The following is a 103,289-nucleotide window of genomic DNA, read 5'->3' as shown; positions in this document are numbered from 1 at the left end:
ACAAAGTAGGTATCTGAACTCTCCCACACACTAAGAAATTGGTTTTTCTGATCCCACCAGGGAAGGACCTATGACCTGTGAATAGTGCAAAAACCTACAGGTCTCAGTAGAGCCCACAGTGCCAGAATAGCTTGGGAAGAGGCAATCCTCAGCTACCGCGGGAAGCAAAGAGTTGCGTGCTCCGTGTGTCATCAACAACTGAAAAAATGTGAATGTTAAGTCCAGCAGAGGGCAGCCAAGGGCCTGTGTGAAGGTGGCCAGGGCCCCGCTGACCCAGTCTCCTGCCTGCACAGCATGTAATGAGACCTGGTATGTATTGTCAGACACAACTGAGTGATTAAACAACAGTATATTGTGTGTTGTCTTCAGAGATGGAGAGTACTAATTTCAGCCTCTTCTAGAGACCAGTGTCCACGTATGATGGTGGCAGGATTCAAAACTGGTCCTGTGTTGCTTGGAAATCGTCAAGCCTTTATGAAGTGAAGTTGTTCAGTCGTGTCCGACTCTTTGTGACCCCATGGACTGTAGCCTACCAGGCTTCTCCGTCCATGGGATTTTCTAGGCAAGAGTACTGGAGTGGGTTGCCATTTCCTTTTCTAGGGGATCTTCCTGACCCAGGGATTGAACCTAGGTCTCCCGCATTGTAGGCAGACACTTTACCCTCTGAGCCACCAGGAAAGCCCAAGCCTTTATGAGCTGATGCTAAAAAAAAAAAAAACAGACTCACATCCATTCAGCTGGTAGCCCTCACCAGCCCAAGAAACAGATAGGATACAGGTGCTATTTATTCCCCCATGGCCACATGTGCTCAGGTTGTGTTTTGAATATTTGTTCTTCACTTTTCCCCTTTCATGTCTCCACTCTGGATTTTATTTCACCAACGTAAGAATATTGGAGGAGTGGAAGGAAGAGACTGTAGGAACTTCTAATCAGAAAACTGAAGATGGTTCTTTGAAGGGGGAGAGAGAATCATTGAAATAGACAAATCATTAGCTACATTACCTCCCCCACCCCCCAAAAAAGCACATTTTCAATTCTTTCTTGCTGCTTAACAGACCACCCACATTTAGTGGTTTACAGCACTAATTCTGTGGGTTAGGAATTTGGGCAAGGCTTAAAGAGGACAGCTTGGCTCTTCTCCACCTGATATCAGCTGCACTCAGCTGAGCTGGGCTGGAAGTTCCAAACTGAACTCATATGACTGTTGTTCAGTTGCTAAGTTGTGTCCGACTCTTGGTGAACCCATAGACTGCAGCACGCCAGGCTTATCCTGTCCTTCACCATCTCCCCGAGTTTGCTCAAACTCATGTCCATTGAGTCAGTAATGCCATCCAACCATCCTGTCCTCTGTCATCCCCTTCATCTCCTACCTTCAATCTTTCCCAGGGTCAGGGTCTTTTCCAAAGTGTCTCCGCATCTGGTGGCCAAGGTACTAGAGCTTCAGCATCAGACTTTCCAATGAATATTCAGGATTGATTTCCTTTAGGATTGACTGGTTTGATCTCCTTGCAGTCCAAAGGACTCTCAAGAGTCTTCTCTAGCAACACAATTCGAAAGTATTAGATGCATTTTTGATACTAGAGAAGCTATTTTTGATCTAAGCCTGGTCTCAGTGCTTGCTATTGAACAGGTCTCAGTAATAATGACCTTAAGGGAACAATAGAACAAGCTTGTTATCAGGCAAGGAAAGTAACAATAGCAAAGTTAATAAATCAGTTGTAAAGACTCACAGTTCTGTTTCAATGGTAAAGATTAGCTCGAAGCACTTTGTTGAACTGTTTTAGAGAATTTCAAACCCTCTCCAACATTCAGCCACCAGAACAACTAGAACCTAAAAGACGATGATGTTGACCTTTTCTAACCCTCATGACTTTGGTCAACTAAAGCTTGGACTCAGTAAACTCTGCTCAAGGTCTAAGCTGAATTCTTTGTTCAAGCCCTTTAATGAATATGCATGTAGCCTTAGCTTAAATCTTCCCCAATGTGCTGTTTAGGGAGACACTGCTTTGGGAAAGATCCCTGGTGTTTTCCTTACTTGCTACAAGTAATAAATCCTTCCCTCTCCTGATCTTTGGCTTGGTTGTGTCTTTTGGCTGGACACCCACCAAGATGGAAACCCATTTCCGGGGTAACAATATTGAAGTCCCAGATGTCATTTCTATTGCATTCTGTTGGCTAAAAAGAAAAACTCATAGGGTTCACTCACAGCAGAGGCAATAACCCTACCTCTTGATGAGAAAAGCAGCAAAAAGCCATGTAGGATGGAAGAGAATGGTTACAGTCATCTTTGGAGATAATTTACCACAAGCACAGATACCCAATAAAAGTCCCCACGGACTCTGCCTCCAAATCACATCCTGAAGTTTCTCTCAGGATACTAGGATTCGTCTTCATCACTACCGCCCTGGACCAAGCTGTCATCTTCCTATAATGAATAGAAATGGCCTTCCTAAGACTCTTGAGAGTCCCTTAGACAGCAAAGAGATCAAATCAGTCAATCCTAAAGGAAATCAACCCTGAATACTCATTGAAAGGACTGATGCTGAAGTTGAAGTTCCAATACTTTGGCCACCTGATACAAAGAGCTGACTCATTGGAAATGACCCTCATACTGGGAAAGATTGAGGGCAGGAGGAGAAGGGGACCACAGAGGATGAGATGGATAGTCGGGATGGATGGCATCACTGACTCCATAGACATAAGTATGAGCAAACTCAAGGAGACAGTGAAGGACAAGGAAGCCTGGTGTGCTGCAGTCCATGGGAGTCACAAAGAGTCAGACATGACTTAGTGACTGAACAACAAACTGGTCTTCCAGCCTCCGCTCTTGTTCCCACATCTTTATAGAGCCAGAATGATGTAAAAGGTAATCAGCTTATGTCATTTCCTCCTGCCCCAAATCCCTCAATAACTTCCTCAATCCTGGTTTACAAAACTCAGTCTAGCATACATCTCTGATCTGTTCTTCCCCTCTACCTGGAAGGTTTTGCTCCTGACCAACTCCTTTATCTTTCATAGAAATGACATTTCATGGAGAAGGAAATGGCAACCCACTCCAGTAATCTTGCCTGGGAAATCCCATGGACAGAGGAGCCTGGTGGGCAAAGAGTCAGACACGACTGAGGGAGGGGCAGGCGCTCACTAGAGGCCCCAGAGCTTTTGATGGCAGAGCCAGCACTGTGGCTGAGGATTCCCGGCTCCCAGGCCTCTCTCACCAGATAGGAGCGTGGAAAACTAGTCTAAAATACGCCTGAGGGCTTTCCTGGCGGCTCAGTGGTAAAGAATCGCCCCCCTGCCAAAGCAGGGGACGCGAGTTCCACCCCTGGTCTGGGAAGACCACACGTGGCAGAGCAGCTGAGCCCATGCATCACAGCCACTGGGCCGGGGCTCTCGAGCCTGGGAGCTGCAGAACTGAGGTCTGTGGGCACCAGAGCCCATGCTCCGCAACAAGAGGAGCCACAGCTAGAGAAAAGCCCACGCAGCATGAAGACGATGCACAACCATAAATAAAATCATTAAAAAACAAACAAAAAAAAGAAATGTCATTTCAGCAGAGAAGTCTTTATGAGCCACCCAGTTTCATGTCGCCACCCAAACACAATCACTTTATCTCAATTTTATGCCTATCATCCCTATCAGATCTTTTGTTTTGTTTCTACAACTAGAATATGAATTCCATGAGATCAAAGACCTTACCTTACTTATACCTTTATTTCCAAGCACCCATTAATTGTCAACAAATATTTTTCAACTGTTTAAAAGGCTCAGGAGAACCCTGGCTATTTCTCTGGTCTGGAGATCTCCCACTGAATGATGTCAGGGGATGGGAAGGAGCTGGAGGATAAGCATAATTCACATCTCTGGTTGTCCTGGCACTGAATTCCTTAATGGCTGAGGTAAGGTAGGGGCTAGTTTCCAAAAGCCAACAAAATACTCATATTTTGGCTCCTGCAATGTCACATCAATACAAATGTCCTTGAGTTACTCCTCCTTGGTTGCTGTCTACATTATTCCAACATTTCACTTTTGTGGTCATCTGTCAAATTTAAACCTTTTAAATACCCTTCCTGTATTTGGGAAAATCTCACATATACAAATCTTTCTACCCCAAAATAACAGCTAGGATGACTCAATTCTCAGCTTTTCTTTTGCTCAGAAAAGCTACACCCCAACATGGCTGTGTTCTGAACATGGGATCTGGGGCTCCACCAGCCACATTCACATCCAGAAAAATCTAATCAGGAAGAGAACAGGGGAGGAGGCAGGCTGTACATAGAATTCCTCATTGTAGTTGGATTGTTTCTGTGTGCAATCCCAGGAGATTTCAAAGCTGCTCAGTCTTAGCCTCCTGAGGGTTTGTAAGCAGATACTCTTGAATTAATTACTTTTCTGTTTAAACTGGCTATTGTGGATTCTGCAGTCTGCACCACTGTTATCTTCTACCTACCAGGACATAGCGTTTGGGATTTCTGTTTCCTTGAATCCTAGGCATGCTTCACCCATAAAGACTTATGTGGTTACTCAAGTCCACTGAGATAAAAATGACATCTGATGCTTATTGAACACTTGTATGTAGACACTGTTCTGTTTATAGCACTTAAATTTATAAAAAAAACAAAAAACAAAAAAAACCCAACTCAAGGTAGTTGAAGTAACCAAGGGAATTTATTGGCTCAGGTATGGCTGGATCCAGGGACTCTGCAATATCATCAGCATAGACTGTCTTCATCCACTGGCTTGTCTATCCTGCAATATAACAAGTGTGACTTATTATCTATCAAGTATTGTTGGTTATCTTCTCATGTAAACATTTGATCCCAATTCCTGGAGCTGTGCTATCCAGAATGGTAACTGCACACCACATGTAGATAGTAAATTTAATTAAATTATTGAATAAATTAACTAAAATTAAATAAAATAGAAATTCAGTTCCTCAGTTGCACTAGCCACATTTCAAATGTTCAATGGTCACATGACTTTTCACTCTCCAAAATCTTTTATCACCTCCCAGGTCTTGAATGCTCTGATCCTTGCCTGTCTACATCTCTAGACTTACCTGGCACTGGCCCTCTCCTTTGCCAGGTTCTATTCACACTGGACTTCCCTAAATTCCTCAAACATACTATATTCTCTTGTCTCTGCGTTCTGTAAAGTGGTGATCTTCTGCTAGATACTGGGATACTCCCCATTTGTGGTTAGTTTTTCAGCAAACTGTGGCAGGAGGTGTATGTCTCTTTTTTGCTGGCATGTGCCAGACTAGGTTTTCCAGCCCCCTGCACCAAGATGCACCATGATTCTGAATTTTGACCAATGAAATTTAAGTAGAAATGATGCATGCCTTTCTGTGCTGGACCTCTTCAGTTCAGTCATTCAGTCATGTCTGACTCTTTGCAACCCCATGGACTGCACACGCCAGGCTTCCGTGTCCATCACCAACTCCCGGAGCTTGCTCAAACTTATGTCCATCGCATCGGTGATGCCATCCAACCATCTCATCCTCTGTCATCCCGTTTTCCCCCTGTCTTCAATCTTTCCCAGCATCAGGGTCTTTTCCAAGAAGTCAGTTCTTCGCATCAGGTGACCAAAGTATTGGAGTTTCAACTTAATGAATATTCAGGACTGATTTCCTTTAGGATGGACTGGTTGGATCTCAGTCCAAGGGACTCTCAAGAGTCTTTTCCAACACCACAGTTCAAAAGCATCAATTCTTTGGTACTCAGCTTTCCTTATGGTCCAACTCTCATATCCATACATGACTACTGGAAAAACCATAGCTTTAACTAGATGGACCTTTGTTAGCAAAGTAATGTCTTTGCTATTTAATATGCTGTGGAGAAGGCAATGCCAACCCACTCCAGTACTCTTGCCTGGAGAATTCCATGGACAGAGAAGCCTGGTAGGCTGCAGTCTATGGGGTCGCTAAGAGTCGGACACGACTGAGCGACTTCACCTTCCCTTTTCACTTTCATGCATTGGAGAAGAAAATGGCAACCCACTCCAGTGTTCTTGCCTGGAGAATCCCAGGGACAGGTGAGACTGGTGGGCTGCCGTCCATAGGGTCGCACAGAGTTGGACACAACTGAAGCGACTTAGCAGCAGCAGCAGCTAGGTTGTCTAATACCTTCTATATGTATATATATATTAGACATATATATATATATATTCTAATATATATGTTGTCTAATACCATCTAAGAGATTCTTCCTGCTCTGGCTAATCAGAGTGGGGGCTAGAAACCATCAATTATCAGTATCACCAGAAAGCTTGATACAAATGCAGAACCTTAGGACTTCCCCAGAGGTCCAGTGGCTAGGACTCCACGCTCCCAATGCAGGGGACCTGGGTTCCATCCCTGGTCTGGGAAGTATATGCTGCATATGGCAACCAAGGATCCTGTGTGCCCCAGTTGAGATGGGGCACAGCCTAAATAAATATGTAGTATTTTTAAAAACAAAATTTAAAAAAATGCAGAATCTTATATCTAATCCCAGGCCAACTTGAATCAGAAACTACATTGGTTTGCTTTTCATAAAATTTCATTTACTTATTTACTTATTTGTTTTTGTCTGTGCTGGATCTTCATTGCTGCATGGGGCTTTTCTCTAGTCACCGTGAGTGAGGGCTACTCTCCAGTGGTAATACATGGGTTTCTCATTATGGCGGCTTCGCTTGTTGCAGAGCCTGGGCTATAGGGCATGTGGTCTTCTTGCAGCATGTTGGCTCAGTAGTTGCAGTTCCCAGGATCAGAGCACAGGCTCAGTTGTTATGGCATGCAGATTTAGTTTCTCTGTGGCATGTAGAATTCTAACCAGGGATTGAAACTGTGACTCCTCCTACATTGGCAGGCAGATTCTTTACCACTGAGTCACCTGGGAAGCCTCAGAATCTACATTTTTAACCTGATTTCCAGGTGATCCGTAACCTTTAAAATTTGCATGTTGGCTGCATATAGAGGGTATCATAAAGACCTCTGAGATGCCAGGGAAAGGGAGAGCCACTGATGGGAGAATTCAGGAGTTCCTGAAAGAGTGCATGGAGCAAAGCCCTGTACACAACCACCCACTTCTACCTCTAACATTCGTCATGAAGTCAATGAGAAATAACACTGAAATAACTGAAACCTGTAAGTTATACAAGTTATCCATAAATAACCTGTGGATTGTTTTTGTCCCACATGTAATTTCCCTTCTGCCTGGAACATTTATTCTTCCCACCCTACCCTCCACCTTCTGTTCACTTGTACTCACAGTTCACATCCCACCTCAAATATTTCTTCCTTCAGATAGCCTGCTCTTCCTCCAGAGGTCCTTAATTCTGTCCTCCAGACAGTCACTTCTGCCAGTAATAGCTTTAATAATATCCTATGCTTCCTCTTCAAAGCATTAATCACAATAGTAATTGTGTAATTGGCCAATTAGTTCCTTAATGTTTTCTATCCATCAATATGTAATCTTCAGGGCAGGAAAAACATCTATGGCTTTGTTACTAATACATCCCCGGCCCCCACCAGTGCCTTTCTCAGTAAATATTTGTCTTATGATTAAATGAAGAAATGAGCCGAGGAGTCAAAAGCCTTGAATCCTGAAAGGCATGTATATGTATTTTTCTCAAGCATGTTTTTGGCAGGCAGGCAGAAATAATAGCTAACATTTGTAAAGCAGTTAATTACTATGTGCCAACTACTTGCTAAGCACTTATAAGGGTTCTTATTTAATCATCACAATAGCCCTAAATGGTAAGTTCTATTATTACCTCAGTTTACAGTGAGGTAACTGAAATGTCAGAGGTGAGGAAATTTGCCCAAGGTCACAGAGCTAGTGAGTATTAGCTGTATACCTCAATCAGACAGCTGACTCTGGAGTTCATGGGATTAACCACTTAAATTACTGCCTTAAGCCTTGTGAATGTAATGACTGCCATTAAAAATTTTTTTTTTTTTACTGAACTATAAATGATTTAAAATGTTGTGTTAATTTCTGCCGTACAGCAAAATGATTCAGTTATACATATCAGTTCAGTTCAGTCGCTCAGTCGTGTCTGACTCTTTGTGACCCCATGAATCGCAACACGCCAGGCCTCCCTGTCCATCACCAACTCCCGGAGTTCACTCAGACTCACGTCCATCGAGTCAGTGATGCCATCCAGCCATCTCATCCTCTGTCGTCCCCTTCTCCTCTTGCCCCCAATCCCTCCCAGCATCAGAGTCTTTTCCAATGAGTCAACTCTTCACATGAGGTTGCCAAAGTACTGGAGTTTCAGCTTCAGCATCATTCCCTCCGAAGAAATCCCAGGGCTGATCTCCTTCAGAATAGACTGGTTGGATCTCCTTGCAGTCCAAGGGACTCTCACGAGTCTTCTCCAACACCACAGTTCAAAAGCATCAATTCTTCAGCCCTCAGCTTTCTTCACAGTCCAATTCTCACATCCATACATGGCCACTGGAAAAACCATAGCCTTGACTAGACGGACCTTTGTTGGCAAAGTAATGTCTCTGCTTTTCAATATGCTGTCTAGGATGGTCATAACTTTTCTTCCAAGGAGTAAGCATCTTTTAATTTCATGGCTGCAGTCACTATCTGCAGTGATTTTGGAGCCCCAAAAAATAAAGTCTGACACTGTTTCCACTGTAACCCCATCTATTTCCCATGAAGTGATGGGACCAGATGCCATGATCTTAGTTTTCTGAATGTTGAGCTTTAAGCCAACTTTTTCATTCTCCACTTTCACTTTCATCAAGAGGCTTTTTAGTTCCTCTTCACTTTCTGCCATAAGGGTGGTGTCATCTGCATATCTGAGATTATTGATATCTCTCCCGGCAATCTTGATTCCAGCTGAGGCTTCATCCAGCCCAGCATTTCTCATGATATACTCTGCATATAAGTTGTTAAATAAGCAGGGTGACAATATACATCCTTGACATACTCCTTTCCCAATTTTGAACAGTCTATTTTTCTATGTCCGGTTCTAACTGTTGCTTCTTGACCTGCATACAAGTTTTTCAGGAGGAACGTAAGGTGGTCTGGTATTCCCATCTCTTTAAGAATTTTCCACAGTTTGTTGTGATCCACACAAAGGTTTTAGCGTGATCAATGAAGCCAAACTACATGTTTTTCTGGAATTCTCTTGCTTTTTCTTGGATCCAGTGGATGTTGCAAATTTTATTTCTGGTCTGTAGATGAATGATTATGCTTTCCATAAGCATTTTACTTTTTTACACTTCCCCTTTTCACTCATGAAAAAGCAAGGACAGAGGCTGTTTTTTACCTTTATATGGTTTTTTTTTCCAGTTTTGTTTTAATATAAATAGCTTTGCAACATGAAGTCATACAGCCTCCCCTAGTGGTAAACAAGTGAACATTTCTATGGAACAAATATCCTTTTTTTTTTAAAGCATGGTGTGGGATTTTATAGTTCAAGCTTCAGTAAGAAATACACTTTGGTGTTTTTTTCCCCAAGCAATCATAAAGGACTGGCACCTTTATACTTTCTTATGAATATCCAAATATACTTGAGTGGCCAGAGTTAAGAATTCAGTTTGTGATGGGTTTTTATCTGTGCAATTTGAAATAAAAAACCTTGTAGTGGGGAACTTTTGGCCTCATGACACTAATAACTCATTTAATCTGCAAAGAACATAAGGCATTGTGAGGGATAGAAAATTAAGTTGAGTTGCTCCTTTGCATCTTTTGGAGGAAAAAAACACATAAACCCAGTAATTTAAATATATATGAAATAAAATGTTCACAAGATAAAATGGCCATGAGAAACTACACTCTTCTTCCAGCTGTGCCACCTTCTCTGACCAATTGTCTTTCAGTTTCTTAACTGGAAGCTGGTCTGAGCAGGTTGGTGAAACAGCAGCCAAGGTGGTTTGTTCATGCATGCCTGCACACATTTTGATGCCAACTCAATGTGTATAGTCGGCAAACTCAGGTATCTGTATGCCAGCGAGGAAGTAAATGAGTGGGAGGGGCTGTGGCAAACTAAAATGCACATGACTTTTATAAAACTTTGTGCAAGCACAATAATATTGGGACACCAGTATAGTCCATGAGCTCTAGCACAAGTGCAGGACTGAAGCATTCCAGGATCCCACACTATCAAGACATGAAGAAAGTCAGTGGTCCTGTGCTGGGTAAAGGGCTGTGGGAACTGTTGGCAAATCTGAAGCAGCAGGTAGTCATACATCACAGAGGAGAGCCGACAGATTCAAGAGGTGGAAGGTGAGAGGATTTACGGTCAGCCAACTGGGAAGGGTCCCCATCTCGGCCCAGAATCACTGTGAACCACCTCTATATCTTTGATGGCTTGAAGATGGACTTTGAGAATTCACACTGGAGTCAAGTGTTTGGTCAAGCTGTCATGGGGGGGAGGTTCTTTCAATGGTCGGAGACCCACCAACTGAAACCTAGCCTTCCTCCTCACTGTCTCTGGGCACGGGAACGGGCCTGGTATCTACGATCCCTCAGAGAGGAGCTCATTGCAATAAAACCCACTCTTTTTGCACCAAATAAGCCCATAAATCCTTGGAGTCAAGAATGATGTGGGGTGTTGGGAAGGAAAACAAGATATAACTCATTTCATAGTTTGCCTGCTGTACACCAATAAACTTCTGTTTTATGGGTCTGATTGTAAAACTGAGTTGCAGCTTTTCATCAGCAATTCAGGTTCATTTGAAAAATAGGGCTGTTGCCATTTCCTCCAAAAGACCATCCCTGTTCTTCCCTTCCTCTCGATAATACCCTAGACATTGTTCTTTCATTTTACCCAAATCAACACATTATATGTTTATTTATGTTTCTTCCAGTGGCTAGACTTTAAGCTTTTTGAGAACAAAAATAGTATCTGTCATCAGTCAACAGATAGTTCTATTCCAAGCACCAGGCTTCCAGTCTGTCCCATGTGGGCGCTCAAATACGTGTTGACTGAGAGAAAGAGAATTCCATGCAAGAGGAATCAATGAATAAAAACAGAGATTGCCAGGAACATGGCCTGGACGGTGGATACAATGCTCTGGTTGGCCCAGGGAACTCAGGTGGGGAAATGGAAGAATGAAGGTTGAAAAAGAAGGTTGGAGCCAAATCGTAGAGGATTTTGAACATAGAGCTACAGAATTTGTACTTTATTTTTAGAGGTATTACAGAGCCAGTAAAGTTGCTTTCCATTTTTGTTTTGTCGTGCTGTACAGCTTGTGGGATCCTAGTTCCCTGACCTGGGGATCAAACTGGTGCCTCCTGCAGTGGAAGCATGACGTCCTAACTAACTACTGGACCTCCAGAGAATTCCTGAGCCTGTAAAGATTTTTAAGCTGAACAAAAATGCTAAAAATAATTTTGGGGAAAGTTGGCTATGACATCACTGTGTAGGATGGACTGAAGAGAAGTCAGAAAGAGCAGTGAAGAAAGTTGTATGAATCTTTCAAGCAACTGGGGTTCTGTCTTGTCGGGGTTCACAGACTGAGAGAAAATCTGCTTCCAGGAAGTTTATTAGGGAGTAAATTACATCTGTAATAACGTTGGTAGAATGCAGAGGTAACTGAGGCTTAGGATGATCCCAGGGGATATTACAAGCAACAATATCCAACTTACAGAGTAGCCTAATCTAGGAGGACAGTTATTCTCTCACAAGATAAGACTTGAGTCATCATAGATGTGAGTGCTTTCCATATTCCACTCTATCAATCTCAGAGTGTCAGCAACATCATTCCTCTGGCTATAGCAGACTGGGCATTGTTCGCACACAACCATATCTAGCAAAGAAGGGTTGTACTTTCTTCCGTGTGGCTCTTTTTTTAAGGAAAATTTCTCCTAGAACTACCCCCTGCCCATGCCCCTGCTACTTTCCATGAGGTCCTAACTAGCTCCAAGCGGAGGCTGAAAAAACAAGTATCTAGCAGGTCCCCTCTCAATGGGGAAACTCTGCCAGCAAAGAACAATGGGGAGCGTGGTAGAAGCATGGTTGTTGGGTGAGCTATCAGTAGAATTTGCCATATATTTCATATTCCCTCCCATCTTTCTGGGCTTCCCTGGTGGCTCAGACAATAAAGAGCCTGCCTGCAATGCAGGACACCTGGGTTCATTCCCTGGATCAGGAAGATCCCCTGATCTTCCTGAATGGAGAAGGGAATGGAAACCCACTCCAGTATTCTTGCCTGGAGAATTCCAAGGACAAAGGAGCCTGATAGGGCTACAGTCTGTGGAGTCACAAAGAGTCAGATACAACTAAGCGACTAACACTTTCACTTTCATTTCCCCATCTTCCTAGGGTCCTCCCTCTTTACTGTGTATTCAGTCTTTCCAAGACTAGCTCCTTTCCATTAATAATTGTGTACAGGTCTCTCCAATCTTTAACAACAACAAAAAAAAACTGTCTTTTTCGGTCCACATCTCTGTCCAGATAATTGTCCTTTCTTCTTCCTTCTCTTCACATGTACTGACACCCCCCTTCTCTAGCTCCCTTCACTCTTCAACCCACTGCCATCTGGCTTCCACACAGAAGAACCCATCGAAACACCTCTCTCTAAGCTGATAATCACTTCCACATTGCTAAAAGCAGTGGATATTTGAAAGTCTTATTTAACTGGATACAACAGCAGCCTTTAATACAATGGCGTCTCACTCCCTTCTCAAAACTCACTCTACCCTGGGCTTCTCTGGTATCACAAGCTCTCATATTCCCCCACCCCACCCCCACACACACCCCTGCCTCTCCTGAGTCTCGGTTACTGGTTTATACTTTCCTACACAACCCTCAATCTGTTTTTTGTTTGTTTGGGTTTCTTTTTTCCTTGCTGCAACGAGCGGCTTGTGGGATTTTACTTCCCTGACCAGGGATTGAGCCCAGGGCCTTTGGTAGTGAGTGTATGGAGTGCTAACCACTGGACTGCCAGGGAATTCCCAAGACCTCAGTCATAACTCTTGTCTTTCCTCATTTTATGCAGTCTGTGAGGATCTCCTGCAGAGCCTCAATTATCCCCTGTGCCTGCTTAACACCCCGACTTGCTGTCTCTCCAGCACTCCCAGTACATGCCTAATATTGAACTCACATCTTCATGCCCACCTCCCCACCTACCTGCTCTTCCTTCAGTGGTCCCTATCAATCACAACCTTCTATATGATTTCTCAAGACAGAAACCCAAGATCTCTTGACTCCTCCTTCCTCAAATTCCATAGCTAAAACCTATTGAGTCTACCTCCAAAAACCTCGAAGGTATCCACTTCTCCATCTTCCTTATACATGGACAGTGGGTTCTTAACCAGTTTCTTCACATTCACCCATTCCACTTCCACTGCAATCCACATGAACTGCAGCATACCTGCAGATTGAAAACACAAATCTTTTATCTAACTCCTCTGTTTAAAATTCTTCAACAGTTTTCTACAATTCTTAGGAAAATGTCTGCAATCCTTAACATGATGCCCAAGGCCCTGGATGAGTTATCCTTTCTATCTGTCAGCCTCGTTCACACCATACATCTCTTTGTATGTTCTAGTCACGCTGAACATTTTTCAGGGCTTCAAGGGTACTATTCTTATTTGCTTCAGAGCTTTCACACTGCTGTTTCCTCTCTCTGGAATAGTCTTCTCCTTCACAGAGCTAGACTTCTCCTCAAATGTCATCTCCTCAGGAAGGCCTTTTCTAACCCTGCTATCCATGTTTGGGCTTCCCTTGTGGCTCAGCTAGTAAAGAATCTGCCTGCAATGCAGGAGACCTGGGTTCAATTCCTAGGTTGAGAAGATCCCCTGGAGAATGGAAAGGCTACCCACTCCCGTATTCTGGCCTGGAGAATTCCATGGACTATACAGCCCATGGGGCCGCAAAGAGTCGGACACAACTGAGCAACTTTCACATCCATGTTGAGTCACATCGTTACATTTCTGAAGCACTCAGAATTCCCTCTTGTGGTATTTATCATAGTTACTTACTCAATGCCTATCTTCCTTTTCCAGCTGTGCAGTCACAAAGGCAGGGGCTTTGTCTGACTGTCTCACCTCCTTATCACTGCCAGGTATAATGCTTAGTTCATAGCAGATGTGCAATAAATATTTGATGAGTGAGAGGCTGTGAACGATTCTTCTAATATTTAATCCTAACATTCAGTTCTGTTCAGCTCAGTTCAGTCGCTCAGTCATGTCCGACTCTTCGTGACCCCATGAATCGCAGCACGCCAGGCCTCCCTGTCCATCACCAACTCCCGGAGTTCACTCAGACTCACGTCCATCGAGTCAGTGATGCCATCCAGCCATCTCATCCTCTGTCGTCCCCTTCTCCTCCTGCCCCCAATCCCTCCCAGCATCTGAGTCTTTTCCAATGAGTCACATTAGAAATAATTAAAGATATTATTCTACTGAAAGGGTATATATGTTGATCAAATTTTAAGGAAACTATTTAAAGTTGATGTTGAAATCAACTCTTAATTCTTCCTGAGGAATGATATCCTCTGTAAATAGCAATTGTCTGTAATCAGCATTATGTTTCAGTTTATAAGAACACTACATAAGAGGCCTGATTGGAAAAAAGCAAATAAAAATCAGAATGCAATCTCCTAGCTATTTTTAGGTTAGATACTTGTAGGAAAGGGGTATTTTCAGATGTAGCCCCTCCTTAATCCTTCAAAGATTGTCAAATGCCTGTGCTGCTAGAGGAGAAATTAAGTGATGTGGGATGTACAATATAATAGCCTATGCAACTTTAAATAAACCATAGAAACCTTTAGCCAATAGCTATTAGAGACCGTGTAATTTCATGAAGGTATTAAATTTGGGTCAGTTTTCATTTTAATGGCAACCAACCACAAAGTGCTATATCTTGATAATAGTACTTTGTTATATATCATGGTAAACAAAATTATTTATTCACTTTTGCATTACCATGAAAAGTAGCTGGAAAAGAAATCATTATCTATTCTCTGCTTCTGATTTTTTTTTCTTTTTACAAAAGTTTATTCTTAAATGTACAATAGGTTTCAAGACAACACTTCATTCTAGCTATAGGTCGCAACAGGTATTATGGCAGGGAGTCCAGGTGTTTAAACAGGAATGGAACTAAGGGTCATCATTGCCTCAGGCACAAGGAACAGCTTACTTTTTGCCAGATTTCTTAATTCCACCAGTGGCCAGGGGGCCTTTCCCCACGGCCTTTGCTTTTAGGTCCTCTAGTTTCTTCTGCTCCTCCTTCTGCGTCTGCTTGAATGCCTTATCTTCCTCGTCCATCTCCTTGGCTTGGTTCTTGGGCTGCTTCAGGGCCTTCTTGCCATCTTCGGGGCCCTACGTGGCGCCTGCCGCCCCTTCCCCAGGCTCTTCCACCGGAAGCCCTGACTTAACTTTTGAAACCAGCTGTAGCAACAGCATAGCTAAGTGTTTTGAGGTTTGTAATGATCTCTAACCAATGACCTTACTCAAGGTCTGCGTTCAACCATAAACTCCTCTCAGGTACACGGGCTGTATGGTATTACACAATGTGATTGTTGTTATTTCTTTTCTTCAAGGTCGAGCTGATAAATTAAGTTCAATAGAAATCAAAGCCTTGTAGTAAATCCCTACAAACCCCATTAAGTTTCATACCGAGAGACACCCATCCACAATAGCCACTAATCATAATAGAGAATTACATCGTCACACTAGGCAGAGTTCCATCCGGGTGGAGGATGATTTCCTCTTATTTAAGGTCTCCAAAAGAAGAGCATCTTCCAATGGGTAGCACCATTTCTCCTTGTCTTTATAGACTGTGAAGCGGCTCTCACGGTTGCCCCCTTAGCCTTATCCGGCAAACCACAATTAACATTTCCTACAATATTAACATTGTCAGACTTTATTTTGGGGGGCTCCAAAATCACTGCAGATGGTGACTGCAGCCATGAAATTAAAAGACGCTTACTCCTTGGAAGGAAAGTTATGACCAACCTAGATAGCATATTGAAAAGCAGAGACATTACTTTGCCAACAAAGGTCCGTCTAGTCAAGGCTATGGTTTTTCCAGTGGTCATGTATGGATGTGAGAGTTGGACTGTGAAGAAAGCTGAGGGCTGAAGAATTGATGCTTTTGAACTGTGGTGTTGGAGAAGACTCTGGAGAGTCCCTTGGACTGCAAGGAGATCCAACCAGTCCATTCTGAAGGAGATCAGTCCTGAGTGTTCTTTGGAAGGAATGATGCTAAAGCTGAAACTCCAGTACTTTGGCCACCTCATGCGAAGATTGACTCATTGGAAAAGACTCTGATGCTGGGAGGGATTGGGGGCAGGAGGAGAAGGGGACGACAGAGGATGAGATGGCTGGATGGCATCACTGACTCGATGGACGTGAGTTTGAGTGAACTCCGGGAGTTGGTAATGGACAGGGAGGCCTGGCGTGCTGCGGTTCATGGGGTATCAAAGAGTCGGACACGACTGAGCTACTGAACTGAACTGAACTAAGCAATAATAAAGGGACCAAGCCAAGACTACAATTCCCGTCATGCATCGGGAAGACGCCACCGACGCCATTTAGCGATTAGTCATTCTTCCCTACGCCTCCTTCTATTTCTGTGACTGCAGCGCCTTGCGGCCTCGCGTGCGCGCACACTCCGACTTGCCAACGAGACAAGGCACGGGGGCGCGGCGCTTACGCCGACGTGTGGCGTCACGTGTCTCGGGGTGCGCCTCGCCTGCGCGCTTACGCCCGTCCAGTGGGCCGCTGACGGGTTTGCGCGCCTGTGCGGAGCCGGAGGCGGGGTGCTGACCGGCTGGGGCTGCGGGGGCCGCGGAGCCAGGCGACGGAGAGGGCGGGGCCAACTCCGGGACCGCGGCGACAATACACCGAGCGAGCGCCTCGGCCCGAGGGCAGCGATGCTGTGGTTCCAGGGCGCCATTCCGGCCGCCATCGCGTCGGCCAAGAGGAGTGGCGCGGTCTTCGTGGTGTTCGTGGCAGGTGAAGGAGGCGAGGGCCCGAGATGTGGCACGGACACCCCCTCCGGCCTACCTCCAATCCCAGGGGCCCCCAGCCTTTCCTCCGGGCCCCAAGAGGCCCGGCTGCCAGTCCCTGGCGTCTCAGCGCCTGCCCCGGCCTTTTGGAGTACACCTGGCCTGACCCCCACCGCTCGCTTTTCCCGGCCCCCTTGCGGGAGGCACGGTCCCGGCCTCGCCCCCCAAACGCGCCGAGCCCTGCCGTCTCCCCAGTGCGGGGCGAGGGGACGGGTAGAGCAGGCCCTAGCCGCCCTGCTCGCGGTCGAGCCTGACTCCGCGCCGCCTGCGGAGTTGGCACCCGCAGACCCCACCGTCGCCTCCTGGCGCCCCCGACGGAGTGCTCCACTTGGAGAGACCCACTTGGAGAGACTTTAACTCCCGTATAGTTAGTGTGTAGGTGAGGAGAGAGACGGGCCCTAAGGCCGTTTTGCTTGTAATTAGTTGTGGACTTTGAGGAAGAAAGCTGTGTCATCGGTAATCAACAAAGAGAAACCACCTGATGTTCACTGTTACTGGCTTTCGTGTGTTCCTGAAACGTAAACTTTTGAGGTCTATATAAATCGTATTTTTTTAATGCCATAGGAGTGGAGAATCTAATATGAAATAATTTGCAAGTGGATTGTTACTTAACCGTTTGTTTCGAAGTAGACACACAAGCATTGATTCTTTTTATTGTCTTCCTAGCTTAGCAGCAATAGCAGCAGCAGTATCATAGATACAGTTTTAGAATGTGTACTAACTCATCTATTCTGTGTTGCTCTGGGTTATTTTGCTCCGTATTTTATTACTGCAGTCTTCTAGATTTGCAGTACACTTGTGCCTCTGTGAAGTTTTGCTGATCCTCATTACCTGAACCGAATTAGTATTTGCGACTACCGTTAATTTGAGGTGCACTATTTCAACTATTTGTGTTTAATAACGGTCTGTTCATTATTAACTATGGCTTGGAAGGCTCGGTAATAATTCTGTAGCTTTATGCACTGTAGTGAAGAGCAAGTTGCTGAAATATGAGTTTCACAACATTAAATTTGAAATTTTGAATTGTTTTAAATTATGGTAAAATTTTAACTCATTGATGTTAATTAGAAGAGCTGGAGTAGTTCAGATTCTTTTATGCTGTTTTTTTAGAGTTATATTTAACATAATAAGTAACTGCTGTAAACCTGTAAGAAAATAAGTGGATTAAAAATGAAAGGAAGGGCTTCTCAGGTGGCTCAGTGGTAGAGAATCTGCCTGCCAATGCAGGAGACACAAGTTCAGTCCTTGATAGTGGAAGACCCCACATGCCCCGGAGTAGTTAAGCCCACGGGCCGCAACTACTGAGCACACTCCCCGCAGCTACTGAAGCCCCCCGCCTAGAGCCCGTGCTGCGCAATAAGAGAAGTCACCCAATGAGAAGCTTGGGCATTGCAACTAGAGAGCCGCGTCCACTCTCCAGGAAGAGAAAAGAAGCCTAAGCCCGGAGCAGCAAGGAAAACTCAGCACTGCCGTAGATAAATAAAATCATAAGAAAAGGGAAAGGAAAACTAATGATACTGAATATGCTCATTAAGAGTGCAGTAATAGTTGTAACACCATTTTAAGTTGTGTTTTTCGCATATACTCAATTGATCCTGGACGTTGGTAATACAGGGTTTATCATGCCCATTTTATCAGTGAGGAAACTTAGGTCCACAGCGGCTAAGTGACATACACCAGTGTCACAAAAAGAATATATATCTTTTCTTGACAGATTTTTTTTTATCAGCTTCCAAAAAAGTGTCTTTTTTGTTTCTCCAGAGGAAAAAAAAACCATTGTACAGACAGACGTTAGGTAGTTATACAACAGACCTTAGGTAGTTAACTGAAATTGGTGTAGAAATCAGGAAATCTTTTGTAGAGTTTGTTACAACCTTTCTGTTTTGTGACCAGGGGTGGAGCCCTCACCTCCTGCATTGGAAGAGGACAGGAGGAACTTTTCACCGCTGGCCTGCCAGGGATGTCCCCAGTAGTCATATTTTTAAACAGAAATCACATTTGATCAGTGTCCAAAGGTTCCTTGAAGGCACTCTTGGACTAACCTGTTAATTTGAAAGAAATGCTAGGTTTAATTAAGAAACATTTAGAAACCCATTTGGAAACAGTAGCGCTAATTAGTACAGTAGAAAAATAAAGTCATAGGTCTTTGGGGCTTTGTGTCTATATATAATATATACCTTCTTCAATTTAAGTTTTTCTGATGAGCATGTATCATGTAACATATGCTTTTAGAATATGGGTGACTGTTGAATGTTTGCAGGAGGACTGTTAGCAGTCTGTGGAAGGAGTTGCTTCCACATCACTTGACCCATTCAAATACCGTTAGTTTTTCTAGAGTTTTAGGAAGTTAGTCTCCAACACTGGCTGGAGTGTGTAGACAGTGCAGTCATGAAATTGCAACACTTACAAGTTGCTTAGACCTTCATTCTTTTTTTTTTTTTTTTTAATGTATTTATTTAGTTGTGGCATGCAGATTTTTTAGTTGCGGTATGTGGGATCTAGTTCCCTGATCAGGGATCAAACCTGGGCCCCCGGGATTGGGAACATGGAGTCTTACTCACTGGACCACCAGGGAATTCCCTAGACCTTTATTCTTGACTTTGAAGAATATAGTCAGAACTCATGATTTTCTTAGATCTGAGACCTTGACAGTAATGTGCCAACTCACTGGAAAATTAAAAAGATAGCTTTATAGTTGGAAGGAAGTAGTTCATATAGCCACTCAAGTGGGAAACATTTTAGGCAGATTGTTTATGTTTTAGTGAAATTTTCATGGATGAGTTAAAGAATATGTGGAATTACTGTTAAGAGACTGGAGAGGTTACTACTAGTTAAGTCAAACAAGTATTTTCAAATTATTGTAGGTGTGTAAATTGAAAGAAACAAACAGGTTTTGATTCTTTTCTTGGGAATGTACAATAATTTGACAGGCATTCTGAAGCAGAGGTGTCTTGTCACTGGCTAGACAACTAAACACTGGTCATTGACTGATGGTTCTAGTTGGCTAAAATCTCCTTGACCAATGCTATTTAATGCCTTTTTTTTTTTTTTTGGTTAAAATAGACTAAAAAGCCATTTGGGTTTAGACCAGCTGAGTTTTTCTCTGTTGAAATTCTTGGTTGTAGGGTCTGCAACTGCTTCCAAGTTTGTATTGCTCTTTTTAAGTGGCTTTACTTTGGGATACTGCTAACACCACCAGGAATGTAATGTTTTCTCCTGAAATCTTTGGCCCATCTAACTCCACAGCATAGTTCATAATTTGATTAAAAATAAGAAAGTAAAGATACCAAAGTTGGCAGTTAAAAATCTCACCCAGTAGAGCTAAGGTAACTCTTGTTATGTAATTCCATTCAGTCTCTTACATCTCTGTTGGTCAGGCAGCTGTTGTTGCCCTCCACTGAGTCATGAGCAGACATTGCTAGTGGAGATGGAGCCCTTGAGAAGCTGTCTGCATCGAACAGCCTAGGTGAAGGAGTGAGGAACATCAGCCTCAGGAGTGGCAGGTCCGTCCTTCCAGCTGCCTACTTGACATCCCCATTTGGATGCCTCACAGGACTCTCAAGCCTGAAAGTATTACTGCTTGAATCTGTTCCCCACCCCGTGGTACTCTACTGCTAAGTAAATGGCACCACCTTATATCCAGTTGGATAAACCCAAGCATGGGAGTCATCTTTGGACTCAACTCTTCAGTCTCATCTTGTTCCCTGGTACCTAGTGTTCACAACACTCCTAACCATACAGCCCTTTCCCTCCACAGAAATTCCTTCTGCTTAGTGAACTTTTCTGGCCTGTGGCATGGTTTACCTCTTTCATCCTTTAGGTCTTACCTTAAATATCACCTCAGAGAGGGCTTCCCTGACCAATCTAAAGGGGTCTGTTTTTTCAGAGCATTTCTTACCATAATTATAGTTTACCAAACAAGTACTTTTTTTAGATTTTAAGCTCCACTGAGGGCATATAGTATCTCATTTGTTTTATATTTAGTTATAGTTAGCACAGTGCCTAGCACAATATAAATGTGAAGTAAAATAGTGAATGTATGAAAGAAAGAAGGAATAAAAATAACCCCTTACACCTCACAGCCTTCTCTAAGTGTATTAAGGATGTTCCTTTGTAGCTATTTTCTAGGTTGATAATCTTGTCATTTACTTGGAATCTTGCAGCTCTCGTCACCCCATAGTGTCTGAAGACATGCTCAGAATGATCTCATGGCAAATGATAGTTTTCCTGTCTGCTGCTTCAACATCTAGGCGTCTGCTAATGGGCATTGTTTTGGTCTTGGTCTGTGCATGCATTCTATCCCTGTCTACTTTTCCATGGCCATATTTCTCAAGCCCCTTATTACTGAATAGTCCTGAATCTCATTTCAGAAAAGATGTTTTCAGCCATGTAGCATTAGTCAAGTTTTGTAGGCATGCCAAGATTCTATACAAGAAATTTAGTTATTCGTTCTACAAAACACTTATTGAGAGCCTGCTGTACTCCAACTATTTACTATATACTAGATTCTGTTGTAAATGTTTGAGTTATAACAGTAAATAAGAAGGAAAACAGTTCTTGCCCTCATGGAGCATGAGTTCTAGTGGAAGGAAACAGACAACAAACAGTGAACATGATAAGGAAAACAAGTCGCCTGTTAGAAGGTTATAGTATTATAGAAAAGAAATGAGGGAAATGGGAAATGAGGAAGCTTTGGAAATATGTGAAGTGTGTCATTTTATTTTTGCTGTGCTTTGTGGCTTGTGGGATTTTAGTTCCCAACCAGGGCTCAAACCTGTGCCCCTGCAGTAAAAGTGCCGAGTCCTAACTACTGGACCCCCAGGGAATTCCCTGATCTGACTTTTTAAAAGAGGATGCTGCGTTAAGAGTAGACTGAGCGGGGAGACCAGTTAGGAGGCTATTGTAATCATTATGTCAGAATATGATATTCCAGATACATTCCAAATATTCCAGATATATTTTGGAGATAACATCAACTGAAGGCAAAAATAAGTAAACTTTGGTCTGAGAACTGAAAGGATGGTGTTATCAATATCAGATAACTGAGATGGAGAAGACTAAGGGTAGATTAAAATGAGGAAGGGGAACACACATGGGAAGAAAACAACTTACAAAAGAGTAGGTATAGAAAGCTCGCATTTTTGTAAAGCAAAAAGTGTGATCTGAAAACATAGCTCTGCTAACCTTAGAAATATTTTTCAGTGACTTAACTCTGGTAAGTTTCCCTTTGCCCATCAATAAATGGTTATGCCAAAATCTAGATGTTATAGGTCTAAAATGGAAATAATCTCTTAATGGGTGTAATTTTTAAAATATTTTGTCATTGAGGTATTGCATACAGTATATTAAGTAAAATATATTCAGTGAACAGCTAGATGAATTTTTATAGATGAATACACTTGCGTAAGATCAACATTTCCTATCATATGACATCGCTTATGCAGAATCTAAAAAAAAAATGATACAAATGAATTTAATTACAAAATAGAAATAAACAGAAAATGAATTTATGGTAACCCAGGGTGGGGCAGGGGGAAGGGTGGGTAGGGATAGATTGGGATTGACATGTATATACACTACTGTTTTTAAAATAGACAACCAATAAGAATCTACTGTATAGCACAGGGAACTCCGCTCAGTTTTCAAGAGTATGGGAAAATGGGAAAAGAATTTGAAAAAGAATATGTACGGGTATATGTATAATTGAAAAACTTTGCTGTACACCTGAAACTGACACAGCATTGTTAGTCATATATGTATATAAACATTTCCAAGACCCTGGAGGCTCCTTCATCCTCTTTCCCAATCAGTAGTACCTCCACCAAGGTAGCATGCATGCATGCTCAATTCTGTCACCATAGATTAGTTTTGGATCAGCATACCTTTTATAACTGGCATACCTCTAACAAAAGGCAGGTGCAAAACTGCAAACAGAATCACACCCGGCTTCTGTCTACCTTGGAGGGATTCTGGAGAATAAGTGGTGTGTGTGCAGAGGACATTAAACTCAACAGAAAGATATTACGTATAGGAAAAGTATTGTACCTTTGTTTTCTAAAATCATATGTACAAAAGCCAAAATAGACACATTTCTGCCCATGATTTGCATCATAATTTGGATGTCTTCATTTAGAAACACTTTGTATAACCTAAATACCAGTATTTTCTTTTTCATTACTTTTTATTAATGTTAACAGTCACTTCATTTATGGAAAAATTCAGTTTTCAAATTTGGTAGAAAATAGTATTTGTGGGTTTGTATTTTATTTGAAGTTCCAGATTACAGGGAAAAGAATCAGCAGATACTGGCCTTATGCTATAAGAATGCTTGAAATGTTTTACAGGTGATGATGAGCAGTCTACACAGATGGCTGCAAGTTGGGAAGATGAGAAAGTGACAGAAGCATCTTCAAACAGTTTTGTTGCTATTAAAATCGATACCAAAAGGTTTGCTTATGTTTTGCTTATGTTTACTCTTGCAATTTAAAACAAAATTTTTAACCATTGTCTCTGGTTGTGATTTATGATTTATACTCTTGAACTATAAGAATGTTGATTTTTGTCTAAGGTGTTCTGAGGGCTTATATTCTGATTGCCATTTTTCAAATTTCTTCTTATATCATTGAAAAACTGATAAATTCTTGGTCTGCCAAGCAGCTATGTGACATACACCAGTAATGCAAAGGAACTGTGATCCTCAGATTCTAAAAACTTGGAAGTAATCATAAACAATATATTAAATATCTCTAAAAGGTTATAACCACTCTTTTGGATCCTGTTTTTGAAAATGGAGTCATTTAATTCAGTAAAAATAAGAGCATTTATAGGCGCATCATAGTTCCTGATAACCACAAGTCTGTTTCATTTGTGAATATATCCCTCTTCCCCCATTAAAATTTGTGTGTGTGTGATGGAAAATTTCAAGCATACACAGCAGTGTTTGAGTAGTGTAATGAACCCTGCCCCCCCACCTTGTCAACTACTTTGACAGCTGTCACCTCTTGGTTAGTCTTGTTTCATCTTTTCCCCCACCCATTTGAACCCATCCCATATAATTTTGAAATAAATCTCAGTCATCATATCATTTCATCTATCAATATTTTGCTATGTCTCTAGAAGATAAGAATTCTTAATTTTTTAACATAATACTTCAAAAATTAATTTAATTTCTTAATATCAAATACCTACCAAGTGTTTACATTTTCAGTAGTTTCATCAGTCAGGTTTTGTTATTTATTACAGTTTGTTTGGTTCAGGATCCATAAAGATCTACACATTGTGATGCGTTGGTCTCTGTCAGGCTCTTTACTCTGGAGGCTTCACCTCTGGATCTCCCTCTCTGTCTTTTTCTTTGCAGTCTATTTTTTTGAGAATCCAGGTGATTGTTACATAGTTTCCTGCAGTGTAGGCTTTGTTCATTGTAGTCCTGTCAGTGTCATTTAGTTTATTACTCTGTCCTCCATTTTCTGTAAATTGACATTTGGATTCAGGTTTCTTTCCCCCACTTAAGACGACTTCTTAGATGGTGGTATGTCTTCCATTCTTCTGCGACAGGGTGCATAATGCTCTGTTGTTTGTCTTTATGATGTTAGCCACAGCCATCAGTGATAAATGCCTGGAAAAATTTTAAAGTGGGCTTTCTGTTCTTTTGGTATGAATAGTATCAAAATGAAAATTACTATCAACATTAAAATAGAAATTTACCTGTAATTTTGTAAACTTTTTATTAAAAATTTTTTCTTCATTAATAAAACATGAAGCAAATCATAGTACAGTCTGCTTCACAGTAGTTACTGAACATTTATTTATTGAGCTATAATTGTGTTTTTTTTTCTTTTTTCTTTTAAAGAGTCTATCATATCATTGATATTGTCCATTCTCTTCCAGAAGCACCTTTTAGAGTCAGTAATGGCAGGAGAAATGTAGGGGTTTGTTGGGAATGTGGAAGAAATGAGAATTTCAGAATTGTTGTGATTTATATACAGACTGATATATCTGGCATTTTTAAAAACAAATTTCTATTAGCAGATGCAGGAGTACTTGTGTATAGTGTTGGTTGACGGTTGTTTCATTATGGACAGCTGGATGGGATCTAGTATGTTTTTTAAATTATGAAAAGTAAATTTATTATATAATAATAAAGCTAACATTCTAGGAACATGTTAGTATATTCTTATTTATGGAGGTATCTTGCATTGAAAATAGATTGTTAGAAAATGTATCAAAAGTTTACAGTGGTTATAGCTGAGAAAGTAGGATTCTTGATAATATTTTTCTTTATAGTTTTCTTTTACATTTTCAGATGTTTTTATTATAATTATGTCTCAGATTCGGAAAAAGACAAAGCAAATTTCTGGTTCTTTGAAGCATTGATTTGGTTCTTGGAATTACTCATCTACATTTATCAATGTCTTTTATTACTGTTATAAAGTCTCTCTCTCCCATCCCTGTCCCTAACCACTCTTTGGAAGAAACCAAATCAAGAGAATACCATTGTTTTCCTCTCCCTTTTTTTTTACAAAAATGATAGTAGTTTGACATACTTTTTTTTCTTTTCCCTCTTTATAATTGCATGATTCATCAATTTTTAACTGGTGGATATTTAGGTTGTTTTGAGTCCTTTCGTATTACAGAGTATTGCATTATCACTTGCACAAGTAATTCATAGGTATTAATATCTTCTTATTACAAGCTACAATATTGTATTCAGAAACACATGCTGCTGAGGAAGCAACATGGCAGATACTAAGGTGATTTTTAGGTGCCACATCTGACCACTAGTTTGTGGTTTGCAAGAGCAAGTATCTCTCTAATTTGAAAATTATAAAACAAACCCAAAATGGTCTGTGAGATAAGGAATACATTTTTCTCCTTTCAGTTGATAGCTATGAAAGGAACTTGTAGTTTCAGAAAAATACTTGTAATTGGTACAGTACATTTTTATAAAAACAACTCAGTATTTGGGAAATACTTACATTCATCTAGTGATTTGTTGTTTGATTTTGTTTTGCAGTGAAGCCTGCCTACAATTTTCACAGATCTGTATCCTTTACATGAAGAATCAGTTGTATATATATGAATATTGCTTGAGGATTTACCTTTCTTTTGGTTGATGCATGACAATTAGAAATCATTTGTTTTTATTTAAGAACTGATGAATTCTTGTTTATGGAAACTTTATATTGCTGATTGTCCTTTCAGACAGTGCACTGTATCAAATGGGGTCATGGGGAGTTTGTTGTTGTTTTTTGCCTGTGAGGTGCAGCATATGGGATCCTGCAACCAGGGATCCCAGGGATGGAATCCATGCCCTCTGGAGTGGGAGTACAGAGTCTTAACCACTGGATTGCCAAGGAAGGCCCCTTGGGGAGCTTTTTAAAATTGTGATTACGATAGCTGGAAAGCAATATGATGCAGTTGGAATGTTATTTAATAGAAGTAGCTGGCAAGAGATAAGATAGATGTAAAAGTCATGATAGAAGGGAATGTAATGAGTGTTTTCCACTTACATATATGCGATAGAAATAAATCAATTCATGTATCACATAGTGATAAACTAGTTGAAATTATTTTGTAAACAGGTTAGCTTATTGTGAAATTCACAAAGATTATTTTGTTTCTTTTAATCAGTAGTGTTTAATAAAATTATTCCCTTGTTTCTCATGAGTTGTTAGACTTGATAACACTGTGCAGATCCTGTAGTGTGTGTTCCCTCCAGTTTTTTTATTGGAGACAGTGGAATTCCTTTGGAAGTAATAGCAGGAAGTATTTCTGCAGATGAACTTGTTACCAGAATCCACAAAGTCCGGCAGGTGAGAAGGAACAGAATTGGTTCTTTGTATAAACATTGGAAAATGATCTGTCAAGAACTTGACATTGGAATATTTTTGGAGTCACTCTAAATATTCAGGAACTAGCCATGCTATTAAACTTAAAAGGTAGTTAATACTGTCTTTCTGGACTGATTTTCAAAACCACTTTATGAAGTTAGAGGTGCCTATACATGAGTGACTTCTTATTCTCCCTTCCCTTTTCCTCTGTCACCCAACCACACAATGTAGTCACTATTACTTTATTGCAAGAGAGTATTGCTCTCACATTAAGGTCCTTAATAGTATATTACTTGACTTGTTTTATAGATCTTACTCAATTTCTCACTTCCATCCACTTTGGGCATATGGCTAATACAGCTTGTAACCTTTTTCCTTGAATTCTCATTTTAAGAAAAATCAACAGTGTGCTTTAAAAATCTTTTAATGCTCTTGTCACCTTGCTGTTGAATTCCATAGTGTGATTATGTCATGTTTAGGACTATACATTTTAGATTGATTTACTTGGGAGGTTCAGTACTTCTCACTTCTGTGGAGTATAGATTGACTTCCTCATTTTTGGTCTCATATACCATGGTAAATTTAGATTCTTACCTGTAATTAAAATCAGTGTTTTTTTTCCTCCTTAGATGCATTCATTAAAAGGTGAAGCATCATTGGCAAATGGTAGCCAATCAGAAGGTTCAGTCTCTACTCCATCTGCCTCATTTGAACATAACAACACTTCTGAAAACTGTCAGTCCAGAAATGTAGAGCTCTGTGAGACGCCATCCACTTCTGATACAAAATCAGATTCTGCAACAGGTAATTTTTAGTGTACCCTTTTGGGTACACTAAACACTTTACTTCATTTTGAAGACTGTGGATTAATGTTTTTAAAAATGAAAATACTGTATTTTTCCCCTTCACATTCACTTAATTTAAGGAAATGGCAACCCACTCCAGTATTCTTGCCTGGAGAATCCCATGGACAGAGGAGCCTGGTAGGCTGCAGTCCATGGGGTTGCAAAGAGTCAGATACAACTGAGTGATTTCACTTGTATGGGGAGGGAGGTGGGAGGAGGGTTCAGGATGGGGAACACATGTATACCTGTGGTGGATTCATTTTGATATTTGGCAAAACTAATAAAATTATGTAAAGTTTAAAAATAAAATAAAATTTAAAAAAAAAACATGAAAAAAAGTTAATTGTAAAATAGAGCTTGTAGCAATAAGAGTTGTGACTGCAGAGGGGTTGATAGAAAAGGCAGAGAGAAATTCTATACAATATTTTAAAGATCATGTACAATCACTTGTTTTGTATAATATAGCTTTGTATCAGGCAATGTAGGGTTAGATACAAAGCGAGAATATTATTTTTTTTATTCTATTTATTTTTGGCTGTACTGGGTCTTCATTGCTGCTCACAGGCTTTCTCTAGTTGTGGTGAGCCGGGGCTGCTCTTTAGTTTTAGCGCACAGGCTGCTTATTGCAGTGGCTTCTCTTACTGCAGAGCATGGGCTCTAGGGCATGTGGACTTCAGCAGTTGCAGCTTATGGGCTCTAGAGCGCAGGTGCACAGTTCCTAGTTGCTCCAAGGCATGTGGAATCTTCCCGGAGCAGGGATCCAACCTGTGTCTCCTGCATTGGCATGTGGGTTCTTAACCGCTGGACCACCAGGCAAGTCCAAGAAGTACTTTTAGATTAGTATCTTAAAAGGTGATCCTGCTCTAGCTCCTGTATAGATAATCGTCAGGCCTGTATTTGAATATATTTAATGAGAGGAAGCTCATTACCTTGCTAGGAATCTTGTTCTGTTGTTGAACCCCTTAGGCTTTAGCAAAATTCTTCCCCATATTCGATGTTCTATAATTTCCCATTAACTTTAGTACTACTTAAAGAGTTACACATAACACTCTGGATTCTGTTATATTCCCACAAAGAGCATTCTTGTGTTTGGTTTAATAGGTAAATAACTTGCTTAGGCTCAGACTGTTATACTCTCTTATCTGAGGTGAGTAGCAACTCTAATCTTAGTTCTTTGTAGTTTTTTTGTTTGTTTGTTTAGCTTCATTATGGAAAATTTTAAACATACAGAAGTAGAGAAGATAGTATAAGAAATCTCATGAACCCATTGCCTATCTTCCATCTATTTTTAACTCATGGCCAATATTGTTTCATCTGTGCTTCCTTTCCGTATCTCCTTGCCACTTATTATTAGGATACACTTAGGCATTATATCATTTCATCTTTAAAAATGTTGATATTGGGACTTCCCTGAAGGTCCAGTGATTAGGACCTCTCCCATGTTCTCACTGCCAAGGGCCCAGGGAACTGAAATCCCATAAGCTGAGCAGCGTCACAAAAAAAAAATACCTTAAAAAACATTTTAGAAAATGTAAATAGAATGTGATTATCTCTTATGAATCCTGGAAAGTTTAACATTGATTCTTTTTTATCATTAATTAGGCAATATTTATATTTACACTAAATTTTCCAGCTTTGAGTTGGAGTCCAATATATCATTATTAGTCAGTGATTTTCATAGATTCCCACTGTCATCAGTGGTTTTTTTCTATAGTTTCCCACAGTCTGGATTTGGTACATCCCTATGATAATTTGTAAAAATTCCTCTAAATTGGAAGTAATACTACAGGCTGGTTTTAGTTGTTGAAGTCAGGTTTATTCTTTTTTGTCACGACTACTTTATGGGTGTTGCTGTGCATTTTTATCAGGAGATAAGTTATGCATGATAATCCAGTTGTCTTTAAACCTAAAGACAGAACTTCCTCTAGTAATTTTACTGTGTTTGGATTTTTATCAGTTGTTTTAGCTGATTGCCATCCATTTTTCTTTGTTTATGAGTCATAGATCCACCTCACTAATTGTTATACACAACACTTTTTTTCAGCTTGTTCACAGGTTATTTTCAGAAGTTTTCTTAAATATTTTTTGCTAATATCTAATGACCTTGACATTCATTTTACTTACTAAAGAAAACATTAATTTCCTATAGAACACACACTAGCTGCTAGAGATTACCATTTCTTACTCAAGGGTTGCATTCATGATATGCTAGTAGATATTTAACAAAAGTTTTTTGTAGCGAGGGAGAAAAGCCCTCATTTGTAGTGTTTACTAATTTCCGAAGTGTAAATAATCCTTCTGTGGCTGATTTCAAGTTATGTAGGTGATGCACTGAATGTCAGGGTAGGAGTACATGCATACATACCATTGATTCTATTTAGTAATTCTAATATTTCTATTACTGCTGTAATAACTGAATCACTTAGTGCCAGTCCTAGTACAACTTTCAGTCTTATGCTTCTGTAGCACGTATTTCTCCTAACAAGTCTATGCAGTTTTTTATAGGTTAAGGTAGTGAGATTGAATAACTTACTCAAGTGACAGAACAAGGTTTAACCCAGACTTTGTTGCTCTGCAGTCCATACTGTTTCAAAGATCAAACATATAAGGAATAATGAAGTTGATAGTGAGTGGTAAGGAAGGAAATAGCAGAGGTTTTGAAAGGGAGTACCAGACCATAGCTATCCTCTACTGCAGACCAGGACAAAATTCTGTCCTTCAAGAAATCCTTAAAAGAATATTAGTGTATGAAATATTCGGTATGAAAAGCTTCTCTAGGAATCATTGTGGTCTGAAGAAGCAGATCCCATGGGTCATCATAACGTTAGTAATACCCAGTATCATACTTGGCCTCTAGAGCTTCGCGGCCCCCCCCCCCCTTTTTTTTTTTGCCGTGAGGCTTGTGGGACCAGGAATCTAACCTGTTCCCCCTGCAGTGGGACTGCAGAGTCCTAATCACTGGATCACCAGGAAATTCCCTAGAACTCTTCAATACCATAACCACAGCCACATGTAGCATTTTTAATTAAAATTAAATACAGTTGAAAAAGTCTCTCACCTGCACTAGTTTATTACAAGTGCTCAGTAGCCACACGTGACTGACTAGTGGCTGCCCTAATGGATACCAAAGATACTGGACCCTGCTGCTTTCGAGCAGAACCTGCCCCTGGCTAGGGCATGCTATTCTGCTTTTGTTATATTCCCTCCTGCCAGATTAATATTTCTGCGTGTTTTATTTTGGTGGCTTTCAGCTGAGTAACTGCCTTATTTCCTACTTATATACTGTTATTCCGGGTTCAAACTTGCAGAGTTAGTAATAGTTTATTTCTTATCACCTACTCCATCCCTAGGGGAAATATGTTTAAGAAAAAAGATTGTTAACAGATGTTGTAACCCAAAAGATATATGTCTTTTTAAAAATTGGCATTCTTCTTTTTTTTTTTATTATTTAAGGAGGAGAAAGTTCAGGCCAGACCACTGTGTCTCAAGAGCCTAGTGGATGTTCAAATCAGAGACCTACTGAAGACCTCACCGTCAGAGTGGAAAGGTTTGCTTTTATTTTTAGACACAGTGTTTTGTTATTAATAGACGGTGGTTTTCAGTTACTTCATTAATTAGAATTTGGGTTACTTCATTAATTTGAATTTAGGCTAAAATTACAAAAAATTTTAAAATTCTAGGTTGAAATTTTTTACTTCTTGACCAGCTTATTTGTATCCATAGAAAATATATTCTAGAAGTAAGAACTTGTGTATATCTCTGAAGTCATTGGTCAGCTTTAGGTCTGATAATTTTAACAGTCCCTCTTTCACTAGTATTTTGGTATATGTGTTTCCATCTGTCACTTCTGCTTTTATCTCTCTGTGTCACAGGATAAGTTCCAGATGGGCAGCCAATTTTATGACTATGCACTGAGTCTGGGTTCTGCATATGTGGCTGTCTATTAAGTATCACGTGCTGTTAGTCTGATAATCAAATTTCTGACTTTTTGTGGCTTCTAGTTTAGTACTTTCTAATATTACAGTAGTTATCAAATCATAATCTTATACTATGATTCTTAAAAGGTACTTGAGTTAATGGTGAATGGATAAGCAGGAATATTTTAAAATCTTGACTTAAAAATCACTTAGTGTTATATGGAAATTAAGAAAAACTACTTAGACTTGATATTTTCTTGTTGACGTAGATATTATGGGGAACCAAGATTCATAATGATTGCTGTCATTGAGTTTTTGGGTTAGTTCATGGACTGTTCAGTATAAATGAGCTTCATTTTAGCAAAACCTCCCTTGATTCTGATTGTTCTTTATGAGTGTGGCAGGGCCAGGATCTGGTGGTGCACGGCAGGATAGACCTCTCACAGTGGAGAGAAATGGTGTGTGTCTGGAAGAAGAGCAGTAGGGAACGAGAGTTTCAGAGGCTCTTCCTCCTCTGTTTCTCTCTACTTTACTAACACCACGTCCCTCACCATGCAGCCTTACTTGTATCACCTTGGGATCCTAGAGTGAAGTGAGAACGAAAACTCAGGAAAGGATTTCGAGAATTGGAGGGAATATGAAGAAACACAATAAAGGTAGCCCTTTATTGTGAGGTGGGATCAAGTGCTATTTAATTGCTGTGGGAAAGAGGAGCTTCTGTTATTTAATAGTTTCCATCCTGTTTTGTTTTTTTTTTTAAAAACACCAAATGAGTTGTGGGATCTTAGTTTTCCCCTATTAGGGATTGAACTCAGACCCTTGGCAGTGAGAGCTAAGAGTACTAACTAGTCGACTCCCAGAGAATTCCCCCAAATAGTTTCCATTCTTACATAAAGGGATGTCTACTAGTGTCTGCCTGTATGGTTCTGCAAGTAGAATATAATAAGCCATTTTTAATTACAAAATAACAATATGTACACATACTGGTGTGTATGTGTTACATAGGGTAATGAACCCCAGAAGATATTTGAAGACATGCACAAAATGCTTATACTAGTATCTGTGAAACTGGAATTAGAGGTTTCTTTGTTTTGGCCCATTTTCTTCATTGAACATTATTACTTTTATAGTTAGCCTGGTCAGGACAGAGTGGTTTTAGAGTTGTTTGAGATTCCTTAACTGGAAAAAAAATTTCAAAGTGCTCTTAGAAGATACATACACCCAATTTTTAAAAAAGCTTTTAAAAAGGAATTCTAATATTTAAATTAGGTAAAATGTTGAAAAGATCTTAATAATGAAACAGTTTTCACTGGGAAGTAACTATTAGCTGCTTGACGTTTCAAAAATTTGAGCCATGATCACATAATTAAATCATATAAGCACTTCAAATTGTTGCTCATAACTGTATAGCTGTAGTGACTGTGTATTGATTATACCATGATTTATTTATCTATTCTACTGATGATGGACGTTTGAATTATTTTCAGTTTGAGTTGGTTATGAATAGGATTGCTGTGAACATTCTTTTATTACATGTCTTGGTGAATGTATCTTTCGGGTATGTTTTCAGGAGTGGGAATTTCTGGGTTGTAGATGCTGGCTGAACAGTTTCCCAAAGTGGTTATTCAAGTTTATAATTTCCCTTAGTAGTAAGATGTTTCATGGGTCCTTTTTTTTCCCTCTTAAAAGTGTTTCAGTTCATTTCTCTCGTAACTTTTTTTAGTGCACAGAATACTCTAGATTTATAGCAGAACCCCTTCATGTTGGGTCTTAAGTCCTTCTGACATCCTTTTTATGAAGAAGAAACCTGTGGACATTTGCTGAATTTTTCCTCTGGTGTTGCTGCGTTCTAGCGCACCATTCATTTTTCTCACCATCTGCACCTAAGCCTCATCATCTCTTTGGGGTTCTAAACCATCATCTTTGAACATCCCTTAGATTTCTGGCTGAGCTCTTCAGCTGAGTTTTAACAAATGCATGTGCCTGTGCAACCCAAACCCCTCTGAGAAAAAGTGCCATTAGTTTTTAAAAACTGAGATAAAATTCACATACCATAAAATGCAAAATGTATGCAGATTGGGTGGGTTTTTATATATTCACAAGGTTGTGGAACCATTACCACTGTCTGCTTTCAGAATCATTAGTTTTTACTTGATGAATTTCTCACAGTTCAAAATCAATTTTGGTGTTACTGGTCTTTATAAATGTTAGCCTTCAGCTTTTTGCTTTTATCAATTCTGTGCTATATTCCTCTTCTATGTAAGAGGTAAAGCATTTTTAAGTCATTGATTTATATATATATATATTTTAAGACATTTTAAAATCAATATCTGATTCTCTGGTGGGCCACTGGATTGGACTCTGTGCTTTTTCTGCCAAGGCCTCAGGTTTGATCCCTAATTGGGGAACTAAGACCCCAAAAGCCACATGGTGTAGCCAAAAAAAAAAAAACACAGTATCCGATAAATCAGGTGAGGAAAGGGAACTCTAGTGGTATGTAGGAGGTAAGGCCCTTAGAGCTGGAGGGAGGCTTCTTATGGCTCCCCCTGATTCTGGTGGATTTTTTTCAGGGCCAGGGGCTAGGTAGAGAAGTTGTTGCTTAGCCTTTAGGAGCTTTTTTTGTTTGCCTCCACATTTCCCCAGTTTTTAGCTAAAGAAATCTTCTAAATGTAATTTATTTCAATATAATGTATCTCAGTTAATGCATTTTTTTAAACTTTCTTAATGTATTTTTAAAACTTTTAAAATACAGACTAACCAAAAAACTTGAAGAAAGAAGAGAAGAGAAAAGGAAAGAGGAAGAACAGGTAAATTGATATGCCTAGTATTTTTTCCTCTTGCTTTCCATGAGGGAATGTTTGATTTCTTATTTAGCTTGGCACATGGGATGACTCCCTGGTCCTGTAGTTCAACGTTGCAGCACAGTAAGGGGCATTACCAGTCTTCTGTCGTAAAGTCACAGTGTACACTTTGTTGTGATATTTGGAAATGGCTAGGAATAAATTAGACCATCTTTTCTCCCTTTGCAGTGAATCTTTTACACTGAGAATAAAGGGACTTGAATTAAAATTGATTTGATGCAGATCAAAGTTTTAGTTCCTTTTTGTGAAAAAGAAATGGGTAGACATTTTGCTGAATATTTCCTCTGGTGGTGTTGTATTCTAGTTCACCATTCATTTTTATTACACTGTGCACCTAAACTTCGTCATCTCTTTGGGGTTCTAATATATGAAGGGTATATCTTCAGGCCAAATAAATGACTACTTTGTTGTCCTTGGAGGGACAACCTGTAATTCTGTTGGTTTTTTTTTTTTTTTTTCCAAATTACATTGACCACATGATAATCTTTACAAAACCACTGGCAAAGACTTATAAATTGATAGGATTTGACCACTGACCCACGCTATTAATACATTCTACTAGACTCTTACATTTTGTGAAGTTGTTCTGTTCCTTTAGCTGTAGCCTACACCCTGTATACAAAATGGTATTCACAGAGGATTATTAACTTTTGTTTCTGGTTCATAAAACTTAGTTTTTCTTTAATTCAGAGAGAGATTAAGAAGGAAATTGAGAGGAGGAAAACTGGAAAAGAAATGTTGGATTATAAAAGAAAGCAAGAAGAAGAATTAACAAAAAGAATGTTAGAGGAAAGAAACAGAGAAAAGGCAGAAGATAGGGCAGCTCGAGAGCGTATAAAACAGCAGATTGCTCTGGTGAGTGTTGTTTATTTTTAATGCTTGACTCTAGAACGTTGGTGAAATTGTTTTCCCAGGCACAGTGGTTTTGGTTTGCTACCAGACAGGGTACACAGAAATAGTGGATTTTAGTGACTCAGAGAGTACTAATTCTCAGTTTTCTTTTACTAGAAATTGTCTAATTAAAATACAGTTAAGATTAAAACTGAGATAATCTTTTGAAGTAATTTTTCTCCATGTTATGTTATGAATTTTATCAGTAGTCAAAGATAGTTTTCAAGATTCCCAGGGAAGAAGCCAAGAATTTGCTCCCTCACAGTCTCCTCTAGTGCTAAGCATTCTTTTTTAGGACATTCAAAGGATTTAGGCACATGAAGCTTAGGATGGTTTTGCATCAGTTGGTTTTAGAATTAAGCGTTTGTAATACATATGAAAACCTCCTTTCTTAATATTGTTTGTTCATGTATTCATTCAGTAAATATTATCTACTGACCTTGTTCCAGGCTTGAGAGATAGTGACCAAAATCAAGTCCTTGTTTGTTTAACAATAACTGTGGTTCCTGACAGTTGATAAAACTAAAAAATGCCAGATCCAGCGTGATGAAGTTCATGTATGGTCTTAAGGAATTCATGCATATCTGTGTTCCATATGTTGGAAATGTGTAACTAGATCTTTCTGGCAGTGAAAGATAATTAATATCTAACAACTGTTTTCAAGGACCGTGCGGAGAGAGCTGCTCGGTTTGCAAAGACAAAGGAGGAAGTAGAAGCTGCTAAAGCTGCCGCCCTGCTGGCCAAACAGGCAGAGATGGAAATCAAGAGAGAGACTTCCACAAAAGAAAGAAGGTACTTTATTTCTTGCTCAAGTGTATGGATGTATGTGGCGGCTAAGGAGAAAAGCAGTTGTGGGCTTCTCTTTAAAACTGATTTATTCTGTGGCTTAATAAATAGTTCCAGAAGAATATACTGATAAGTTGGCACCTGCCAATGGTATTTGTCATTGAATGTGAATGTACAAACTTACAGTACTAAATACATGATGTTTTAAAGAAAGCCGAAATCTCTTTCAAAAGACAGAAAGCACGTTCATCAAAATGGTTACAGTGATGATCTCACAGAGGATATAAAGTGGTTGGATGGAATCACCAACTCAGTGGACATGAGTCTGAGCAAACTCTGGGAAACAGTGAAGGACAGGGAAGCCTGGTGTGCTGCAATCGATGGGGTTGCAAAGAGTCGGACATGACTTAGAGATTGAACAACAGTGACATGTGTACGGAATTCTTCAGTTGTCAGAATATCAAGTCAAATAGGATTAAGCAGAAGAGGGCATGCCCTGGCTCTGCACCTGGGAGTTACCGTGATAGATTTGGTTAGGCATCGCTAGATCCAGGAACCTAAAGGGTATCATCAGACTTTTTCTGTCTCTTTTTAGTCTCCTGGTTTCTGTTTTAGCTTTATTCTCAGAGAAACTCTTCAGATATTGTCAGGAGAGCCTAGGGCCTCCTGGCACCTTCTTGATCTTGAGCTTCTGATCCTAGAGAGGAAAGAAGTGAATTCTCATTCACTGAGAATTCTGATTGGTCCTGCTTGGGTCACATGGGCCATCTTAGTACCAATCACTTTGTCACATGTATGGGCTAGCTGATTGGGATAGTAGACATGCCCACTCCTATGGTGAAGGAGATACGAGAAATATTACTGATAATCATACCAGAATGGGTGACATATTGGAGGGATAAGGCAGTTCCTCAAACAGAAGTATGTTGCAAAGACAGAAATTCAGATTTCTAGTACATACTGCTAGTAGGATTACTATTAATACTTATTTTCTTCTCTGTACTTTTCTGTATTTTCCATATCAGAAAATTAACAAGCATTACTTTTGTAATCAGAAAAATTACTCTAACAATGTTTGTTGATTCGTTTATTTTGGCTGTGATGGATCTTAATTGCTGCACATGGCCTTTCTCTAGTTGTGGTGAGCAGAGGCTACTCTTTGGTTGTGGTGAGCAGGCTTCTCATTGCAGTGGCTTCTCGTGGCAGAGCAGGGGCTCCAGAGCACAGGCTTCAGTAGTTGTAGCACATGGGCTTAAGTGCCCCAGGGCATGTGGGGGCTTCCTAGACCAGGACTCAAATGTCTCCTGCATTGGCAGGCAGATTCTTAACCACTAGACCACCAGGGAAGCCCAGAAAAATGGCTTTTTAAGAACTATTTTCTAAAACAAATCAAATACCTAAGAATATATTTAACAGAAGTGTAAAATTTATACACTGAGAACTAGAAAACATAATTGAAATAGTTAAAGAAGACCTAACTAAATACACGGAAAGATACTTTGTTTTCATAGATCAGAAGACTTCATATTGTTAAGGTGGCAATTTACCCCCAAGCTGATTTACAGATTCAGCACAGTCCCTATCAAAATCCCAGTTGGGTTTTTTTTGCCAAAATTTTTGCGGGAATCGGATTCTAAAATTTATATGGAAATGCAAGGCACCCAGAACAGTCTGGAAAAAGAACAAAGTTCTCAGACTTCCTGATTTTAAATCTTAACTACAAAGGTACATCAACCAAGATGTCGTGGTGTTGGCATAAGAATGGACATACAGATTGATGTACAGGCATACCTGGTTTGTTGTGCTAATGCTTTATAGCAGTTTTTTACAAATCCAAAGTTGTGTGGCAAACCTGTGTTGTCAGTTGATCACATTTTGTGCAATAAAGTATTTTTATTAAGGTATGTACATGGTTTTTCTAGACACATGCTATTGTACACTTATTGGACTATAGTATAGTATAAATATAGCTTTTATGTGCACTGGGAAACCAAAAATTCCATGTGACTTCCTTTATTGTGATAACTTAATTGTAGTGATGTGGAATCAACATCTCTGAGGTATGCCTATAAGAGGACTTTGAGTCTCTAGAAATAAACCTATATCTTTATGATCAGTTGATTTTTGAAAAGGATACCAAGACCATTCAATGGGGGAGAGAATGGTCTCTTCAACAAATGCTTCTTGGGCAAGTGGATATCCAGGTGTAAAATAATAAACTTGAACCATTATCTCACACACCATATGGATCATCTACCTAAGTGTGAAAGTTAAAAAGGATAAACTCTTGTTGGGGGCAGGAAATAAGGACTCCTTGTGATCTTGGACTAGGCAGTCCTCTTAGACAGCAAAAGCACAAGTGCCAAAAGAAACCAACAGAGAAGGTGGACTTCACCGAGATTAAAAACGTTTGTGCCTCAAAAGATATCAAGAAAGGGAAAAGAAACCCACAAAATTGGAGGGACTTCCCTAGTGCTCCAGTGGTTACAACTCCATGCTTCCATTGGAGGGGTCATGGGTTCGATCCCTGGGCAGGGAACTGAGATCCCACATGCCACGTGGTGCAATTAAAAAAAAAAAAGAATTGGAGAAAATACTTAATTTTCTCCAATATTTAATTATATGGCTTAATATATTTAAGCCATATATTTGATAAGGGACTGGTAACTGGAATGTAAAAAGAAGACTTGAAGTCAACAACAAAAAGCAAACAACCCAATTTGAATATGGAGAAAGGATTTAAAGAGATGTTTTTCCAGGGAAGATATACAAATAGTCAATAAGCACATGAAAAGATGCTCCACATTATTAGTCACTAGGAAAATCAAATCAAAACCACACTTTCTAGGATGCGTCAATTTAAGGTGATCTCCAAGTCTTGGCAAGAATGTGGAGATTTTGGAAGCTTCCTGCATTACTAATGGGATTATAAAATGGTACAACCACTTTGGGAAAAACAACCTGGCAGTTTCTCAAAATGCTAAGCAATTCTCCTCTTAAGTATACATCCGAGAGAGTTGAAAACAGTCTGCACACAAAAACCTGTATGTGAGTATTCATAGCAGCATTCTTCATAATAGCCAAAATGTGCTAATAACTAAAATGTCCGTCAACTGAAGAATGGATATATATCCCATACAATGGAATATTATTCACCAAAAAAAAGAATGAAGTATTTTCACATGGTGCAACATGTATGAACCTGAAAACAAAATGCTGTATGACAAAACCCAGAAGCCACCCATCTTACGATTCCATTATATGGAATGCCAGAAACAGACATCCAGAAGGACAGAGCAGATGAGTGGGATGCCAGGGGCAGGGAGAGGAGGAATGGGACTAACTGCTGATGGGCTTTCGTTCTTTCTAAAGGATAAGGATATTCTGGAATCAATGATGGTTGCACAGCTCTGACTATATTAAGAACCACTGAATTGTATATTTTAAAAGGATGAATTTTATGTGAATTATATTTCAAAATAACTGTTGCTAAAAATAATGAGATTTTACTGTAAAAGTTTTTTTTCTAATTGGAGAAATATTTGACATAATCACTGAATAAGTTTAAGGAATACAGCATGATGGTTTGATTTACATATATTTTGAAGTGATTGATACAACATGTTCAGCTAACATCCATCTTCTCATATACACTTGGCCCTTGAATGATGCAAGAGTTGGGGTTGCATCCACGGTTGCGCCACCCTTGTCTAGTCAGAAATCCACGTATAACTTTACAGTTGGCCCGCCATATCTGTGGTTCTGCATCTGTGGATTGAATCAGCCATGGATAGTGCAGTTTATTGAAAAAAATTTCACCTACACACGGACCCGTGCATTTCAGACCCCTGTTGTACAAGGGCCACAGGGAGATACAATATAAAGAAGAAAAAGCCTTTCCTTGTGGTGAGAGCTCTTAGGATTTACTCTCAGCAGCTTTCCCTACACCACACAGCAGTGTTAGCTGAGTCACCCTATTGTACATTACATCCCCAGTACTTATTTGCCTTAAACTGGAAGTATGTACCTTTTGACCACCTTCCTCCAATTCCCCTCCCTCACTCTCCATAAATTCCTGTTTTCATTACACAGTTTTACTTCCATCTTCTCCTAGTTTTACAGTTTGAGAACTTGTAGAGGTAAAGATGCTGACTTTTAATTTTCATTTTCTTACAGCACTGTTGCGAGAATTCAGTTCCGTCTTCCAGATGGTTCTTCCTTTACAAATCAATTCCCTTCTGATGCTCCTCTAGAAGAAGCTAGACAGTTTGCTGCACAGGTAAATTTATGTCATGAATTGTAATGAAGGTCGATGAATGGGTTATTAAGTGTAAGAGGGAAAAATTTCCAGGCAGAATTGGAAGAGTATGAGTAAGTCATGACTTATCCCCAGGAGGGAGGCACAAGATGCCTCTGGGATGTTGTGGAGCTTCCGTCATGTATGAGTGCCATATGGGAACAGCATATCTGCTTGTTCTATGAAAAGAGGGATTTGCTGACACCGTATAATAGACTCTGGAAACTTTTCTCACTGCTCAGTACATTCAGCTGGAGGAATGAAAAGCAAGTGATTTTCCAGAAGTCTAAAGGAGCTGTCCTCAATAAAAGATGCAGTTTTTCTTGGTCCTCTGCAAATTTTCTGCAAGTTGCTTAGAATGCTGTGGGGCTGGCAATCTTCCCACCATCTGCTGATTGGTCAAACTAAAGATCAATAATCAATCTGTTTTTGGCAACAAGTATCTTCCTCAGGAATTTACTTCCAGAACTTAGCCTTGTTCAAAATCTGAACAAAATGGGTGTGAAATAAACATCTTAGAAAATAAGATATGAGTACTTTCCAATTACTTTTTATTCTGATAGATTATGTATTCAAAATGAGGCTTGTACCAGTATTTCATGTATCACTTCAAGATTGAAATTAGGTTTCAGACTTTTCTGCTAGATCTCTTCTGCATTTAGTCGGCTATGTCACTTAATAGGTCCCAGGAAAAGGATACCTAAAAAGCTTCTTCCACTGGTGAGCTTGGCTGGACAATAAACTTATTTTATTAACTGTTTTCACCAAGCTTAATAGTAGGATCCACTCCACATAGCCTTTTTCATTCCACTTTTGCCTTGGGGCCCCACTTGGGGCCTCCTCAAATGGCCTGCCCTGGCCTGAGTCTTTTGCTTCTGCCACAGGTAAGTGAGGCAATCACAGGAGTAAAGAGAGATCTCTGATTGCATCAGTCCTGTTAGAACTTCACCTCAGTACAGTGATCTAATTTAGTGACCTGATGTTGAGTGAGAACAGTCAGGGGGTGCGGGGGGTGGTGGTGTGTGTGTCTGTGTGTATATATATATGTGTGTATATGCATATATATGACCTAGAGTAAAATATTACAAAAAACAAAAGTTACATTCTCCCTTTGAAAGATTTTACAAGTATAGGTGACTTAACAGCGTGAAGGTGATTGTGTTGCTTGCCCACTGTAAATTCCTAGGACTGGATTATGTGTATAATATGGGTTGATTATGGACCATTTACTCTTTGAGTCAAGGAAGAGGCAAAAACTCATGCCATATATATATATATATATATATATATATATATATATATATATATATAAATAATACGAGGGAAATTCTGATCTGTTCCAGAATTTTTAATTTTAGTTTTTCATTTTAGAATTTTTTCATGTTTTTAATATGAAATACCTATAACCTAAATGGGTATTTGTGAGATACTAACATAAGTTTGACAAACAACAGTGGAAATTCTTAATTGCAAACTGTAGTCATAGTTAAGATATGTAATTGTTCATTTTTATTCATCTTATTTAGTCTTGCTATTAGAAAACATATTCTTGATATTTTGTGGTCATTTTGTTATGAAAGCTCTTAAGTACTATTTGTATTTGATAGCCTTCAGCTGTTTTTTAAAGCACAGAGTTTTTATGAATGTTTTGATTTTATATTTAAGTGAACTTTTAAATCAGTCATTTTGAATGTGTATGAGTTTGTAATATCTTAGTTTAAAAAGGCTCAACTGTAAGGTTTTAAAACTTATTTTTATATTACAGACTGTTGGCAACACTTACGGTAACTTTTCATTAGCAACAATGTTTCCCAGGAGGGAATTTACCAAAGAAGATTATAAAAAGAAGTTATTGGATTTGGAACTTGCCCCAAGTGCTTCAGTGGTACTGTTGCCAGTATGTATATGCATGTATATTTTTTCTATTCTTACAGGTCTGTCTGTTCTGCTGTTGATTTTTTCTTATAATTAGAGGAAGGGAAAGTGAAAAAATATACTGTGGATAATTAGAATCCAAAGTATCCAAAAATATTAGATTAATTTATTGTTCCATTATCCTGGGCTTTATATTTGTAACGTTAGTAAAAGACTAAACACACTAAACACATTTTCAACTTCTTCCCTCATCTGTCTAATCTGCTGGCTTGGTGTCATTGTATTTATGTATGATTGCAGTTTATCAATTAAAAAAAAATGTTTTAACATAAAAATCACATTAAGTTTTAAACATACTAATCCTAACAACATTTTAATCTCTGATATTAAAAAAAAGAGGCCCAGAAAATTTAAATGTGCCACCTTAAGTGCCAGAGCTGGGATGAGAGCCTGGGTCTTCCATAGCTTGGTTAGCGTATGGTTGTGCCCCCAAGGGAGAAGGCAGTGTCACCCCACTCCAGTACTCTTGCCTGTAAAATCCCATGGACAGAGGAGCCTGGTAGGCTGCAGTCCATGGGGTTGCGAAGAGTTGGACACGACTGAGCAACTTCACTTTCACTTTTCATGCACTGGAGAAGGAAATGGCAACCCACTCCAGTGTTCTTGCCTGGAGAATCCCAGGGACGGGGGAGCCTGGTGGGCTGCCGTCTGTGGGGTCGCAGAGAGTTGGACACAACTGAAGCGACTTAGCAGCAGCAGTGCCCCCAAATCTGCCCCTTCTCTTTCCCTGCTTTCAATTACTTAGGGGCAACTGCACTTTGAAAGTATTACATGGAAAATTCTAAAAATAATTCATAAGTTTTAAATTTCGGACCGTTGTGATAGTGTGAGGAAATCATGTCCCATTTGGGACATGAATCATTCCTTTGTCCAGCATATCCACACTGTATGTGCTACCTGCTCATTAGTCACCTTGCAGCCCTCTTGGCTATCCGATAAGACTGATGAAATACTGCAGTGCTTGTGTTCAGGTAACTCTGATTTTATATAATAATAGCCCCAAAGCTCAATACTGGTGATGCTGGCAATTTTGATAGTCCCTTGTTGTGCCTAATTTATAAATTAAATTTTATCACAGGTATGTATGTAAAGGAAAAAAAGTAGTATATATGGGGTTTGGTATGATCCATGGTTTCAGGCATCCACTGGGGGTCCTGGCAAGTATCCCCTGAGATAAGGGTGGATGACTATAGTTTACCCCAACTGAAAGCAGGGCCTCAAACCTAAAACAGTCCTCCAGTACTCAGGATTTTGTGGAGTCATTGATATTTGAAACCTTTCTCTTTTTTAAAATCATACAGACTTTTAAAATCAGAGTTGTTAACTTCATTACAAAAGTTTAGTTGTCTTCAAAGTAATTGTTTCATTTCATTGAGAACTACTTTCTGGTTTCTATGTTGTGATTGCTCCTTAAAAGGAAAAGAATTCCAGGAGTTCCTTGAAGTTTATATACACTTGAAAAATAGCAAAAGATGGCAATTTTACTTTATTGCAGTAAAGTAAAATCCATAGGACTTTCCCAGATAAAAAGTTTATCTAGAACCTTGTGTGTGATGTGGTTGGGCTGATGTAGTCTATTTTGGTTTCTTTCTTCGTTTTTAGGCAGGAAGACCAACTACATCCATGGTACATTCTTCCAGTGGAGACTTTTGGACATTGTTGGGGACAGTGCTTTACCCATTCCTTGCCATCTGGAGACTGATAAGCAACTTCTTATTTAGTAATCCTCCTCCTGCACAGACCTCGGTGAGAGCAGCAAGTTTGGAAACCTCAAACCTTGCATCGTCTAGCAACTCAGAAAAAAGGTATTTGTGTTTTCCCCATTTGCAAAATACATTAGTAATGCCCAATGCCTTATTCAAACTGAAAAAAAAAAATTTATAGATACTTTGCCTTTTTTCTATGTAAAGGGGAAAACCCAGCATGTTCTGAAGCTTTATTGTATCACCTGGGAAACTCCTTACCTAAGTTTTCTCAGCCCTCTTTCTATAAAATTTATTCCATGCTAAGCAGCTTCACTGCTACTGATTTTATTATTTCATTTATTGGATTCTCTTATTCCATAATAAAAGATACACTTTTTTCAGGTCTAAATAGCAGTATCTTTCTTGTTAGCCATATCTTGTCTGACAAGATACTTCATTCCATTAATTTCTTACAGTCATCGCACATGATTACTTTTAGAGGGATCATTGTGCTCTAGATAATTTAACTGCCTTCTCTGGGTCATTTAGAGAAGACCAAAATGAGGAAAATGTATATTCACTTGAAAATGGTGTCTCTTTCAGAGTTACTTTGGACTGGTTCCTTAACCAAGAGGCCTTTTATTGCACATGGCCATGGTTAGAATGGTAATACTAGTAGACAGCACTAATGGTCTTAGCCCACACCTCTGTTAAAATTCTAAATTTTTGAAAGAGGTTAACAGGAAGTATTTTCTTAAAATTTAAGATTATACCCCCTTCTAATAATTAATAGCATAATTTATTACACTATATACCTATTGCTGTTCAATACTTTATTGGGCCATTAATGGCAAATCCTCACACCAATCTTTGGTAATTAAAGAAAACCCTTGCCTTTGTCAGTTGTGAGTGGTAAGTTAATTCAGTCCTGTCTGACTTTTTGCAACCCCATGGACCATAGCCCACCAGGCTCCTCTCTCCATGGGGTTCTCCAGGCAGGAATATTGGAGTGGGTTGCCATTTTCTCCTCCAGGGGATTTTCCCAACCCAGGGATTGAACTCAGGTGTCTCATGTCTCTTGCATTGGCAGGTGGGTTCTTTGCCCTAGCACCACCTGGGAAGCCCTGTCTGCTCTAAGGAGATCCCTGATTTTGTGTCCTGCTGACTGTCTAAATGAAGATTTGAGTGAATATTGTTGCTGGGCTGATACAGTCTTTATCTTGATGTCCTTCTTAACTATTATGCAAGAAGACCAGTTATATCCTTAGTACATTACTCAAGTGAGGAGGACACAGAGAAATTCTTCTCTTCTTACAGAGCAGCATTCAAACTAGGTCTTGTTAGGTCTGAATTTTAGAACTCCTACTGAGCATGAGTGGAAGCATTTCATCCTGAAAGAGCTTGCTGAATGGGTCTTAAAAACTTACTTCAAATAAGGGAAAAGGTCTTGCATTGGGGCAAAGAATGGGACAAATGTTTGAGTGGGGGAAGCTTTGTGTTCCATTATTGCTTTTTTTTTTCCCTCTCTAGTATTGGAGAATGTATTAGTTTAAATTTCACCTGTTTCCTTCCCATTTTTAGATGAAGAAGGTTTGTTCTTAATTGTCCATGTAGAAATAAATCACTCTTAAAGATTTTAAAAGAGTTAAGAATTGCTAACTGACCATTTCCATATATTAAGCTATGAATGGAGTTTGTGATAACCACTAGGGTGCCGTGTAAATTATAAATATTTTAGTAGATATATCAACTTGCATAAATAATAAAGGAGCAATTTAGTTGGCAGACAGTCCCACTGTTCTAAAACTTAGTAAGTCATCAAAAAATACATGGACATGGGAAGCATTTGACTGGTTTGGCTTAGAGAACAGGTGGAGTTAAAAAGCACCAAATTCAAGTCAGCGTTCGTAGATACAGTGATCTCCCATGGACTTTCCTTAAACTATAGTTGTCTTTGTACTAATGGCAGTTTAAAGGAGAAGACTTTGTGTTACTGCTGTTTTCATTTTTTATCATTTTCCTTTTTCTCCCTCTTCTGTTTTATCAGGGAACCAGTCAGAAAAAGAGTGCTGGAGAAACGGGGGGAAGACTTTAAAAAGGAAGGCAAGATATATAGATTGAGGACTCAAGACGATGGTGAAGATGAAAACAACACCTGGAATGGGAATTCCACTCAACAGATGTAGTGCGACAAGTACAATATGTGCAAAAATCATTGTTTCTCTTATGATTTAATTCAACTAAAATTCTGCTGGAGAAGTGGGACTGCTTTATGTGTTCCAGCTCATCTACAAAGTGTCTCTCTATTCCTGCTTAGTGGGTTCAAGTTGTTTAACTCAGACAAGAGGTCAGATAACTGGCTGCTGGGTCCTTGTATATGGTAACCAACTGCTAGAAGCCTAAAAAAAAATCAAAAAGTCTGTAACAGCCTCCCTTTATCAGCTTTCTTATTCAGTATTTCATACGCCCATTTTAGCCCTATGCTCTCAGATGATACATTTGTTCAGGGCTGTTTTGCTCTGAATCCCTAAGCCAACACAAGGTAACTGTTATGTCACTGAGTAATCTGACTCTGAGAGCATTTTAACTAGCCAGCCAGATGATAATTCTTGCTCATCAGCTGCAAGCAAAATCTTGTAGTTTTTAATCTTACTTAAACACTGAATAAAAAAAAACTTTTCCAAAAATCAGAATGATCTTATCTTTGCTCTAAGTTTTGTTATTCTAGCATCTCTGTATTGCACAGGGCTCTGTGGAGGTCATGTGTCTCTGAATCCCCCCACCCATCTGTACTGCCTGGAGCTCTCCCAAGAAAGGAGGGACCACTTTACCATAAATATCACTGCAGGAAGAAGTTTTCTGACACACACTGATGCTATGTTAGTGTCTCTCCTAAGCAGGGAGGCATCATTTTGTTTGCATAATGTAGTGGCCTTTGTTCTCATTAGATGCAAAACAACTGCCGGTCTACAGCTGGTTCTCACCTTTATACTGGAGTTTCGCCCTCAATGATAGTCACTCTTCAAAGAAATAAAGAACCTGTACTGTTGGGCATGAAGTAGGGAGTTAAGATTTGCCTCTTGCTCATTTGGTTATTATTAAGAATTTTAGATTCTTAATCTGATTTACATACTGTGATATGTTTATGTCGGTGAAGACACTAAGAATGTCTGGAAAAGGGGGTAATTTTGACTGTTCCTCTCTAACCTTTTGTGTTTAGATTGGAAGATACTTAACGTTGTAGAAGGACTCTGAGTTTATTTTGTAATGAGAGGAGGAAGTTTTCTCAGAGCAAATTTTGTTTCACCTATGAAGTAACAATGGTAATAGTGTTGGCAAGGAAACAGACCAGGGGTGGTGTTGGTAGGAGTGAAAACTAGTATAATTTTTCTGAAAAAACATTAGCAGAAGCCGTAAAAATTTCATGCTTTTTGATCTAAAAAGTTTTTCTAAGGAATGATCATAAATACAGGCAAAATTTAGGTATAAACCTGTTAAGTTTTATTTATTCAACCTCAGAAACCCAACTACATGCCTTCTGCAGAATTAACTTTTGCTAAGGAAAAATGGGACAATACTAATTCAGCAATTTGATTTAACATATTTATTGACTGTTTGTTATGTGTTCAGGGGAAAAAGCAGGATACAGAGCTGCAGGTACAGTATGATCTCAACTTTATAAACACATCATATATAGTATATTTAGCATAATGTAAAGAAAGAAAAACCAACAGCAGTAAGAGTGATTTATATTATGATTTTAGTTCATTTTCATCCTTATATGTCTTCTCAGTTTTCTGTAATGAAATTACTTTCATAATTTAAGGAAAGAGTTTGAAATAGATACATCTCCAGCAAGCATCTCATTTAAGTAAAGGTCTCTCATCTTGAAAAATACAGTAATATGTGAATAAAAAATCAATTTTCCCTTGAAAAAAATCAAAAGCAGATCTTAGAGAAACATACATAAAAGAATGATTCACAATCTTTGAGTACGAGGATCCTGCCTCAATTTCATATTTTAAAAAGTATAATGGTAAATTCAAAACAGTATGGAAGGCTGTAAAATGATGTCTTCCTCTTGGCATCACACACTAATCTAGTCTTGTGGATTAGTCTTCTAATCTAGAAGACTTCTAGTCTCCAGAAGTAATCTCTCTCAAGTTTCTCTTGTAGTCTTCAGAAAATTTTTACGTGTACATAGGCAAATATGTAATCTTTATTTTTTAAATAAATGGGATCGTATTATATGTATACTACTCTGCATCTTGCCTTTTAACATACACGGTCTTGAAGATCTTTCCCCATTAACACATAGCTACCTCATTCTTACTAGTGCCTGCAGAGCATTTTACTTGGTAAACTACCTATTCTCTTACTGCTTTCATTGGTTATTACAGTTTATGTGCTTGTTTCTGTTTTTCTGTTACAAACGTCACTACAGTGAACATAGCTTTGGGAAGTTTCTTAGCTGTGGAAATACACCTGTAAGTCACTGAGTCAAAGGGTATTTGCAGTTTGGATTATAAAAAATGCTGCCAAATTGCCTCCTCTAAAGGCTCTGTGAATTTACAGCCCTACTGACAGGTAGGAGAACATGGATGCTTGCCAACACGGTATTATACTTTTTCATCTTTATCCACCTGATAGATGAAAAATTGTGTGCATTTTATATGCATCGTGTTGATTGTGAATGAAGGTGAACATCTTTTAATATTATTGGTTATTTTATTTTCTGAGAACTGCCTGTGTTTTCTTTGCCAATTTTCATTTGTGTTTATCTCTCTTACTGATTTACAACAGATTTCATGTATATTAAGAAAGTTAGCTGTTTGTCTGGCATATGCTATAAATATTTTCTCCCTGTTCATCTTTTGATGAGTATGTTGATGGTAATTTCTTGCCATAATTTCTATGTGGTCCTGTTTATCAGTGTTTTTATTTATGACCTCCAGGTCGTAAGTCTTGAATATAAAATACTTTTCCCACTTCAAAAAGTAATTTAAAAAACCTCACCTGTCTGTCCTAGCACTCTCATGGGTTTCTGACATTCTCATGGGTTTCATTTTTCTACATTTAAATCTTATATTCTGGTAAGGAATGTGGCTCCCTTCCCGCACCTGTGACTAACATCCTTAGAACTGGCCTGTGGCCCACCTCCATTTATATAAGGACTGGTCCATCATCGCCCCTTCTACCGCCCCGCCATTTGGCAGGTCACCTCTGGCGTGCACCCTGTCCCTGGTATGCAGCTGGGTCTGTGTCTAGGCTCTGTCTTCCTTTGTTGATCTTTCTGTTCACTCCGTTTCAAAACAGTAACTAGCTTTATATTTTTTTCTCCAACCCCCCCCCAGATTTATCCTGGCTCTTTTTACAAGTGAGTTTTATGTGCAACTTTATATTATTTTTTTCCATTTCCTGCCCTACCCCTGCAGAAAAGGTATACTGACTTTTGAAGATTAATTTACATAAAATTGACAGCTTATAAAAATCTCTTATAGCAGTTTTAGAACCATCTTCACCCCATCTGATCAACTTTTCCTGTCTATTGGTGGAAGAAAATGCCTGTGCCCCACAATCTTGACTGCCAGGTTGGGGCCCACAGCAGTGGGACACTGTGGTAGGAATTTTCTATAGATACAATTCAGGTAGGAACGCTTACCAGAAGCAACATCTTGAGCATGATCAACCTTTTAAAACCAATTGAAAACTATTTTTTAAAAAAGAATATCTCCTAGATATCTAGAAAGAATATATAGGTTAAATAAGTTAGAGTCTTCCATTCTGTGATTGTCTCATGAGCACATTTGAGTGGAAGTGATAGACTCACCCACTTCTCTGAATGTTTTGTGAATAAACATACAGATGTAGTGGGTGTGCTTCCCTCTGTCCTGTCTCCAAAAATGTACTTGCCGGAGACACTGAGACATGGTCCTCTGGCCTCCGGAAGCCAATAGCAGAGGATTAATGTGATGAAGCTGTGAACGGGGATGTTCATAACTGCTATGGAACCCGTCTTCTGAGGAGAAGCACCCGTAGGAGACAGGACACCATTAAGAGCATCTTTTTCAGGTTCTGAGAAACAGAAGGTAAGAGAGGCTAGGAGGGAACTTAAAGAAAGCAGGAGATGACCTAGCGGTTATCTTTTCATGAAAAGGATTGCTATGGTTTTTACTAATGTTTCCACCTTTAAAAATCTCTGAAAATTAAAACAGCTCAGTTAAATGACTCACAGAACCTAGTAGTTGAGTTCAGTAACTGCGTATTTCCACAGGAGCCACTCGCAGGGTCTTCTAATGCCCAGATGAATTCCTGATATGGGGGCAAGGTGGGGATACTTCCATTTTAATCAGGGACTTGAAATCCTTCAAGATTAGTGTCTTAAGAGTGCAGAGATTTTTATAAAGTCTGTTATAGACAGAGTATTAGATCCTCAGTGGTCCTGGGGGTGGCAAAGACTTGCAGAGAAACTAGGAGGAGAACTGGAGGAGGTGGTAACTTCTGGGTCAGAATGAAGACCTGTGGCTCAATTCCTGTTCACCTGGTTGTGTGTGCTTTTGCTTGGAACGCTTAAAATACTTGTAGGACAGAAGTGCAACACAACAGACTCCAAGAAGCATGAAAGCAAAGAGCACATTAAGCGCTGTCTGGGCTTCCGTCGTACTCAGCCTGAGGCCCAGGAACTGAATGTTCTGTCTCACGGGGCTGGCGGTGGGCTCAGCATCTAGGAGAGGACAACAGGCGATATGGAGTTATTGGATCATGTTGACCTAGATTATTAAGCGCAAGCCAGATCCTTGCTGGAGAGAAGCTACCCTGTATCCAGGGTCAGCACATCACGGAGGTGACTGTGCACATCCTTTTCGTGAGTTATGAGAGAAGTCATGCAGTTTTAAGCATCTTTCAGCAATTAGAGTAAAACCTATACTGGATAATTGTCTCAATTTGTATAGTAATTTATACTTTGTCAGTCATTCAGCAAATCTTGGGCACCTTACAATGCCAGGCACAATATTTTAGTCACTCTTTGATCCTGGCCTCGGCGCAGCATTTGACTCATTTCTTGCCTAAGGTTACATAACAAGTTAATGGTAGGGCTGGGGAAAGAATCTAAAATTGCTGTTTCCAGGCCAGGGCCTGGTTTCTAGATGTAACTTTAGCCCTTAATTCCTTTGTTCCATCCTGAAATGTCTGGAGCATTCAAAGAAAAAGAAAATACTGGTTGAATGAATGAAGGGGATGGAGAGGCAGAGAGGGCTGGCAATAAACTAGAAGAAAACGGACTGAGAAAGGCCCATTTGCCCTTCCTCCTCTGGCTTTGTCCATCCCAGAACCACAGCTCACCTTCTTGCTGAAGACAAGGATGTGGCCCTGCAGCAGGGTCGGGGAAGCCACTGCACCGGATTATGGAGGCGTAGACCTTGGCTGACTCTCTGGGGATCCTTGGCAGAGCAGGGTCAGTATAGTTCACAAAATGCAAACCAAACTTATCTGAGAAGCCGGTGGCCCACTCGAAGTTGTCCATCAGAGTCCAAACCGTGTATCCTCGAAGGTCCACCTTATCCTGCATAGCTGCTCAAAGACAGAGGCCCCAGCATGAGCTGCTCTGATGGGCTAAGCCCCTCTCCACCGGGCCCGGGCCTGCCCACAGTGCTCCCACAGTCCCCACTTGCAGGTCAAGGGAGCTTTTTTCAGCTCTTGGAGAGAGCAGCCCACCCTGCACAAAGGAATCATTAGCTGGTCCCCTGTGGGTGTTACCACAGAGCCATCTGCATTTTTCTAGACAGGCTCAACCCTGATCGGGAGCCAGGAACATGTATAGACTAAATTAACCGTGCTGGGTCAGCTATCATCGTCTTCACATCTTAGGATACTGGTCTTGGGCAGAGTCTCAAGGGACCCTTGGGAAAGATTTTATCTGGAATAAGATTTTCTACTTGTTTCTCTTTGCTGCTGCGTTGCTCACTTTCTTTTACTCAGCATTACTTACATTCCCCTGTCATAGTCCCATCCCTGGTGGTTCTGCTGAGCTGTAAGGGTCTCAGACTTCTGCTTGGGGAACAAAAGATCATACAATCTCTCCAGCCCATTCCTCCTGGGCCCTGCCCAGACTGTCCACAAGAGGGCGCTGCTTTTCAGGGACATGGACACCGGAGGCTCAGACAGAGAAAAGGGCAAGCCAGGAACTCGGGTGCAGGGTTTTGCTTGCTGAGCTTTAAGAAGGAAAAATCGTAGTGTGCAGCCCCCCAAAAAGGCTTAAACCCAAAAGGAGGTAGAAGGCTCATCTTTCTCATCTGAGACTCGTGGGTGCGCTATCGGCTGCAGACGTTAGACGTTTCCAACAATAAAAGGTGCACACAGAGGAAGAGGTAGGCCCGTCATACCTTTGAGCGCCTCGTTGATGTAGCTGCGGAGGTAGTAGATCCTTGCAGTGTCATTGAGGTTTGCTTCTCCCCGATGGGAGACTCCGTTCTCTGTGACATAGATCGGGGGGTTGTTGTATTCCTCCTTCAACCAGTTCAGGATCCTCCTGAAGCCAAAAGGGGTCATCTTCAGCCAGAAGGAGCCGGAGTCTGGCCAGGAGCGGTCTGTGATGGAGGCCACTCCCCTGCAAATTCAAACACTAGGGATTAGGTGTCAGTTTATAAATCCCAAGAGACCCTCTGCACAAAGCATGAACAAGATTTTTACTAAAAAACAACCTTTTGACTCTTCAGTCGCTCAGTCGTGTCTGACTCTTTGCAACCGCATGGATTGCAGCACGCCAGGCTTCTGTGTCCATCACCAACTCCGGAGCTTACTCAAACTCATGTCCACAGAATTGCTGTTGCCATTCAACCATCTCATCCTCTGTTGTCCCCTTCTCCTCCTGCCTTCAATCTTTCCCAACATCGGGGTCTTTTCCAACGAGTCAGTTCTTCACATTAGGTGGCCAAAGTATTGGAGTTTCAGCTTCAGCATCAGTCCTCCAATGAATATTCAGGACTGATTTCCTTTAGGACTGACTGGTTGGATCTCCTTGCAGTCCAAGGGACTCTCAAGAGGTTTCTCCAACACCACAGTTCAAAAGCATCAATTCTTCAGTGCTAAGCTTTTATGGTCCAACTCACACTACACACATGACTACTGGAAAAACCATAGCTCTGACTAGACAGACCTTTGTTGACAAAGTAATGTCTCTACTTTTTAATATGCTGTCTAGGTTGGTCATAGAGCAAGCATCTTAATTTCATGACTGCACTTACCACCAGTGATCCTGGAGCCCCCTAAAATAGTCTCTCACTGTTTCCATTGTTTCCCCATCTATTAGCTTTGAAGTGATGGGACCAGATGCCATGATCTTCATTTTCTGAATGTTGAGTTTTAAGCCAACTTTCTCACTCTCCTCTTTCACTTTCATCAAAGTGAAAGTTCTTCTTCACTTTCTGCCATAAGGGTGGTGTCATCTACATATCTGAGGTTATTGATATTTCCCCCAGCAATGTTGATTCCAGCTTGTGCTTGTTCCAGCCCAGCGTTTCTCATGATGTACTCTGCATATAAGTTAAATAAGCAGGGTGACAATATACAGCCTTGACGTACTTCTTTCCTGATTTGGAACCAGTCTGTTGTTCCATGTCCAGTTCTAACTGTTGCTTCTTGACCTGCATACAGATTTCTCAGGAGGCAGGTCAGGTGGTCTGGTGTTCCCCTGTCTTGAAGAATTTTCTACAGTTTGTTGTGATCCACAAAATCAAAGGCTTTGACATAGTCAATAAAGTAGATGTTTTGCTGGCACTCTCTTGTTTTTTCAATGATCCAGCAGATGTTGGCAATTTGATCTCTGGTTCCTCTGCCTTTTCTAAATCCAGCTTGAACATCTGGAAGTTCACGGTTCACATACTGTTGAAGTCTGGCTTGGAGAATTCTGAGCATTACTTTGCTTTTCTCTTTTCACTGGTTGTAGTGACATCAATCAGTGCTGGTGTAACTTTGGATGGGCCACCTAAACTCTCTGGTCTAGCTTTCCACCAGTACACAGGAATGGACTTGCTCATGGACCTAACTCTCCAAGCCACTCGGTAACAGGCCACACCTCACACTAGACGTGGAAGGGTGCTGGTACTCCCACGGAGTGCGAGTGCTAGGTCTTCAGAAAGGGGCTCCCTTGAGTCACCTATGTGTGGTCAACAGGTGGTACACCCACAGGAACGAATATTTGGGCCCCCATTAGTGTGATGATGGGGTAGATACGCTAGGACCTGCCTTAAGTGCCCAAGACCCTATTTCTCTCTCCAGTGATGGGCAAAGAGAGGGTATCACATTGTGCCAAAGGTGTGCCACCAGGGGAGGCACAGGCTCATGCATTTCATTATAAGGACCAGCCATTTAGATATTTAACATTCACGGTCCTTCAATTAAAAAAAAAAAAACTTTTACCAGCAGCTGGATTTATCTTGTTCAGCTGAACTGAACGTGGGACATTTCATAAGCTGAGCACAGGCGCCTGGGAAGACAGTCCCAGGACCGGTGAGGTAGCAGTCGAGTGGGTGCAGGAACCAGCAGGGCGCCACCTCAGCCCCTCTCGGCAAGCCTGACTCTGCTGGTTGGAGGATGAATGGGGATGTCGGCAGTTGTTTCCAGAGATTCCGGACAGATTCACAGCTACTGATGTGGAAAGGTGCTTGTCAGAAAAGGAACAAAAGGGACTTCCCTGGCAGTCCAGTGGCTAGGACTCCGCACTTCCACTGCAGGGGGAACTAAGATCCTGCATGCCGCGTGGCACAGCCAAACAAAGCAAAAACAAAACCCGACCAAAAAAGCTTTCTTAATCTAATAAGGAATGTCTACAGGAGAAAAAAAAACCCTACAGAAGACAATGAATGTTGGAATATTAAACCTTTCTGCCGGGAGCCATCTCCCAGCATATTGCATATTGAGTGCAGCACTTTCACAGCATAATCTTTCAGGATCTGGAATAGCTCAACTGGAATTCTATCACTGCCAGGAGCCAGTGTGAGGAACTCCGCCCATGGCAAAGGTCATGAGGAAGGAGGTTCGGCATACGCAAAGGTGGGATCGAGCCTCAGGAGTCCCCCTGGAAATTCTCGAGCATCTACCCCCAAACCAGAGCCTGCCTACTTTCTGCTTTGTGCTTTCACCTACACCTCTGACTTTACAGGCGGGGGGGGACTGTCCCCCACTACCTCGCTCTGAAAAAAGAGTTGACTTATAGCTCCAGTTAATAAAGTTCCTGGGTGTGATAGTGTTTCAACCTACAAACTCCTTCGGAAGTCCTCTAGCCTGCCTGAATAGGTTTTTCCGGCCACATGTGATTGTTCAGAGCCTCCCAACTGTGAGAGGCATGAGATGTTCTAAACTGTCTAAATACAGATTCCTTTGAGCAGTTAAAAGATTGATTAGAAATTGTATTGGTGAAGGGTTTTTCACTTGTTGGGCCAATGTTCGCTGCTAAGTCTCCATATCCCTTACCTGCTGTGTCCCTGGCAGTGTATTGATTAATATAATTGGTGTAAGTAGTAGCTTTAATGTTTGTAACCTTGGACCCTTGCGTTAATTCTTTTTCTTGTTACAGCCCACCACACTTTTGCCCTATAGGAATGCAACTTTAATGCTTTTGGAGGGTGGCGCCTGACTAATCACCTTTAGAGAAAAATACATTTTCTGAAGAAAGGGTCTTAAAATGTTAACAGGCCTCCAGGCCAGAAGGTGATGCAAATCACCTAAACTTTTGCATATGATAAGTTTGCAGGAAGAAAGCCTGGCTTACTGCCTGACTCTACCCCTTCCCCCATTATCCTCTATGCATAACTTAAGGTATAAAAACTACTTTGAAAAATAAAGTGCGGGCCTTGTTCACCAAAACTTGGTCTCCCCATGTCGTTCTTTCTCTCACCTTCTGGCTGAATTATTCAGCCTCTTTTCTCCACTGAATTTCCTCACTGAGCTATCCTTATTCTATTACTCTATATCCTTAATTAACGTTTAATTAAGCAGTTGTTTCCTGATCCTTGCCGACGCCATCCCCGCTTCGAATTCCCTGGATCCACCGGGGCTGGACCCAGGCACCTTTCCTCTTGAGATGGGGAATAAAATAACAATGTCTTTGTAAGTATTAGATGTTATTAAATAAAATGACAATGTCTTTGTAAATGTCTCAATATTAGATATTTAGAAATTTTTAAAAAGGAAGAGATACTGTGCATAAGTGTAATCCTGTTTTTCTGTAATATATTCCTGTATGAAATTTCTGACATACTATATAAACTATGTATAATATATATATCATATATAGAGAGAGGTAGTATACCTATACACATATATACACTTCTGAATGACAAGAATTTTCTCTTCTTGCTTTCTAATGTTTCTACTGTGAACATACATTATTGTAATAGAGAAATAGTTTAACTTTTACCCTCAAAGGGAAAAAAGAAAATTATTTTAACTGAAATACATCTGATAAGTGAGAAAAATCTGATGAAAAAACATATATATAAAAAAGACGCTTACCCCTTGGAAGGAAAGTTATGACCAACCTAGATAGCATATTAAAAAGCAGAGACACTATGGTTTTTCCAGTGGTCATGTATGGATGTGAGAGTTGGACTGTGAAGAAAGCTGAGCGCCGAAGAATTGATGCTTTTGAACTGTGGTGTTGGAGAAGACTCTTGAGAGTCCCTTGGGCTGCAAGGAGATCCAACCAGTCCATTCTGAAGGAGATCAGTCCTGGGAGTTCTTTGGAAGGAATGATGCTAAAGGTGAAACTCCAGTACTTTGACCACCTCATGCAAAGAGTTGACTCTTTGGAAAAGACTCTGATGCTGGGAGGGATTGGGGGCAGGAGGAGAAGGGGACGACAGAGGATGAGATGGCTGGATGGCATCACTGACTCGATGGACGTGAGTTTGAGTGAACTCCGGGAGTTGGTGATGGACAGGGAGGCCTGGTGTGCCGAGATTCATGGGATCTCAAAGAGTCGGACACCACTGAGCGACTGAACTGAACTGAAAATCTTAGTTATTTTTAAAAACTCTAAGCCTGTCTGCTTTAATGAAAAGCATCTTGGAAATCCTAGCCTGTATAACTGTCTGACTGATAGAGGTGTATATCAGGAGTTGGGGCTTGTCTTGCAAACCCCAGGATACATAGCATCAGGAGGCGGTTTCAGAGGCTGTATAGGCCTCTAAGTAAGAGGGCATTTTGCTATCTTTCCCAAAGATTGTTCCAGCTGCCCTTACTTACCTGTCTGCATCGAAGGAAGAGATCCAAGAGGCATAGTTTAAATTGTAGGCCAGGACAGTGGTGTAGTGATTGAACCCAAAAAAGTCGTAGGTGCCGTTGATCCTCCTCTTCTCACTCTCCGTGAACTCAGGGAGCCTGGGCGGGAGGAGTCATTAAAGGCGTGGGGCTTTGGGAAGAGACTCTTAGGGCAGGGCTGGTGGAGGGCTCTAAACTCAGGTACCTGAGGTGCCCACGGGCAGCTGACCAGGAGCCAGGAGAGCCCTTCCCAGGTGCTGCCAAAAGCGCCTGAGCCTCCTTCCACCAGAACACAGACCTCACCTCCCTCACAGACCCTCTCTTCTGATTTTAAGTTTTTACTGTGGTTTGTTTAGACATGCTTTTCTCCAAAGTCTGTCCTTACAAGTAGGGGAAATGCTTTTACAAATCGACCTTTTGAGATCTGGACTTTTCTGCTCTCATGATTTTACTGCCCTTTCTTTTTAAACATCTAGGAGAACATTTTCCATATATATTTTTAAAAATTGAAATATAGGTGATTTACAATGTTGTGCCAGTCTCTGCTGTGTGACTTATTTCTATACATATTTACATTTTTTCCATGTATTCTTAGACTTTTCTGTGTGATGTGATTAACATGCCCTTGTGTGCAGCACTTAGAGGTTCCCCTCTCCCAGATCCTGACCACATGCTGCTGGTTTAGGGTTGCTGAGAGAATGCCCTGCTTAGGCCCTGACACTTCATTTTGACCTTCCTGCTACCATTAACCTAGGAAAGAACCTTACTTCCTGGAGTTTCTGAAATACTGGGGCAAAACTAAGGCCCAAGTTCCCCACACCACCGCTGCCATACCTTTTACTTCCCTGCTCAGGAGCCAGCAAGGGCTTCTCAGATCCTGTGGCTTCAAGACTGAGCACCTGTGCCAGCCTCCAGTCGCTCTGCCGCGCGGCCTTGGCTCTCCCTGCTGCTGGGCCAGTGTCCCCAATTGCAGCATTCCACTCACTCCTACCTCTAGGCCGGTGCTCACACCCTTTCCCTTGGATCGAAAGCCTTCTGCTTTCCCCAGTGCTGTTCATTGTCAAGGCCCAGTCAGCCGATATCCTGTCTTGTCCAGGGGGTCTCCTGGGTCGACCCAGCCTGCCCTGATCTCATCTGAGTCTTCAACGCATGAAGAAATTGGGGAATAGAATTCCCTGGAGTGATGAAGGTCACTGTCTTTCCAGCTGGTGTGTCAGCACCTGAGGAAGCCATACTTAGAGTCCCCTCTATGTGGACCCTGCTGGGCCTGGCACCGGCCTTGGTACACAGTAGGTGCTTCAGCACGGTTGTGTTGAGGAACTGGAGCACTCGCTTGCTGGTTGGAGACCAGGGTCGACAGATCAGACCTTTTGGCTCAGCAGGACTTCCCTAACCAGGCCAGCACACGCATGATGTAAGGGTTGGGGTGGATTACTTAATCCTCACAGCTGGGCTATAGGAGGCTCAAAGAGGGAGCCAGTGGGTCACTAAGAAGTGGGTGCCCCAGATGGCCTGCCTATTCTAAAGAATAACAAGAGCAACTGCCTTTGTCAGAGCTGTGCCTGTCCAGGGCTGAGAGCTCCACATACACACTCGTGTTGTCTTTCCAGCATGCATGGAAGCTCAGACAGTAACTTGCCTAAGACACTCCTCTCCAACCCCAACAGCACCTGTGCCAGCCACCCAGGAGCCTCAGTGGCTGAGGGCGTGGCACCAGGACCTACCGAGACTTGTTGAGGCCTTCCGCTAAGCTCCTGTCACGGATCCGCGTCTTCATCACCTCAGGGTAATCCCCATTCTTGAATATCGGATGTGCGAACCAGCCTCCCATGAACTGCAGTAGGGGTTGGAGGGACAGTCAGCGTTGGCATTAACAGGTAGGCCCACAGGAGACAGCAAGCTCCCTGCCCAGGAGTCACTGACCTCAGGCCTCCTTCTCCCCACCCAGTCTTAAACTTGCCCTTCTTCTAAGTCTGTTCCCATGTTGCAGTTTAAATGCCCATGGGTCTTGTCACCGTGCTGGGAGTTCACTATGGGCAGGGCTGTGTTCCTACCCACTGCAGCTGGAGGGATGTGAACTGAACTGAGCCCTGGGCCTGCTAGATCCTGCCTGGCTGCCCTTAGGAGGGCCGGGCCCAAGACGGGGAGAGACTCCAAGCCTCCAGGCCCTGATTCCCTCACTGACCACAGGGGAGGTCTAATGCCGAAGGGCCCATCAGAACATTCTAGGGCGAGCAGAGATGCGAGGCTCTCCTCTAGGGCGAGCAGAGATGCGAGGCTCTCCTGGTTACCCAGGCAAAGGGCAGTTCTTCATGGGCTTTGGACTTGCAGCCCTAAAATGGGAACTTTCCTGTTTGTTTTCTTAAGTAAGGTTCAGGCCACCCTTAACCCTCACAGGGTATACACGGCACTTCAGTGCTGTGATGCTGTGGGTCCTGAGAGGCTTTTCTCCTCACATCCTCCCTGCAACTGCTGGCTGCTGCCTGGAATGTGGAGTGAGAGCAGCCTTCCATTTTCAGCCAAAGATGAGGTTTAGAACATACTCGCTCCAGTAAAAGAAGCTTCAGTTCACTGGGAGGTGAGGAATTGGGTTTCTGGGGAAGCTGAATTCATGAGGGGGTGTTCAGATCACTGTCCTGGGCTGCAGAATCACAGCTCACTAACAGACTGATGATGAGACTACAGCGTGACATTTCTGCAGGTTTGTTTTTGATTTCCAAAAATGAATTATAGCTCTAATTCATCAGTTCTGTGCATCTGAAATGAGGGAATACCTTAATTTTGGTCCTAGGCTTCCCCCACGCCCCACAAGCTGACTACCAAATGGGGACATTAAATTCTCGTTTGCACTTAATTCATTTGACCACTTTTGTCAAGTTCCTTTGTGAAGGATTTGGCAAACCAAGGCCATTGGTGTCCTTTCAGAAATGCCAGGCTGCATGGTCTCCTCAGGGCCAAACGTGGGAGCAGTCTGGAGAGAGAGATGCTTGCCTTTCTTTCCTGATCCTGAAACACGAAGAGGGCACCTTCCAACCTTTCAGAGACAGTAGCAGGAGCCGGGGACAAGCTATGCCTGAAGAGGGCTGTTCTCTCTTTCTCCTTTCAGGGACCCAGACTGAAATAAGGCGGGCCATGTTGGCACCTGCTTACTTGTGTCTCTACTTCCTAAGAGCAAAATTCCATGACCAAAAGATGCAAGTCTTTATATTAAACTCATGGAATTAGAAAATTAGGGGCGCTGATGAGTTTCACAGAATTCCAATTTAAGGAAGTCTTAGGCAGAGTAAGTAAAATCAGACAGTGACACCTAGAGGTGAAGTGTGACGTTGCAGCCCTGTCCTATAGTCAAACCACAGACTGAAGAGGCTGAATTTCTATTTTTTAGTCTCAAGCCAATGTTGCATCCAGTAAGAGTTGCATGTATAACTGATTTTTTAAGACTTGAAAGAAAACTCAACCCCAAAGAACTTTCATTCCAGCAAAGCTGTGGGGTAGTTAGGTCACGTCTATTTTAAAGACAAGAAAACTAAGATATTAAAAGGTTAGATGATTTTCCCAAGTGCACAAAATAAGGTAATAGCAAAACAAAGCCTAGATCCTTAATCTTTGTTTCACAGTCTAATTCTGTTTTCATTAGATCATGACAGGAGGGGAAAAGAGAAGGAGCAAAAACAACACCCAGAGGAAAATCTGACCTGAACGTATCTCTTGGCTGCCTCCACATCCTCCTGGTTGGAGGGGTCTCTGGGCTCAGCCCAGTCGCTGCTGATGGTGATGGAGATGACGCCACCTTGCCGGGCACGGTACACGTCATTGTACAGATGCCAGGCCTCAGCGTGAGCCTTTATCAGGTTGTGGCCAACAATGTAGGGGGCAGTGCCGGGCCTAAAGGAGATCCCTGGAAATGCAGACATAGACGTCAGTGAAGAATAAATGTGGCCAGGACTTCCCTGGTGGTCCAGTGGTTGGGAGTCCACTTGCCAATGCAGGGGACATGGGTTTGACCCCCCAGTCCAGGAAGATCCCATGTGCCTCAGAGCAACTAAGTCTGTGCGCCATAACTCCTGAGCCCATGCACCTAGAGCTGAGAGCTACAAGGGAAGCCACTGCAATGAGAGTCCCACGTACCCCAACTAGAGAGTAGCCCTCAATCTGCAACTACAGCAATGAAGACCCAGCACAAGAATAAATGTGGCTAAGAATATCACTTTCTGCCGATAGATGGCCTCTTGGTGTTTGGGAGAAAGACTGTAGATTTTTTCTTGAGGAAGAATGGAATTCAGATCCTGGCTCCACTTCTTCCTGGCTGACCATGTAACTTTGGGTGAGTAATTCAGCCTTTCTGTTTCTTCCTCTACAAAATGAGCAATACAGACTTCTTGTGAATAGCATGTGTGTGAAGCGCCCAGAAGCACTGTGTCTGGCAAAGAGAAGGCACTTGCTGTTGGTTTCTATACCCCTCACCCACAGAGTGGCTCACATGGCTCGGGCAGAGTACCTGGAAGAGTGTGTGCCTCAAGGGCTGGCATCCTGACTCTCTTCGGGGACCCACTGTGAAAGAGCTGGAGCGTATAGTTGGTGGAAGCCGCTGACACAGATTCCTCGAGAGCAAACGTTATGAGAGAGGCAGCCTCTCATGTGTTGGAGGAACAAAAAACCAAAACGTCAACCAAGGACCAACGGCTGATGCATCTGATAATGAGTCGAAGCAGATCTCCCCATGGCTCTTCCCAGCTGGGACACATAATCCCAAGAAATCACAGAAATGAACAAGAATTTACTCTCTAAGGCTCAGAGTTAGAGAAAAGGAAAATCAGAGGGTTCTCAAGGGACAATGACAGGTCCACAATTCCTTATTTAAAAGTCTTAGGAATACAACATTGTAAGTCAATTATACTTCTGTTAAAAAAAAAAAAAAAACAACTCAGAGTTTGATATATTTAGAAATTAAAAGGTTTCTGTGTCTTAGAAAAGTAATAAGTTGCATATAACATATTTACATATGACCCCAGCAGGGTTCAGGACAGCTCTCCATAATTAAAGACATTGATACATCTGCAGCAGAATTTTTTGAAATTTCACACTAAGTGGGATGCCAACATCAGGTTATGCCCAGGTCAGCCAAATCAAATACTGGGAACTTTGGCATTTGGGGAGTTGCCAAAACAAAACAAAACAAAACCCCACTGTGGGTCTGTACGGTCTGATATACTATCCTTTCCTGTATCAATTAGTTTGCACCCTTGATCTCAGGGAGCTTCCTATCAGAGGCAGATCAGATGCACAGAGCAAAAAAGCCATTTGGTGGTTTGAGATGTGAGGTTCATGTTCAGCAGAAGTGGTGTCAGAATGGGGCGGTGGGGGAGGCAGGAATTCTGAGGCATTGCCTTGGGGCTTTACTGGCCACCTCCTCCAGGGCCACCTGGATTTCATGTCAGTGGTGCTGAGAAAACCACCCTCCAATTGCCGACCAGTGGGATCTGAGACTTTTACCTGGAGCTGCCGTCCCGTAGCCGTAGCCCTGGTAAGCAACGACGTAGGGCTCATTCAGTGTGATCCAAAACTTCACCTTGTCCCCTAGCCTCTGGAACAGCACCTCTGCATACTCCTTAAACCGCTGTACAATTGTCTCATTCTCCCAGCCCCCAACATCCTGGAGTGCCTGGGGCAGGTCCCAGTGGTAAATAGTCACCTGTGAAAATGCAAGACCAGTATTTCCACCAACCTGCTTTTCATGGGAGCCCACTGATGCTCTATGCGCCAACATAAATGTCTGTTGCTAAGAATGAGGATGAATGATGAGACAAAAAAGCTTCCAAGTTTCTTTGGCGGGAAGGATAGGACAGTAGAGCTGAAGTGCGAGAAAAGTTCATACATCTGGATCAGAGAAGCCTGGGTTTGAGTCTCAGCTCTGCCAACTACCAGGCAGTAAGACCTCCATGTCCCAGAATCACTGTGAGGCCTAATTCACACAGCAGAGGACAGGAAAAGTGACTGACATCCTGCCAGCTCTTCGGCAAACGTTAGCTATGACTGTAATCAAGGATCAGAAATGCTAGAGCTTCAGAACCTCCTGGATAGAATGCTCTGACGGTTTCAGGAGGGAGGCATTTTGCTTGTCAAGAGGCATCCCCAAGGACTTCTAATGTGTCTGGAGGCTCTTCCTTGGAGTGGGAGCCCTTTGCTGGAGACGGGCCCCTCTGGCCACACCCATGTGGTGGCCTTTCTTCCCCCGGGTCTCCCCTTGATGCTCCTGACATACCCCCATGCCGGGGTCTCCACTGAGTTGTCAACTGTCTTCAGCTCAGACCCAGTCTTTCCCTTTCCCTGAAGTGCCCTTTCCCTGCCTATGCACCCACCCAAATTCTCTTCTTTTTTTAAGATCCACACCTCCTCGAAGGTTTTTATGGCCATATTACTTTTCTGCCTTGTCTCAATGTCCTTAAGAACTACAGGGAATTCCTTGATGGTTCAGTGGTTAGGACTCTGAGCTTTCATTGCCCAGGGCCCAGATTCATTCCCTGGTTAGGGAACTAAGATCCCACAAGCCATGTGATGCAACCAAAAATTAAAAGTTTAAAATCTATAAATAAATAAAAGCTTAAACCCTATTTAAAAAAATAAGAACCACAAAATAATTTAGCCCTGAGTTGTGTTCTCTCTGAATTGTGTGTAATGGATATAAATTCCCCCTGATCTTGGGGTCCTACAGGACAGCCACTGGCCCTCCCATCTCCATCACAGCTGGCACTCACATGCACTGTAATAAAGCTGCATGACTAATTTATTCCTGCAGTGTTAGCAGTGTGAGGAGTCCAGGTAGCACTCTTTGAAATTAAATATCTATTTTTATTTATTTATTTGGCTGCACTGGGAACTCAGGTATGCCATGTGGGATCTAGTTCCGTGACCAGGGATTGAACCCAGGCCTCCTGCATTGGGAGCTTGGGTCTTAGCCACTGGACCACCAGGGAAGTCACCCAGGTAGCACTTTGATTTGTTAAAGTCTCTGCTTCGTGGGGTGGGAAGAAGGGGGTTATAATTCGGAGACTATACTCTGGCTGCCGTACGTAATCTCCAATCACTACCGCGGAGGACACAGCAGTACCCTGGAGCTAGTGCCCTCTGGCCCTTTATCATAGATGGCCCAGGAGAAAAGGCCAAGGGTTCTTAGGCTCCCAGGTAAAATGTAAAAGATCTGGTGGCAGCAAAGGAAGCCCCCATATGAGCTTTATTATTCATAAGAACTCACAGCTTAAAAGCACACGAACTTTTGCCTCAGCAGTTCTTCTCCTAGGACCATGTCCTATAAACGTCTATCCTAGCGTAATTATGTAACTGCAGTTACACAGACAGAGGAGCCTGGTGGGCCGAAGTCCATAGGGTTGTGAAGGGTTGGACACGACTGAAGCAGCTTAGCATGCATACACACTCATTGCAGTGCTGGTTACAAAGGAAGAAGAGTGAAAACAGGGAAGAGTGTCCATTTATAGGGAAGTGACTAGAGAAGTGAGGTACAGTTTCCACATAACTAAAAAGACAGGACAAATGAGGAAAACACATAGGGATATGGAAATACCTGTAAGAACTATTGGTAAATAAAAAGTATCAAACTATGTGTATCGTACCATTAGGAAAAAGGAGGGTAATAAGCATACACACACACACACATATTGCCCACTGGTCAGATACCCAAAAGGACGTGAAGACTCAGCAGCCCTGGTCACCTGTAAGGAGGGGAATAGATAGCTGGGAGGGGGTGGTCAGGGACAGAAGGAAAATCTTTACAGACAACTCAAAAATTAAACTTGGCAAGAGCACTGATTTTTCCCAGGAGATGTGCGTCCCAGCCCAGCCGGCTCCCTGCTCAGGGCCCCTCACCTGGGGCTGGATGTTGGCGGCCAGCAACGTGTCGATGAGCCGCACGTAGTAGTCCAGGCCCGCCTCGTTGACGTACTTGTTGGTCCCGTCGGGGAGGATGCGAGTCCAAGAGATGGAAAAGCGATAGTGGGTCACGCCCAGGGTCTGCAGGGCGGCCAGGTCCTCGGCGATCTTGTGGTAACTGTCACAGGCCACGTCTCCTGTGTCATTGTTCTCAACCTTCAGGGGTGTGTGAGAAAACGTGTCCCAGATACTGAGTCCTTTGCCGTCTGCTCTCCATGCACCTTCGATCTTAAGAGGACAAGACATGGTCAAGTCAGTCATGTAGTCAAGCCCTTCCTGTCAGTGGGGGGTCCTGAGTCAGGACGTAAGTCAGCATCACCTTCTCTGCTCCCCCCGATTTCTGAACTCCTGCAGCTTCCTGTACACACTTTCTGAACGTCATGGGACTATCACACTGCACTGAGCAGTTATGTGTCTGCTGACTGGCTTCCCTCCAGCAAGACTAGGAAGACTAGACGTGGCATCTGTCACCTTGGTGGCCCGGCTGTCAGTGCAGCAATGTCTGGTGTACGGCGGGTGCTCATTAAATGTTTCGATGAACAATCTGATGTGCCTTAACCCCAAGCACAGTCAGACAAATCCCAGTGATGCCAGACGTGGAGGCAGAGTTTCTAATCAGGACGGGTATCACTGTTTCTGTGCTTCCTTTTCCTCCTTTCACCTAATCTACAGGCAAACTGACCACAAGCCACTGGGCAAATGCCTACCCATGGGCTTAGGTAGTCCAAGATGTGTAGTGTCTATAAATCACTATAAAACACTTGGACGGGTATGGTGTGAAACTCCGTGACTGGCTGCAGCTAAGCAGTGTGGCGCTTTAACCAAGAATGCTCATCCAGGCTTGGCCTGCACAGCCCCTGTGAGAGTGGCAGGGCGTTGGAGCAGTGGGAAGGCGCTAGCTGCTGTCCATCTGAGTGGAGGAGATGGCTTGGTGGTTGGGAGACTAGTTAATGCAGGGCGACTAAGACAGTAAGTGACTATGTTGAGGATATTAGGAGTTAGATTTCTCATCATTGGAGAAAAGAGAGATGAATATGAAAAGCGTGAAGGCGAGCATTAACCTTGTGGAGTAGGATTGGACCTGGAGGTATCAAGGTGTTTTTTTAACATACATAAAGATGTGGGTGCATGTAGAAGTAGATATATGTGTGTGTGCACACATGTATTTCCTCGCTCTGTCCACTTCTAGAGGGCCTAGAAGTAATGACCCGTGAGTACACCAAGGACCTAGATCTTGATTTCTAGATGCCCTTATCCAATAAAAGAAACCAGGGCTCATTAGAGAAATGGCTGATTACAGGGCTGGGGCAGAAAGTACAGAAGATGCTTGGAACATCTTGTTGTACCGGAAAGAATTAGGAAAGTGCTCAAAGAACGATGGGCCACGTCAAAAGGACACAGGCTCTGGCTAAAGGACCATCCACCTGGCAAAATGTGGGACGATTTAAGTATCTCCATACTGATGATGACAAAAGTATAACCCACCGAACAAAATAGAATTTCATGAGGCCATACTTTTGATACATATCAATATGTATTTATATGTAAATAAAACATAAAACCGACAAAACTCGACCTTTCTGTTGAATGCCACCTAATAAATATAAAAGCAATGATGGACTGAGAAAAATCACCGTTCATCAACTGTCACAGTGATACCTGATTCAGGACTGCAGCCCGTGCCCTAGAATAAGACCCTTTCCCTGGACCTAGAATAAGTCCAGCTAGAAACCCATGGCCTATTCTCACCCAGGGACTATTTGTCCCCGAGGAGACACTTAGCAATGTCTGGAGACATTGCTGGTTGTTTTACAGCTGGAGAGGGGTCTACGGGCATCTAGTGGGCAGAGACCAGGTTTGCTGCTAAACATCCCACAGTGCACGGGACAGGCCACGGTGCACGGGACGGGCCCACGGTGCACAGGATGGAGCCATAGTGCATAGGACGGGCCACAGTGCACAGGACGGGCCCACGGTGCACAGGATGGGCCCACGGTGCACAGGATGGAGCCATAGTGCACAGGACGGGCCCACGGTGCATAGGACGGAGCCATAGTGCACAGGACGGGCCCACGGTGCACAGGATGGAGCCATAGTGCACAGGACGGGCCCATGGTGCACAGGATGGAGCCATAGTGCATAGGATGGGCCCACGGTGCACGGGACGGACCACGGTGCACGGGACGGGCACACGGTGCACGGGACGGACCACGGTGCACGGGACGGGCCCACGGTGCACGGGACGGACCACGGTGCACGGGACGGACCACGGTGCACGGGACGGGCCCACGGTGCACGGGACGGACCACGGTGCACGGGACGGGCCCACGGTGCACGGGACGGACCACGGTGCACGGGACGGGCCCATGGTGCACGGGACGGACCATGGTGCACGGGACGGGCCCACGGTTCACGGGACGGACCACGGTGCACAGGATGGGCCCACAGCAGAGTTCTCCAGCCCCAAATGTCAGTTAGCCCAGCTGGAGAAACCTTTCTACAGAGAATTCTGTCTGCCTCAAGTAAGAGTAACAGGATTCTGTCTCTGAAATCTTGGCATTTCCTCCAATGAACCTTTCATGTTCAGTGTTGACCAGAGCTCCAAAGAGGACTAAGAACTGCGGTTTCTTCCAGGCAGTGGAATAAGACATATGAATAGTTTCTATGTTTGTGTGCTTAGCTAACGTACGTCTGGACACTGCAAAACTTGGTCTGAGATGTCACTATATCATGGTAGTCTGGTCATCTGGTGGGGCTACCCTCACCTTTCTTGGAAACAGTTTCAGCAGCTATGGTCACTTAGAAAAAACTCAAGGGCTGAGCAACCCAGAGTCAGGTCAGCTCAGACCACTGACCCTGCCCAGGTTCCACATTGAGAATACAGAGCCCCCACTCCTGGATCAAAGGAAATGAAAGGAGGCAGGAGATGTAAAGCAGAGTCCCACCCTTAGCTGCCTAGGCAAGTCACACTTCACTTTGTAGCTTTCATTTCTCTGAGGAATAGTGAACCCTCGTATTTTCTGTATTAGTGAGCTTCATTTAGTGTGAATAAGGTAAAGGCATGTTATTAGGATGTCAGAAAAAGCCCGGGTCCGCATGATAGTCATTTTGATCAAACTGTCTGCTTGGAAGATACTAGGTAAGAAATGAAGGCATCCAGCTGAGAATCTTCTTATTTGCACATCTTTGCCTAAGGGTTTCTGCGTGGTTCCACCTGCTCCATCTGGCCTGCTAACACCTATCTCAGCCTGGCCCTTCTAACTATACTTGTCCACCTGAATTTGGGGATGTGAAGAAGCCAGACTGTCTGGGAAGAGGGCCTCCCAGATGCCCCTTTATCCCCACCCTGCAGTACCTGTACCTCCTGCCCACAGGTCTGTGAAAATCCACTGCTCCTGTCTGCCCTCTGCAGCCCTGACAGAGCCTGGCACATAGCAGATCTAATGTAGATGGTTAACTCCTCACCTGATATGAGGCAGTAGCTGCACTCCAGATGAAGTCCTTGGGGAACTGTCCGTATAGGAACTCATCCTCTTTGGACAGCGGCATGCCATTGTTGGTGATGACCTCTGTGTAGTACCTGGCTGAGGCTCTTGCTGTGCGAGACTTGTTCACGTCATCAAAATCAACATGGTACAGTCCAAACTTGACCGTGTAGCCATTCAGCCACTCAAAGTTGTCCATCAGGGACCAGGCAGCATATCCTCGAAGGTTGACACCATCAAGTCTGTAGGCTGGGGACATTGCACAGAGGGCAGAGGACAGCTTTATACCAGGAGGGTCAGGGCCCAAGAAGCGCAGGCACGTACTGGCTCCTCACTTCAGGCGGTCTTCAACCACCAACTTGTACACACAAGTAATGTGTCCCATAATAGATCATCTTTTTGTTAATACTGATAACCCCATAACAAGTATTAATGGCTGATCTTTGCAAAATCAAATTCTTTTGTTGGACTAAAGGGACATGTCTGAAATTCAAGAGTCTTAGCCCACTTTAGAGGTTATTCCTCTAGGGTACATGGAACCTGAAAGTCAGTGCTAGTCACTCAGTTGTGTCTGACTCTTGGAGACCCCATGAACTGTAGCGCACCAGGCTCCTCTGTCCATGGAATTATCCAGGCAATACTGGATTGGATTGCCATTCCCTTCTCCAGGGGATCTTTGTGACCCAGGGACAGAACCTGGGGCTCCTGCATTGCAGGCAGATTCTTCCCATCTGAGCCACCAGAGAAGCCTGACAAATGGAATCTACCAGAATATAATAAGTTCCTTGTCAGCATAAAGGTGTTTGTTTTGTTCCCTGCTGTGTCCCCAGCACTTAGAATAGTACTTGTCACACACTAGTTGGTCAATAATGAAAATACTCTTGTGGGACTCTGTGTGCACATTTGGGGCGATGATCATTGCTTTTTTTTCAGATTCCAGAGGGATATGTATCCTCAGACAGGGAAAGAGTTAAAGGACCAGGGTATAAAAGAGAGACCTGTTGATGGTTTGTACTCCATTCTGCCAAGGCTCCTGACATACGGATGTTGGGAGACTCTAAGGGGAACATGAACCCTCACATACCTTTCAAAGCTTCATTGATATAGGTTTTGTGGTAAAATATCCTGTCGGTGTCTTCCAGTTTGGGGTCTGTCAGCCCCACTCCGTTCTCAGTGATGTAAACGGGGATGTCCCCATACTCTTCCTTGATCCAGTTGAGCAGTCTCCGCATCCCCCAGGCGGCAGCCCTGTTCATGGCTGTGGCAGGCCAGGAAGTGTCCTCCCACTCCAGCAGCTCCTGGTCACTTGTGTAGGAGGGTGGGTTTAACCTGGGTGTCGTGTGTTGCACAATCCTGGAGGAGTAAGTGTTGAGGCAGAACACGTCGGCAGTAGCTGCGATGTACTGCTTCTCCTCCTCCGTGAAGCTGGGCAGGCGGGAGGTGGCCAAGTGCTGCAGTTCACTCCTGTTCCCCACCTTCCACTTCATGGCATCGGGGTAGTCTCCGTTTCGGAAGATGGGGTGGGCAAACCAACCCAAGGAGAACTGCAGCATCCGGTCAGCTGCCTCCACGTCCCTGGGGACCAGCGACTGGGGCTCTGCCCAGTGGGAACTGAGGCTCAAGGAGATGACCCCCTTCTGCTCTTGCCTGTACTTCTCGTCGTACGTGTGATAGACTCTGGCATGAGCTTTGATGATTGCATGGCCAATCCGGTAAGGTCCACTGCCTGAGTCATTCACATTTGGGGGAAATTCCCCTGAGCCATATCCCAACCAGGCCTGGTACGTGGGCTCATTAAAAGTCATCCAGAACTTGACTCTGTCACCAAAGGTCTGGAAGCAGAAGTCTGCATAGCTGTTGAACAAGTCAACCAGTAAAGGATTCTCCCAGCCTCCGATGTCCTGCAGGGCCTGGGGCAGGTCCCAGTGGAACAGGGTCACCATGGGAGAGATGTTGTTTTCCACCAAGCCGTTGATCAGCTTGTTGTAATAATCCACACCATGTGCGTTGACAGAAGTGTTTCTCCCAGTTGGGAAAATCCGAGACCAGGAGATGGAGAAGCGATAAGCCTTCACCTTCAATGCTTGGAGCATGTTCAGGTCGGCATCCAGGTGGTTATAGCTGTCACAGGCCACGTCTCCAGTGGCATTGTCTTTCACGTTGCTCCCTGGTGTGTGGGTAAAGTTGTCCCAGATGCTGGGGCCTTTGCCGTCAGCGTCCCAAGCTCCTTCAATCTGATAGGCTGACGAGGACACGCCCCACAGAAAGTCATCGCGGAATGTGCCGTGGTAGAACAGATCTCTCTCAAACTTGGGTTGGTTGGAGAACTTCTCCCAGACCACTTTTGCCTTGGAGGGCACCTCGGATGGAAAAGAGAAGGCTCTGATTTTCCGGGGGACGTTTGCTATGCTGGGTGGTGACTGTCTTTTTACTACCTTGTTGAGGAAACCATTTTTTTCGATCATGCTGGTGAAAAAATAGGCAGATTTCCTGGCAGTCCTTGGCCTGCTGCTGTCATCGAAGTTGACGTGGTACAGCCCAAACCTCTGGCTATACCCAGAAGGGCCTTCAAAGCCATCAATGAAGGAGCGAGCGATGTAAGACTGAACAACCACCGAGTCTTCTTTGATAGCTGTGGAGAAAAACAAAATTGGGACTGCTTTAAAGTCTCTGTTTCTGATTGTTCTAAAGTCTCTGCTATTATTTTTCAAATAGAGGTGTTTATTTGGGGTTTCTCAGCACTGCAGCCATGCTCCTTGGAAGAAAAGCTATGACCAAACTACACAGAATATTAAAAAGCAGAGACATTACTTTGCCAACAAGGGTCTGTCTAGTCAAAGCCATGGTTTTTCCAGTAGTCATGTATGGATGTGAGAGTTGGACTATAAAGAAAGTCGAGCAGTGAAGAATTGATGTTTTTGAACTGGGATGTTGGAGAAAACTCTTGAGAGTCCCTTGGACTGCAAGGAGATCAAATCAGTCAATCCTAAAGGAAATCAGTCCTGAATATTCATTGGAAGGACTGATGTTGAAGCTGAAAGTCCAATACTTTGGCCACCTGATGTGAAGAACTGACCCAGAAAAGACCCTGATGCTGGGAAAGATTGAAGGCAGGAGGAGAAGGGGATGACAGAGGATGAGATAGTTGGATGGCATCACTGGCTCAATGGACATGAGTTTGAGCAAGCTTCAGGAGTTGGTGATGGACAGGGAAGCCTGGCATGCTGTAGTCCATGTGGTCACAAAGAGTCGGACACGACTGAGCGACTGGATTGAACTGAGCACTGCAGCCCAGAAGGCATCGATTTAAGAAGCACTTGAATTGTGTTCTGCTATAAAATAGGGGAGGCTTATAAAGGCAAAGCCTGTAAGGTTACATAAATTGTTTATCTAGAATTAGGATTGGAGGGGACTTCCCTGGTGGTCCAGTGGTTAAGACTCCCTGCTCCCAATTCAAGGGGCATGAGTTTGATCCTTGGTCAGAGATCTAAGATCCTGCAAGCCACATGCTGTGAACAACAACAAAAAGATGATGAGGCTTGATGAATGGTTAGGACTCAGATGGGCAGAGCGTAGAAGGAGCACTGTAGGGACTAAGAATATAAAAGCAAAGACTTAAGGCCTTTGGGGAGAGAGTTAGGAGGCTGATATGAATGAAGAGCTGACTATTACTACAAACACTACTTTCTGGCTTCATTTCCATGGGAGACCGTTTTTTGTCCCATAAAACAAAACTCTGAAGACTTAATGAAGTACCACCCATGCTCAATCACCAGCATATCCATGTTCTTACCCTTGAGCACCTCATTGATATACTGGTTGAAGTAGTCGACTCTCAGGGAATCATCGATGAGGTCTTCACTCTCCCCTATGGGCATGCCGTTCCCAGCTAGGTAGATTGGAACTTTGCCTTTTGTGTATTCCAAGGATACAAAGTTCAACAGCCTCCTTATGCCCCAGGGCACCACACGAATCCAAGGGGATGCGGTCTGGGGCCATGTGGGGTCCACATGCTGGGAGAAGCCTCCGATGGTATCATAGCTGGGGATGCAGGTATCTCCTCGGGCCTTGCTGATGAGGCGGGAAGTGTAATGGGACAGACCCAGAAAATCAGCAGAGCCTTTCAAGAGCTGTTTCTCTGCCTCGGTGAACTCAGGGAGCTGGGCCACAGGACTGGGGCACTGCTTGTTCATCTGTTGAATCTGGGCCCTCAGGGCAGCCGGGTAGTCCCCATCCACAAAGATGGGGTGTGCAAACCAGCCCAGCATGAAGTGCAGGAAGCGTTCGGCGGCTCTCAGGTCCTCAGGCCTCTCTGGGGACAGGGGTTCTGCCCAGTCCGAGTTCAGCACGATGCCCACACGCCCCTGCTGCTGTGGGCGGTGGTGGCTGTTGTAGTGGTGCCAAGCCCTGGCGTGCGCCTTGAGGACCATGTGGGCCACCTTGTGAGGAAGAAGGAAGGAAATACAGGACTTAGTGACAGCTGCACCACCCACAAGTCAGCAACAAGTCAATGAGAACAATGTTAGCAAGTTAACACCGAGGTGAATGATGGTAGCAAGTTAATAAAAGCAGTAAGACTGACGATGTCAACATCAATATATCAACATTGATGTCAACAATGTCATCAAGTCATTGACAAGTTAACACCTACGTCGCACTGGCAACAAATCAACAAAACATCATGTCAACAGCACCGAGAAGACTGATGCTAACAATGTAAAGGAGGCTGGGCCATGGACAATGTTGACAACACCACCGTGCCAGCAACATCAGCAACATGGACAATAGCCTCACAGGCCAACAGCAACGACGTCCACAAGTGTTGACAAGCAGTCAACACCACCGTCAGATCATCAGCAATAGCACCGCAACCACACTGACAAGGGTTAATGGCTTCTCTCGTGTGATCCTCACTTGTTTGACAAGTGCTAATACTATTTCTACAACACAGGTGAGGAACGCAGATCCAGACAAGGGGTAGACGCAGGCCGTCCCGCCTCGGGCTTGTACCGTCACTCACAGTGCTGTGCGGCCTCTGTGCTCAGTAAGGGCTTAGGGACTAGCGAGCCGACAACTAGTTGGAAGTGGGGACCATTTTAGTTAACACAAAGGAGGGGAAAAGTCTTTCTAGCCTGCCTGATCTCCTTTCTACTTAATGAAACCTAGGAAGAGAAACCACCACCAGGACCTGTTCGTAGACTCAACTCATGGTCTTACAAAAGTCAGCATCGTTCCTTGGTGGAGCGCCGTGAGAAACTGGGCAAAGGAGGGGTGTGTGGAGCATAACAAGTCTACATTTAAATCGACTCTGTCACATGCTCAGGAAACTCAAACCATCTTCTCTCTCGACTTCAGCTTGGTCTGCAGGAAGTGGGTCATTCTGGATCCTCCCTGAAGGACTCAGGGCAGCTGTGTGAGCAGAGCACAGAGCAGAGACTGGGGTGCAGGAAGGGGTTTGTTATTACTGAGCGCCTCTTCTTTTCGTCATGTGAAGAGGATGACACCTGTGTTTGAAGAATGTTATACCAAAACATGGCTCTATGAAGAGGAGCTCCTGACTGCTTCTAGTGTACCAAATATTAGTCCTTAACTGGGCCCTGACCTCCAGCAGCAAACTGTGCTCCTTTCTTAAAAGCAGGAATGCTTCCCTTCTAAGCTTGCTGGTGTCAGGGCAAAACATGGGAACAACCGAAATGTCCATTGACAGAGGAATGAATAAACAAGATGTGGCACATATATACACTGGGATACTACTCAGCCATGAATAATGAAATAACCCCATCTGTAGCAACATGGATGCAACCAAAAATCACCATACCAAGCGAAATACGTCAGAAAGAGAAAGACAAGCAGCATATGGTATTATATGGGGAATCTAAATATGGCAGAAATGAACCTGTCTACAAAACAGAAACAGACTCACAGACGTAGGGAATTGACTTGTGGTTGCCAAGGGGGAAACGGGGAGGGAGAGGGATGGAGTTTGGGGTTGGTAGACGCTAACTATCATATATGGGATAGATAAACACCATATATAATAGTATATACAGTATATACTATACCGCTGTATAGTACAGGGAATTATATCCAATCTCCTGGGGTAAATCATAATGAAAAATAATATTTAAAAAGGTATATATGTATATAACTGAGCTGCTCTGATATACAGCAGAGATTGGCACAACACTGTAAATTAACTACACTTCAATAAAAACAACAACAAAAAAACCACAGGTACGAAGCCGAGGGTACACTACACTGTGAGTGCGAGGAAACTGTGACTGGAATGAAATACTGGTAAGATGACGAGAGAGATGAAATTTTTCCTTACTGGTATCATAATGTTTTATAAATAAAAGGAAGAATCGAGAGAGAAAAGTGAGGTGGACTTTCTCATCAAAGTCTCTGTAGGAAAATCTCAGGAGACATAGCTGTAGGGATAAGAAGCCTAAGGAGAAAAGGTTGGGATGAGCTTCACAGTAAAAACACAGAAAGGTCCAAATCTTCTGCTTTCAGTAGAGTTCTCTTTCTCCGTGGGTGTGGTGAACAAGAGCAGAAGGGAAGCCTTGACTTCAGTGCTATGTTCCGGCATTATACTGAGTCGCTTACTCACAGAGCTCACTCTGTGCATATTTTGAATTGCTCTCTAATTTTCTGATGTGTGTTAGTATCATTTCCCCACCAAAGGTTTTAATGTCTTGGTGACACTTATCTAGCCTGGGGCACAGTGAATACTCCTGTCTCAGAGCAGTTTGTGCGTGTTAGTCACTCAGTCATGTCCTGCTCTTTGTGACCCCACGGACTGTAGGCCGCCAGGCTCCTCTGTCCATGGACTTCTCCAGGCAAGAATACTGGAGTGGGTTGCCATGCCCTTTTCCAGGTGATCTTCCTGATCCAGGGATTGAACTTGTGTCTCCCTTATTGCAGGCAGATTCTTTACCATATGAGCCACCAGGGAAGCCCATTTCAGAACAGAACCCAAAGTGTGGCAGGGGAAAGCCAGACTAATGTGCTTATCCTAAAGAATGTTGCCAGTGAAGCTAGTAGATTTTCTGGGAGATTAAAAAAAAAAAAAAAAAAGGAAGACGATGCTTGGGACCCATATGAAGATATTTAAAATTTTGTCTCCAGGGACTTCCCTGGTTAAGACTCTGCACCTCTACTGAAAGGGGCATTGGTTCAATCCCTGATTGGGGAACTAAGATCCCACATGCCACATGTGGCCAAAAAAAGAAAAAATATATATTTTGTTTTCAAGATATACATCCCCTTCTTGTTGAAGTGATACTCTGATTGCCCCCTGGAAAGATCACCTTCCTCCGTCCCCACCTCCCCATCTCTCAGCCAGTACTGAGGGGTAGAGCTGGGATCTGCACTGAGCTTCACAGCCCCCTAGCCTAGACCCAGTGACTGGTTCAGTGATGAGCATGTGACCCACATGGAGACCATGAGCACAGGAGACCTCTGCCAGAACAGTGATAAGCAATCTTTCCTGTTTTCTACTTATGTTGAAATATCAGAGAAGGATTGCAGGCATCTGGCTACCGGGAAGCCTAAGAATAAAGCCAATGAGGGGAACAAGAGAAAAAGAAAAACTGAGTCCTGGTAACGTCATCAGTAGTCCAAACAACTCTACTCTGATCAGCTAAAACTAGGACTTTCTAGTTTCCTGAACTCAGAAATTCCCTCCTTGCTTTAAAGTCAGTTTAGGTTGGGTTTTCTGTCACTTGCAGTTAAGTCCTGGCTGACATGGAACACTTGCTTTGGAGTCAAGTAGATTTGGGCTCAAAATGTTGGCTTCACACTGCTAACCCACTAGCAATGTCATCACAACCAAATTGCTTCTCCTCCTGAACCCCAATTCCCTCGTCCATCAGAGCCGTTCTGAGGATGCAGTAACAATGTTTAAAGCACCAGAACAGCGTTTGGTACTTTTAACAATTTTAACAGCTCCTTCCCTCCCTCCAATTTCCTCTAAAGAAGAAAAAGGAAAGACTTGCTGATGGGAAGGTGAAAGAGTGTTTTTCCAACCAAGTGCCCTTCCTCTTCCAACAAGTAGGCACTGCAAGAATGGGAAGTACCTTAAAAGAGGCCACCCCTGGGTCGGAGATGCCCGGTGCGTGCTGGCCGGTGCCGTAGCCCGCGTAGCTCATCACCCACGGCTCGTGGAAGGTCACCCATAGCTTCACACGGTCCCCAAACGTGGAGAAGCAGAAGGCCGCGTAGTCCAGGAAGGCGTCCACCACATCTTCACTCTGCCACCCACCGCGATCCTGCAGGGCCTGGGGCAGGTCCCAGTGGAACAGGGTGGCCATGGGCTCGATGTGCGAGTCCAGCAGGCTGTCAATCAGTTTGTTGTAGTAGGCAACACCCCAGGGGTTGGGGTTACGCCCCTGCCCAGTGGGGAAGATGCGGGACCAGGAGATGGAGAACTTGTAGACCTGGGCCTGGAGGCCACGGAGCAGGGCAACGTCAGTGTCTGCCTTGTGGTAACTGTCGCTGGCCACCTCTGGCGTTGCTTGGCCCTTGTTGGTGTTCTGGTGCCCAACTCTGTCCCAGATGCTCGGCCCTCTTCCATCCTCGGCCCAGCCTCCTTCCACGTTAAAAGCTCCCGTGGAGACACCCCAGAGGAAGCCTTCAGGAAAAACATCCTGCAGGAAAGCATCCCGTTCTGCCTTGGACTGGTTGGCAAACGCTTCCCAGACCCTCTGATAGGCTGAGCGGGGCGACCAGGCGTATACTGCTGTGTCTGGGCCCAGCTGCGGGGCAGTCTGGAGGGTCAGGCTGTCACTCAGAGAACAAGACCAGCTGAGGGAATGAAGTGACATGAAGGGACATAATAAGTAATGACTCTAATTTATAGGTGACCTGAGACTGATGTAAAGTAAAGATTCCAATAACACTGACTCCAAGTGATGGGCAGGAAGTGACTGGGAGATGGGAAATTATTATTATTACCCCTTCTTAGGCAAGTTAGGATGAGATGGTTGGATGGCATCACCTACTCAGTGGGCATGAGTTTGAGTAAACTCCGGGAGTTGGTGATGGACAGGGAGGCCTGGCATGCTGCAGTCCATGGGGTCACAAAGAGTTGGACATGACTGAGTGAACTGAACTTAGGCAAGTTATCACTACTCCTGCATGACTGAAAATACTGTGCTAATGCTACTAGTCTCTGTATTAGAACACCCTTGAATACCGTCTTCAGTTCTGATGAAATTTTTCTTCTTATCATGTACATTTATAAAACACAACTAAAGATAATGACTTCAGTTATTGAGTCTTTTGATTCTGTATAGGCCACTGTGATAAAAATGTATGTACATTAATTACCTCATTTAAATTTCAAAATAAGTGTATGAGGTAGGCACTACATTATTTATCTTCTTCCTACAGAGAAGGAAACTGAGACTTAAAGAAGTGAGTAATTTCTGGGCATCAGGGGCCAGCAGCTATTTATCAGCTGGTACAGAAATATTTCAGTAATTGAACTACCAGTACAGCTCTACTCATGGGTACCACTTAAATATCAGCCCCAGCTACAACCTCCTTTCTTGTTCATGTTGCCTGGGTTATGGTCATAATGGCAGGAGCTCAAGCATCCATCTAGGACCATGAGGTAGAAGTTTTGATAAGGGTGACAAAACAATAAGAGAGGAGCCTGGACTTCTGATGATTTTAACCCACTCTATAGACTGTCCATCTCTGGGCTTCATTTATGTCAATAAACTTTGATCTTTTTTTAAAATGAGAACTCCTTGATTAGACAGCTTGCAAATGATAGAGCTCAGAGTCTGTGCTTTTAACCACATATCACTATATATATGCGTAGATGTGTGGACATTATATGCATATTTGTGTTATGTTTTATGAACATAAATATTTATTCAGAAATAAATATATCTGAAATAAACATAGCTGAAATAAAACATAACATGAAATGCTATTTGGGGGGCTTCCCTGGTGGCTCAGTGGTAAAGAATCCACCTGCTAATGCAGAAGACATGAGTTTGATCCCTGGTTCAGGGAGATCCCACATGCCTCAGAGCAACTAGGCCTGTGCACCACAGCTACTGAGTCTGTACTCTAGAGCCTGGGAGCCGCAACTATCGAGCACTTGTGCAGCAACTACTGAAGCCTGAGCGCCCTAGAGCCCATGTTCTGCAACAAGAGAAGCCACTGCAATGAGAAGCCTGCACGCTGCAATGAAAAGTAGCAGCACCCCATCGCTCCCGCTCTCTTCAACTAGAGAAAAGCCCATGCAGCAATGAAAACCCAGCTGAGTCAAAAATAAATAAAATTATTTTTAAAGAGCTATTTTCATACACAACAAAGTCTGATATATTCTGTTTAATTCTAGTCTGTTTTCCTTCTCTCTCCCTCCTCCCTCCCTCCCTCCCTCCCTCGGTCCTTGAGTCCTGTCTTGTGGGCTGGAGACCAGTGCCTGAGAACATGCGGCAGTTTCACCAGCAGAGGGCAGCCTTGAGGAAGCGTTGGTAGAGGTGGGTGTGTTCAGCCCGGAGGAGAGAACACACATGGGGAGAGGCAGTGAAGGACAAGAGCAACTCCCTGTCCTAGGGCTCTCGTGTGGAGAGGGGCTGGCATTTTACAAGCCTGGCCCAGAGCGCAGAACTGGTACAGGGACCCTGCAGAAAGATCTCTCCCATGGACTGGGGCCTGAGCCTTACAAATTTGTGTGTGTTAAATCCCTTCAGTCATGTTCAACTCTGTGCGACCCTATGGACTGTAGCCCACTAGGCTCCTCTGTCCATGGGGTTCTCCAGGCAAGAATACTGGAGTGGGTTGCCATGCCCTTCTCCAGGGTTCAAACTTAAGCTCCTTCTGTTTTATGAAGCATCAACTCTGCATTTGGTAGAAAAGTGGTGACGGGAAATGATGGCCTACAGCTGTGGATTATCCAAAACAGATGCATGAGTCTGAGCACACCAGGGACACGGAGGGGTGCCCACTCAGCTCTTCCGACCCAACCCTTCTGATCATGATTGTCCTGGCTTGGGTGAAAAGAGGTTTTCAAGAAATAAACTGCACCTGGATAAAACAGAACTTGCCATACAGGCCTTGGAGCCTGGGTTTGCCTCAGTTGGGTAGAGATTTAGCTCAAGAAGTCCGTATGCCCAGCCTTCCAGGTGTCCCTCCTTCAGCTGTCCCTCACCTTCTACTCTGACCCCTCAGAGCATCCAGGTAATGCTCTCATCCTCTCCTCTGGGGAGCAGTGCTGTATCTCCTGCCACACTCTCTGCTAGAGTCACTGGTGCGCCTGTCTCATTTCTGAGTCTAAAACACTCCAATGAGAAAATGATGTCTGTCCTTCCAGAACCCCCTTCCACCTGCCTCACACCTGCAGGTTCTCCATAAACACTCACCCACTCTCATGTTAGCCAAAGTTGGACCTCCCCTTCAGGAGAAGTGGCGAGAGAGCAAGATGTTAGAAAGAGAACCCTGGAACTGATGTCTCATGTCACCTTGTGGTTTTATAAGCACTGCTTTCTCAGACTGCCCCTTTTATTATGACCTCTTCAGTTTTATTTTCCAAAAAACACAGCCCAGCACTCCTTAGCTGATTCCAAGTATAAACGGAGAGCAGTTCTGACCTGCTTGCTCATGCAGTATAACTGCAATATACTTCTCACACTCTGAGCACAAAGCCTGACATGTCGCTGCTTAGGGTCTGGTGATGTGAACTGCTGATTTGAAGTGAGTTGAGAGGACTGAACAGTAGAGGGAGACATGGCTGACGACAGCCAAGTGCTGGGAGAAAAAAAGGTACAAAGAGGTAACGCACTGAAGCTTATGATCTTGGACAGAGCTATGCTAGAAATGTCTGCAGCGAGCTTTGGCTGAAGGTCTGGGAAGCTAATGGTTGCCCCTAGTCCTTCCTTGACACAGGGCACGAGACATTCCATTGTGCAACATACTCCTGTGGAGTGCTGAGGGTTCTGGGAAACTCCCTGCACTGGCTTCCACACCAAGATTTCTCACTCGAGAAATGCACTGGAATGTAAGTGCATGCACGAGTGGGTGCTAAGTCCCTTCAGTCATGTCCAACTCTTTGCAACCCAATGGACTGTAACCCACCAGGTTCTTCTGTCCATGGGATTCTCCAGACAAGAATGCTGGAGTGGGTTGCCATGCCTTTCTCCAAGTAAGTGCAGGAGACTGACATAATTATGGAGATAATTGCAGATCTGCTCTAATTTTTTTTTAGTATGTGTCTTACCAATTTTGTACTTCATGTGCTAATTATTTGCAATCCCACAATATTTTAAAACATTTGTCCTGAGAAACCATTGAATTAGGCTTCTGCCCGGTGCACGGCTGACTTTCCCATTTATGCTGTCTCCTTGCAGGTAATATGCTTCAAATTTCATGAGAGAAAATGGTACAGAGAACTCACTTTACTCAGACCACATAACTTCAGGGATGGGCAGGTCTATCATTAACCCAGCCTGCTCTTCATCATCTAACAATGCCTCCAAAAAGATCTAAACTAGAAGGCAGGGCTTCAAACACCAGCTCTGTTAGTTGTGTGCTCTTGGTGAACTAGAGGAGGCTGAATGATTGGTGAGAATGTCAGAACTGCATGGGGCCCAGAGACACTGCTCCCAGCCTTCCCCTCTGAGTCTCCATCTTTCATGTCCAGAACGGCCGCAGAGGACTCACTAATCCAAAGGCACATGGTAACAGTCCCGTGAGTTTACACAGGTGAAGAACAGCAGAGCATTCTGCAAACATCAGTTACTGATAGTTCAACAGGAAATCTAATGTTACCTTTTCTTGGAACTCGATGAACAGCTCAGGAATGTACTAATATCAAACCCAATGACGAACACTTGGTCTTCATTTATGGCTGAAAGAGAAGAAGTTTAATTCACTCCACCTGAAGCCCACCCAGCTATGCATGACTGCCATCAACAGTTCTCCTCACTCATATACCACAGCCAAACTCCAAGCAATGGTTCCAAGCCCCTCTGGAAAATTCCAAGGCCATGATTTAAGGAGGTCACATGTGATTTTTTTTCCTACTAAGAACAGCAGTTCTCAAACTTCCATGTGCATCGGCATCACCTGTGGAGCCTGTTCAATGCAGATTGCTGGGCCCAACTCCCAGGTTTCTGCTCAGAGCTTTCTGATCTGAGGTGGGCTCTGGAATGTGAATATCTAACAAGTTTCCAGTGATGCTGATGCTGCTTTTCTAGAGACCAAATGCAGAGCACAACTGACTCAGAAGACCTCAAACATTAGGAGAGGGTGGAATCTTTTTTGCAAGAAGCACCCCACTCCAGTACTCTTGCCTGGAAAATCCCATGGACAGAGGAGCCTGGTGGGCTGCAGTCCATGGGGTCGAAAAGAGTCGGACACAACTGAGCACCTTCACTTTCACTTTTCACTTTCATGCACTGGAGAAGGAAATGGCAACCCACTCCAGTGTTCTTGCCTGGAGAATCCCAGGGACAGGGGAGCCTGGTGGGCTGCCGTCTATGGGGTCGCACAGAGTCGGACACGACTGAAGTGACTTAGCAGCAGCAGCAGCATAAACATAAGATTGCCTATTTCAACCATTTAGAAAGGGATGGGATTTAAGAACAGGAAATCATTACTCCAAAGTGAGTTAGGGCGAGAGTTATGTGGCATTCATAGATATGGTTCATGAAGTCTGTGAAGCCAGCTCAGCACTGGTTACAAGTGGTAAAAAGGGCACGACCAACATCTCCCATATTCTGACCTTACAGGGAAACTGAACTGGATATCAGGCACCCAGGGGCCTGCCCCTGGCCCCTTCTGGCAGTGTCTAGTGGTCCTCAGCCCCTGATGCCTTAATGGACACTGCTTTCCCTTGACCAGACTGGACCAGGACAATCTTCTTCTGAATAATCATTTAAAAAATTTTTATCAAATGTAATGTTAACCTTTTTTATATGCTGTACAGCATGCAGGATCCTAGTTCCCTGACCAGGGATCGAACCTGCAGCCCCAGCATTGGAAGCATGGAGTCTTAACCACTGGACCACCAAGGGAAGTCCCAGGAGAAGTCTTCTGATGCATGGCCCACCCATCAGATTCACTCTCAAGAATTTGAAATAAGAGACATTTTGGAGATGGTCCATGAGTTGTGGGGTCCTGTAACTGAAGATGCTGATCAAGCAATGGGGAAATGAACAAAAGTGAAAGTGTCTGGGGTGGGCAGAGAGCAGTCCTGCAAAGGGGGGCACAGATGAGAGACCCTGGAGGGAGGAGCAGTTGAAACAGACAGATGGGCACAGGGCTGTTGCCATGCTTACACCTGACATCTCTGGCCCGATGGTCTTTATCTCCATGAGACCCTGGCATCCTTCACGTGCTGTACAGAACTTCTCTTCTTTCTTGGGTCAGTGGGAACTAAGTGACCAACAGTAAGAAGGCAAGGACTCTACACGCATCTAGGGCAGGCTCTCAGACCATACCTTCTTCTTCTTCTCCTGTCGGAACCCCAGACTCTCAAGATTGCTACCCTACAAGCCAACGTGCCAAACGTCACTGCAAACCTCTCCGATGATGGCCCACTCACCTTTGAGCAGGCTGAAGAGCAGATGGGCTACGTTGTTCCTGGTGGAGAGGCAGTTCTGGAGTTTCAGGCTGAAGACGAAAACTTTCACTTTTGGTTCAGTGGTCTGAAAATGATATAGGCCAGCAAGGGAACCGAAGTTGCTGAGAGTTGTTAGTTAACAGGGACAGGTGTTCAAGATGTGAAGCCACAACACTCAGTGTGGTTTTGGAAATGACCTCTAGCCGTGTCAGTTAATAAAGGGAGCTGACTCCAGACTCGAGGGAGGAAAAAACTACACTTTTCTATAACAGAGGCCATTCTCTATACAGACCCCCACCAAAGACATAGGTTCATCTATCCTATCACCTCAGGCCACAAGGAACCTCCTAGAACTAGTCTCTGTATTAGGACCAGGAACAAGGTCATCTGCCCATGTCAGCGGCCTGAGCTACTACAAGAAGCTCCATCAGGAGCTGCCGTCATGATGTTTATAATGTCGAGGCTTTGCTTCAGAGCAATCTGGCTTGGGGAGGGGCGAGGCAGGGTATAAAGGAAACAAGATCAACCCCGAGTCGACAGCCTCTGAACCTGGAGATGGCTTCATTATGTTTTTCTTTCTACCATTGGATATGTCTGACATTTTCCATAAAGAAATTGAAAAGAAACTATCTCCATTAAAATTGGAGCAGGTGTCATTTTTCTCCCATTTCTAGCCATTTCAGTATCAAAAGGAACATCTTTGGGCTGACAAGTTGTTTGACCTCATTTTAAGTTACTTTTTCTTGGGTTTGGTCATTTTTCCCACACTATCTTCCCCTCCTCTGAATAGTTAACAGCCACTGAGAAATACCAACAGCAACTACTCAAACAGGAGGCTGGCAGGTTCTTTATTTTCTCAGAGCCACCAGTAACAATGAGGTGACTTAAGCTCTGAGAAACAGATTAACTTGCTCAGAACCAGTTAGTGGGGCTGTGGCTCACATAGCTGTGTTCCTCCCCTGTGCCGGGTCAATGTGGTAAAGTCAAATTACTAAGGGAATAGAGGGTTTTCTCCTTCCTGAAAGACCCATGCACAGTAGGGTGGCCTGTGATGTCACAGGGCTGGAGAGCTGGAGGAGCCGTCTGCTGAGTGAGGAATTCCCTGGTGAGCAGGGTTTCTTCTGAGAAGGGAATGCAGGACCTCCACACACAGCTCTTGCAGCACTCAGAACCTGTGGACATGCGATGGGTCCCCGGGCCCTAAGACACCTGTGTGCTGGCAGGGAGCAGCAGCTAAGGCTCAGAGAGGGGCATACAGGTTCTTTGTGGGGAGTGGACAGTGAGGGTTGGCTTGTTAAGGCAAATATTTCCATGACCACATCTATGAAATGTCTTTTTCAATCTCAGAATGAACACTGGAATTCTGATTCTCAATAGCTTTCTACATGAGAGAGCAGAGGATCCAGGTAAATACTTACCTTAAAAAGCCAACTCTCTCTATCCTTTCCAGGGAAGACTATCTAACCTCCAGAGGTTCTCTATGGAAATTTCCTCAGACAAGACTGCATGTATGAAAGAAAGTGAAAGTGAAGTCGCTCAGTCATGTCTGACTTTTCGCGACCCCATGGACTGTAGCCTACCACACTCCTCCGTCCATGGGATTTTCCAGGCAAGAGTACTGGAGTGGGGTGCCATTGCCTTCTCCAGAGGATCTTCCCAACCCGGGGATTGAACCTGGGTCTCCTGCATTGTAGGTAGATGCTTTACCATCTGAGCCGCCAGGGAAGTCTGCCTGTATATGGATTCTTTTTTTGGTGGGGGGGCTGTGCTGCAAGGCTTGTGGGAACTTTGTTCCTTAACTAGGGATTGAACTCAGGCCTTTGGCAGAGATGAAAGCATGGAGTCCTAACCACTGGACCACCAGTTTATGCATCAGCTGAAGCATTAAATGACTAGTATGCTCTCAGGAACCTTTGCCATTCATCATCAATATGGAAAATAGCTTAAGTTACCTGCAGTTCACTCAACGTCTGTGGTAAATCTGCCTCACTGTGGCATTCATAAGATAAATCAAGAGAGATGAAGTCAACTGCATCCTGGAAATAAGCAAACAGAATCTTTAGAACATAAGCAATTTCAAGATGAAGAACTAGCTCAGAACTATTTTTTTTGTTTCTCTCGTTACTAAATGGAATACTCCAAAGCAGGATTTTCCAAGGAAAAAGCAGGATGAGGAAAAGCTGGGGACGAGGTGAGAATGTGTATGGGGTTTGCCTCTGTGTTGTGAGGAATGCATCATGTATGCACTCAGCAAAGTGCTTGGCACACAGGAAGGGCTCAATAAATGTGTACGATGGAATGAGTGAGTGAGTGAATAAAAGAAGTACTGCGGGCCAGAAAGGGTGGGTTTCCACCGAGTGAGTGAACTCTAAGAAAAGGGGTCAAAGGCCAGAGCTGCCCTGGGTGGCACCCTTCTCATGGCCCTTCCACTCTGCAGGACAGAGGCAGTGGAGATTCAGCCACTCACGGTCCACTTAGTAATCTCTGCAGACCCTACCGGAGCTTGGAGTTTTAATTGTAGGCTATCGTCACTGGCTACTTTCCAACCACAGCTTAAAGTCCACTCCCGTTGGCCCTAGCCTGGCCCATACTATAATCCAGGAACAGAGCTCTCATGGTCTGTGGACACTCCTATTTGTGCTCCAGTTAAGGACATACATCTCCACCCTGTCTCTGTCTGCACATACTTTAAGAACTACAGATCCAGAGTCTCCACCCTTTTCAGCGAGCCATTTCTCTCCTGGCCACGACCAGATTGTCGCCTGTGCTCCCTCCTTGTCCTCCCCTGGGACAGAGACCGTGGGTGATGGCATCTGGGAACAACCCAGTGCACTTGACCTTAGATAACTGACTCTCCACTGCTCCCTATGGTTTTCCCAATCAAGTTGTTGCCATGTTTGCTCAACAGTCCACAGGCTTGCTCCCCACTGGCAAGCTCCATTGGAACATTCTTGGCCCTCTCAGCCCTTGCTTTGTCTACCAGCTCCAGGCAGCATGTGATCATCGACTTCAAACTCTTGAAAGTCACTGTGCTGGGTTTAAAGATGAGTAGGAGCCACAGAAACTTACAACTTGATAGAGAGAGTTAGTAAATGTACTGACCACATGAAGAACAGGCAGAAAGTTCTAAGTGATATAAGAAAAGTCCACACCTCAAATCTTGGTGGGGATTAGACTCACCTGGGAATGTGGGAAGGCTATGAAAGCCCAGGGCGTCCCTCCACACTAAGTTTTGTACTTTAGTAGCTCTCCAGGTCGGAGAAGGCAATGGCACCCCACTCCAGTACTCTTGCCTGGAAAATCCCATGGACGGAGGAGCTTGGTAGGCTGCAGTCCATGGGGTCGCGAAGAGTTGGACACGACTGAGTGACTTCCCTTTCACTTCTCACTTTCATGCTTTGGAGAAGGAAATGGCAATCCACTCCACTGTTCTTTCCTGGAGAATCCCAGGGACGGGGGAGCCTGGTGGGCTGCTGTCTATGGGTCGCACAGAATTGAACACAACTGAAGCGACTTAGCAGCAGTAGCAGCAGCAGCAGCTCTCCAGGTGATTCTGATACCAAAATTTGAGAACTGCTGATCTAACAAATGGCTAAAATATTCCAAGCAGGGAGAGACCACATCAGGTTTAGTGGGGAAGTATTATTAACAGAAGCCTCTTTATGGTGGGCACATTGACACTGATGTTAATAATGGGTAGAATTTTATTGGAAGAGATTTGAGGAAGGGAAGGAGGATAAGACTTCGGGTAGCGAATGCCGCAGGGCTGGTGGAGTGACAGCATGCACACCGGGGAAAAGGCGAGGGCAGAGAGCCGGCAAGAGGGCCCTGGTGAGCCGCATTCTGGAAGGCTCTGAGGACCTTCACCGTTTTAGGGGAACATAGCTTCTCAGCAGGGAATTCAGCAAAAGATGTATTGCAGGGGGGAAATGGGGGCAGAGAGACCAGTTCAAAGACTACTTCTTGACAAGCATTTTCTGATCAGCACTTTGGTCTCCTGAGCTCATAACTGATAGCAGTTATCGGCCCTTATAAAAGAATTTAGATATTCTGGTTTTCTGGTCATACTATCAGTCTTGGGCCTGGTCATTTCAGGACCTTATCATGTCTGGTTTTTAAACCCCTGAGCTTGTAAATCTGAAGTTGGACCTTGGCACATGGGGCCTCCATCGCAGCACAGACACGGTGCAGCAACTACAGGAATCAGTTGTTTTCTCAGAGGGTTTTCCACGCTGCCCAGCAGTCAACGTTACAAGGGCCAAGGCTGTTAAATTCTCAAATGTTTTAACGTTTATTATTAAAATTATAGTTAAAAGTTGTTTTTAGAGGAGGTAGAAAGCAGGATGGGCACTCTAGGGACCACATTATTAATGTTATTTAAAAAAAAAAAAAAAAAACCTCTTACCCTAGTGTCTGTTTTGCTAAAAAAACAAACAAATGAAAAATACAAAACTGACCTCTCTTTTGATAAGCTCTTTTTAAGAAGGAGCAAGACCAGAGGCATTTGACGTCTTTGTGTAGGCAAAAGCTGACACTTGACCAAGTGAGAGCTGGGGCTACAACAAATAAGATTTTGTTTTAAAGTAATTATAAATCTAGAGAATGCATAACACTCAGAAGAGGCATTTGTAAGAATGTCAAGCAAACCATTATATGTAGGATGGATAAACAACAAGGTCCTTCTGTATAGCAGAGGGAACTATATTTAATATCCTGTGATAAACCATAATGGAAAAGAATGTGACAAAGAATGTATATGTATATAAAATATATATAACTGAATCATTTTGCTGTACAGTAGAAATTAACACAGCATTGTAGGTTAAATACACGTCAATAAGATAAATTTAAAAAGAAAGGATGTCAAGTCGACAAAAATTTCTATTGTTTTTTTAAAACTAAACTTGCAACTTTTCTCAGAAGTTACAGATTCTATTTCTTTGGGCTGTCATTACCTTGACAAGTGTAGACATAGATGGTTCTAGCAGGAGCTTGGAGAGCGTCTCAGCTCGCAGGACCACAGAGAGTTTTCCACCTGAAACCAACCAGAGGAGGGGATGTAGGTGAGAGAGGAAGGAGGCTGTGACCCCAGAAGCCACTGGTGAACTCGTTTTCTGTTGGCCTTTCTAGTCCACATTCACCAACTTTAAAAAAGATTTCTGCAGAAATCACTCACATGATTTTACTCAAGCTGAAAGACTTTAGAAAACAAGGTAGCTTTTTAAGAAATGTCCCTTTAGAGACTGTTTCATATAAATCAGAACAGTGACGTGCAGGACACTTGTAAAGTCTTTTGCAAGAATCAAAACAGTTCCTTTCCCTAACCCCACACAATGTAAAAGGCAGATGGAGAGAGCTGCGTCTCAGTTCCTAATAAACCTTGGCCTCTGCGTGCTTTACAAGCGCTCCAGGTGATTCCGACACCTGCTAAAGCTTGGGAACTGTTGATCTAAACAACAGTTTAGACTTCCAAGTGGAGAGACTTTGGAGAGGTAGGGTGCTCTCAGGGGACTGCTGTTACCTGTCCTTATTCACTGTGCCAAGTCCATCCAACCCTTACTGTGCATTGAGGAGAATATGAAGGAAACATAGTCGCTTTGACATTTGATCACCTAACAGTGGTGTTGAAGCTTACGTACATCAGAATCACCTGTCCTTCTTGTCAGCCGACTGGGGTGGACCCAGGAATGAGAGCCTTTTAACAAGCTTCCTGGGTGCTTCAGATACAGTGGTGCTCAGACCAGTTTGAAACACGCTGCTGTGGGCATCTCAGGTGGCTTAGTGGCAAAGAATCCACCTGCCAATGCAGGAGATGCAGGAGATGCGGGTTTCATCCCTGGGTGGGGAAGATCCCCTTGAAGAGGAAATGGCAACCCACTCCAGTATTGTTTCCTGGAAAATCCAATGGACAGAGGAGCCTGGCAGGCTGCAGTCCAAGGTGTTGCAAAGAGTCGGACATGACTGAGAATGCACCCATTCATGTGGTGGACTTGGGATGCCTCAGTTGTCAGAAGCACCATCTAACTCCTTGATGCACAAAAGTCTTTATCTCCTGCTGAGACTGTGTGCTCCCTGAGAAGCAAGCTTCGACATTTCTCGAGTCTCTCCAAATAGCAAGCTTAGGATGGGTGCATAGGCAAGTGCTCAGACCTGTGCTTTGGAAACAGTCAACAAAATGGCCTAAAGCCAGCGTTTGAGACTTAAATGACAAGCTTATATGCCTGACCTCTCTCCTACATTCAAATTCTGTACAGGAGAAAGATCTCCCCAGTCATTGAAACCACTATTAATAACCAACCGCTGCCAAATACCAAAGTGCTTATTTTGATAGGCATAATGGAACTTTGAAATCCTCTGAGCTAGGAATATCACTCAGAGACATTTGGTCCTCCTTCTGATAAGATAATGCTATTTTCCAGTTATTCAGTGATTGTGCCCCATGGAGCCATTTCACCTTCCACAGATTTTCCATACTTCAGTCTATCATCACATCAGCACACGTAGAACATATGTTCTCAGCCTGTGCTGAACATTTTTAAATGTCCAATTTAGTATTATCTCTGGATCAATGACATGACACAGGAGGACAGTTAATCCCTAAGTGCAGCTGACTCACACATCACTCCTATTTGACTTAACAAGCTGTTTCTAGACTCAGAGTGAACAAGCGTACCTGAGGTTCCAGAAAGTCTCATATCATACAAAATAAATTTTCTGATATTATTCCTAACTGGTTCCTAGTGCAAGCACAAACTATACTTCTTAAAATAACATAAAATGCAGGTTACTCAAAACTGGAACCTCATTCTAAGCTGGCAGTTCATGTTTCTTCGGGACTGAAGTGGGGGTAATTGCACTGGTTTAAGATAATTTATCTTGTAATTTTTGCTGGATATGGTTAAAGGTCAGTGTGCTTGTCTACAGAACTCAAAATCAGTATTTGATGGGGGTTGAGTATTAACTGTTTCAAGCCCATGTAGGAAATTACTGCATGGCAATGTGTGAGTTTATGTCCCTCACAGGTATTACTAGATTTTGTTTAAGGATAAGCTCAGTTCTGTTTCCATCACAGAAGTATGTCATTCCTCTAAAACCCATTGCTATTGTTCATACAAAACAGCCCCTTTTTGTTTGCTCCTCTCCCTTTTGCCCCAAATGTTTAAATAGAAGTAATCAATCAGGCCAGTATTGAACTGCCAGGATCAATGCTTCAGGAGGAGGGTGGGAGTCCCCAGCGTTGCCTAGATTGTGTTCCGGTGTCGGCAGGTGGGAGGCGCGGTGTGCAACTCTGCTCTTCCTGTGAGAGGTGTGTTCATGCTCCTGCTGGTCTGCCAAGAATCTTTTCATATCCTTCCAACGGTAGGACGTTGAAAACACGAGCAGGAAGTTTATAACAACACACAGTCATTAGAAAAGAACTCAAAATTGCGGTAAAAATACATAACATAAAATTCACCATTAAATTTTTTAAAGTGGCTTTGTTCTGCAACTGTCACCACCATCCACCTCCCCAGATTTCCATCATTTCTAACAGAAACTCCGGGTCCATGAGTTTTTCCCCATTCCCTCCTCCACCCAGTCTCTGGTAATCATTATTCTACTTTCTGTCTCTGTGAGTTTGATCATTCTAGGTCCTTCATATAGGTGGAGTCATACAATATTTGTCCTTTCGTGTCTGGCTTATTTCACTTAGTGTAGTGTAGGGTAGTGTACCTACACACTTAGGGTAGTGTACCCAAGGTTCATCCATGCTGTAGCATGTGTCAGAATTTCATTTCTTTTGAAGGCTGAATGACATTCAATTGTATGTATCTAGCATGTTTTATTTATCCATTCATCCTTGTATGGGCATATGGATTGTTTTCATCTTTTGATTGTTTTGAATAACGCCATGAAAATGGGTGTGCAAATATCTGTTCAAGCTCCTGCTTTCAGTTCTTTTGGGTGTATTCCCGCAAGTGCTAGATCGTATGGCAATTGCAGGCTCCATTTCTTGAGGAACTGTCATACAGCTTTCCATAGTGGCTACACCATTACATCCCGGCCACCAAAGCACAGGGCTGTAACTTCTCTCACAGCTCAGAGGAGCCTACAGAGATACGACAACTAAATATAATGTGGTACCTTGGAAGAGATTCCAGAGTAGAAAAAGGACATACAAGAGAAATTAAGGAAATCTGAACAAAACATGGACTTTAGTTAGTAATAGCGTATCAACCTTGGTTCTTTAATTGCAACAAATGTCCCATAATAATGTAAGATGTTTATGTTAGGGGAAACTGGTTTCAGGGACAGGGACATATGGAAACTCTGTACTATCTGCTCAAATTTTCTATAAATCTAAAACTGTTCTAAAAAGTAGTATTATTGTAGGATGTATGCAATCTTGAAGCAAGTCACTACCTCAGTTATTTCAATAAGTTACTAGGATACTTCAAATTTTGGATTCAAGTGAATTTAGGTAAAGCAAAGTACTTTTTAAAATAGCCAAATAAATTCAAATCACCAACTCAATCTGTTTTCAAAGTAGTTGTTTGGTTTAACATTTTCTCATGTACCTCTAACTCAATAAACATGTAAATAAAGAAGTAAAATAATAAAATGTAAAAATGCTTTAAAGGTTTGCCTGTATTGATAGAGTATCTTCCTATGGATATATTACCAACATGCTGAACAAATTATTTCCTTGGCCCTGGATAGGCAAAACAAGTAAAAATCAAAACAAACAAAAAAGTAACATTAATTTTTTAAAAGTCTTGATTAGAAAGGAAAAAACTCTGAACCACCTATAGCTTTTAATTTTTCAGGTTCTCTCTGACTTTTAAATGATTACCTCTTAATCATTAAGAAATATCAACAGTGACACAATGACAGAAAATGACTAAGCAGTGTTCTTGCAAAATGTACAATTACCTAATATCTGAGATTCAGAGTAGAGGGGAAAGGGATTGGGGGCTTCCCTGGCGGCTCAGTGGTAAAGAATTAGCCTGCCAATGCAGAAGGTACAGTTTTGATCCCTGATCCAGAAAGATCGTGCATGCCTCAGAGCAACTAAGCCTGTGTGCCACAACTATTGAGCCTGTGCTCTAGAGCCCAGTGTCCGCAGCTACTGAGCCAATAAGCCAGTTTCTGAAGTCTGAGCGTCCTAGAGCTCACGCTTGCAACAAGACAAGCCACCACAATGAGAAGCCTGCATGCTGCAGCTCGAGAGTAGCCCCCACTCACTGCAACCAGAGAAAAAGGCCACGCAGTAATGAAGACCCAGCACAGCCAAAAATAAATAAGTAAACAAAATTATGTTAAAAAATGATACAAATGAACTTAGGAAAATGAATTAATAAAACTTGGCTTAGTCTCACAGTGGAAAGCAGTGAAAAGAAGATGATATAGCTCTGTTCAACAATATGAATAAGCCTTGGAAACAATTTTGTTTGAACAAAAAAGTCCTAGAGGACTACAAAATGTATAATACTCTTTCATCATGCTAAATTCCAAACCAAGCAAAATTGGACACTAAATTGTTTAAATACATACGCATTTGGGATAGAAACTTTTTTTTAAAAAAGTAATGCAATCTGAATGAGATACCATCAGAATGGCTAAAACAGAAAAGGACGAAAATGCCAAATGTTAGTAAGGATTATGAGGCTACTGAAATTCTCACACATAGCTAGTGGGAGTATAAAATAGAACAACTGCTTTGAGAAATTGGCGGTTTCTTAGAAAGTCAAATACATCTCTCCCCTGTAATCCAGCATTTCCTCTCCTAGGTATTATCCAAGAGAAATGAAAACATACGTCCGTGCAAAACCTTGTACAAGAATGTTCGTAGCAACTTATTTATATGAGATAAAAACTGGAAACTGCCCAAGTGCCCCTCAGTTGTGATACATCCACAATAGAACACCACTTAGAAGAAACAAGCAGCAAATTACGAACAGCAACAAAATAAATGAATCTCACGCACATACTGATGGAAAAAGACAGACACAAAATAGTACATACTGTATGATTCCTGATAGGAGCCAGATCAACATTTTTTCTGGGGTAAGGATTAGGAAGGGATACAATGATCAGAAATGGGGGTTTTGGAGGTGTTGATGAATATTTTATATCATGATGAGAGGATGGTTTTAATTTTATATCTTGATACGGGTATGGGTTCAATTTTACAGATCAGACTGTAAAATTAAGATCCATGCATTTCACTGTAGGTAACTCATTCCCTGATAAAAAAAATTCCTTGGAAAAAAATCAGAACTTCATTTCAGATTGTTTATTTTCTAGTCATCAGTAAATGGGAATTTAATTTTTAAACATATTTCTTAAACATGGTGATTTTGGGGCTAAAATGTATTTAGTAAAATGCCACTTTTCCTGTAATTAATTATTTTATTGAAATGCTTAAACTTGTACATCCACTGTGACACCAGTGTGGGAGGGGGAAAGCCATGGTCTAATGCAAGATGGATGGAATATTTAGCACAGTGGTAACCTGGGAGGGAGTGGGTAGAGTGGGAGATGAGATAGGGAAAAACATACAAGTAGACAAAAGTTGTGATATGGTTTGTTTTGTCTTATAAACCCTCAGCTTTCTAACTAATTTTTACATTAAAATTGAGGTATAATTCATATACTATAAAATACATCCTTTTAAACTATAACATTTTGTTATATTTAGTACATTTACAAAGCTGTGCAACTCTCTGCACTAATTCTGGAACACTTTAGTCACCCAGAAAGATATTACATCCCCATTAGCAGTCAGTTCTCATTCTGTCTTCTAGCCCCAGACATCACTACTCTACTTTAGTGTCTCTACTATAGGTTTTTCTACTCTGGACATTTAATAGCAATGAAATTATATAATATGTGGTCTTTGGGGGCTGGCTGCTTTCACTTAGCATAATGTCTTCAAGAATTATCATATTGTAGCATGAATCAATCACTCCTTTCAAGTGCTGAGTACTATTCCATTTTACTAATACGCCACTTTTTCTTTATCCATCAACTGATGGCCATTAGGGTTGTTTCCACTTTTGGTTATTACGAATAATACTGCTATGAATATTTGTGATGCAAATATTTTTGCCTTGACATTTGCTTTTATTTTTCTTGGCTCTCTACTTAGCAGATATTATATTGTGGGTATAATTTCATTTTTTGCTGTTTACTTGCTTTAAAAAAAATTGAAGCATAATTAACCTACAACATTGTTAGTCCATGAGTATAAATAGTAATTCAATATTTCTATATATTACAAAACCATCACAGTATTGTTATAGCTTAATTGCTGGACTGCGTGGTCACTTCATGGATGTTAACTATTATGTGGCTGAATCACATTGACTGCATTTTATCAGCTCCTTCTTAGGCCTGCAGTCCTACCCACTTCCCATCCTGCGTGACTGAGCTCTAGTGTACTCACAAGAAATGCACCCAAGCCAGATAAGTTTCCTATCAACTTTTACCCTTGTCTTCATCTGATGCAAGAACTGGAAGAATGCTATTCAACTAACACAGATAGTTAATGGTCCACAGGGAAAAATGGTCATGAGACCCCAAGGGGGAGGAAAAACCCCCGGCTCCCATTGGTGCAAATGTGCTACTCCCTTAGTAGTCAGATTGTATTTTTAGCTTTGGCCCCTTTAAATTCCCCATACCCTTTTTGGCAGTGGGGAAGTGAAAGTCGCTCAGTCGAGTCTGACATTTTGTCGTGTCCATGGGCTATACAGTTCATGGAATTCTCCAGGCCAGAATACCGAAGTGGGTAGCCTTTCCCTTCTCCAGGGGATCTTCCCAACACAGGGATGGAACCCAGGTCTCCCGCATTGCAGGCGGATTCTTTACCAGCTGAGCCACAAGGGAAGCCCACAAATACTGGAGTGGGCAACCTATCTCTTCTCCAGGGGATCTTCCCGGCCCAGGAATTGAACCAGGGTCTCCTGCATTGCAGATGGATTCTTACCAACTGAGCTATCAGGGAAGCCCAGCAGTGGGGAATGCAGCTGCAAATGCTTCCAGATCGCCAATCCAACCCATATGTAAGTTACCCACAATAAACCCCATAATTATACTTTATGGAGTTGCCTGCTTCACTTTTTGGTCTCAAAATTTCTTTTCAGTTCATGGGATATTATTCAATATCCCTGCTTTTTAAAAATTATATTTTGCTTTTAATCAACATATGTAACTTTTTTGGGTATATTAAAAATGTATTTTACAAAGAACAATAAAGTTATGGAATTGGATTAAAAAGCGGAAGATGAGTGAGAGAGAGAAAGGAAGAAGGAAAACTGTCTTTTGGAATAGTAAAGAGACTGAGAAGAGAATTTACTTAGTGTCCTGTATTATATCAGGGACAGACAATCTAGTGATGTTGATAAAACATGAAATGAAGGCTGGGAGGAATGAGCAGAAGAAGAAAAGAAGGCAAACATGAGTTTAAGAAAGAAATAGTCTTTAGTAACCTGATGAAGATCAAAAATGAAATATGTAAAACATTTTAACAAACATGTATATATAGCTTTATAATTTAAAATAATTCTATGGAATTAGTCCTCAAAATAAGACAGATTTTCTTCAGCTTCAGATGATCCATGTCTAGCTTTGCCTTCTTTCAAAGTTCATTTTACTCAAAGCTTCTTCAGTAGAATTACAGTCAATAAATATTTATTTATTTTCTCATTCGTTCCATGATAGGCTTTTAAAGAAACTGGTTTCAAATCCGGCATCTCTTGTTCTCCCTTGACCTAGAGTTTATGAAACTGATAGCTGGGCTTTTGTGGCTCCCTCGGCAGGATTGTTCTCTCACCCAGCAGCGTGTAACCCTCCAGATCCTGTGGCTCTCTCCCTCCTTCCACTTGGCTAAAAAGGTGGTCCAAGGACAGCCTTTTTGACAATCATATCTAAAATAGCCCCAATCACATTCCCACTCTTTTCCCCCTTGCCCTGATTTTATTTTAAACACAGAAAAAAATGTTTAACCTCTCTATAATTGAACACATGCAAATAAAGAATATAAGGAGATAATAGTTTTCAGCCATCAAATTACCAATGATGGAAGAAAATTTTCACGTACTGAGATATGGGGAAGTCATTCTGGCTTATGCATGATTTAACATAAACTTTTTGCTAACTAGAACATCCTGTTTTGTAGTCTGTTAAACATACATTTTCCATGTGCTTTAACCATCAAAGAAGAAGATGCATTGTCCAGAAGTAAAGAATGTCTGTTGTGAAGATAGAGATGAATGCCTCTTTTCCTGGGACGTCAGTGACAGTACACCTCTGATAATAAGGCTTCCTTCCCGGGTGGCAAGCCACACATACTCTCTGTGCACAGGCTAATCTGTCTTTTTTCAAAACTTTGCAGGAATGTACCCCCGTCATGGTTGATGTTCTTTTTTCTGACGAAATATAAAACTGTGCTTAAAACCATGCTTTTCTTGAGGAGTCCCTCGGAGATTTCCGAGAGGCTCCCTCCAAAGATATAGTTTGGCTTGAATAAAACTCTTTTCTATTTTTATTATAGATCTGTTATTAACTATTTCTGTCTACACCAATGATAGAACAATTACATCACTGAAAACAGGCTGAGTGGGGTCAGAAGAACAATTTTGTAATTGTTGGTATAAAGTTACAACTTTTCTGGAAAATAATTTAGCAACATCCTTTGAAGTCTTAAAGAAAGTGCATCTTCTGACCTGGTAATTTCAGTTTCAAGAATCTCAGAGGGCTTCCCTGGTGACTCAGTGCTAAAGAAACTGCCTGGTGAAACAGGGGACACAGATCTGATCTCTGGTCCAGGAAGATCCCACATGCCCTGGGGTAACTAAGCCCATGCACTGCAACCACTGAGCCCTCAAGCTTAGAGCCTGGGAGCAGCAACAAGAGAAGGTACCGCAGTGTGAAGCCTGCACTTCTCATTGTGCAACCAGAGAAAGCCCATGTGCAGCAATGAGACTCAGCACAGCCGTAAGTTACACAAATACTTTTTTTTTTTTAAAAAGAGTCTGTCAGAATTTATCTGAAGGCAAGTATTTATACATATGTTCACTGCAACGTAATTTTTAACTGAAAATTAAACTAGTATGTAAAAATGAAATATCTTAAACGAGCCATTAATATAATGCGAACATGTAAGAACATTGAAAATCATACTTTCAATGAGTTTTTATTAAAATGAGAATATATTAATTATATGTTAAGTTTCAAAAGTAGAACATGGTGTGGGAGGGAAGTTTAAGAGGGATGGGGAATATGTATATTTATGGGATTCATGTTATCGTACGGCAAAAAAAACAGCACAAAATTTTAAAGTCCAATTAAAAATAAATTTAAAAAGTAGGATATACAAGTATACAGATATATAGTATGTATACAAGTATGTTACATGTATACATACATGTTATTGTACGGCAAAAAACCAGCACAAAATTGTAAAGTCCAATTAAAAATAAATTTAAAAAGTAGAATATACAAGTATACAGATATATAGTAAGTATACAAATATACAGTATATAATAAAAACTAGAAAGCATATCTAATCCAATTAACCTAATTAATCTAATTGGTTCTCAAAATTGGTATACCTCAGATTCATCTAGGGAATATATTAAAATCAATGTCCTGAGTCTGTCCAGACCTACTGAATGGGAAGCTTAAATGAGCTATGAAGCAGGAATATGGACAATTGTAATCATGTTCTTCTCACTATCCATCAGCGTATCGTTATTTTATCTTGTATTTGTCTCCCCTGCTGGAATATAAGCTTCAACTAGAGCATGTAATTCTCTTCACATAAGAAAAACGGGGAGGCTCAAGGTTTCCCTGATGGTCCAGGGGTTAGGACTCTGAGCTTCCATTACACGGGGCATGGTTTTGACCCCTCGTTGGGAACTAAGGTCTCCCAAGCCACGCAGCATGGTCAAAAAGTATAAAAAATTAAAATGTAAAAAAGAAAGCAGGGAGGCTGAAAGAAAATGGGCAATCTTGAAATCCTAGGGAGAGTCAGGGAGGCAAGACTGAAGAAGGAAAGACAGAAAGATAATTGATAATAGTGTAGACTCAAGACTGGGTAAGGAGGGTTTAAAGACATTTTTCAAAGGGGATGTTGGGCATGGTACAACGCAAGCCACCCCTACCTACCTCCACCAAGAAATCTTCAGGATATTAATTTCTCACTTGTAAATAGCTATGAGGGGACTGTTGAAAGTAAGTGGAAAGAAATGCTGAGTCCTGCTTTAAGAAGGGTGGATGAAGGTGGATGATGAAGGCTGCTGGTGGGTCAGCCATCAGGGTTGTGTGAACTCACCTTGAGAAGCATATTTTTCATGGTAAATCTCATAGGCTTTTCTGTGGGCATCAGTGAGCATCTGCAGACGTGAAGATCTTGATTCCTGGTGGGGAAGCTTCGTGATCACTCTCTCCAAGTCACTAAAAGTGAACCAGATCTCAACTAGGTCCCCAAAGGAGTGGAAGGCAAAGGAGGCATAGGCCGCAAAGAGATCGGCAAAGGCCTCAGTTCTCTGGAGAGTGCTGGCAGGGAGGGTCTGGTGGTGTAGAACCACCAAGGGCTGAAGCTGAGCAGTCTTGAGGGCTTCAAGCAGTTGCCTATAGCACAGCACTGTTTCCTTGTCTGGGTTCTCCGAGATTCCTTCTGGGAGAAGTTGTGCCCATGGCAGAAATACTTTGTAATGGGTGATCATACTGGCGCGGACACTTCTAAAGTACTCTGGCAGGAATGCAGGCAGTGGCTGGTGACAATCGTAAATTTCTTCATCTTCTGCTACAAAGGGAGAAGCCTGGTTTCCCAGGGGATCTCTCAGGTTGCGTAGCAAGCTGTTGGTTAGAGGACCAGCAGCTGAGATGAAATTTTTATCAGAGTCCCAGTCTAAACCCCAGCAAGAAAAACTTAAAAGGACAGTAAGGACTAAATGCCAGGCCAGCTCCATCTTCAAGGAACTGTCAGGAGGTTTGTGGAATACTTACTTTATAACTTCAGTTGAGGTTGTAAAATACCAAGCAACTATTAACACTTAATAGGTAACTGGATTATCTACAATAATGAAATCAGTACATGATTCATCAGTTTAGTTCAGTTCAGTCCAGTCACTCAGTCGTGTCCGACTCTTTGCGACCCCATGGACGGCAGCACGCCAGGCCTCCTTGTCCATCACCAACTCCCAGAGTTTACTCAGACTCATGTCCATTGAGTTGGTGATGCCATCGAACCATCTCATCCTCTGTCGTCCCCTTCTCCTCCTGCCCTCAATCTTTCCCAGCATCAGAGTCTTTTCAAATGAATCAGCTCTTTGTATCATGTGGCCAAAGTACTGGAGTTTCAGGTTCAACATCAGTCCTTCCAATGAACATTCAGGACTGATTTCCTTTAGGATGGACTGGTTGGATCTCCTTGCAGTCCAAGGGACTCTCAAGAGTCTCCTCCAACACCACAGTTCAAAAGCATCAATTCTTTGGCCTCAGCCTTCTTTATCAACCAACTCTCACACCTATGCATGACTACTGGAAAAACCATAGCCTTGACTAGACGGACCTTTGTTGACAGAGTAATGTCTCTGCTTTTTAATATGCTGTCTAGATTGGTCATAACTTTTCTTCCAAGGAGTGTGTCTTTTTATTTCATGGCTGCAGTCACCATCTGCAGTGATTTTGGAGCCCCCCAAAATAAAGTCTGCCACTGTTTCCAGTTTCTTCATCACATCCAATGAAGTGATTGGACTGGATGCCATGATCTTTGTTTTCTGAATGTTGAGCTTTAAGCCAATTTTTTCACTCTCCTCTTTCACTTTCATCAAGACACTCTTTAGTTTTTCTTCGCTTTCTGCCATAAAGGTGGTTTCATCTGCATATCTGAGGTTATTGATATTTCTCCTGGCAATCTTGATTCCAGCTTGTGCGTCCTCCAGCCCAGCGTTTCTCATGATGTACTCTGCAGGTAAGTTAAATAAGCATGGTGACAATATATAGTCTTGATGTACTCCTTTTCCTATTTGGAACCAGCACCATTTGTTGAAGAGGCTGTCTTTGCCCCATTGTATATTCTTGCCTCCTTTGTCAATATAAGGAATCTGGTGGCCCCGCTGGAGTGGTGAGTGGCCAAGAGGGGATACCCCACATCCAAGATCAGGAGTGGTGCCTGCGCTTCACTGGACTGGCCATGTGGAGATACCCCTACGTCCAAGGTCAGAGAAACCCCAGTAAGAGGGTAGGCACTGGAGTGGCTGTGAGGAGATACCCCACGTCCAAGGGCAAAGGAGAAGCCCCAGCAAGAAGGTAGGAGGAGTGAATTCACTTTTAGAATCAAACCCCATATCTGCCAGAGATGCTCAAACAAACCTTGTGTGCACCAGAACCCAGGGGCCCCACAGAGACTGACACAGAACTGTGTTTGAGCATCTCCTGTGGAGGTACCGGTTGGCAGTTGTCTGCCGCAGGGACAGGGGCTCTGGGTGTGGGTATGGCATAAGTCCTCTTGGAAGAGGTCGCCATTAACCCCCCCAGAACTTGCACAGGACTGAGAAATAGATTCTTGGAGGGCACAACAGAACCTTGTGCACCAGGACCCAGGAGAAAGGAGCAGTGACCCCACAGGAGACTTGCCTGGGAGTGTCCGGGAGTCTCTGGCAAATGCGTGGGTTGGTGGTGGCCTGCTGCAGGGTTGGGGGCACGGACTGTAGCAGTACGTGCATGGGATCTTTTGAGGAAGGTCACCATTATCTTCATTACCTCCACCATAGTTTGGCCCGAGGTAGATTGCAGGGAGGGAGCACAGCTCCACCCATCAACTGAAAATTGGATTAAAGATTTACTGAGCATGGCTCCACCCATCAGAACAAGACCCAGTATCTCCCTCAGTCAGTCTATCCCATCAGGAAGCTTTCATAAGCCTCTTGTCCTTCTCCATCAGAGGGCAGACAGACTGAAAACCGCAATCACAGAAAACTAACCAATCTGATCACATGGACCACAGCCTTGTCTAACTCTATGAAACTATGAGCCATGCCGTGTAGGGCCACCCAAGATGGACGGGTCATGGTGGAGAGTTCTGACAAAATGTGGTCTACTGGAGAAGGGAATGGCAAACCAATTCAGTATTACTGCCTTGAGAACCCCATGAACAGTATGATTCATCAATGTAATATCAAAAAATTTTAAAGCCATAAGAGATGGCACAATAACCTCAAACTTTTCATACAATTTAAGCCAAGGAACCTGGAAAGTGAAAGAAAAAGTCCTTCACATTTTTTCTTACTTCAGTTCAGTCACTGAGTCATGTCTGACTCTTTGCAACCCCATGGGCTGTAGCACGCCAGGCCTCCCTGTCCATCACCAACTCCCCGAGTTTACTAATATGTTTTTCTTACTTACAAATTATCTTAAAATTTATTTACATAGCAGAACAAAAGTGAGTTCCTCACCAAACTTTTTTCCTCCTTTAAAAATACATAAGTATATACATGATGAATATATTTTATAAAAGATTCAAACAGTATAGAAATATGTATAAAATTTACTCATTCCCCTCTTTGTTTCCCTTCCTAGGATAATCATTTTCAATACTGTGCTTCCTTCCAATTTTCTTTCTCTGCATATATTAATGGTATTCAGGAGTCAGAGTGCCAGGAGTTTAAATTTCATCTGGTGGAAGTTACTTAATTTCTGTCTCTGCTTTCTCAGCTGCAGAATGGGGATATACAGGGTTGTGAGAATTAAATCAGGTCATTCATTAGCATATTTAGAACCATGCAACTCAATGATAGCTATTATTACATATACAAATGCAAATATGTGTATAACATTTCAAATATATAAAAGATACATGGAACTATGTCTAATGCAGTGTTCCTTAGCTTTTTTTCCCTGCACTTCAATTTAACCTCTTGCATATTGAATATTGGTTGATTCTTAATTTTAATATGTTGCAAATTAATATTTTTAGCTATACATCTTTGTCCACATTTAAGATAAGAGTTTTAGAAATTAAGTTGCTAACTCAATGGTGTGTCCATTTGGAATTTTGATTGCAATCCAAAGCAGGTTTCTTCAAACTTAAATCCTGCTTACAATTAGAAGTGTGTCTAAATCTCTCTGGTTTGCTCACACCTGTTATAAATTCACATTTGGACACATTTTAGGTTTGGAGGGGTGGTTTTTAATGTTAAATGGCTACCTGTTTTTCTTCTAAGATTTAGGTTCATATCCTTGGTACAATTTATTATGACATAGGAACTCAATAGTTTGGATATCATGTATTAAAATGTGATAGAAAAAAAATAGTCCCCCAGTTTTAAAATTTGGCTTATTTGAAGTGTATCTTTCAAAATACACTACTCTGTACCATATTTTTGAAAGCTTGTGTCAAATGTATTAATATTCTTGCTTCTAATCTTTAGACCTTTATTCCATCTTTATGTTGCATGTTACCAGAGTTTATAAACTTCTAATGGGTTGTTGCATAGGCCACTCCTTCCCCACTATTTGAAATGCCATTTATCAGAAGCAAAGTATTTGGGACTTCCCTGATGGTGCAGTAGATAAGAATCTGCCTGCCAGTGCAGGGAACACGGGTTCAATCCTTGGTCCAGGAAGATTCCACATGCCATGGAGCAACTAAGCCATGTGCCTGTGCTTTGGAGCCCACAAGCTTCCACTAAGCCTGTGTGCTGCAGCCACTGAGGCCTGCGTGCCCTAGAGGCTGCATGTAGCAACTCCTGAGCCTGCAAGCTGCAGCCACTGAGGCCTATGTGCCCTAGAGGCTGCACGTAACAACTCCTGAGCCTGCAAGCTGCAATCACTGAAGCCCGTGTGCCCTAGAGGCTGCACGTAACAACTCCTGAGCCTGCAAGCTGCAACTGTGGAAAATTCTTCAAGAGATGGGAATACCAGACCACCTTACCTGCCTCTTGAGAAATCTGTATGCAGGTCAGGAAGCAACAGTTGAAACTGGACATGGAACAGACTGGTTCCAAATAGCAAAAGGAGTACGT

General features: G+C 42.6%; 2 protein-coding genes across 2 annotated transcripts; one reads left to right on the top strand and one right to left on the bottom strand.

Moving 5' to 3' along the window:
- The first annotated feature begins 16,651 nt into the window (after nt 1–16,651).
- UBXN4 (UBX domain protein 4) lies at nt 16,652–48,872 on the top strand. Its single transcript, XM_027561794.1, has 13 exons — nt 16,652–16,904; nt 23,302–23,404; nt 25,971–25,999; nt 26,651–26,769; nt 27,417–27,591; nt 31,086–31,179; nt 34,302–34,356; nt 35,101–35,265; nt 35,966–36,093; nt 40,264–40,366; nt 42,150–42,281; nt 43,922–44,124; nt 46,052–48,872. The coding sequence occupies exons 1-13, from the start codon at nt 16,823–16,825 to the stop codon at nt 46,188–46,190; spliced, it is 1,527 nt and encodes a 508-aa protein (XP_027417595.1). The 5' UTR covers nt 16,652–16,822; the 3' UTR covers nt 46,191–48,872.
- LCT (lactase) lies at nt 46,460–99,233 on the bottom strand. The gene is made up of 17 exons (XM_027561788.1): nt 98,594–99,233; nt 88,233–88,312; nt 85,230–85,313; nt 83,260–83,362; nt 81,483–81,561; nt 76,775–77,501; nt 72,487–73,132; nt 69,778–71,325; nt 68,674–68,942; nt 65,146–65,436; nt 62,758–62,956; nt 60,960–61,162; nt 58,989–59,098; nt 57,250–57,384; nt 52,389–52,612; nt 51,349–51,576; nt 46,460–50,728 (listed from the first exon to the last, which is right to left on the bottom strand). The coding sequence occupies exons 1-17, from the start codon at nt 99,231–99,233 to the stop codon at nt 50,511–50,513; spliced, it is 5,784 nt and encodes a 1,927-aa protein (XP_027417589.1). The 3' UTR covers nt 46,460–50,510.
- Between the last annotated feature and the right edge of the window lie 4,056 nt (nt 99,234–103,289).

Source organism: Bos indicus x Bos taurus, chromosome 2 (genome assembly GCF_003369695.1).
Source record: "Bos indicus x Bos taurus breed Angus x Brahman F1 hybrid chromosome 2, Bos_hybrid_MaternalHap_v2.0, whole genome shotgun sequence".
NCBI lineage: Eukaryota > Metazoa > Chordata > Mammalia > Artiodactyla > Bovidae > Bos > Bos indicus x Bos taurus.
Note: the sequence above shows the minus strand (reverse complement) of the source record. Positions and strands in the feature narration are given on the sequence as shown.

Coding starts and splice junctions, on each gene's coding strand:
- UBXN4 (XM_027561794.1), top strand. CDS start 16,823: ATGCTGTGGTTCCAGGGCGCCATTCCGGCCGCCATCGCGTCGGCCAAG. Junction 23,405..25,970: donor ATTAAAATCGATACCAAAAG/GTTTGCTTATGT, acceptor TTTGTTTTGCAG/TGAAGCCTGCCTACAATTTT. Junction 36,094..40,263: donor ACTTCCACAAAAGAAAGAAG/GTACTTTATTTC, acceptor ATTTTCTTACAG/CACTGTTGCGAGAATTCAGT.
- LCT (XM_027561788.1), bottom strand. CDS start 99,233: ATGGAGCTGGCCTGGCATTTAGTCCTTACTGTCCTTTTAAGTTTTTCT. Junction 85,314..88,232: donor CTATGTCTACACTTGTCAAG/GTAATGACAGCC, acceptor GCTTATTTCCAG/GATGCAGTTGACTTCATCTC. Junction 68,943..69,777: donor TATCAATGAAGCTTTGAAAG/GTATGTGAGGGT, acceptor CAATGTCCCCAG/CCTACAGACTTGATGGTGTC.